The 144,179-nt window shown below is 37.0% G+C and overlaps 2 protein-coding genes and 2 pseudogenes across 20 annotated transcripts in view; 3 read left to right on the forward strand and 1 right to left on the reverse strand.

Moving 5' to 3' along the window:
- Positions 1-1,913, forward strand: part of LOC130960292 (uncharacterized) — a 5,883-nt gene extending 3,970 nt beyond the window's left edge. For all 4 annotated transcript variants that reach the window (XM_057885665.1, XM_057885662.1, XM_057885663.1 and 1 more), the window contains one exon: positions 1,465-1,913. In XM_057885665.1, coding sequence (XP_057741648.1) covers positions 1,465-1,750 — 286 coding nt within the window. In that variant the 3' untranslated portion in view covers positions 1,751-1,913. The remainder of the gene's footprint in view (positions 1-1,464) is intronic.
- A 19,005-nt stretch (positions 1,914-20,918) lies between these two features.
- On the forward strand, positions 20,919-34,671 carry LOC130960892 (probable carboxylesterase 1; annotated as a pseudogene).
- Positions 34,672-43,953: 9,282 nt separating this feature from the next.
- Positions 43,954-48,780, forward strand: LOC130961357 (probable LRR receptor-like serine/threonine-protein kinase At5g45780). Of its 16 annotated transcripts, XR_009079513.1 has the most exons (13): positions 43,957-44,618; positions 44,794-44,916; positions 45,283-45,455; positions 45,572-45,611; positions 45,725-45,789; positions 45,932-46,058; positions 46,228-46,299; positions 46,563-46,696; positions 46,826-46,905; positions 46,995-47,054; positions 47,162-47,214; positions 48,168-48,243; positions 48,325-48,780. XR_009079513.1 is itself a non-coding variant. In XM_057887201.1 (12 exons), exons 7-12 carry the CDS (start codon positions 45,981-45,983, stop codon positions 47,208-47,210), a joined length of 465 nt encoding a protein of 154 aa, XP_057743184.1. In that variant the 5' UTR covers positions 43,961-44,618; positions 44,794-44,916; positions 45,283-45,298; positions 45,367-45,455; positions 45,572-45,611; positions 45,758-45,789; positions 45,932-45,980; the 3' UTR covers positions 47,211-47,214. The 16 variants fall into 16 exon arrangements, 10 of the variants coding, with proteins under 10 accessions (XP_057743181.1, XP_057743184.1, XP_057743182.1 ...); XR_009079516.1 differs by lacking the exon at positions 48,168-48,243 and having other exon boundaries at positions 43,955-44,618; XR_009079515.1 differs by lacking the exon at positions 46,563-46,696 and having other exon boundaries at positions 43,956-44,618.
- A 6,117-nt stretch (positions 48,781-54,897) lies between these two features.
- LOC130963042 (DEAD-box ATP-dependent RNA helicase 18-like) lies at positions 54,898-91,904 on the reverse strand (annotated as a pseudogene).
- Between the last annotated feature and the right edge of the window lie 52,275 nt (positions 91,905-144,179).

The raw sequence follows: 144,179 nt of genomic DNA on the forward strand, positions 1-144,179 counted from the left end.
ATGTGCCCTACCTTCCTTTTCCTTGTTTTCCTTGATAAAAATAAGGGTATGTTTAGTTGAGGGGAATGTCATAAGGAAAGAAATTTGAAGTGGAAATTTTCATGGCTACATTGTAATTTTATATAACAAACTCATCTATCATCCGAATTTATGGAAAAGCTTGAGTTATTCTATTTGTATGAATGAATTTAGCATCCAAATTACTTGTTGCTAGTATCGTAAGGGTGGGTCTACATTGGTCAATGCTAATGTAAAATATCTGTTGATATGCTCATTACTAGTATATTGCATCTACTTTGTTTCATGACTTGAAACTTAAAATTTATATACTTTGCTGATGTTGCATATAAAATCATTCTTGGGTTCCTAAGTGTTTTAAAAAAGCGGTTATGGCATGGCAGATTTCTTCCTTGCCACCATACAGTGGTTGCCACAGTGAGTTTTCAGAGGGTGAAATGGTGGCTGCAGCGGTGGCACCATGGCGGACTGCAATAGAAATGCGGAAATTGAGGGTTGTTTTTGTCATTTAGGAAATCCTAAAATGCTACAACTCACCCTCCTCGGCCTCCTTTCTTCAGAAAACTGCCTCTTCCTCTCTGACGGTCCAAAAACTCTCTTCTATCTCTCCCTCTCTGCTCTGGGCTGCTCTGCTGCCGGAAGAACCACCGGTGGCATGCCAAGCAGCCTGTCCAACTCCAGTTCCTCCTTCTCCGTCTTCCCTTTCTGCTGTTCTCTTTGTTCTGGCGAAGCCGTCGCTGACTCACTGCTTGCCGCTCGTCGCCGCTCACTGCTGCTGCAAGCCACGGGTTCCCTCTCTCTCTGCTTTCTAACTTAGTTTCTGTTCCAGACTTCTGGTCTTCCTACCCTTTCTTACTTTCCCGTTTCCCTTTTTATTTACATGAGTTCGGTGCTATAAGTTATATTATAAACCTCTCTGTTTCCAATTTTTTTTTTTAATTTACATAGGTTCAAGACAAGCTCGTGACTATAATGTCCTTGCCCCTGCCTCTTATATTCTATGGTGCATTATGACTGATGTTATGTTTATTTGTTTATTTTGCTACTGCGTTTGCTGAATAAATTGGATGCCTTATGAGTAGAAAGTTGCTTAAATGGATTAGATTTTATAATTTATTACCTTTAGAGTTTTTGTGGACTTTTTTTGTGCATATACATGTGTTTTTTAGGTAGTCTGCCATTTCTTGCAACACCTTCCGCCATAATTTTATGGTGGATTTTTGGCTTTCCGTCATGAACCCCATCTGTAATCAAAATCTATGGTTCCTAACCATCTCTGCCATTAAGCTTAATCTGTATGCTAGAGACATTAGAATGTTTTTATCTTACAATTGATTGATACAGTAAACTTAGCTGAAATTCATTCCAGTTATATAAATGTTTTTAACTTGCATTTCTGAGATGCATGGATTTTTTTTTTCTAAAATGTTGTGTATACATGCATAGGTTCACGACCGGACTAGCTGCAACTATGTTGTTATGGCCGACAATCACTGAACAGATGCACCTTCAGCGCAACGTACACAATGATCTCACCTATACTTGCCCTACTGCTAAAACCGGTCTCCTTGGAGGCGGCGCATTTCTATCGCTTGATTCTTCTCTCTTTTGGCTGATTGCCCTTATGCTAGCGGACAACGCCCGCGAAGATTTCATGGATGAAGAAATTAAAGGGGGCGAGCTTTCCTCAAGTGCTTATGCCACACATACAGTGGTGACAGCAAGTCCCTAGGTCTAGGTGCATGTGTTAATAATGGTAGTAGAGGAAGAAGGATGTGTGCAGCATTAGTTAATTTAAATGTGATGATGGATTATGAAGTCAATAAAAATAAAAGATATTAATGACTTTCAATGGAATGAGTTCTCCTATAAAATACACAATGTTTTTTTGGTGATATTATGTGTTTGTTTAGGCATAATTGAATCGAAATTTTTTTTTATTTTTCATTTTTTATTTTTTAGTGTATTTGATCAATTTTTAATAGTAAAAGTAAAAATACTAAAATTTTTTTTTTGAGAAGTTATAATTTATATATTTTTTTAAAAGATCTTTTATCTTTAAAAAAAAAATTTTCACATAATAAATGAATAAAAAATATTTTTATTTTATTTTTATTCAAATATAATTAATAAATATTTTTTTAAATGATATATCTAAACGTAAATTACTTTTATTTTTGTAAATTTTTTTAAAAAAATATTATTTAAAAAAGACTTTTTTTTTTCAAAAATGATGTGCAAACAAATCTTATAAAATACACAATATATTAACTGAAGTAAAGATATGTTAAATATAAATTTCGCTAAAAATAATTGCATTTTAGGAGTCATTGTCAAAATTAAACCTTGGCGAAAGATATTAATGTTGGCAATTATAGCATATACAAAATAATTTTATAAATTATACTTATACGATGGCGCTTATTATTTTAATTATGAATATTTTACGTACAATGGATAGTAAAATTATACTAGATAATTTGAAATTTCAAAAAAGGGACCTGAAACAGCATGTATAAATAAAATTAACTAAAAACTTGAGATAAATTTGCCTGCTAAATCGAGAACGAAAAATTAAACATGCAAGAAAGATTGAATCGAAATAAATGAACAGAAAATGATGGAAGGAACGGTAAAAATGGGATGAGGGAATCGAAGGAAGACTTTGTCAGGAAAAAAGGATTTTGTCGGCTAGTATTTAGGAGTTTTAATTCATTTTTCTAATTAATTTTTTAATATTTAAAAGAATAATAAACCCAAATATATATATATATAAAAGTATAATAAAAATAAATAATTCAAAATTTTATTTATTTAAAAATTAAAAAATAACTAAAAATTAGTTAAAAAATATAAAGTGCGTGGTGTTTTTCTATTGATAAATAAATAAATATTTTATTTATCAATTTTATTTATCAATATGCATATTCCTAAATATATTTATATTTTTACACGGTCATTAACTTATTGTATATCTTGGATATATAGAATAAAAAATAATTAAATAGAGTAGAATTAAACATACAATCAAGGTTCTGAAAATCGGTTAGAATCAGCTGATTAAAGCAGTCGAATTGTGAATCGTTGTTACTTACGGTTCGGACAGAATTTAAAACTGTCAAATTGAAAAACCGTTATTGGACTATCGAACCGGCCGATTTTTAAATTGTGTCAAAAACGGCTACGTCGCTGAACTCTAACTTCTTAACTTCCCTAACCATTACCCTTTTCCTCTCCAGTCTCCAGAACGCTGGACCTCGAGCTTCCGGCGCAACTTCCGTCCAGCCACCGTAGCCGTCGAAACTTCTGTTCAGCCAACGTCAGCTAGCTCTGTTCGCGCAGCCACTTTTCATCGTGCAGCCAGCTCTGTTGATCTTCGAAAACCGAAACCACTGCCAGTGCCACTTTCGGTCGCGCAGCCACTTCCCGCGGCGCCAGCTCTGTTCCATACTTCCACCCTACTGTCTTGCCTTTTGTCAGCCACTATCCCCGCCAACTATGCTTTTTTCCAGGCTTCCAGTCTCTCGCCCTAGGTTTTTATTTTTTTCTTTGTAATAATTAATTGTTAAATAATTGATTGTGATAAGGATCACCGCCAGAAACGAGCCTTTTCCCATATCTCTCGAACACAAAGCCAATTGAGATGAAAGTTTATATTTGTTCCTTTACTTCTGTTGTCAGCAATAGTGGTCTTGACCTTTATTGATTAGTGATTAGCTCAGTGCTCAATGTTCATTTGTTCTTCACTTGTTCATCATTTTTTTATGTTTTTTACGCTCTGTTTCTGTCTTTCGAAGGTCTGGTTGACTGATTGTGTTGTTAATTTTTGTTAAATGATTATTTAATTGTTGGTTCACTCTGGTTCTGCTGCTGTTTATTGATTATTGATTATTTTAAAGCTCTGTGCGGCTGTTTTTGTATTGTGATTTTAATTTATTAATTATTGATTTTGAATGTCTTGTGATTTGATTAGTGATGTGTTGCTGACTTGTGTTTGTTTGACTGTTTTGTGATTTACATATACTTGATTGTGACTGCTTTGCTGATTTATTGAGTAACATGATGAAGGAGCATTAAAGTGTCAAATTTAGCTTTTGGTTATTGTAAAATCCTTTTGCTTTTCTTGATTTGTTTTGAATATCTTTAAGTGAATACAATTTTGTTGTGAGAACGGAAACACCTCTCTTGATTAAAAATTTGTGGTATATTAGGTGGCAGGTTAGAATTAGGTGGCAATAGCTTTGAACCTGTAGCTATGGAAAAATGAGGTTTCTGAACTTAGTTTATGTTAAATGATATGGTTTGTATAGCTGCTACTTAGAGAAACCTTCTTTTTTTTTTTGGTGAGGAAACCTTATTCTTTTTCTTTGTTGTTTGGACAAATTTAAACCAAAAGTTGGAGATGGTTTGATATTTTTTGATATTCTTTTATATGTAATTGATTTATTGATCAATGTCATCACAGCAAACATTTATAAAATGAAGAAAGGATTTTGGTTTCTCTTATAGCAAACTTTGAAAGCAAAAGCTTCAATTCATTAAAATAGTTTATTAAAATATTTAAGTTTGTACTTTATTTAAAGGTCTTAAACCGATGATGATATTTTATATAGTGTTTTAAATTTAGAAGATATTTTAAAATTTATATTAGATTATAATTATGTTTTAGAGCATTTATTTATTATTTTAATATAAAACGGTTTTTTGGTTAGATCACGGTTGAATCAGTTAGACTACTAAACCAATAAACCAGTGACTAGAACAGTTTGATGACCGATTTGATTTTCAGAACCTTGCATAGAACACCCAAGATATGTTACCTCAATCTTTTATTTTATCCATTTTTTAAATAATTTAAAATTACAAACTTTTTAATTAAAATTTTAACGAATATAATTTAAATTAACGATTTAGTTTAATTTAATTACATAAATATATTCGTATTATTATGCTCATATAATTAATTATATTTATATATTTGATTTTGAAAAAAAATTAATTTAAAATTTTTAAATTAAAAAATTAATAATTTTAAATTTTAAATGCATCCAAAATATGTACAAAACTAACTCAAGACTTGATATATCGATATAATGTTTTTGATAATGTTGTATTGGTATCATTTGTATTTTTTTATTTCAACTAATTTTATTCAAATAATTTAAAATTTTAAAATCACAAACTTTTTAGTTTAACATTTTTTGATGAAAATAATTTAAATTAACAATTTAATTTAATTAAATATAAATAAATGTATTTATATTATTATACTCGTATCATTAATTATGTTACATATTTAATTTCAAAAAAATAATAATTTAATATTTTTAAATAAAAAATTAACAATTTAAAATTTTAAATGCATTTAAAATATGTGTAAAACTAACTCAAGACTTGATATGTTGTGTTAATTTGATTTTTTTTATTTCATCTAATTTTAAAATTACAAAATTTATTTTAAAATTTATATAAATATAATTTTAATTAAAGATTTAATTTAATCTAATAAAAATAAACTTACTCATATTATGTACTTATATTAAAAAAATAAAAATTAATTAGGCAATACTCCTAATTAACTATACGAGTACGTTTAGTTTTAGTTATATCTATCTAAATTTTAAATTCAAAATTTTATAAATTATAAATTTTAAATTATTTAAATAATATATGATGAAATAAAAAAAATAAAATTACATTAGATTATACCGAATCTCAGATATATTAGAATGAATTTATTTTTGGCTTTATCCCATATGCATAGTATCTTAACTTTGTACATTTACGTTCTACGTAAATGTAATATATTCCGACTACATTTGGATATTTTTAACTTATAACACATCTTAGGTACATAATAACTGAACTCTATATTTGATTATATTTTATCCTATGTATTTAAGATATGTAATGTAAATGTAAATCTGTAAATTTTTAAAACATTACATATTTAGTAAATAAAATATTTAAATAAAAAAATAATTTTGTTATATTATTAACATTATTTTTTTTATTTTTGCTAGTTTTTGTTTATAATTATGTTTAATAAAAATATTTTTATAGATGTGTCTAATAAAAATATTTTTTTATAATTATATCTAATAAAAATATCTTTATAAATATATTTTTTAAATGTGTCTCTTTATACGTGTGTTTAAAATATAATAATAATTTATTATTAATAATAAATTATCAGATAATATATTAGTATTTTATACTTTTTTATAAAAAAATTCGGTCATAGTGTGAATAAACACATCGTAATGAATTAATATACTTAGTGGTGGTAGTATTCTATTCTATCTAATACAAAATCATTAATAGAGAATTATTCTGTAGTGAAAAATTAACATATCTTAAAGGAGAGAGCTTGAAAGTTGGGTTAATTATGATCATTCATATATAGCTATGATCTCTCATTCCTTCATTTTTTTTTCACCATTATTGGGTTATGTATGAAGTAATATTAATTTCAATATCTTTAATATTTTCTGACAATTTCTCTGCTTATTTTCTTTCACTACTAAAGGTATATTGTATTCTATGACTCATGTTTTTTATATGAATGTTATATATGTGTTATGCTTGGATATGGATATGGAAGGTGTTATACATTGATGTGATGGTTACTTTTTTTAAAATTTATAAAGTAAAAATTGAACTGTTTGATTTTTTTATTGCTGAAAATTGAAATAAATCGGACAGTTCGATTTGTTTGGAGAAAAGAAATTCTAAAATTTTGAAAGACAATAATCGGTAGGTCTATCTGATTTTAGTGTTTTAATTTTTTTTATTTTGCCATGCACTAAATCGAATTGTCGATTTGTATAATTAAAAAAATTTTAAATGCTTAAATACAAATTAGATCGTTCGATTTGTAACTTTATATATACACCCACTCTAACCCGGTTGATAGAACTCCATTCTTCTTCTTCTTCTTCTTTTCGTCACCCCTCACCTCTTCAGAATTTTCTCCTCTTGTTATACTCTCCTCCTTTACTTTAAAAAATTACAATGAGCTTGAATATTTTTAATGTGAGTTAAAAAAATAAGATGGATGATAGAGTTTTGTTAAAAAGTATATTATTATGGTCAGATTTTGTTATAAACATATGAAAGAGTGAAATTTGTATGTGAAAATCTATTGGATATTGTTATTTTATTCAAACTCTCATTTAAAAAACTAAAGCATGTGATTTGTGAGAAAATAGATCTTCAAATATCAAAGAGAGTGTCATGTATTTTGTACAGGTATCCTATATCAATATTTGGTAGTATGTGACTAATGAAACGAGCATGCAAGAGATATTTTCAATGTATATTGAAACTCACTCTCAGATGTCATTCATTGAGTTGTATATTGAGTTTGAACAATTTGAAGCCAACCGACTATCGAAGGAAAGATTACAATAATGATAGCGAGGAAGAGTTTAAAAGCAACTATGAGGTCATTGATCCAAATGAAGACGAAGATTAATCTGATTGCACTATGGAGGCAGATGTCGCGGAGGTGGCAAATGCATTAGCAAACCAGCATCCATTTGAGGAGGCATCTTTCATGCGCACGTTGGATTTGAAGGCCATGCATGCATAGAAATTTTCAGAATACATGAATGCAGGTATGTAATTTGAATATTTGTATGAGATTAAAATTGTTATTTTTTATATTGTAGAACGATTAATAATTACTTATATGACATGTGAAAATATAATTAATTAGTATTTGTTTATTATTTATTTGGTTAAATTTAAAATAATTATCTTACTAGGTTTGAATAATTTTTTGGTTAAATTTAAAATAATTACTTTATTATGAATAAATATATGTATATATTTATACTAATTTATCAAATATTTATTTATAATTTATAGAAAGATTTAAATTTAAATTTTACTTATTTAATATTTATTTATTAAATATTTATTTTGTGGTGTTGTTGTAGTAGAATTTTTTGTTATGGTAGATGGCGAATTTGTTGTGGGAATGAAATTTTTAGTTTTTGGAAAGCTGTCATTATGGCGATAAAAAATTATACCATTCATAGGGGTGTAGATTACTGGGTGTATGAGTCGAAAACAATGACATTTTATGCCAAGTGTACACAATACAGTACAGGCTGTGATTGGCTGATCAGGGTTAGCATGATCTACAAGAAGTACTGTTGAATTATAAAGAGGTACAATAATAGTTGTACTTGTACTAGAGCCACCATTTTTCAAGACCATTCGAAACTAGATTCCAATACAATTGTAGAAGTAATGAATTCGTTGGTAGAGGCTGACCCCTCTATAAAGATAAAATCAGTTATTGCGGAAGTACAGTCGAAGTTCAATTACACCATCGCTTTTGCAAAGCACAGTTGGCAAAACAAAAGTCAGTGAAAATATTTTTAGAGGTTGGAAAGCATCTTACGAAGTTTTACCCATATGGTTTGAGGCCATGTGTCACAAAAAGTTATCAGCAACCGTCCATTTTGAAACTATGCCTATATATCAGGACGATGACTTGGTAACTGATATCCAGGTATAACATTAAGTCTTCTAGAGTTATTACCCTTGCATTAAATCATTTAGACATTGTAAACTAGATGTCCAAGAAGATGGGACTCACTTGTATAAAAAAAAATAAGGGTTGTTTATTGGTTGTAGTTTCACATAATGATAATAATAATATCGTGTCTATTACATTTGTCATTGTGGTGGAAGAGACTTCTGATGCGTGGCACTTTTTTCTTAATAACTTGCAACAACATGTGGTAACTCGGGATAGTGTGGGACTTATCTCTGACCGACACGACTCTATTAGTTTAGCTATTGCTCATAGTAACGGAGTTTGATCGCCTCCTAGACCTTTTCATACATTTTGGCCTTCATGTAGTTCCTCCAATAATTTTCTAAAGTGAGTAAGAGAATGAAATCTATAGTGTCGGTTACCACGCTCCTAGTTATGCCACTTAGCATCATTTATTTCGTTAACAAAATTTTACCTTAAACATTAAAATACAATGTGCAACACTTAGTTAAAGTTAATACTAGATAATTTTACCTATTTGCAAGGAAAAAAAGTTGAGGGTTACCAAAAATCAATGCAAAATTTGGTAGACGGATCCATCAATTTTCTTGCAGTCAAAACGAGATGTCTTACATAGCACTTTGTATAAGTGTGTTAGACATGCTGATTTCCAATTAAATTCTCTTATACTGGCAAAATTGCAAAGCAAAGGTAGAAATTTTCAATGCACAGCTGCCCCAAACTTGTCCCCAAACAAGATTATATCAAATAATAACATAATGTGGCACTTCACATACCTCTTGAATGCCATTTTCGTCACTCAGATATAAACGATCTTTCAGATTCCGAAGCCACGTCAATTTTATAAAGTTTCCTCTACAATTTGCCTTCCTAGATGCAACCCAAACTGATGCAAACACTCAACTTTTAAAGTATCGTGACTACTCAAAGTCACTTCTATCCCTGGAAAATCGTTTGTCAGAAGACCAAGGATATATAACAACCACATCTTCTAATGTCACATCACACTCACCAACCAGAAGATAAAATGTATGTGAGTCAGGGTGTCACCTCTCGATTAGAATGTTTACCATTGTCAACTAACATTGAATTATTCAAATCTAAAAAACGTGATAAAAATCAATCTGCCGTAAATGCTCATCCACAATAGAATTGTACAGATCTTGCGTCAGTAGGTGATTACACGTCAACATTTATAAACTCTACAAAATGTAGCTAAATATTACATCAAAACAAAGTTATCCATAAACACTTACTCATTATTTTATGATAATTTATAACAATAAAAACAGAATTTTTATTATCATTAACATAATTTAGTTATATTTAACAAACTACCATTATTTACCCAAATAATAAAATAAAATTATAATTAATTATAATTTTAATAATACTAATATTCTATTCTATTCTATTCATACACATACATAAATAATACATAATAATAATAATAATAATTAATGACTTAAAATAATTAACTAATAACATATTAAAAATTTTGAACAGTATCTTATTTTCAATAACTAATATTATTAATAATAATAAATAATTTATTAAATTATTTATTAAATTTTTATTAAATTATTTATTAATTTTTTATTAAATTATTTATTAAAAATATTCCTTAAATAATTATATATTTATTAATAAATAATTTATCAAATAATTTATTAAAATAATACTAAATTTAGTGTTAATAAATTAATTAATTAACTAGCATACGTACGGCTAACATATAAATTACTTAACTAATACTATTCAAAAATTTAAAAACTTAACCACAATAAATATAATTAAATATCTAACATTAATTAATTAATTATTAAAATTTAAAAATATAATATTTGAAATATGTTAAATCTATTTTACAGAAACTCCACAATAATAATTTAACTTCTAATAATAATTAATAAAACTTAAATATATCTAAAATATAATTCTAATAATTATTATTAAATATCCTGAAAATATATTTTCTAATAACCTACAGTAATAGTATTCGCTAACTAAATTCAACAATACATTTCCAACTACTACATTAATTATCATTTAATTAATATTAATAACTTTAATCTCTAACATTATTACTAATATTTTTGTTAAATTAAAAAATAAAAATAATAATTTACATAATTAAAATGACTAATTTTTTGGTATTGCTCTATAAAAAACTGAGGTTGTTAAAAAAGAGAAGAGAAAAAAATAAAAGTTAAGATTTCACACAGAAAAAGATATTACATGCATGACACGTTGATGCTGCATACAAATTAAATAGTCTAATTTGTATACCTAAATTAAACAGTACGATTTGTGTACTTAAATTAAACTGTTTAATTATTCTACTCTCAACCCGTATTATTCTATTAGTATATTCCTGACATCACAATGGTATATATACCATTTTAAAAATTTCATTTCAAAATTAAAAAGTGTATTCTCTTCCTTATTAATTTCAATTTATTTCCTCACTCTTTTTGTACATATTTTTCAAATTTCTAATTTATTTTCAAATTAACCACCATACATCATATGCATTACTCTACTTGTATACTTATTTATAATCCCTTGATTTAATTGTTCACTATAATTTTCGGGTTGCGCATCCCTTTTTTTTTTTTTTTTTCATTCGGTCATTCTAGTAGCGGTGGAGGGCATTGTGGCGCAGTAGTATGCAATTGAATTTTACTTTATGGCATGCAATTAAGTATCAACTGCTTAATTTAGAGTGTTTGATTGTCCTAACTCTTAGAAGTTATAACAATCTAACGTTTTATTTACCTCTTACTTACAGCAGCGCAATTTATTTTCTAGATTCTATGTTAAAAACATGGTGCATACTATTCATGTCCCAAGTATAATCTGCCATTTCCAATCTACACATACATAAAAGTGTGTCACATTAACATTATTATTTAATTATAATAATTATATTATTTCAGTTTACATCTTATTTTATTTATTTTGGATCATAAGATTTTGGAAGAATATAATTATAATAATTAAAATTAGTTAAAAGATTAAGATAGTTGGTTACATTTTCTATATATAATAATAAATTAATTAGTGTATGTTCAAAGACGAATCCAAAAATATTATCATGGGGGCAAATAACACATATAATATTAAAAATTATGTAAAAAATTATATAATATAAGATGTATTACAAAAAAGTACCGATAGAAAATATATTTTAAACTACAAAAAATATCTGTATACTTTTTACTAACGAAGTGGTCAATTTTTCATATTATAAAATTTATCGATAATAGAATTTGTGTCAAATTTTTCAATAATTTTCTTTTTAATATAATTAAAAGACAATTAGCAAAAATTTATTTTTTATTTTGTTTCTGAGTTATTTTTTATAATATTCATAGTTGAAAAAGATTTTTTAATTGTAGCAGTTAAAATAGAGAAAATTAATACCAAATGAATAAAAAAAGATAATCACAAAAAGAAAATGAATTCACTTTATGAGATTTGAAAATTTTTATTTAATTAAATAATATTAATAATAATAATATCTTTTTAGATATTTTTAATATTATTACTTATTTTTAAATATTAGAAATTATTAATATTTAAATTAGACTGAACTTTTATTTATACTAGACTAAATACTAAATATTTTTTTAAAATTAAATTATACATAATAATTTACTATTAATTTTTTTAAAAAAAATTGGGGGACCAACATAGTAGCTAGAATCTCGATTTAACTCTTAAGATTTTCCGATATTACGATTTTAAATAAGTTTATCGATTTTACAAAATTTGTACTAAGTCTGACGATTTTACGATTTAAATCTTGTTAAGATTTTACGTTTTACGTTTTTTATTTATTTTTTTAATTTCACGTAAAATTTCGATTTTCTCTACCGAAGCCTCCACTCGCCCCCTTGTATCCGTCCCTGTGTATATTATAATGATGTCTATACAATTTTGGCAAAAATTAAAAAAATATTTCTAAATTTAAAACATATTTTTTAGCATGCATAAATTTTGTGTACACTTTTCATTTTTAATTTTATATTTTATATATGTGCTGATAATCTATGTTTTGTTATTTTTTAACTATTTTTATTTCATGTTCTATTTACACACCCTTCCAAAAAGAATTAATTCAAAGCAAGAACTAGTTTCATCTTTCAATGATTATCTACAAACATGTGCTAAGAATTTTTATCGTTTTATGATTTCTAACAACAATAACAGTAACAATGTGGCCATACTCATTTTCTTTCCTTATGCATAAATTATATAGATTAAAATATGTACTATATTTTTTATTGTATTATTACTTTGAATTATAGAAATGCATGTTGTTGTGCTTGCATTTATCCTGTAGTTTGTAGTCAAGTACTCAAGTTTTACTTTTGGTAAGTTCTATAGTGTCTTTGTTATAATATTTAAATTGTCTAATTTATTTTTAAAGTAAAAAATAACATATTTAAAATAAAAAATAAATTATATAAAATTTATTAAATATTATTTATTTACTTTTTTTTAATAACTTAAATAAAATATAATAGGCACTATAACAATCACTTTTATTTTTAACCAATAAATTAATACAAAGTCCTGTCTCACAAAGTCACACATACATAATGCTTCTTACCAATAAAAAATTCAATTTCCTTTGTCCATGAACACTTTTACATGTATATGATTATTGTGAGAACTTTAGATTTGAAATTATATATATGTATATAAATATTCTGGCTAGCCTTAATTAGTTTCGCAAGCTGAATTTTGAGCTTGATTATTATGTATCCTTGATCTATACTTTTGTTGTATATATATATTTTACATTTTTTCGTACACAAATTTTTCATGTATGTGAACGTTGCGCCCTTTATTTTAAACTTTTTTTTTTCAAAGGCTCTTAGTTATAAACTTTTTTTCAATATATATAAAATTTTGTTTTTATAGGTCGTAATACCTCACCACCGTCTTATGACTTAAGCATAAGATTTTGTGTGGTAGGGTGTTACAATGTATGTATTTGAGGTAGTGCATATATTGTAATGTTGTGATGTTATAAGCATCTCTTATGTGAGTTGCTCTTTTCATGAGCTACTTTCATTATAAGATGTTTGATATCTTATTGTGGTCTCCCTTTGTATGATGCTTTTAGGCCTTTATATAGTCAATATTGTAACATTCTTTTTTAATAATAGAATGGTGATTATAATGTAACAATTAACCTCATAAGATTGAGTTATTAGGTATTAGAATGAGTCATGGAGAATTAATGTCCTCTTTATAACATATGCTTTGGAATCCAAGAGAATGCTTAATCGTCAAATTGGTTTATTAGAATTTCTTATACTCTTAAACCAGATTCTTAGTATTGGGCTTATAGAAATATTTTAGAACAAATCCCAAACTTGGTATGTCTTTCTTTCAAGAAAGATTTTTTGAGTTTCAGATCTCAACCCAAGCATCTTATCCTTTAAGGTGGGGTTTTTTATTTTGCTTACTTTTTTTTATAAAGTTTGAACTCTAACCGTAACTTCTATCAATCGTAGGGTATCACCTCGATTTATGAGTTTTGGAGTTAAATTTTTTTTCAAAGTTACATATTGTGATTCTTGGATCAAGAGTCGATGCTTTCATTCTTTGAATGTCGAAATGATTTTCATGAATTTTTTATTCGGTTTCATGGACTTTTCGTGGTGGGTACCCCCAACTCATGGTTTTTAGGCTGAGTTCTGAATTTTTAAGATTCTGATGAAGACATATAAAAATAAATTCAAGTTATCAAAATCAATAATTATTAAATTTGCTATGCATGAAATAGTAACTCAATCATAAAAATGTTGAGTTTAAAATAAAAAAAAATTATTTCTCTTAAAACAAGTGCTTAATGAATTTTTTCATTTAAGTGCAATTTATCTAGATGAAACTTTTTCCAATCTAAAACAATTGTTTTGACAATTGAATGATGGATTTTTCTAATTTAAATTAGTTAACTCGGAAATTTTTTCAATAAACATTTATTCAGAGATTATTCTTTTATTTCTACTATAAATTTTTTATTATTATTTTTTTTGGTGATATTATTATTTTTTTAAATATGCTCTAAAACATTTTATAAAAATTTAAATAAAATAAATCATACCTTTATGTATCTAAGTATGCAAGTAGTTTGGCTTCAAGGAGTTTAATTAGGATTTTCAATCCTTTTTTTCTCTTAATAGAGAACGAGTTTCCATCTTTCAGCTTTTTAAACTTCGATCTCTAGATGTTAAATAGTGTTCTTTGTGGTAAATTTATAATTTTTTTTCGATTTCTTGCTTCACAACTTTGAAGTTGTTACTAAGTCTCCAAATCATTGACCATTTAATTGGTTTAGCAATTCTAAGCATTTGAACCGTATAGTGATATGGTCACAAATTTAAATTTATAAACATTTCTATTTCTTTGGTAGAATTTTTGTATTATGTGCTTTAATGCTTGTCTTTTGTGACTATACATTTTCTACTTTTTTTCCTACATTGTTCATCTTATGAACGTGTGTTGTGCTGAACTCATTTCGGGGTAGAATTTAGAATGAAGAGAATGTGACAGGCGACGTGTCCCCATAAACGACGCTATTGTTCAGAAGTGTTTTTATTCTTCCGAGTTTCGGAGTTACCTGAAAAAAATTGTAGAGAGTAGGTTGGAGACATGATGTTGCTGACATCTTTCTATTCCGAATCGCTAATTCTCCGACATTCTCAATGGTAGGGGTGTTTCTTCAAGAACTCCGATGCTCAAGATAGCATGGGTCGCAAGAAGAACTAGGTTAGAGATCATACCTTAGTGCATGTATTTGGGATAGTGCATATATTGTGAGGTTGTGATGTTATGGGTGTCTCTTATGTTGGTTGCTCTTTTTATGAGCTACTCTCATCATAAGATGCTTGATGTCTTATTGTGGTCTCCCTTTGTATGATGCTTTTAGGTCTTTATATAGTCATTATTGTAACATTCTCCTTTAATAGTACAATGATGATTATAATGTAACAATTAACCTCATAAAATTGAGTTATTAGACATTAGAATGAGTTGTGAAGAGTTAATGTCCTCTTTGTAACATATGCTTTGGAATTCGAGAGAATACTTAATCATCAAACCGGTTTCTTAGAACTTCTTATATTCTTGAACCCGATTCTTAATATTGGGCTTATAGAAATATTCTAAAACACTAAGTTATATGAATTGCAACTGAAAAAAATATTTTCGAAGATGAACATGTTGGATGATATATGTGCATGTTAAATTAATCGGTTTTGCTAGGTAGACAATAACCTTCGTGAACAATGTGAACAATAGGCTTTATAATTAACCCAATAAAGTAAAAAATACTCCACCTCAAATTACCCCATAAACTCTAACATTAGGATAACCATCTACATACCTAGTGAATTAAACTTCCAGCCATTGTTAACTGTGTATGAGTAGACCGAATCAAAAGGAATAACTACCCAATTAAGAATCAATATAACCATATGCATACCTATGGAATTGAACATCCAACATAAGTTACTTGTAACTACTCAATCAAACCGCATAAGTATTAGACTAATCATTCGCATACCTAATGAACTGAATATCTAGCTTATTATTCATTGGTGACTACGTGTGAATGAGAGGAATTGTCGTTGATAAATGACGATGGGGCATCACAAAGCGGTTCATCCAAGTTGGACTCCATTTACGTATATGTGACAGTTATGCACGTATGAAAATGTAGCAACGTATGGCGTTGGACATCGATGACACTTCCGCGCACAATGAGGCTGCGATGGGGTCTACACGGCCGGTGGCGGGTGGGCAGAAGGAATGAGGATGTACAGGGCTGCTACGACGCAATCTCACATTGCAACGGAGTGCAGACAGGACGAGGAGAGACTGGGCGGTGTCGGACCGGACAACGGAGAAGTGCAATGACATCGGGATAACTCGGCGGACCAGAGATCGCAAATGAAGATCGGGTGATTAGCGTGGTATTGAGAGTAACTGTATTTGGTTTAATTGCAAATTTTTTTTCAAAATTCAAAATCTGAAATTAAAAATAATTAATTAATAATTTGATTTATAATTTTAATTTTATTTTTTTTATTCTATTATTTACATTATTTAGTATTCTTATTGTTTCTCTATATTTTTTTTAATTAATTACGTGTTATAAAAAAAATCCATCATATGATGTGTACAAAACTAAAGTATTTTGAAAAAGAGAAAAAGAAAAATCATGTTGCATACTTATGATTTATACTTCATGTTCATAACATGTTAATAATAATCTCATTTGTGATTGCTATGTAATATATACATGCTTCCCTAAAATAAGTGTATTATAGAGTTATAGTTTAAATGTGAGATAATAAAGTGCATGATAATCCAATTGAAGAGTTCCTTAGAATAGAAGTGAATGAACATTGCATTTACACCACACATCAATACAAAAAATGCTAGAAGCCAAAGTCAAAGTGGCCTTTGATCTCACATCAAATGTCCTCACGTTTCAGTTTCTAAGGTCCTCACGTTCAGTTTTTATGCTCGTCCAAAAACAATAAAAAGAAGTTACAGTTTCTATTTCTATCGGATGTTTTGTATTTGGCCTCTTCTGAAGGTTCTTGAGTTTCATATGATCCCATTACTTGATTATTTATTTACTCACTCACTATATGAATGTGTGAGACATCTCTCTTTATTTCCCTGAAAAACCACTCTTCCTATATAGCTAGGCACCTAGCCCCCAAGAATCCAGAGACATGTTCCTAAGACCCCTAAATTTGCTTAATTGTTGCTGACATCCTCATATTATTCCTTAATGACACTAATAATTACTCTAATTAGTGGTGTGCTTGCACCCTTTTATAGATAACATTCCAGTATATTCATCTCTTTCACCCCTCTGGAGTAAACATGGCAAATTCAAACAACACTTTCTAGTGCTACAACTCATGACCTGTGCTGAACAACTTGTAAAGTAATGTGGCACATAAGTTATATTGAAGGATTAATCTCAGACACGCCTTAAAGTTTTAGGGTATAAATTAGATAAATTGAAAATTGGAAGATTAAATTGTGTCAAAAGTCAAAATTTGGAGACCATTTTAAGTATTAATTCATTAAAAACACTTATTATTTTTTATTTTTAAAGTTTTACTATAAAATAAGAATATAGTAACAGAAAGGAAAAAACTTAATAAATTATGAGTTAATTTTGCATATATAAGCACTTTAGCTTTTATCTTAATCTTAACTATTTTTGCATTTAAAATATAATATTTATGCATACTATTTTAACTATTGAAGTTTAATATAATGGGATTGACAAACATCAAAGGAACATGGATATTTGAAATCATACTAGGATTTTGCATAAAAGTAGAGACAACAAAGTTTTGGTATCGTTCAAAGAAAGATAAAAAATAAGATTTTACCTTCCTTCCATTGGGCAAAATATGATTTTGATTTTTTTTTAAAACAAATAGATTTTACATATGGATAATTTGATACTGCAATTTCACATGATTAATAAACATGAATTGAAAATTATTATATCACATGATGATTCAAATAATTCTACTAAAACAAAATATGTCTAAAAGTTAAAATAAATAATAGTTACACAATTGCAATTGTATTCAAATAAAACCTATAAAAAAAGTCAATTTAAAATTGCATTATTGAGAGTTGAACAACTACAAAATTAAATTATTAAAGATAAACATTATATTACATAATCAGATAAGTTGAAAATTTATGTCCATACATACATGATAAAGATATTATGTCCAAAAGTATTAAATTGGTGTATTTTATTTTTATTAATAGAAAGAGACATGAATAAAGGTATTATGTCCAAATATTGAATTAGTATATTTTATATTTATCTTGACAAACACATTAGAAATACACCTTATTTTTTTATTTTTTTATTATTCTTGTTAATTTTTCATAATTTTATTTTTTATTATTATATTTTTTTCTCAAATGTTTTGAATGAAAAAAATAAGAATAAATTGGACTTTCATAATATAATTTAATTTATCACAAAATAAAATATAAAAACACTAATTTTTATGTTTATATTCTTTGTCTTATTCTCGATATTTTATCTTATTTTCATCGTTAGAATTTGTTCCTAGTTGTTTTAAAATTTAATTTTTATGTACTAAAAAATAAAATCTTAAAAACGATTAAACTACTTAAACCTTAGTTTTTTTTTTTTTTTGGTAAAGGAAGGGGCTTAACAGCCCCAAAAGAAAAAAATTACAATTCATAGATAAAAACGGGGTAAGATAGCCCCTGTGAAATCATGAGCCAGAATTTTTTTTAAGTTCTATGGGTGAATTGTCAATAAAATGGTATTGATTTCAACTAAGAGCTGCGTCACTTCCTTTCTCGTTGAATAGTTTTCCACTCACATTCTAACTTCTAAAAGGTTACTCTTTGGTTGTTTTCTCCTTTTGCAAAGTCCATCCCACCCACCATGTTGTCACCGTCAAAACCATAGCTCTCATTGTTTCGTTCTTCCGTTTCCTCTCTTTCATTCTCGGTGTTATAGTAAAAAACAAGAAAGTATTGTTCTTAATAAGGGTGTGAAAACCGAATCGGTCAATAAACTGGTAAAGTCATTAGTTTAATAGTTTACTGGTTTGATCGAGATTCAACCGAAATTTAATCGGTTTAATTAAATATTAAATAAAATTATTAAAAAATTTATATATAATTTTAAATATATAAATTCAATAATTTTTAATTTAATGAAATTCAAAATTTCACATAATAAATTATCTATAATTTAATATTAGAAGTTCATAACTAAAAATAACAAAAATGCATATAATGACAACCACATAATGTTCTACTATATCAAAAGAAACAATTACTAACAAGTTTTCAATTAATCAAAGATGCAATTCATCAAAAATCATAATCATCAGATTCACCTCTAGAAGAACCAGTTTGAAAATCTTAAACGGCATTATCTTGTGGCTGTGGATTAATTTGTGATTGTTCCATCGGTAACATAGAACAAAAATCTCAGCAACCAATAACAAATAAATTAACCTCAGCAACAAAAATACTCGGCAACCAATAAGCTCACCAAACAATAATAAGCTCAGCAACCAAATCATGAATCAAATAACAACAAGCTCAACAAACAATAAGCTCAGCAAGCAAATAATAACCTCAACAAAAAAAATCATGAACATAAAATAAAAAATAACAAATAAACCTATTCCAACAAACAATAACTTTAGAAAATTCAGCTAATCAATAAATGAATTACAAACAAATAACAACTATTATCAAAATCAACTGCTAAACCCTAAGCCAGCAAGCAGATGCCGAGGAGATGGCTGTAAAGTGTGAAATTGCGAACAGAGTATCACTTACCGGCATCGAGGAGGAAGGAGAGCAACGGCGACGACAGAGGAGGCAATACCGACGAACACAGAGAAAGCGAGTTTGGCGATGACAACGACGTGGTGGAGCTGCAGTGGTGAAACCCGTCACTGCGATAGCTGTGGGATGCGGTGGCTGCTCGATTCGTGGCTTCTATGAATCTCGGAAAAGAAGAGAGGAGCGATGGGTTTGTGAAGAAGATGGGTAAACGCACGGGAATTGATTTAGGGTTCACTTCGTTTAGCCTTTCTTTCTTTTTTTCTTTTTTAAAGGGAAAAACGACGCTGTTTGGAGGGTTATTGTCGAACCGAAAACTCGCTAAAAACTGGATTGTTCTGCCGATTCACCGATTAATTACCTGTTCGACCAATTTTTTAACCGGTTTTTTGTCAGATGGTTTATAGACTTACTCAGACTGACTAGGTGACTGGTTTTCGGTTAACTTGGTTGAACCATTCGGTTCGGTTTTTAGAACTATGTATCAAATTTAACAAGGATTTTGTTAGGTAGACAATGACTTTTGTGAACAATGTGAATAATGGGTTTTAGAATTGGCCCAATAAAATAAAAAAACACTCCACTCCCAAATTATCCCCTAAACCCTAACATTAGGATAACTCTCCACACACTAATGAATTGAACATCCACCAATTGTTAATTGTGCATGAGTAAACCGAATCAAAAGAAATAACCATCCAATTAAAAATAATGAACATCATCTACGTACCTATTAAATTGAACATCCGACATATTTATTGTTCACATTGTTTAGTATTCTCATTATCTACCTATACTTTTCCATTTAAAAAAGTTATATTCCAGCGAACATGTTCTCTTTTTCCATGAAGAATGGAGAATGCTTATTAGGTGAATCCATTAATTATATAAGTGAAGCCTTGGTCCGATTAAACCCTCATCACATTCATCACTCTATCTTAGCACTCCAACAACAATAATGGCAACTATCACACCGTTGAGCTCCTCCGTCCTCAAGCAACATGCTTTCTTCCGTCTGATGACCCCTACGCCACCTCGGGAAACAAACCTTTCATTCACCTACAGCCCTAAGATTCATCAATCTCTCTCTCTAAGCACTGCACCAAACAACAAAAAACCCATAACGTTAACAGTGGCAGCAGCTTGATAAATCCCGTTTTTAAGGTTTATCTTGTATTGATTTTAGGAGATTTTAATACCTTTTACCCACATTTATGCAATAAATTAGCATGGTTTTGTGATTCTTCCTTAATTTGTGCTTAAGTGTGAAAATATGCTTTTTAGGCATTTAACTTGATGATTTTAATCTCCCTTTGATTTCACTAGATGCCTTGATGTGTTTGTTAGTGATTTCAGATTGAAAAGGCTAGGAATGGATCAAAGGAGTGAAGAGGAAAGCATGCAAAGTGGAGAAATCATGAAAAGTCAAAGAAGTTGAACTCGCCCATGGACGCGTGCGCGCACCTGGCGCTTACGCGCACGCTGCGAAATGGCCCATGGACGCGTACGCGTGCTGTGCACGTACGCGTCGGTGCTGATATATGATTTTTTAATGAATTCGCAACCAACGAATTCTGAGGAGTTGTGGAGTCCAATCCCAACCAACTTTGGCGCCTAAACTGCTATTTAAAGCTAAGGATTGAAGAGAAAAGGGGATTCCATCATTCACACTCATTAGAATTAGTTTAGAGTTAGTTTTAGAGAGAGAAGCTCTCACTTCTCTCTAGGATTAGGATTAGGATTAGGCTTAGTTCTTAGATCTAGGTTTTCATTCATTCTTTTTTCTACTTCTATCTTCTCAATTCCTTGTTATTACATTCATTCTTCTTCCATTCTTTTGTTGTAATCTCTTTTATGTTGTTCTTGTATTGTGGTTGTAGATCTATTTTTGTTTCTTCTACTCTCTTTCAATTCAATTAGAGGTAATTCATAATAATTGTATTTCTTTTGATTGTTGTTGTTAATTCCTTTCAATAATTGTGTTTTGCTTTGCTTTCCTTTTATGCCTTCCAAGTGTTTGATGAAATGCTTGGTTGGATTTTAGAGTAGAATTTTATGCTCTTGGCTTGGAAAGGTAACTTAGGGACTCTTGAGTTACTAATGTCCAAGTGATTGATGATTGGGAGCCATTGACTCTAGTTCTCACTAATTGAATTAGTGGAGAGTTAGGACTTATGGACTAGGATTGATATAGCTCATTTGATTTTCCTTTACTAGTTAGAGGATGACTTAATGAGATTGATCATTGCCAATTCTTATATTGTGGTTAGTGATTAGGATAGAGATCCTTGACCACCAAATCTTGCCAAGGCCTTTTTAGCCATTAGTTTACTTTCTTGCCATTTATCTTTCATGTTTCTTATCAAAACCCCAAAAATAACTCATAACCAATAACAAGACACTTTATTGTAATTTCTAGGGAGAACGATGGTGCACGAAATTGTGAACAATACTTTTCACAATTCTCATAATCCCCGGTCATGAACCCCAAAAACTTGGTAGTTCAATTCCATGGCATTACACAACTTCGCACAACTAACCAGCAAGTGCACTGGGTCGTCCAAGTAATACCTTACGTGAGTAAGGGTCGATCCCACGGAGATTGTTGGTATGAAGCAAGCTATGGTCACCTTGTAAATCTCAGTCAGGCAGACTCAAATGAATATGATGATGAACGAAAATAACATAAAAGATAAAGATAGAGATACTTATGTAATTCATTGGTAGGAACTTCAGATAAGCGCATGAAGATGCCTTCCCTTCCGTCTCTCTGCTTTCCTACAGTCTTCATCCAATCCTTCTTACTCCTTTCCATGGCAAGCTTATGCAAGGGTTTCACCGTTGTCAGTGGCTACCTCCCATCCTCTCATTGGAAATGTTCAACGCACCCTGTCACGGCACGGCTATCCATCTGTCGGTTCTCAATCAGGCCGGAATAGAATCCAGTGATTCTTTTGCGTCTGTCACTAACGCCCCGCCCTCAGGAGTTTGAAGCACGTCACAGTCATTCAGTCATTGAATCCTACTCAGAATACCACAGACAAGGTTAGACCTTCCGGATTCTCTTGAATGCCGCCATCAGTTCTCGCCTATACCACGAAGACTCCGATTAAAGAATCCAAGAGATAAACACTAGAGCCTCGTATGCTTGTAGAACAAGAGTGGTTGTCAGTCACTTTGTTCATGAGTGAGAATGATGATGAGTGTCAATCATCACCTTCATCAAGTTGAAGAACAAGTGATATCTTGGACAAAGAACAAGCGAAATTGAATAGAAGAACAATAGTAATTGCATTAATACTCGAGGTACAGCAGAGCTCCACACCTTAATCTATGGTGTGTAGAAACTCCACCGTTGAAAATACATAAGCATAAGGTCTAGGCATGGCCGTGAGGCCAGCCTCCCAAATGATCTAAGATAGCATAAAACGAAGATAGCTACCAAAGTCTACTAATACAATAGTAAAAGGTCCTACTTATAAATAACTAGTAGCCTAAGGTTTACAGAAATGAGTAAATGACATAAAAATCCACTTCCGGGCCCACTTGGTGTGTGCTTGGGCTGAGCAATGAAGCAATTTCGTGTAGAGACTCTTCTTGGAGTTAAACGCCAGCTTTTATGCCAGTTTGGGCGTTTAACTCCCATTTGGGTGCCAGTTCCATCGTTTAACGCTGGGATTTCTTGAGGTGACTTTGAACGCCGGTTTGGGCCATCAAATCTTGGGCAAAGTATGGACTATCATATATTGCTGGAAAGCCCAGGATGTCTACTTTCCAACGCCGTTGAGAGCGCGCCAATTGGGCTTCTGTAGCTCCAGAAAATCCACTTCGAGTGCAGGGAGGTCAGAATCCAACAGCATCTGCAGTCCTTTTCAGTCTCTGAATCAGATTTTTGCTCAGGTCCCTCAATTTCAGCCAGAAAATACCTGAAATCACAGAAAAACACACAAACTCATAGTAAAGTCCAGAAAAGTGAATTTTAACTAAAAACTAATAAAAATATACTAAAAACTAACTAGATCATACTAAAAACATACTAAAAACAATGCCAAAAAGCGTATAAATTATCCGCTCATCAAACGACTTGAGGTTTCAATACTTCAATTTATAAATTTTAGGGGTTTGTACTAGTGACAAACAACTTTTTGTATGAAAGGATTATTGATTGGTTTAGAAACTATACTTGCAACGAGAATTTATTTGTGAAATTCTATACCATCAAAAATCCAATCATCAAAATGGCGCCGTTGCCGGGGAATTGCAATGGTGTTATGTTATTGGTTATTGTACATATTTGAATAGTGTGAATATCTTGCTTTTTTGCTTTGTTTGCTGGTTGTAGAATTTTGTTTCTCTTGTTTTCTATTAGCTTTTGATTTTTGTTTTCTCTTTTCATCATGAATTCTCACTTTGGCTATGAGTGTGATTACAACTATGTTGTAGGAAGTGGAGATTACAATGAAGAGATGTATCAAGGATGGGACAACCAAAGGTGGAAGGAGCCATATGCATATGATCAATCCTCATGGCAACAACCTCCACCAATGCACCATGAAGAAGAGCCATTCTATGATGCATACCAATCCAATGGCTATGGTGAATCTCCTTGTGATTTTCAAGAACCACCACCATATGCCTATGAGCCATATCCTAAACATGAACCTCAACCACACTCACAAGCCTATTTTCACCAAACACCTCCATATGACCATGATCCTTACCCACCATACCAACCTCCTTTTGAACCATATGAGCCATACATGGAACCACAATTCCAAGATTACTACTCCCAAGATCAACCTCAATATACACCACCATATCCTTACCAAGAAGAACCACCTTCCTATTATGAACCCTTTCTCTAAGACAATGAACCCTCTTATCCACCCCAATCCTCAATGGATGAAATCCTTAGCCGTATACTTCAAGGGCGTGGAGAAATGCAAAGGGAGACACTAGAATTTGTAGCTACCTTAACCAAAGTAGTAAGCCTATTAGCCTCCCAATGCTTGAGTACTCAAAGAACTCCCATGGTCACATGTGGAGAATTAATTGAAAAGCATAGCATGAAGGAGAGATTGGAAACTCCGGTGGAGAAGGAGGAATGCTACTTTGTGTTAGAACAATTGGAGAAGCCTATGACTATTGAAGAAGAGGAAGAAGTGGTTGAAGACCTAGGAGATGCGGAACCTCCATGGGAAACTAGAACCATAGAACATACCTCCAAGAAGATTGAATTTGATGTTGAGGAGGAGAGTGCACAACCTCCAAAACAAATTTTGAATGAAGACTTGGAGAGAATGAAGCAAGAATTAAGTTCCCTTGGTGATGAAGATCATGCATCCAATCTTCTTGGTGAAGAATCCTTTGAAATTGAAGAACCTTCTCCCAATGAATTTAAAAGTGATGTAGAGGTAGATTTCTCTCAACCTCCCATTTATGACTTGAGTGATGGAAAAGAGTTAGATGAAGTTGATGAACAAAGAATTGAAAATGAAGAAGTTTATGAAGAGGTGGAGATTGACAAAAAAGCAAACAAGGGAGTAGAGCTTGCAAGGACATTGGATATATCTCTCCCCCAAGCCACCACCATCCATTCTTTTATTCAAGTGGGTAAATTCCTTATACTTAAGCTTTATTAGTCCCCTTGAATATGGTTTGTTTAAGACGGATGGTCAACTTAGAAATATATGTGGCCTTAAGAGCAAGAGGGAGATAGTTGTGGTGACATGTTCAAAGCTTAAAAGCAAGGGTTGGTATAGAGCTAGATCACTTGCGTCTAGGAGGATGTTTGGTCGCTTACATGAGAATTCTAAAGCCATACCACCTGGATGGACTAATAATAATGATCAACCTCAAGACGGGTGTGAAAATAAAGTGTGGGATCCTAGATCGCTGATGAGCGGATAATTTATACGCTTTTTGGCATTGTTTTTAGGTAGTTTTTAGTAAGTTCAAGCTACTTTTAGGGATGTTTTCATTAGTTTTTATGTTAAATTCACATTTCTGGACTTTACTATGTGTTTGTGTGTTTTTCTGTGATTTCAGGTAATTTCTGGCTGAAATTGAGGGACTTGAGCAAAACTCTGATAGGAGGCTGACAAAGGATTGCTGATGCTGTTGGAATTTGACATCCCTGCACTCGAAATATATTTTCTGCAGCTACAGAACTCTAAATGGTGCACTCTCAATGGCGTTGGAAAGTAGACATCCAGAGCTTTCCAGAAATATATAATAGTCCATACTTTATTCGGGAATGGACTACGTAAACTGGCGCTCAACGCCAGTTTCATGTTGCTGTCTGGAGTCAAACGCCAGAAACACGTCACAACCCAGAGTTGAACGCCCAAAACACGTTACAACTTGGCATTCAACTCCAATAAAAGTATCAGCTCGTGGATAGACCAAGCTCAGCCCAAACATACACCAAGTGGGCCCCGGAAGTGGATTTATGCATTAATTACTTACTTCTGTAAACCCTAGTAGCTAGTTTATTATAAATAGAACTTTTTACTAGTGTATTAGACATCTTGGGACGATTAGTTCTCAGATCATGGGGGCTGCCCTCTCGGCCGTGCCTGGACCTCTCACTTATGTATTTTCAACGGTGGAGTTTCTACACACCATAGATTAAGGGTGTGGAGCTCTGCTGTACCTCAAGTTTTAATACAATTACTACTCTTTTCCTATAAACTTCATTTATTCCTGTTCTAAGATATTCGTTGCACTTCAACTTGATGAATGTAATGATCCGTGACACTCATCATCATTCTCACCTATGAACGCGTGTGACTGACAACCACTTCCGTTCTACCTTAGACCGGGCGCATATCTCTTGGATTCCTTAATCAGAATCTTGGTGGTATAAACTAGAATTGATGGCGGCATTCATGAGAATTCGAAAAGTCTAAACCTTGTCTGTGGTATTCCGAGTAGGATTCCGGGATTGAATGACTGTGACGAGCTTCAAACTCCTGAAGGCTGGGCGTTAGTGACAGACGCAAAAGAATCAAGGGATTCTATTCCAACCTGATTGAGAACCGACAGATGATTAGCCGTGCTGTGATAGAGCATTTGGACCTTTTTCACTGAGATGATGAGATGTAGCCATTGACAACAGTGATGCCCTACATACAGCTTTCCATGGAAAGGAGTAAGAAGGATTGAAGGAAGAAGTAGAAAAGTAGAAAAAAAAGGCACAGTATCTCCATACGCTTATCTGAAATTCCCACCATTAATTTACATAAGTATTTCTATCCTTTTTTATTTATCTTTTAAATATCTAATCCAAATACATTTGAATCCACCTGACTGAGATTTACAAGGTGACCATAGCTGCTTCATAGCAACAATCTCCGTGGGATCGACCCTTACTCACGTAAGGTATTACTTGGACGACCCAGTGCACTTGCTGGTTAGTTGTGCAGAGTTGTGAATTGAATTTTAGACACCGTGATATTGAGCACCAAGTTTTTGGAGCCATTACTGGAGATTGTTTCGAGTTAGAAAAGAATGAATCACAATTTCGTGCACCAATCGCACAAGAAAAATCAAACTTGGGAGCCCATGGTGTGTGTAGAACTCCATCAAAGCTTGGAGATATTAAATTTGAAGAATGGAGCTTAATGGAGAACTAAGTATTGGTGGAAGTTCCAAGATGAATTCAAGCACAAGCCACCTTGATGAGGAGCTCCCCATAAGTCCAACTTAAAGACAATAAACAAAAGTTCTAGGTGGGAGACAATCCACCATGGTAATATCTTTTCATTTTCTCTTTTGTAAATATTAGTAGAATTAAGCAAATTTCATGTTTAGATTAGTTGGTTGAGTTTATTTGATAATTTAGTATGTTAAATAAGGTTTTAAGGTGTTTTGGTAGCTGTTTGGAGGTTTGGAATGCTTGGATTGGTGCAAAAATATAGAAAAATTTTGAAAAACAGAGCACTATCCACGTGCATGCGCCATGCACGGATACGCGTGCATGTAGAAGTTCCACCTTTCAGCCAAAAAACCGAGAGTTAGGCCTGCATTGTGTGAAAATTGGGCCTAAGGCACAAACCAATTCGTGCGTACGCGCACCTGGCGCGTACGCATCCTTTTAGCAAACTGCAGATTGACGCGCAAGCGCACCTTGCGCACGCACGCCAATCGCTCATCTGCACTCATGGTACATATTCCAGAGTGTTGGGCCAATCTTAGGCTGACATCGTGCCCCCAGCACAACTCAGGTTGCGCGCACGCACTGATCCTCTCGGACACCATCCACGCGCACGCGGCACGTACGCGTACGCGTGGATCACCTTTTCTCAACACTTTTCTTTCCTCATCCTCTTGCCATTTCTTTCCTTCCCCTTCTTCTTCCCTTCTTCTACACCTTATCGAACACTCCCAAACACCATCAATAACCATTTATTTTAGTTAACTAATTCGTTAGTTAGTTGATTAGTTAGTTTTAGTTAGTTCTCATTTCATTTTCTCTTTTTCATTGTAAGTGTTGGATTGTTATTCTTGTTTACCATTAATTGTTGCTGAGTATTAAAAAGGGATGTTATCTTAACATCATTATGGTTATAATCTTTGTTGGATTCTATTGTTGAGATTATATTTTGCTACTTGGTTTTAAGTTCTTCATGCTTACCTTTTGAAAAACGCCAAGTGATGAGAATTGCTGATGAGCGGATAATTTATACACTTTTTGGCATTGTTTTTAGTATGTTTTTGGTATGATCTAGTTAGTTTTTAGTATATTTTTATTAGTTTTTAGCTAAAATTCACTTTTCTGGACTTTACTATGAGTTTGTGTGTTTTTCTGTGATTTCAGGTATTTTCTGGCTGAAATTGAGGGATCTGAGCAAAAATCTGATTCAGAGACTGAAAAGGACTGCAGATGCTGTTGGATTCTGACCTCCCTGCACTCGAAGTGGATTTTCTGGAGCTACAGAAGCCCAATTGGCGCGCTCTCAACGGCGTTGGAAAGTAGACATCCTGGGCTTTCCAGCAATATATGATAGTCCATACTTTGCCCAAGATTTGATGGCCCAAACCGGCGTTCAAAGTCACCTACAGAATTTCCAGCGTTAAACGCCGAAACTGGCACCTAAATGGGAGTTAAACGCCCAAACTGGCATAAAAGCTGGCGTTTAACTCCAAGAAGAGTCTCTACACGAAAATGCTTCAATGCTCAGCCCAAGCACACACCAAGTGGGCCCGGAAGTGGATTTTTATGTCATTTACTCATCTCTGTACACCCTAGGCTACTAGTTTTCTATATATAGAACCTTTTACTATTGTATTTTCATCTTTGGACATCTAGTTCTTAGATCAGATCTTGGTTCTTCTGGTTCCCTCTCTGGGGCCGAAACCAATGATCACTTTTGTTCTTATGTATTTTCAACGGTGGAGTTTCTACACACCATAGATTAAGGTGTGGAGCTCTGCTGTACCTCGAGTATTAATGCAATTACTATTGTTCTTCTATTCAATTCCGCTTGTTCTTTGTCCAAGATATTCATTTGCACCCAAGAACATGATGAATGTGATGATTATGTGACGCTCATCATCATTCTCACTCATGAACAAAGTGACTGACAACCACTCTTGTTCTACAAGCAAACGAGGCTCTAATGTTTATCTCTTGGATTCTTTAATCGGAATCTTCGTGGTATAGGCAGGACCTGATGGCGGCATTCAAGAGAATCCGGAAGGTCTAACCTTGTCTGTGGTATTCTGAGTAGGATTCAATGACTGAATGACTGTGACGTGCTTCAAACTCCTAGCAGGCGGGGCGTTAGTGACAGACGCAAAAGTATCGATGGATATTATTCCGGCCTGACCGAGAACCGACAGCTGAATTCCGCTATGCCGTGACAGGGCATATGCAATCGCTTTCACTGAGAGGATGGGAGGTAGCCATTGACAACGGTGAAACCCTACACGAGCTTGCCATGGAAAGGAGTAAGAAGGATTGGATGAAGACAGTAGGAAAGCAGAGAGACGGAAGGGAAGGCATCTTCATACGCTTATCTGAAGTTCCTACCAATGAATTACATAAGTACCTCTATCTTTATCTTTATGCTTTATGCGTTTATTATCTACACCCATTTGAGTCTGCCTGACTGAGATTTACAAGGTGACCATAGCTTGCTTCATACCAACAATCTCCGTGGGATCGACCCTTACTCACGTAAGGTATTACTTGGACGACCCAGTGCACTTGCTGGTTAGTTGTGCGAAGTTGTAGTGTTCACAATTTCGCGCACCAATTGCCTTCGAGCTTGTAACTCTTCATGAATTACATGATTTGGCCACCATGTGATTTGAGCCTTATTCTGTGATTAGGCAACCTCTTGATGGATGATGTTGTGTATTTACCTGAATGCATTGTGTTATGATCATATGCATCCATATGCTTTTAGCTTGAATACTTTCATGCCTCTTTAATGCTTGTTTTACCTTACAAGTCTACTTAAAGCATCTTAAGCACACTAGGATAAGTGAAGTGCATGCTTCTTTTGTGACATCACTTTTTATGTTAATGTGTATTCTAAACCGCGCAACTTAGAATTCACACACTCACTTTTATTAATGTCACATTAATTCACTCACTCAATCCTAAGTGATTTACCTCATTCCAACAATGTATGCTTCCTTGCTTTCATATCTTCTCATCTTATGGTGTTATATTTTTGTTTTTCATGAACAATACACCGCAAGCAAAAATAATGGAAGCAAGACAAAGAACACGCAGCACCGGTTGACCTATCAGCTGGAGGTAGAAACCCAGAGAGTCGCCGTACCCCCTTGCTCATCTTTGAGTGCACCGAGGACGGTGCAAACTTTTAAGTGTGGGGAGGTCATCCGACCAATCGGCGATTTTGGGTGACAAATTTCTAATTCCAACACTTTTGCACTTCATTTTAGGGTTTTAGGATTTTTACTTGCATTTTCCTATTTTTGCATACATATACACAATAAGCTTAGTCAAACTAATGAAAATTTTCAAGATTTCTATCTATAGGGCACCAATTGATTTGAGTGAAAACTTTTCATAGAACTTTCTTGAATTATATATCTTGTGGATCATGTTTTGAGCTAAGAACACAAGCAAGTGAGTTTTGAGCCTAATGATGTGGTTACATCTTATAACCACTTATTTTTTCTTCTTGTGTGCATTATTCTCTTTCTATGATTGTCATCTTTGGCTTGTTTGATTCTTTATGTCCATTATTTTGTGTATTCATGTATTTATATGATTGAGGCCATCATTTTATTTAGCTCACTTACCCAAATGGCCTTACCTTTTATCTTCCTTTGTTAGCCAAATTTGAGCCTACGATTAACCCACTTTGTTTTTAACTTAGCACATTACAAGCCCTAAAGCGAAAAATAATAAAAGTCCTTAATTTGGATATTTGATTAGCTTAGGTTAGTGTGTGTGTGTGTGTGTATCATTCAAGTGTGGGAATCTTAAAACATTGGGAGAATAAAAGGATAGTTTTGTATTTTTATTAAAATTATTGAGAATTGTGTACATGCTCATGTATTGATAAAATGTATAGACCTTATGCATTGATGTTCTTGTATATAATTTGAAAGAAAAAAAATGAGAAAAAAACAAAAGAAAAAGAAAATAATATGAAAAATAATATGAAAAAAAAGAAAGAAAATTAGAAAAAGAAAGAAACAAAGAAAAAGAAAGAAATAAAAAAGGGACAAAATGCCCCAAAGCAAAGTGAAGCTCAATAAGGATCAATGCATAAGTGTTGTGAAATAAAAAGAAAATACATGAGTATGTTAAAGAAGTGAAAAATGGGTAGTTAGGTTAGAACCTAATTGTATAGGATGTCATAGGTTAGGTGAGAAGTCTAAGTTTATCAAAGATTCAAATTCCAAGTTCACTTAACCATATATGTATCCTACCTTGACCCTAACCCCATTACAACCTAAAGAAAAGACCTCATGATAGATGTATGCATGCATGAAATATATGTTGATTGTTAGAAGAAAAACAAATCTTAGAAAGTATGATCAGGAGAGAATTGAGAGAATCAACCCTAAACACTTGAGCAAATAGAGTGCAAACACATCCGGTGAGGGTTCGATGCTTAATTACATGTCTCCACCTACAATCATCACTTTTCATGCAAGTTTGTAAAAATATTTAATAACTCAATCCAATTGTAGATAAGACTTGCTAGTCATTAGCCCTTGTGCATATATGCTTCTTGGAAATTGATTTATTTTGACCAAGCAATTGCATTCATTTAGATAGTTGCATATAGGTAGATTGCATTTAGTTTGTTTCCATTGAATAAATTCCATACCTTTGCTTCACTCTTGGTTTAAGCATGAGGACATGCTTGGTTTAAGTGTGGGGAGGTTGATAAACCCGTTTTTAGGGTTTATCTTGTATTGATTTTAGGAGATTTTAATACATTTTACCCACATTTATGCAATAACTTAGCATGGTTTTGTGTTTCTTCCTTAATTTGTGCTTAAGTGTGAAAACATGCTTTTTAGGCCTTTAACTTGATGATTTTAATCTCCCTTTGATTCCACTAGATGCCTTGATGTGTTTGTTAGTGATTTCAGCTTGAAAAGGCTAGGAATGGATCAAAGGAATGAAGAGGAAAGCATGCAAAGTGGAGAAATCATGAAAAGTCAAAGAAGTTGAACTCGCCCATGGACGCGCGCGCGCACCTGGCGCTTACGCGCACGCTGCGAAATGGCCCATGGACGCGTACGCGTGCTGTGCGCGTACGCGTCGGTGCTGATATATGATTTTTAATGAATTTACAACCAACGAATTCTGAGGAGTTGTGGGACTCAATCCCAACCAACTTTGGCGCCTAAACTGCTATTTAAAGTCAAGGATTGAAGAGAAAAAGGGATTCCATCATTCACACTCATTAGGATTAGTTTAGAGTTAGTTTTAGAGAGAGAAGCTCTCACTTCTCTCTAGGATTAGGATTAGGATTAGACTTAGTTCTTAGATCTAGGTTTTCATTCATTCTTTCTTCTACTTCTATCTTCTCAATTTCTTGTTATTACATTCATTCTTCTTCCATTCTTTTGTTGTAATCTCTTTTATGTTGTTCTTGTATTGTGGTTGTAGATCTACTTTTGTTTCTTCTACTCTCTTTCAATTCAATTAGAGGTAATTCATAATAATTGTGTTTCTTTTGATTGTTGTTGTTAATTCCTTTCAATAATTGTGTTTTGCTTTGCTTTCCTTTTATGCCTTCCAAGTGTTTGATGAAATGCTTGGTTGAATTTTAGAGTATAATTTTATGCTCTTGGCTTGAAAAGGTAACTTAGGGACTCTTGAGTTACTAATGTCCAAATGATTGATGATTGGGAGCCATTAACTCTAGTTCTCACTAATTGAATTAGTAGAGAGTTAGGACTTATGGACTAGGATTGATATAGCTCATTTGATTTTTCTTTACTAGTTAGAGGATGACTTAATAAGATTGATCCTTGCCAATTCTCATATTGTGGTTAGTGATTAGGATAGAGATCTTTGACCACTAAATCTTGGCAAGGCCTTTTTAGCCATTAGTTTACTTTCTTGCCATTTATCTTTCATGTTTCTTATCAAAATCCCAAAAATAACTCATAACCAATAACAAGACACTTTATTGTAATTCCTAGAGAGAACGACCCGAGGTTTCAATACTTCGGTTTATAAATTTTAGGGGTTTGTACTAGTGACAAACAACTTTTTGTATGAAATAATTATTGATTGGTTTAGAAACTATACTTGCATTGCAACAAGAATTCATTTGTAAAATTTTATACCATCAAAAATCCAATTTCTACCCCGCCTACAAAGGAGATATTTCACGAGTTCGACTTCTTTGTTGTCTACACAGACGGAACCGTGGAGGTCCTCTGTCCTCCACCAGCATTCGTTCCTCCCTTCGAACTCCACATCAAGGATGCTGAAATTACCACCACCAACCCCTGCCTCACCGCTCGCCTCTTCCTCCCAAAAAGCCACGACAACAAAAAACTCCCCATCGTCCTCTACTTCAATGGGAGTGGCTTCTGCTCTAGGTCCGCCCTCGGTTCAGAATATAGCAACCATCTTGCAGACATCGCCAATCAATCCAATGTCCTCGATGTCTCTGTAGAGTACTCCAAGTTCCCGGCCCCGACACCCACCTGCGTGCTACGAGGAGAGCTTGACCTCCCTCGATTGGATCGCGTTGCACGCAAGCGGGCACGGGCCGGAGCCTTGGCTAAACCACCACGCCAACCTGCAGCGTGTTTTCGTTGCCAGAAACAGTGCCGGCACTAACATCACCCATTACGTGGTCAGAAAAGTGGGAAAAACAGGACATCCGAAAGGTATAAATGTGGAGGGTACGATTATGGTGCACCCTTTCTTTGGTGGATTAGGGGAAGATAGGTAGTGACTGTATATGTGCAAGGATAATGAGGGGCCGGAGGATCCAAGGCTGAAACCGGCGGCGGAAGATTTAAATACTTTTGGGTGTAGGAGGGCTTTGGTGTGTGTGGCGGAGACTGATCCGTTGAGACCTGCTGGAGAGAACTTCTTTAGGGATCTGAAGAATAATAGTTGAGGTGGGCATGTTGAGCTGGATCTGAATAAGGTTATTGGACATTCCGATCAAGTTTATAAGCCATATGACGAAAACGCTCCTCTCGTCGTGCCAAGGATTGCTACTTTCATTAATCAACAATAAATCTGTTATCTGTTCTGATCTGATCTTGACGTCAGAAATAATGAGCTTCTGTTGTTTTAGATATTGATGTTTATAATAAGTGAGTGTAGGACTCACAAAAAATGCATATGTTAAAGATTCACAATCGCCGTACATGCATGCATGCCTCCTTATTAGTATTATTTACTGAAATGTATCCATATGTCCGAAAATTTATAAGCTATTTTTATATTACAAGACAAGTTTTCTTTTTTCTTCACATTATATCTTTTAATTTGCATGATAGTACGACGATGGAGAGAATTTTAGATGAATAGAAGCTTAACAAATTTAGATATAACTAGTATTTTTACTTATAATTACACTATGAAAATATAAATTTTTTTAAACTATGTCGATTTTGTCTTGATATTATAGATTATCTCAAAAGATTTATAGAATCAAACTACTTTTACAAAAAGATCGTAAGGAACAAAAGTCTCCATAGGTTAAGAAGACCAAGATCTCCATAGATAAAAAATCAAATAATAAAATTTTTAATTATTATTTTTATGTGAAAGAATTTGATTTATTACTAATAATTAATTTTAATATTTGTTATCTAAAATTTAAAATAATTTAACTTGTATACTTTTTATTTGTTGCACAAATAGAAATAATTAATTTTTATGCTTGGTATTTAAAAATAATATTTTTCTCTCTATGTATATAAAAATATAATTAGATATTAGCATGAAAAAAATTATATTGATAGTTATAAAATTAACTCGAAATCAATTTTTTTAAAATAATTGAATATTGATTTTAACTTTTAATCATACCATTAGTATTCTCTCTAAATTATATTTAATAAATATTTAAAATAAAAAAATAAAAATATAGATTAGAAAGATAAACAGTAAAAATTTAAAACTAAATTAAAAAAACTAAAAAAATATGTATATAATAATAATAATATTTTTTATTTGAATTATATTATTTTTTTAATTTTATTTTTTGTAGAACAAAAAATAAAAAAATAGAGAATGAGAGAAAAGAGAGAAAAAGATAAAGATGAAGACGGAGAGAGGGAGTTTGTTAATTTTGAAAGAAAAAAATTATTTTAATTATAATAAAAAATATCTGATGACACATTTTAATTTATCAAATTACTAATATAAAATATAAATTACAAATTATATATAGAGTGGAAACTGAAAAGAGTAGAGAGAAATAGAAAACGAGAGAGAGATAGATGAGTGAATTTAATAAAGGAGTTTATTAATTTTAGAAGGAAATATTTTTTCTCAATTTGAATAAGAGAATGTCATGTGACACATTTGGTTATTAAATTAGATAATAATAGTATTTTTATCCGTAATTACATTACGGGAATATAAATCTTTTAAAACTATGTCGATTTTGTCCTGATATTATAGATTATAGCACAAAAGATTTATAGAATCAAGTTACTTTTGCAAAAAGATCATAGAGGACAAAGTCTCTGTTGACTAAGAAGACCAAGATTTCTGTAGATAAAAAATCAAATAATAAGAGTTTTAGTTATTATTTTCATGTGAAAGAGTTTGATTTATTCATAATAATTAATTTTAATATTCCTTATCTAAAATTTGAAACGATTTAACTTGTATACTTTTGATTAGGTGTTAAGTCTATTGCACAAATAGAAATAATTATTTTTTATGCTTATTATTTAAAAATAATTTTTTTCTCTCTATGTATATAAAAATATAATTAGATATTAGTATGAAAAAATTATATTGATAGTTATAAAATTAACTCAAAATTAATTTTTTAAACAATAGAATCTTGATTTTAACTTTTAATCATAACATTAGTATTCTCTCTAAATTATATTTAATAAATATTTGAAAGAAGAAAAATAAAAATATAAATTAGAAAGATAAACAGTAAAATTTAAAACTAAAAAAATATGTATATAATAATAATAATATTTTTATTTGAATTATATTATTTTGTTAATTTTATTTTTTGTTGAACAAAAAGATAGAAAAAATAGAGAATGAGAGAAAAAGATAAAGATGAAGACTGAGAGAGGGAGCTTATTAATTTTGAAAGAAAAAATTTATTTTAATTATAATAAAAAATATTTGATGACACAATTTGATTTGTCAAATTACTAATATAAAATATAAAATACAAATTATATATACAGCGAAAAGAGTAGATAGAAATAGAAAAAGGGAGAGAGATAGATAAACGAATTTAAGAAGGGAGTTTATTAATTTTGGAAGGAAATATTTTTTTTAATTTGTATAAAAGAATGTCATGTGACACATTTGGTTATTAAATTAGATAATAATATATTAATATATCAAAATTATATATAGAGTGAGAAGGGTAGAGAGAAATAGAAAAGAGAGAGAGAGGTAGATGAGAGAATTTAGGAAGAGAGTTTAGTAATTTTAAAAGAAAATATTTTTTTTAAAATTTAATAAGAGTGTCATGTGATACATTTATAATATAATATAATATAATATAATATAATATAATATAATATAATTATATTTTAATTTTAATTTTAATATAATTAAAGAATGTCATATTGCACATTTTGATTGTCAAATTTATAATTATTCATTGATAATGATAATGATATATAAAAGAGATAGAATGGTTGAAGGAATGAGAGGGATAGATAAAGAGAGAGGGAGGAGGAGAGAACTCTTTAATTTTGGAGAGAAATATTTGATTTCAATTACAATAAGGGAATGATACGTGGCACATTTTGGTTATAAAATTAGTAGGGATGAGGGAAGAACTCTTTAATTTTGGAGGGAAAGATTTGATTTTAATTGTAATGACATGTGGCACATTTTGATTGTAAAATTAGTAGGAAGGAAGATATAACTCTTTAATTTTAAAGGAAAAATTTTGATTTTAATTGCAATGAGAAAATTATATATATATATATATATATATATATATATATATATATATAAAATAGATTTTAAACCTAAATTTTAGAAGAAAAAATGCTAGGAGACCATCAAATTTTATTATTTTAGTTATTACTTAGTTATTAACTCAATTTTTTTAACCTAATTCTTTTAATTTAATATTCTAATAATATACTTTATCACATACTTTCAAATATTAATAACTAATTAATAACTAAAAAAATAAATTCTAATATTCTTTTAACATTTCTCTTTTAAAAAATCAAAATAAAGGTGGGATATTTTATTGCATTCTTGCATAAGATATAAGGATCGGAGATCTTCCATATCAATATCAATGTATCTAATGTTAAGAGATTAATCTTTTTTGTTTTTATTTCTTTAATTAATATTAATTATTTCTATTTTTAACAATAATGAAAAATATTAAAGACATAATACTTTTTTTTATTATTAATTAATTTTTTTATTTCAATAGTTTATAACAAAATTTAATAAAAACAAGCTAAATTAGTAAGTGATGAGAAAAAATAAAATAAAACAAATTTAAAACAATTATAAGTAATCTATAAAGAATTTGATTATAATTGTCATACTACATGAATTTTTATTGCGATTTTATCACATATTCAAATATTTTTATCAACTAAATTTAATTAAGTTTGGCCAAATCTAACAAAAATTATTATATGAATCACACACTTTTTTCTTTTTACATTTTTTTCTTCGTATGTTTCTTTTTAATTATCGTTCTTTTACTCTGTTATATTTTTTATTTCTTCTCTTTCTTTTTCTCTTTTTCCTAATGGTTATTACAGTATTTTTTATTTTTTTTAGAATTTTTTTGTTTTTATTCTAAGAGGGTGAAAAAAAATTATAAGAAGGTGAAACAAAAATAAAAGATGAAGAAGAAAAAGATGATGATAATGATGAAGAAGAATAAGAGAAAAGAAAATTTTGAATCGTACAGAATTTATCAGAAAAATAGCACTAAATTTTTTTTAACGTGATACATTAAGTTTTTTAATTTTGACAACAAAACTTCATAATTGTGACATGATGATGATGATGTTGAGTTTGAACCGTGCAGAATTTATTAGAAATAGCATCAAAAATTTTTAACTTTGATACAAAAAGTTTCTTAATGATAAATAAGAATAATGATGAAAAAGATGATGATGATGATGATAAAAAGAGGAGGAAGGAGAATTTTGAATTGTGTTAAATTTATAAAAGAATAGCCAAAATTTTTTAATCGTGACATAAAAATTTTTTTAATTTTTATATCAAAATTTTTTACTCATGAGACAGAAAATTTCTTAACCAATTCTTATTATCATTGAATTGATTGAGGGGTATTCAACTCACATATAAAGATCTAATTATTTATGTGTCATTTGTAATAAATTAATATAGCTTTTAGTTGTAAAATGCATTTGAATATATTTTGTTTGTTAAATGAGTTAAAATTTTAGATTTGTGATTCTTAAAAATTTATTGTGTCATTTATCAAAAGTTTCTTGTGCTATTAACAAAAAAATTTTGTATTATTTTTGTTATATTAATTGGAATATTAAACTAAGAAGAAGAAGACGATGATAATGATGATGATGATAATTATAACACCTTACCACACAAAGTTATACGCTATAGTTTTAAATCAAAGGTGTTGAGCCACTACGATACTTAAAAAGATAGATACATACATAATAATATAATTAGGAACCTATAAAAAAAGTAAACATTGATAGCCGTCAATCACACATGAATGTTTTAACGCAATAAACGTCGTATACAAACGCAGAACATATAAATAAGTTTAAGTGAGGGTACATAATAGTCACTAGTCTCGACTCGCGAAAAAGATCGGTTAGAATATTAAAACATAAGAGAATCTACAAAATAGACAACATATCTCTCCAACAAAAATCTTTAAGAAGAAATTCAAATTATACAACAGTACATTTTTAAAAGGAGAGAAAACTCTAATCAAAATACATATCAAAAGAATCATCTTCGCTTCATCATAAGAAATCTCGTACTCTTAGCGAGGTGTGTTGTGTCCTACATTTGAAAAATATAATAACAACAATAAATAAGAATTTGAAAATTTCTAGTAGAATAACAGTTTCAAACAAAAACTATATAAAAAAATATGAACTACCTAGACAATCCTAATTTCTAACTTTACAGGAATTCAAACTAGAGCCTTAACTAATTCATACAAAGTTAATTTTTTAAGTTAATTAAATATATTTTAAACTACCAAGTAATGATAATAATGATGGTGATCATGATGTTATGATGTTAATGATTATAAAGATAGAAAAGACGAAGAAGAAAGGACAAAAACTCAAAACGTAAAAATTAATTTGATTAATAAAAAATATTAGTAATTTTTTGAATATGTCAATCACTCTCATAAAATTATATATTTTTAAAAATTTATTTGAATAGTAATTTTTAATTAAAGAAAAAAGCTAAAAAAGTTTTTATGCATATTCTTTGTCCAATTAAAAATTTATTTTGCACCAAAATTAATTTAAAAAATATTCTAAATTTCTAAAAACACCCACCATCTCTTGAAATTATATTTTATTAAAAATTCAAATAAAAAATAATTTTCATTAAAACATCAATTAAAAAATATTTCTAACACTTTCCTATCACCAAATTAAATTAATATTTTATTCTAAAATAAAAATAAAAAATATTTTTAGATTAAAAAAAAATGATAAATTAAATCTATCACACCCATCACTTTCTTAAAATTATACTTTGACCAAAATACATAAAAAATATTTGTTTTTGATAAAGCAATAAAATACACTATTTCTAACTCATTTAAAAAAAATTTGCATGAAAATCGATATAAAAAAATATTTTGTATGAAACTCAATATAAAAAAATATTTTCTATCAACGAAAAATATTACAAATTTTTAAAAGACACCCATAACTCTCCTAAAATCATGTTTTCTCTAAAATTCAGGAAAAATTAAAAATGAAACTTATTAAAGCAAAAGTTAAAAAATTTTAATCCATTTGCTTCACAAGATTAAAATAATATTTTATACCAAAATAAATAAAAAATTATTTTTCGGTTAAAAAAAATATAAATTTTAAATCACACCTGTCAAACTTCTAAAATTATATTTTGACAAAAAGTTATATGAAAAAATTTCGCTAAAGCTGAAATTTTTTTAACGCTTTTCTCTCATTAAGCTAATTTAATATTTCACACCAAAATCAATACAAAAAATAAATTTTGATTAACGAAAAATGTTATCAATTTCTTGAGCACATCAATCACTATCATTAAATTATATATTTTTTAAAATTCATATTAATAATAATTTTTATTAAAGAAAAAACATTAAAAAAGTTATCACGCTAACGATCGGATTTTCTATCGGTAAAGAAATTCACAAATATAATCGCGTTGTAAGTATAGTTCTTAAACCAACAGAGAATTCTTTCGTACAAAAGTTTTGTTTGTCACTTAAGCAAACCCAATAAAAATAAATAACTAAAGTATTTAAATATCGGGTCGTCTTCTCAAGCAATTGCAGGAAAGTATGATTTATTATTGGTTATGAAAAAAGATATATTTTATTTTGGGTTTTTGAAATAAGGAACAAGTAATTTAAATGACAAGAAAAATAAATTAATAATTAAGAAAAGCTCTTGGCAAGGTATGAGAATTGGAAGTCCTATCATAGTTATCGTTATCAATTGTGATGAGAATTGGCTTTCGCTCCCACTTAGTCAACCTCTAACTATGAAGGTAAGTGGATAAATCAATATGAATCCTCAAGTCCTAGTCAATTCCCAAAGAAAGACTAGAGTTAGTGGAATTCAAGTCAATTAGCAACTTCCAATTATCAATCAACAAAAGAGTTTGATAATTCAAGAGTCTCTAATTACTCAACCAAAGACAAAAGGAGAAAAATCTAAATTATTTATATCATAAATAAAAGAAACAAATCATAGATCTAAAATACTTCAAAAATTCATTAAATAGAAAATTCAAATCTAACATGAAGAGTTCATAAGCCAAATTGAAAAGATAAATATCAATTAAACTAATAAAATAAAAGTAGAAAATAAAGTAAAGGAACATTGAACCTGTGATGAAGAAGACATAATCCTAAATCCTTAAACTAAGAGAAATCCTAATTCCTAAAACCTAAGAGAGAGGAGAGAACCTCTCTCTCTAAAAACTACATCTAAATTATGAAAAGTGAATTATGAGTCGTCCTCCTTCATTCCTCCACTTTGCAGCCTTTAATCTGTGTTTTCTGGGTTTGAAACTGGGCCGGAAATAACCCAGAAATTGCTCGGGGCGAAATCTGCCACGCTGATTTTCGTTACTGCGACGCGTCCGCGTGGAGCACGCGTTCACGTCGCCTAGCTATACGGCCACTATAGCAAATTATATATCAAATCGAAGCCCCTGACGTAAGCTTTCCAACACAACTAGAACTGCATTATTTGGACCTTTGTAGTTCAAGTTTTGATCGTTTGAGTTTGAAGAGGTCAGGCTGGACAGCTTAGCAATTTCAACTTCTTGTATTCCTTCCACTTTTGCATGCTTCCTTTCCATCATCTGAGTCATTCCTGCCCTGTAATCTCTGAAATCACTTAACGCACATATCACGGCATCTAATGGTAATAAGAGATGATTAATATTAGCAAATATAAGGCCCAAGAAGCATGTTCTCAATCATATCACAAAGTTAGGAAGGGAAAATGTAAAACCATGCAAATAGTATGAATAAGTGTGCAAAGACTTGATAAAAACCACTCAAATTAGCACAAGATAAACTATAAAATAGTGGTTTATCACACGCACATCTTTCACCCGATTCAAATTTTATTCTACTCTAAAATTAATTAAAAAAATATTCTAAATTTCTAAAAGATATCCACCATCTCTTGAAAATATATTTTATCAAAAATTCAGATAAAAAATAATTTTATTAAAGCAACAATAAAAATATTTCTAACACATTCATATCACCAATTTAAATTAATATTTTACTGTGAAATTAATATAAAAATAATGTTTAATTAAAAAATTATTTAAAATTTCTTATCACACTCATAACTCTCTTAAAATTATACTTTGACCAAAATTTATAAAAAATAATATTTTTTAAAAAAATCAAACAATAAAATATCTCTAACCCATTCATATTACCCATTTAATACAATATTTTGTACAAAAATTAATATAAAATAAACTATTATCTGTAAAAGAAAAATGTTACAAATTTCTAAAAAACATCCATCAATCTTCTCATATTATATTTTGTTCAAAATTTAGAATAAAAATTAATTTTATTAGATCAAAAATTCAAAAATTTCTAACCCATTTCATTTGTACGATTAAATTAATATTTTGGAGCAAAATAAATAAAAAAATTTTTTTGGTCAAAACAAAAATTATAAATGTATAAATCACACCCGTCACTCTTCTAAAATTATATTTTGGCAAAAAATCATATAAAAAGTTATGATGCATATTCTTCACCCAATTAAATTTTTTTTTCACCAAAATAAATTTAAAAAATATTCTAAATTTCTAAAGATACCCGTCGAAATTATATTTTATTTAAAATTTAAATAAAAAATAACTTTTATTAAAACAACAATTAAAATATTTCTGACACTTCCCTATCACTAGGTTAAATTAATATTTATTCCAAAATAAATATAAAAAATATTTATAGATTAAAAAAATGATAAAAAAATTTTATCACATTCATCACTCTTAAATTATACTTTGATCAAAATTCATAAAAAATTTGTTTCTGATAAAGAAAAAAAATCCACTATTTCTAACCCATATATGAAACCCATTTAAAATAATATTTTGCATGAAAATTAATATAAAAAATTATTTTGCATGAAAATCAATATAAAAAAATATTTTCTGTCAACGAAAAATATTACAAATGTCTAAAAGATACCCATCCCTCTCCTAAAATTATGTTTTCTCCAAAATTCAGGAAAAAAAATGAAACTTATTAAAACAAAAATTAAAAAGTTTCTAATCCATTTACTTCACAAGATTAAAATAATATTTTATACATAAATAAATCAAAAATTATTTTTTGGTTAAAGAAACAATTATAAATTTCTAAATCACACCTATCACACCTCTAAAGTTATATTTTGACAAAAAAATCATATAAAAAAATTTTAACTAAAGCTGAAAAAAAAAATTAACTGATTTCTCTCATTAAGTTAATTTAATATTTTACACTAAAATGATACAAACACTACAAGATTTCTATTTATTTATGGGATTTTTTTTATGGAGGTTTTCTAAAACCTCCCCTATCTATTTTATTTGTGGCATAATCTGAAACTCCCATTAATTACTGCTAGTTAAAATTTAAAATCCTCAAGTCTAAAATAGTCCAAAATCCAAATCAATGTTTGTGAGATCTGAAACCCTAGATCTACCGTCACCACTTTCATCTCTTCTCCATTATCACCATCAAGCTCGCTCCAGTGTTCTGAGATCAGAGGGAGAGTAAGCTCGCCACTGTCACCATTCATGTCCTGGTCGTTGCCGCCATCAAGCTTCTATGTCAATGTGTTGTTTCCTTTGTCTACACGCCATAGCTTTTGAGATCAGAGAAAGTGAGTTCGTAGCCACCGCCGGCGCCTCCATCAAGCTTATCCGTCGACGCGTTTGATTTTCTTCTTAATCACCTAAGTTCAATTTCTGTTTGTTCTTTTTTTTCTTTTTCATTGTTATTTATTTAACTCAGTTTGGATATTTTTTTGTTTTTCACTTTTCCTCTACATTTTTCATGCATATATAGCGTGGTTAGAATTTGTTATGAAGAAAGACGCAGTGGTAGTAGTGCGGCGGCGGTGATAGTGCGATAGCAATGGCGGCGGTGGAGCGAAGAATGGCTCTTCATAGAGCGCAACAAGTGAAGAAAAGTAGACATGGACCGAGGTCGCGAAGCTCAGAGTATAGCGGCGTCACCTTCTATTGAAGGATCGGACAATGTGAATCGCATATTTGGTTAGCAATCAATAATTCAATTATAACTTTCTTGTTGAGTTTTATTTCTCCATTTTGATCATTTTATAATTGATGCTATTTTTATTTTATTTTATTCTTCCTTTTTCCCCTGATTCAACAACTCCATGCTCTGATTCATGATTATTGATTAATTATGCTCTTGATTCAACAACAGCATGATGGATTCTTCCCTTTTCTTGAAAATTGATGCTTTTCCCAACAACAACAGCACAGATTAGAGACCATTGGAGCAAAGCAAAAGCTGTTGATATTTGATAAGCACAACAATGACCCTCAGGTTAGTAAGTAGAACCATTTTCATTCATTTTATTTTTTCAACTCTTGTTTTCTTTATTTTATTGTATAAGTTGATTATAACATCTTTGCTCATGTCAGGATTAATACACTATCTAACTAACCTTGTTGTTGCAGTTTCTGAGGATGATGGTAATTAATGATGCAGTTTGCTTTAAGTTCAGTAGCAGGATTGATTTAAGACACTGAAACTTTTGTTTGCAATTGTTTGAACAGAGCATTCTAATTAGTTTGCACTAGTCACTTTTAAGAGATAGTAGTTAGAAAAGCTGTTCCAGTTTAGAACTGCTAGCATCCAAATTTTGATTATTCATTTCTTCAAGTTCATCTGATCCCTGTTTCTTGTCAGATATAATCTGTAACAGGTACAATATGCTTGATCAATATTTTGTTAAGAAATCGGTGTTTTCATTTTGGCTGAACCGTAACCCAGAGGAAGAGAATGGGGTGAACTTGTTTTTGGAGGTGTTGATCCCAATCACTACAAGGGAAAGCACACTTATGTGCCTGTGTCAAGAAAAGGTTATTGGGAGGTTAATCATTAAATATAGTCTTTATTCTTAAAAATTACAATGCATTTTTTATTTCCTTTCTTTTTTTTTTACTAACTTTTATTCTTTTTTTCTTCTTTGGAAAAGTTTGATATGGGAGATATACTTATTGGAGACAAAAAAACTGGTATGTGAAGAATAAAAAAATTAGTATAATTCTGCTAGTTTTTCATATGACATGATCATAAATGGTTCATGATTTCAGTTCTAATTTACTGACCTGATTACATTGCTATCTAGGAATTTGTGCTGACAGCTGTTCAACTATTGCAGACTTAGGGACTTCTTTGTTGGCAGGTCCAACGGTATGAATAAAATAAGTACTCTAACCATGGTTGCTAGGTTGTTCTTCAATTCCTTTTGTAGAATTTAGGGAGGTTAATGAAAGGTAGGTAACGAATTCCTTGATTTGGGATATACAAAAACTTGGCCCCAACTTGCCATTAGGAGCTGGAATTCATACACAAGAGTAGCAGCACTGTTGGCTATAGACCCAATGTCTTCTCAACCACTCTCTCCAATCTCATTGCCACCAACTCTTACCACTTCCTCATTCCCTTCATTCCCATTCGAGGTACTCTCTTTATCATCTTTCCCTCCATAGAAATTTCCAACCCCAACTAGTAAAAATATGAAAGATCTTGTTAGCATTTTCATGTGTTTTCTCTGTCTTTCTAATATCATCCACTATATTCTAATGATACTGATCTTTGTTTCTGGTGGTAACTTTTTGCTTTTGGCAGGGAAATGGCCAGTGTTGGTTTATCTGGAGCTCTTTCGTCAGGAATTGGAAATTTGAGCCATCTCTAAATATTGTGAGTGTCTCTCTTATTCTCCACATAAATTGCCTATACTTTTCAAACTTAATGGTGAATTGTGGTGTATTTTTTACTCAGAAGTATCTGAAAGATGCCTTGTTTATTATGCTTTTTGTACAAAAATAGTCATAATAATCTTCCACTAATTTTTAATAGATGCCAAATAACGGTAGGAGAAAAATAAGTAGTCATAACTGCAATGAACTCATTTTATCATGTGACTAAGTGAGTTTTTCATTGTTGAACTTATGTTACTGCAGAACAATCAGTTATTTGGTCCTATCCCAGCTGAGATAGGCAAGTTGTCAGAGCTTCAGACTCTAGACCTTTCCAGTAACCAGTTTGTTAGAGAAATTCCTAGTTCTTTGGGCTTATTGTCTCAACTAAGTTACTTGTGAGTGTGTCTTAACAAATAGATAGATGATGATGTTATTTTAACCCTGTTCTTTTTGTTCCCCTTAAATTTTAATTTTATTCATTAGTGTTTCTCTAACTCCATGGTTCCTAATTCAATCATGCCAAGCTTTTCAGGCGGCTCAACAAAAATAATTTATCTGAACAGATCCCTCCACTTGTTGCTAACTTGACAGGTCTTTCATTCTTGTATGTCCTCTACTCCTCTATGAAACTTTGTAATAACTTTACCTCCTAAATCAGTCCAATATAGTTCCATAACCTTATATTATTTGTAGGGACTTGTCATTTAATAATCTCAGTGGTCCTACTCCAAAAATTTTGACAAAAGATTACAGGTGAGTTCTTTAATTGTATCAGATTTTTTGCCTAGATATGCAACAGCTAAATTCTGATTATCCAATGGTGCGTTTTTATAATTTTATATATTTGCATTGAATTATAGGAACCTTATCCGAGTGAGTACCAATGGCACAATCAGTGGCAGAGTTTGATGAGGTACTTTCATTTGTAATGTGCACCTCACCTGATATTTCTTTTTGTACTGTATTAAGGTGAAAATGTAATTTTAATATTTCTAAATTTTAGTGACTTTTAGACAATTGAAGTGTGTTTGATACCTCCACCGGTAACACCCTAAACAATAATAATAATCATCCTCAAAAATCTGCCTCTGTAGTTCATTATTATTAGCTATCTATCTAGTTGCATTAACGCTAATTACTATTTATTAGTGTTATATGTGACCAAGTGTTTAAAGAAACAGTTTATATTAGTCTTTAAAAAATAAAATATGACCAAATTTCTATGAACACTTGAAAACTATATTTCATTGATTTTGAACAGTAAATAGCTAAGTTGCATTGCAGGTCAAGTAGCAAACAAAGTATGAAGCTTTTTGTTTTTAAACTTATTATTATTATTTTGAAAGTAGAAATAAAACAAAAAAAGATTTGCAAGTATATATCAGGTGACTGAACAATTTAAATGTTTCAATAGATGCAGTTCAAAAATTTTAAAACAAAAAACACTATAAAAATAAAGTTTTTACCCCCAATAATTTATCTTGATTATGGTTTTGGTTTGATTGTACTTTATTGTTGTTTTGGTAACCAATTTTGTTCTTTATTGTTCTTGACTGTCTATTAGTACTATTGTATTACAAATTAATGGCTTTTTAAGCTAACTAGCTACTATGCACATCAATCAAGTCCTGCTGCAGTTAAGCTTAAATATGAGAGAATCTGAGTTAATATGCGATTCATTCTTTTACTATATGTTATTAGTGAAGATCAGCTTTCAAAAAGTATTAACATTTAACATTATAAGCTCTCTGCTATTTATTATAAGCTCTCTACTAAATTAACATTTAATACAATAATAAGAGATATATATTAAGTGTGTGACATGTTAAGTATATTATTTTAATCCTAAGTGGGTTTGTGTGGCAGAAAATTAAAATAATGTGTGATATTTTATATTCATCTTGAGGCACTTCAATATTTTGCTAGGGGTGCTGATATTAAGGTAAATAGTTTCTACAAATATGTTACTAATCCAATCCTATTTAGCTAATCCCATTATGATAAGATTGTTTATATTTTATAGGGCTGAAAAGCTGTGCTGGACAAGGCCGTGCATACTGATCCAAATTGCTCAGGGTACTCAAAATACTGATCTAAATTGCAGTTGCTGTTTCTCAAACAGTTTCAATTATATGGGAAGCAAGTAGTTCATTCGAGGTTTAGTTACTTTAAAATTCTCTGTAGTTTCATTGAACTTCCATGTTGGATTTGAAATAGCTTTTTTTGTGGATATTATTACAAGTTAGTGGAAAAACAAACCTGCTTCAGTTGCTCAATTTTTGAAGAACACTCCCAATCTGGATAAGGTTGTAACTTTCATGTAGTGCAATTGAATTCTAGATTCATGTTTGTTCTTGTAATATATACCTCTTGGTTGTATTGGGGTAAAAAATTATGAATGGAAGTTCCATGGAATTGATCCATGTGTATTTTGACTCATGTACAAAAAACACTGTTGGTGTTGAATTTTGATAGAAAATTCTATGATTGATAAGTAGCTAATTAATGAGATGAGAGTATGTAAATGAGATGAGATTAATGAATGATTTGAAATTAAAAATAAATAAATAATTATAGGATTTGTGGAGGTTTGAAAATTTCACAAAATAGTTAAATTTTTTTAAAATTAAAAAATTAATTTGTGGGGGTTTTAAACCGTCACAAAAGTAATTTAAAACTGCCACAAAAATACAATATAAAACCCCCGCTAAACACACACAAAACCCCCCACTAAATAGATTGTGGAGGTTTTTAAAAACCCCCACAAAAGACCTCGTGGCACCTCAAATTTTGGAGGTTTTGGAAACCCCCACAAACTATTTGGTGGGGGTTATAAACCTCCACAAATAGGAGAAAAAACCTCCACAAATAAACAAAAATTTTGTAGTGAAAATATACTTTTTGATTAATGAAAATGTTATTAATTTCTAGAACATGGCAATCATTATTATTAAATTATATATTTTTTGAAAATTCAAATTAATAATATTTTTTATTAAAGAAAAATTAAAAAAGTTCCCACGCATATCTTTCACTCGATAAAAATTTTATTCTGCTCCAAAATTAATTAAAAAACTATTCTAAATTTCTAAAAGATATTCATCGTCTCTTGAAATTATATTTTATAAAAAATTCAAATAAAAAATAAATTTTATTAAAGCAACAATAAAAGTTTTTTTTAACACATTCATATCACCCGATTTCAATCAATATATTATGAAATTAATATAAAAAAATGTTAGATTAAATAAAATTGTTTGAAATTTCTTATCACACTCATAACTCTCTTGAATTATACTTTAATCAAAACACACTCATAACTCTCTTGAATTATACTTTAATCAAAATTCATAAAATATAATATTTTTTAATAAATCAAACAATAAAACATTTTTAACCTATTCATATGACCCATTTAAAATAATATTTTGTACAAAAGTTAACATAAAAAAATATTGTCTAAAAAAAAATGTTACAAATTTTTAAAAGATATGAGTACATACAACTACGCATTTATAAATAAAAAAATTTATTTCAAAAGATATAACTATTCAATAAGTTATAACTGTTTAATAAGTTACAACTTTTGAATAAGTTACAATTCTATAAAGAGATAGATGTAACTTTTTAAATATAACTTTTCACATATTTTTAAAATGAGAAAGTTTAGGAAGCCAACACTTTTATTAAAATTTGGCCAGCACTTAACCATTAAGAGAAAAGTGAATAATTATATATCATTACATGAAATCTCACACCATTAAAAACACTAATGATAGCTAATTGATGGCTACAAATCACAAAATTTATTGATCCCTTAGCACTTCTCTTTAAAAATATATCTCACATACTCTTCTGCATTTATATTTCATCCAAAATTTTTAAATAAAAATTAATTTTTTTAGAACAAAAATTCAAAATTTTTTACCCATTTTCTTTACAGGATTAAACAATACTTTGGAGCAAAATAAATGAAAATTTTTTTTGTTAAAGCAAAAAATTATAAATTTATAAATCACACCCATCATTCTTCTAAAGTTATATTTTGAGAAAAAGTTATATAAAAATTTTTTCGCTAAAGCAAAATTAAAAAATTTCTAACCCTTTCCTCTCACGCACCAAGCAAATTTAATATTTTACACCAAAATTAATATAAAAAATAACTTTTGATTAATGAAAAATGTTATTAATTTCTTAAACATGCCGATCACTCTTATGAAAGAATATATTTTTTAAAAATTAATTTAAATAAGAATCTTTAATTAAAAAAATTAAAAAATCCTCACGTACATCCTTCTCCCGATTAAAATTTTATTCTGCTCTAAAATTAATTAAAAAAATGTTTTAAATTTTTAAAAAATATTCATCATCTCTTAAAATTATATTTTATCGAAAGATATCTTTCACTACCGTTATTTCTTGACCTGATGTTCTTGTAAAGATGATAATGCAAAAAATGGGTGTGAAATTTCTAGTGCTTGTCTTACTGTTTTAATTTCACGGATTATTTTTCTTTCTTGAATTTTGATCAATAAACTAAAAAATACTTCTGCACAAAAGATGAAAAGGTAAGGGATCCCCCATTGCCTAATCCCTCTCGTGGGATTAAGGCTCAGTTTGGATAAATAACTTAATTAAGCTATTTTTGAAAAAATAATTTAAACAATAAATGTTTATATTAAAAGTAATTTATAAATAAGTTATTTTGTGTTTGATTTTTTAGTTCTAAAAATATTTATTTTAAGAAAAAAGTGATAAAAAAACTTTTTATTATGAGAGAAGTCATTTTTTTTAACTTCTCCTTAAGCATTAAAATAACATTTTAGAATATTACAATTTTGTTTTGAAAATTATACCAGACATTAATATTATACCTTTTTATAAGTTAAAAGTTAAAAAAAGCCACTTATAAACCTATCCAAACGGGTCTAAATGTCTTGGAGGGTGCACCATTAATTAGAATTGCAAAGGATACTGAACTTATACATCTGCCAATCAGTTCAATCCATTTGTTAAGGAAGCCCATGACTTTTAGAACCTCTAGAAGAAATTGTCATTCAATCCAATCTTGGAAATCCATGACCCAAAAAAAAAAAAAAATCTTAGAAATGAAAACTCTTAATTGTTAAAAAAATTAAGGGTATAAAGTGTAATCTCTAATTTTTTATTGTTCTCTTTTTTATATTTACTTTTTGTCTTTTTTACAAAATTAACGGTCACACTTTACTCTCTTAATTGTTAAAAAGAATTGAAAAGATCCATTCCCATCCAATCCTATCGTAGGCTTAGCCATGTCTAGCTTCGGGAGTGGATCCTCTCTTCTTTTTCTCTTATTTAATTTTGGTCCCACTTATAGAATTAAAGATGAGAGATCACACTTTATTCTCTCAAGTGTTAGACAAAATGGAAAGGATACATTTGCCCCATGTAGCCTTTTGTTCCCTATTTCCTCTTCCTCATAAAATGAAAGATATCAAAAGCTATCAAAGCATTGTCAGTTACTCATAGTATTTTATAATGGTTCCTTCGATTTTCTCGTCTTCTCGTAGAGATTCCCTTCGTCATCAGTGATTCTTTTAATCTTATTCCTTCTTGTTGATATGCCATCTGATGAAAAAATCGAGTGTTCTTATCCCCCACTTTCAACAAGTTCGCACGAGATCTTTGGGCACATTTAATCTCTTCTTGATAGAAGAGTTCGTCTAAGTCTGCCTGTGCCGTTTTCAAATTCAAAATTGTTTATGTAAGTTGTCGTATAAGTTCTTGTTTTTCCTTTATTTGTTTCGGAAGCTCCCCAAATTTCTCTTTCCTTCATTCTTGCAATGCTTTGCTGTACTTTCCTAGTTTCTCTTCAATCTGATCATAGTTCACTGTCTAACTTCTTTTGATAATCTCTTTGCATTCAGAGTCTCTAAGCCACATTTCTTTAAATCTGAAAATATATGGCCTCTTTTTCCTTTTTAAGCTCTCCCCATAAACATTGATTAGGATTGGATAATAGTCTGATCTGTATCTTTGAAGATGCTTTATCACTGTTCTATCTAGCCTTTCTTGAATATTTGCTTTCCCAACCTGATTATTAGACCAAGTGTTAGCATATCCTCCGAGTTTCTCTTTTTGCTCCAAAACTTGATTAAAATCTCCGCACACTAACCACGACATGTTTTTGGTTTGTCCCAAGGAGTTTAGGAGATCCCATCCCATTATCTTTGTTTATTCGTTGCCTTTGGATTACCATAAAAACAGTTGATTCTCCATGCTTGCCCTCTTCATTTTCTTGAATGATCATGTCCACATGGTTCCTTGACATGGATGTTATCTCTACTTCCAATGTGCTGTCCCACAAAACTGCTAATCCTCCTGACCGTTGCTTTCCTTCTCCATCACAATCGGTTCCCATAACATTAACTAATCCTCCTCTGTTTTTCAGCCTATTTATCTCCTTGTTTCCATGAGGAACACAAGGTTGGGATCTTGTTGTTTCAAGAGCTTGTTAAGAGCTCTAACTGCCCATGGGTTTTCAAGTCCATGGCAGTTTCAACTTAGGAGTCTCATGATCCTTGGTAGGGCTGCTTTGCAACCTCTGCCAAGTGTTCCTCCGTTTTATAATGTTGCCTCTTGATGGGTATTTCCTCCTGATCAGTCTCTATTTTTATGGTTTCACCATTCTTCCTCTTCCCCAGCTCCATCTCCTTCTTTTCCTTTCATCTGTGGTCTTGACCAGAACCTCTCGTGCCATCCTTTTCGATTTCTTGTTCTGAGTTTCATGTTTTGTTTCTTGTTGTTGGCATTTCTTTTGCTCTTTGATTTCAGTTCTAATTTGGTTCTCATCTTCATTCCCTGTCTTCACCTCCTCAGTACTTTTTCTATGGCTTGCTTCTGCAGTCTCTTTCTCATTCGTTTGCAGGTTTGTATCCTTCACAGTGAGGCTGGCCAATTTCGCCACCACGGTCGTTTTCTCTTCTTTGTTCACCTTTGTATAATTGTTGTTTGGCATATTTCCTTCCCCACTATGTTTTGGTTCTGCCAAATCCATTTTTGCTCCCATTGTGTCCACTGTGACCCATGGTCCCCAATCTCTTGGTTTGGTATCATTGTCCTCCTCTTCCGATTCCACTTCCCACAGTTTGTTTCATCATGGCCTATCACTCCGCAGGCATAACAGAAGGTTGGGAGCCTTTCACACCTAAACTTGATCGATTCCCATCGTGATTCCTCTTCCAAGCGGTTCCGTTATCTCATATCTACTGTTGCTTTCAGGAAGCTTTCTTTCCCTGGCCCAGCTGAGAAAAGACTACATTCCTTAAATTTTCCATCTTTAGCTGCTATTTTCTTCCTCAAAACTATCGTTTTGCAATGCTCTGGCATGTTCCAAAGTTGTAGCTTGACTTCTGCTCTTGTGAACTTCATATCTGTAGGACTTATGTCCCATGAGCCATGAATTTCTAAAAATCCATGGGTTTTCTTTCAGCATCTTCTTCATGTCTGCCTTTTTATGGAAGAAAAATTGGTAAACCTTTGGCTGGATCTCCACCATTCTGAATCCCTCCGGTTTTCTCCATATATTGCTCAGTTTCCCAACCATACTATGTTTGCATTTCTCCACTCCTTCTATTACATCACCTTCTTGAGACTTCTCTTCGTTCCGTTGTTTCTTGTGTTGTCTCTGACGACATTCCTTCCGTCTTACAGGATATGAAAACCGATACAATGCAGCACTTGGCGATAGTGAGGCACTATTTGTTGTAGGAAAACGGACAGCTCACTACACTCTGTGTTAGTGTTCGGGAACCCTAGCAGACTAACAAGGAGAGGAGAGAGGATTTAGGTGTATGATGTATATCAATCTTCCGAATGTCGTGTAACTTAAATGGAGGTTAGTATTAAAATACCGTTTAATCCTAGGAGGTCAGTATAAGTTACTTAAGAAAATATTCAATTCAAATGTAAATTTTAAATTCAACACTTTCATGGACAGAACTTCTGAGCTACTTCAAGGGTAAAACTTCTTTAGAAAAATAAAATAAAATGTAAATCACCACGAACAAGGTGAGGGGATTAAATCTTAAATGAATTAATATCAGTAATAAGTACAAGGCAAAATTCTATTATGACTGTTGATTAACGTAACAAATAACTAGAACATAATTATGCTTCTACACTTGTACAGATTCTGACACTATCAGACTAATCAAAGTTACATGGACGATGCACCCTAAGTCAAGAATAACACAAATGGTAGATTGAACAAAAACAAGTCCTAAAATCAACTATTGTGTTGGTAATTTTTTAAAAGGCCCTGTTTTTCTCATTGAAGAAATTGTGCCTTACCCCAAACTTAAGCATTTTGTCGTTGCTTTCCCAGTATAATCAGCTGCAGAAGTCATTGAGTCAATTCAACTCTCTGAGCTGTAGAATGGAAATCAGTTCTCTGGACTCGATGCAACAATGCCATCAGTAGCGAGAGATGTCTTAATCCCAGACCTTTCAGAGAATGCCAAGAGAAAAAATGTGGCATCAAAGGATGCTACAATTTCTAGCCAATATTGCACTAAACTAAACACACCTCTTTCCATAACACACACAAAATTGGTATTCAGAGTAATTCCTCAGCGCCTGTCAACTTAGCATATTCATTCTCATCTATAGTCCCTTTCTTCAGTTTCTTCAACAAGCGGTAATCTTGCATCAACTCTTCCTCATCTTCAATTGTCTGCTGAGCACGTCTCTGTCGGGCTGTTTTCTTCCTCATGGCAGTAGGTGCACTGGGAGTTTTGCTTGGCTTTTCTGGTTTTGCCTCTTTCTCCTTCTCTTTCGCTTCTTTCTTTGCTTGCAGGTTTTTCTTCCTTTGTTTTTCACGAGTATCAGCACAGGATTCCAAGAGAAAAGGAAAAATTATATTTTTAATTACAATGAAAGGCACTAAATATGAATATGGTGATTTCAACCTAAAAATACAAATTTGTGCAATAAGAACTGTATAGTTTCCATCAGTCTAACATATTAGAAAGGGCATCAAAAATAAATAATTGGTTAATCTAGCTAAGACCAAGACTATTAAGCCTCCACATAGCTCCAACTAGACATTGGTGAGCTTCAAATCCAGTCATGCACATCAAGTTACTTGCTTCAATTATCGTCTCTTGGAAAATATGACAATAAGCATGATAGATTCTCTATTAAATAAAGAGTGGTACATTTGATGCTTTTACCACAGAAGGGTTATGCATGAATTTTGCATTTACCTGTATTTAATGTCCTCCAAATTGATATCATCAACTGGTACAAATCCCTCAGTAGAAAGTGAGTGATGTTTTACCTCTGGCATTAGAGGAAGTTGCAATAAGCCATGTCCCATGGCCAATTTACCAATTTCAAGTTCTTTCCACCTGTAAGTAGGGTGTGTATTTTGATGTGTGGAAAACGATCCAACACAAAACTCACCGGCAAGTGTACCGGGTCGCATCAAGTAATAATAACTCACATGAGTGAGGTCGATCCCACAGGGATTGAAGGATTGAGCAATTTTGGTTTAGTGGGTGGTTTAGTCAAGCGAATCAAGTGTTGGTTGAGTGATTTGTGTTTAACAGGAAGTAAATGACAGTAAATGTAAAGGGAGAGGGGAATTTGCAGTAAATTATAAAGCAGGGAAGTAAACTTGCAGAATCTTAAAGAACAAGAAACTAAATGACTGAAACTTAAAGTGCAAGAAAGGTAAATTGCAGTAACTTAAATGGCAAGAAATGTAAATTGCTTGAATGTAAAAGGGAATTGAGGAATGGGATTGCAGGATCTAAACAAAGAAGAAGTAAATTGCAACAATCAATTAAGTAGAAGATGAATTGGAGTAAACTGAAATTCAAACAGAATAGGAAAGTAAAATGCAGCAAGGTTCACAGAAGAACCAAAAGTAAAATTGGGTCTCAGGTCTCAAGAGACTAGGTAGCAGAGCCTAGATCTCTATTTGCCTTCCTAGATCCAAGTTAACAAAGCAATTGACAAGAATTAGAAGAGGAAGCAGTAAAGGAAATTGAAATTGAATTGAATTATGCAGAAAAGAGTTAAAGAGAGTTTGAATGGGAATTGAGACAGAATTTCCTCAATTTCTCACACCCAAAACTCAGAAACAGAAGATTAGAAGTGCTTAGGCAAGAATGAGGAAGAAGAGAGATCAATTCTCCTCCCCAATTCTCAGAATTCTCAGTAAAGTTCCAAGAATAATTGCCAAAGCTCCAAAGAAAGATGAAAGTAAAATTCAAAAGTGAAGGTAAAAGTAAAGCAAAAGGTTCTAATTACATCAATCTAACTCCTATTTATACACTTTCTATTCTTGGATATTGGGATTTGGATGGGCTTTTGAATTGGTGAAGAAATGAATTAAAATGGGGTTTTAATTTGAATTTTCGGCCCATGAAAAGTGCTCCCAGGAGGCTGCCCTGCCCTTGTGGAGGGCAGGGCAGAAAATTGGTGCTTGGTGCATGAGATTGGTGCGGCGTTGTGCGAGCTTGGCGCGGCAATGTGCGCAGAATTTGCTTCTTGGTGCGCAAGGTGCTGCCCTGCCCGCGCCAAGGGCAGGGCAGGAAAAGTTGGTGCTGCCAGGGACGAGCGTTGCGCGCGCTGATGCTGCCAGGAACGAGACTTGGTGCGCCAGGATTGTGCGTGATGCGCCACACACACAAGATGCTGCCCTGCCCGCGCAGAGGGCAGGGCAATGTTCCCTCTTTCACGTCCCGTGTTCGAATCACGGAGGAAGCACACACTACAATAATTTCCTTGGTTTCTTGGCACGGTAGTGGACCTTAGTGCCTAGCTTCCTCATGGTCCCTTGTTCGATCCTTGTAGCATGCATCATAGGCATTTTTCCTTTGATTTCTTTCCTTGGAGAGCCCGATACTGCCCTTGTGGAGGGCAGGGCAAGGTTCTCTTCCTCTTGGTTCCAAGGCACATTTTGTGCTCTGCCCTTGGAGTGGGCAGGGCAGAGTTGCCTTCTCTTCTTGGTTCTCTTATGTTGCCCTCCTAGAGGGCAGTGTGCCCTTGTGGAGGGCAATGTTGCCTCCCCCTTTGCATGCGGCACGCTTCTTCTCTCTTTTGCCACACTTTCCTTTCCTTGGGCTACACTTCTTAGGCCACGCTTTTCCTTCTCTTTTCTTTTCTTCACCTACAATAAACCAAAACAACCACTCCAAGTATCACTAAATTCAAGAGGCTTATAAATCAATTAAAGTTCAATTAAAATTAGCTTAAACCTCATGGATTAACATTAATTTCATGGTGGTTGCTTGATTTAGAGAAGTTGTGCATTTTCACTCCAAATCACTTACTTAGGATGCAAGAAAGTGCATAAATGCTAACAAAACAAGTGAAATTAGCTTGAAAAATGGGTATATGATGACTTGTCATCACAACACCAAACTTAAATCTTGCTTGTCCCCAAGCAAGCATCAAAACTAAGAGTACATGAAATGAATAAGAAAAGGATATTATCCTTATTATGCAGATAGCAGAACTTGATCCATGGGGCATTTATGCAGACAATGACAACTCAAGTTATTGTTCCTGTTACATAATACATATCTTTCTTCAAAAGCTTGCTAAACTTGCTGTTATAAGGCTCACTTTTGACTCACTCCCTTGCTAACTCTTCTTGGCTTATAATGCTTTAACAAGCTTATTATTCTTTTAGAGGTTGGGTGTCAAATGCTGCAGCATAGCCTTTGGCTTTATTTTCTTTTCTTTTGCTCAACATCTTTCCACCACAGACACATGGCTCACTAATTCTTCCTAGGATCATTGATGCCCAGCATCTCTTTGGATAACTAAATGTTTTGTATCTAAGTTGCTCTTTATTGTGGATTTTCAATTGGCCATCCCAAATCAGTTGATCTAAGTGACTGGGTTTTAAAATACCCCTTAGAATTTACTCATCCAAGCAGATCTTAGTACAAGAACACCACAGGCATATGACCAAGGGTCCAAGCTATTGGTGTCCAACTTTTATTCTTTGTTTTTCTTGCCATTTTGGCTTTTTCTTTCCCTTTTCTTTCTGTTTTTGTTACCAAGGGCTTTTTCATTCTTGATAAGAGTCTTTGTAACAGCAAGCTAACTCACAATTGAATGAGAATGATATTATGCAACAATTATTTCATGAGTTATACATTTAATCAAACACATGTACCACCACCAACTTCCATTCATACTTATGCAACATTGGATATTTCACTTTTCAATTCAAACCAAACTCTTTTATTTAAGCATATGGGAAACAAAACAATATTTAAAGCTAAGTGATGGATAACAAGCAATATGCAGACTTAGCATTTTTCTAGCTATTTATTAACTAACTAAAATGAAAAACAAGGAACAAGAATTGCATGAAGTAAAAGAAATAAATGATGGAGGCATATCATGTTTCAGACATGCATCTCCTTATTAGAGGCATGAAAGAGGAAGTATGAAAGAACTTTGCCACCTTCTAATTGTCATGGCTGCTGCTTGATTCTCCCTTCTTCTTCTTTCTCTTCCCTGTCTTGGAATAATCTCGGATCTCTTCACCAGGACACCTTCTTCCCCAAACAGAATCTAAGAGTCCTGAGAGCCCAACATCTTCCAATCTTTTAAAGGTGGACTCAGTATATTGATGAGATCTTGCTTGTTGCTTGGCTAAGAATTCAGGGCATTGCTCAAATGGCTTGATCTCAGGATTGAGTGTTGGCAAATTGTGGGTCAAGTACTCTAACCTTGCTTGCATGTTTTCATCATTCTCCATTCTTTGTACGTGTCTAACTTCTCCCATGGTATGATGAACGTTCTTCCATTGATACAGGTTGTGACTATATTCCCCTGCTTTAGCTTGACTAAAATACAGCTTATCATATGATTCTTTGAACTCTTTGTATTGCTCTTTTTGTCCTTCAAGAATCTGTGCTTGAAATTCTTGCTGCTGAGTCATCATTTGTTGTTGCCATCTCTCTTGTTTCTCCTCCATTTGATGCTGCCAAGCTTCTCGTTCTTCTTTGTCTTTCAGATATTGCTCCCTAAATTCTGGATGGGGCTCTAGATATTTCACTTGGCCCCCCTGATTTTGGCCTTGTTGAGCCTGCATGAGTTGCTGAGATAATTCTTCTATTGATCTTTGTAACTGGCTCATGTCTATGACATCATGAGCTTGATTTCGTCCTTCCTCTCTTTGTGATCTCTTTTGTCTAGGAGCTACTACCCCTTCTTGATTTTCTTCTTCATTCGTTCCCTCCATGCTCTTCTTGGTAATCCATTTCCCTTTCTTCACTTTTATTGTATCCTCATCTTCAAAAATTACTCCAGCTTTGTCACATAGCCTGAGGATGGTACTTGGATGTCCAAGACTCTTTGATTTGCTTGTGCTATCGACCATTTCTTGAATACTGTCAGCTATGAGTTGTGCGAGGTTGATCTCACCTCCATGCAAGATGCAGTATGTCAAGAGTGCTCGTTTGATTGTGACCCAAGAGGCGTTTCCAGTAGGAAGGATAGATCTCCTCACTATTTCATACCATCCCTTAGCCACAGGAGTGAGATTTATCCTCCTTATGTGACTTGGAACTCCCTTTGAATCTCTTTCCCAATCAGTGTTCTCCACACATAACCCTTGCAAAATTTCATCAGGATTATTTTCCCTTTGCAATCTAGCCTCATAACTAGGCTCTGCATAGGTTATGGTTCTCAACTTGAGGGCTCTTGTGATGGCTGCTAGACTGAAGCTCACTTCAACTCCTCTGACATAACTTGTGTAAGGAGCACTATCTTTATTTTCCTTCACAGCATTAGCATAGAACTCCCTAATCATAACTGCACTGATGTCAGTTAGAGGAGCACACAAGAGCTCCCACCTTCTTTCTTTAGTGATTTGCCTCATGATGGGGTATTCTCCTTCCCTTAAATCAAGACCTTTCTCATAAATGACATTCTTTGCCTCCATGAACCTATGATATCTCCCTTCATGGAATTGGGATCTAAATTTGGTTGCATCAAAGGATGGAGGTTCGGTTACCATAGGTTCCTTTCCCGGCCTTGTTTTTGAACTTGAAGAGGCCATCAGATTTGAGGTAAGAAGAAAGAAAAAGTGAGAGTAGAAGAAATGTGTGTTGTGTTTGGAAAGAGTTTTGGTTTGGTTCTGTTGTGAGGTAAGGGAATTATGTTGGCTTTGAAAGTGGAAGAGAGTATGGTTTTCATATGAAAGTGGCTTGAATGAGAATGTGTATGCCGTGTTGGTGCCAACGGCTACTTATAGGCCAAGTCTTCAAGCTTCCCATCGAAACCACAATGAATGAATGTATGAAGAATCCGTTTGTGCTCATGAAGGGCTGAGATTGAATTGTTCATCTAGAGGACTCATGGAATGGACGGTTTGCATGCATTGTTGAGGCTTGACGAGGATCCTTCTTCCATTGGTTGCATGCATTTAGGTGTTCAATGTTGCATGCATGCAGATTTTGTTCCCCATGAGCGCGTTCTCCTAGGCACATGTGACCTCCCTCACATAGCTTCTCCTAGCCGTGGCCCCTCCTTGCGTTTATCTTAATCTTTTTCTCCTGCAAGAATCAAGATAGCTAGCCTTAGATCATTAATATGGCCGTTGGCAATTAATTTGTATTAAATGAAAAAAATTGTTTTGTTTTGTTTATTATTATGAAAAATATTTTCATGGTCAATTGTGTCCCTTAATTAAAGATGTTAAAGGTTGGTGAACACCAAACTTATCTTTTATTTAGGGGATGGCTTAGCAATGCAAACCATTCTTCACAATTGATGCATTTTAAAAGACTGATGCATGATCCCTTTGTGTATGGTTTTGAATCCATGATTGGGAAATGATCCTCTGAACATCGTTACACATGCAGACACCAAACTTAGTGTTTGGTCATATGCTTCCTCAAGAAGAATTATGCATATGTTCTAAGAATAACTCCCTCTCTTTTGAAAAGCAAAATTAAGTGTGCCTTAAGGGACACCAAACTTAGAAGTTTGACATGTGCTTTAAAACAAGTATGCATTCATTAGGCATGAAAGTTCAAAATCATATTCAGAGGAATCATAGCTTATTAAATGAAAGAGAAGACAGAAATCTTAAATCATGGGTTGCCTCCCATGAAGCGCTCTTTTATTGTCACTAGCTTGACATTGGACTTCCCTTTAAGGTGGTTGATGTTGGTGATGTCTCAACTTGTCACCTCTCACTGTCAGCTTTCTTTGTGTGCCTTGATGCTCAATTTCCATATGCTCAAGAGAAAGTATTTGGTTGACAGTGTAATAATCTTCTGCTCCCTGTTGTTGATATACTAGTTGCACTTTATCACCTTTAGAAAATCCTTCAGTTGGGATTCTCTTGTTCTTCCACCCTTTGTGAGCTTTTTTCTTGCTCTTCACCTTTTTCTTGCTTGTTGATCTTTTTTCTTGACAGTTACTTGAGTTGTGATACCTTCCTTCTTGCTTATCACCCCTGCTTCCTTTTGAATCCCTTTTTCTTCTTGCATCTGTTTGTTTTTCTGTTCTACTTCCTTGTCAGTTGATTGCCTTGGAAGGAGATCATCACTCATTTTGCTTGTTTCTTCATCCCTTTGTAATTCTGGAAAGACTTTCAGTATGATGCTCTCCTCATGCATCCTGAGGGTTAACTCTCCTTGCTCTATATCCACAATGGCTCTAGCAGTGGCCAGAAATGGTCGACCAAGTATTATGGAGTCACTTCCATTTTCTGAAGAATCCAGGACCACAAAATCTGCAGGATAAATGAACTTGTCAACCTTAACTAAAAGGTTCTCAATTAGTCCTTTAGGATATACCACTGATTGGTCCACCAACTCCAAAGACATCTGTGTTGGTTTCACCTCCTCCATGCCAAGCTTTTTCACTAGAGAATATGGGATTAGATTTATGCTTGCTCCTAGATCACACATCCCCTTGTTAATGAATAGGTTTCCAATAGTGCATGGTAAGAAGAAACCTCCAGGGTCTTCAAGCTTGGGAGGGAGTCCCTTTTTAATGAGTGCACTGCATTCTTCACTAAGCATCACCGTTTCCTTCTCATTCCAATCTCTTTTCTTGTTGATGAGCTCCTTTAAGAACTTGGCATACAAAGGCATTTGCTCCAATGCTTCAGCTAAAGGTATGTTGATCTCCAACTTCTTGAAAGTCTCAAGAAATTTGTGGAAATGCTGATCCTTTGTCTCTTTGTGAAATCTCTGTGGATAAGGCAGTGGTGGTGTTGAGCTCTTCTCCACTTGATGTTGTTTTGGAACTGGTTCCTCCAAGATCTTCTTTCCTTTCTTCAAATTCTGTGGTTTGTTGTCTGCCTCTGTGAGTTTTTCTGGAGCATTCTTGGTCATCATGTCCTTGTTGATGGCTTCATCATTCTTTGTTGGCTCAGTGTCATTCTGCTTGGTTGCTCCTTGGTTACCATCTGTTAACACTTTTCCGCTTCTTAGTTGCACGACCTTGCATTCTTCCTTTGGGTTGGGAATGGTATCACTAGGTAGTGAACTTGATGGTTTTTCAACAGAAATCTTCTTGGAGATTTGCCCAATCTGTCTCTCTAGGTTCTTCATGGAGGCTTCTTGGTTCTTTGTTGTTAATTCTTGGTTCTTCATCAGTTTCTCCATGAGCAGCTCTAGATTGGTGATTCTCTGTGAGTCTTGTGAGATGGGTTGATTTTGGGGTGTTGATGGATGAAGATAAGTGTTTTGGTTGGTTGGGTGGTTATTGGGTGGATATTGGTTAGAATTTGGGTAGTTATTTTGTGGTTTTCTGTATGAGTTTTGGTTAGTGTTTGGCTGGGAGTTGTGGTTTGTGTTTTTCCAATTGTTCTGACTTGTGTTTCTTTGCCATGGTTATTGGTTTTGATTGTGGTTGTCTCCCCATCTGAGGTTGGGATGGTTCTTCCAAGATGGATTGTAAGTGTCACCATAGACTTCATTTGTTCCAGGATTTTGGTTGTGCATGTATTGGACTTGCTCTTGCTGTTGCTCTTCTTGAGTTTCTTCACTTTGCACCCAAGTAGTTGAAGGTTGGCTTGTGGTGTTCACTGCTGCCACTTGCAAGCCATCAATCCTTTTGGCCATTTGCTCAAATTGTTGTTGAATCTGCTGCTGCATCATCTTGTTCTGAGCCAGAATAGAATCAACTCCTTCCAACTCCATTACTCCTCTTCTCTGTGATGGTTGGCGTTGTCTTTGATGAGCAAAGAAATATTGGTTGTTGGCCACCATATCAATGAGGTTTCGAGCTTCCTCTGTGGTCTTCATGAGTTGTAATGAGCCTCCTGCAGAGTGATCAAGAGCTTCTTGAGCTTTAAGAGTGAGTCCCTCATAGAAGTTCTACAACTTGTCCCACTCAGTGAACATCTCTGGTGGACATTTCCTCAATAGAGCCTTATATCTTTCCCATGCTTCATATAAGTTTTCAGCCTCCATTTGAGTGAACGTTTGAACCTCAGTCTTCAACCTTAGGATTCTTTGAGGGGGATAAAATTTAGCAAGGAACTTGCTCACCAAATCATCCCAAGTGTTGATGCTTTCTTTTGGAAAGGTCTCTAGCCATTGAGTGGCTTTATCTCTGAGAGAGAATGGGAAGAGCAGCAACTTGTAGCTATCAGGGGGTACACCATTTGTTTTCACTGTGTCACAGATTCTCAAGAAAGTAGACAAATGTTGATTTGGATCCTCCAAAGGCCCTCCTCCAAAAGAACAATTGTTTTGAACCAGAGTGATGAGTTGTGGCTTGAGTTCAAAATTGTTTGCATTGACATTGGGAGGGAGAATGCTACTCCCACAATGCCTAGCATTTGCAAATGTGTATGAAGCCAAGACTCTTCTCTGTTGTTGATTATTGTTGGCTCCTTCTCCTGGTTGATTGGTATCTCCTTCCATTTCTTGGAATTCCTCCTCAGATTCTTCTTCTCCAACAACGTTCTTCCCTCTTTCGGCTCTTCTTATTCTCCGAAGAGTTCTTTGATCAATTTCAGAGAGGATAGGGGAAGATCTTCCTATACCTGACGTACAAACACACAACAATAAACACAGACCCAGAAAATTAATAAAACTTCAATCTATTGCTAGAATGAGGTTTTAGTTAGTTTAAGCAAAAATTCAAACAGTTAGTGTGTTAGTAAGAATTAGAATAACAGAAAAGAAAAAAAATGCTTAATCTAGACCTCCACTTCACTTAATCATTGTCAATCTATTTCAATCCCCGGCAACGGCGCCAAAAACTTGATGTGTGGAAAACGATCCAACACAAAACTCACCGGCAAGTGTACCGGATCGCATCAAGTAATAATAACTCACATGAGTGAGGTCGATCCCACAGGGATTGAAGGATTGAGCAATTTTGGTTTAGTGGGTGGTTTAGTCAAGCGAATCAAGTGTTGGTTGAGTGATTTGTGTTTAACAGGAAGTAAATGACAGTAAATGTAAAGGGAGAGGGGAATTTGCAGTAAATTATAAAGCAGGGAAGTAAACTTGCAGAATCTTAAAGAACAAGAAACTAAATGACTGAAACTTAAAGTGCAAGAAAGGTAAATTGCAGTAACTTAAATGGCAAGAAATGTAAATTGCTTGAATGTAAAAGGGAATTGAGGAATGGGATTGCAGGATCTAAACAAAGAAGAAGTAAATTGCAACAATCAATTAAGTAGAAGATGAATTGGAGTAAACTGAAGTTCAAACAGAATAGGAAAGTAAAATGCAGCAAGGTTCACAGAAGAACCAAAAGTAAATTGGGTCTCAGGTCTCAAGAGACTAGGTAGCAGAGCCTAGATCTCTATTTGCCTTCCTAGATCCAAGTTAACAAAGCAATTGACAAGAATTAGAAGAGGAAGCAGTAAAGGAAATTGAAATTGAATTGAATTATGCAGAAAAGAGTTAAAGAGAGTTTGAATGGGAATTGAGACAGAATTTCCTCAATTTCTCACACCCAAAACTCAGAAACAGAAGATTAGAAGTGCTTAGGCAAGAATGAGGAAGAAGAGAGATCAATTCTCCTCCCCAATTCTCAGAATTCTCAGTAAAGTTCCAAGAATAATTGCCAAAGCTCCAAAGAAAGATGAAAGTAAAATTCAAAAGTGAAGGTAAAAGTAAAGCAAAAGGTTCTAATTACATCAATCTAACTCCTATTTATACACTTTCTATTCTTGGATATTGGGATTTGGATGGGCTTTTGAATTGGTGAAGAAATGAATTAAAATGGGGTTTTAATTTGAATTTTCGGCCCATGAAAAGTGCTCCCAGGAGGCTGCCCTGCCCTTGTGGAGGGCAGGGCAGAAAATTGGTGCTTGTGCATGAGATTGGTGCGGTGTTGTGCGAGCTTGGCGCGGCAATGTGCGCAGAATTTGCTTCTTGGTGCGCAAGGTGCTGCCCTGCCCGCGCCAAGGGCAGGCAGGAAAAGTTGGTGCTGCCAGGGACGAGCGTTGCGCGCGCTGATGCTGCCAGGAACGAGACTTGGTGCGCCAGGATTGTGCGTGATGCGCCACACACACAAGATGCTGCCCTGCCCGCGCAGAGGGCAGGGCAATGTTCCCTCTTTCACGTCCCGTGTTCGAATCACGGAGGAAGCACACGCTACAATAATTTCCTTGGTTTCTTGGCACGGTAGTGGACCTTAGTGCCTAGCTTCCTCATGGTCCCTTGTTCGATCCTTGTAGCATGCATCATAGGCATTTTTCCTTTGATTTCTTTCCTTGGAGAGCCCGATACTGCCCTTGTGGAGGGCAGGGCAAGGTTCTCTTCCTCTTGGTTCCAAGGCACATTTTGTGCTCTGCCCTTGGAGTGGGCAGGGCAGAGTTGCCTTCTCTTCTTGGTTCTCTTATGTTGCCCTCCTAGAGGGCAGTGTGCCCTTGTGGAGGGCAATGTTGCCTCCCCCTTTGCATGCGGCACGCTTCTTCTCTCTTTTGCCACACTTTCCTTTCCTTGGGCTACACTTCTTAGGCCACGCTTTTCCTTCTCTTTTCTTTTCTTCACCTACAATAAACCAAAACAACCACTCCAAGTATCACTAAATTCAAGAGGCTTATAAATCAATTAAAGTTCAATTAAAATTAGCTTAAACCTCATGGATTAACATTAATTTCATGGTGGTTGCTTGATTTAGAGAAGTTGTGCATTTTCACTCCAAATCACTTACTTAGGATGCAAGAAAGTGCATAAATGCTAACAAAACAAGTGAAATTAGCTTGAAAAATGGGTATATGATGACTTGTCATCATATTTCTTTGCAAATTATGATGCTTTAACGAATTTATAGAAAGACAAACAACACTTCTCATAAACATTGCTCACCTAAAAATATATGAACAGTGATGCTCCTTGTATGCACGGATGTAGGAAACAAATGCCCTGACTCCTTTCTCCATAAATCACGATCTTTTTTCGCAGCAGAACGAATCTGAACCATATTTTAGTAATATAGTTATCAGGAGTTGGGAAACAAGTTATAATTTTGTATTTTGTATACAATTGTCATCCAAACTTTGATAAATATAAGATTGATATGCATGTTTGTGCAAACAATCAATCAACACAAAATACATCCAAGAGTGAATCAGCAATATCAGCATCAGCCTAAGTAGCCATAAGGGCTTTTCTTAGTAGTATCAGAGAATTTATTTCTGTAAATCAGTATGCTGCCTCTATTAGAAAAAAATTATTAAGCAATTCATAGCTCTACTGACTATTACTAACCAGCATAAAAAGGGGTCTTTATTATATTATTAAAAATTTATTAATCACTAATGAGCATGAGTGATGACTCCTACTCTTGTATGATTAAAATAGTCATGAACAAAATAAATAAGATGATAAGGGCGCAAACAAACCTGAGGTACAACATCAGGTGCATTATCAGAGCATTTTCTCTCTTGAAGAGGGACTCTTCTTATACGTAGGAATTCTACGTAAGACTCCTCCTAAACACTTATACAAGTTAGTTAACCGAAAAAGGAACACACTTGAATCTTGTATTTGGAAATGTGGAAATGCATTAAAACATGAACACTCGACGATACCTTTGGCAATAAGAAGACAACTGCATGACCTTGTTTACCCAGCCGAGCAGTTCGACCAACTCTGTGTATGAAAACATTTGGATCTTGAGGAGGATCATACTGTGCAGAAACAGGGAATATATCAAGATCATTCAGTCAATGTATGAATTCAAATGGTAAGATATCAAGAGAACATTTGAATGACAATGAATAATTTACTTTGGCATTCAAAATCAAAAGGTGATAAAACACACCAATCAACAGAAAGTCAAACTGCATATAAATATGGTCAAGAAGGTACCTGCACTATACAATCTACACCTGGTATGTCAAGTCCACGTGCTGCAACATCTGTACATAGCAGAACTCCATTTGAAAGGGATGTAAAGGAGCCTAATGCTTTCTCCCTAACAGTCTACACAGCAACAAAGAAATTCATAATCAATACAAACAGTAAGAGTTGAGCAATACTTGAGAGTGATGAATGGTAATAGAAAGGATTTTACCTGCTTCATCTTTCCATGAAGAGGAACCATGGAGAAGCCTTTCAAAACAGAAAGGCGTGGAAGGACAACTCCCCAATAGTCAACGCAAGCACAAGTCATGAAATATCTGTACAAACAACAACAATAACAAAGCCTTGTCCCACTAAATGGGGTCGGTTACATGAATCAAACGACGCCATTGTGCTTTGTCATGTATCATGTTTACAGAGAGACCGTTTACATGTAGATCTCGTTTGACCACCTAACGGATGGTCTTCTTAGGTCTTCCTCTGCCTTTCGCTCTTTGTCCATCTTCCATCTCATCCACCCTCCTGACTGGATGTTCTATCGGTCTTCTTCCCACATGTCCAAACCACCTGAGACGTGATTCAACCATCTTTTCCACAATGGGTGCTACTCCAACTCTCTCCCTTATATCTTCATTCCTTATTTTATCCAATCGCGTATGACCACTCATCCATCTCAACATCTTCATCTCTGCCACACTCAGCTTATGTTCGTGCTCCCCTTTAGCCGCCCAACACTCCGTACCATACAGTATAGCCGGTCTTATAGCGGTGCGATAGAATTTACCTTTAAGTTTTAAAGGCACTTTTTTGTCGCATATAAAACCAGATGCACTCCGCCATTTTGACCAACCTGCTTAGATCCTATGATTTACATCCTGTTCAATCTCTCTATTATCCTGTATGATCCACCCAAGATACTTAAAAATTTTAACTTTTCGTAGGATGTTTTCTCCAATCTTCACCTCTATATTGGAGTTTTCCCTTCTCAGACTGAATTTACATTCCATATATTTCGTCTTGTTACGGCTTATGCGCAGACCATACACTTCTAGAGCTTCTCTCCATAACTCCAACTTCTTATTTAGGTCTTCCCTTGACTCTCTCATAAGGACGATATCATCGACAAAAAGCATGCACCATGGCACAGGCTCTTGGATGTGCTCTGTGAGTACTTCCAAGACTAATGTGAAAAGGTATGGACTTAAGGATGATCCCTGGTGTAATCCTATACCAATAGGGAATTCCTGTCACACCACCTTGAGTCTTCACACTAGTTGTGGCCCCATCATACATGTCTTTAATTGCCCGAATATATGCGATCCTTACTCTCCTCTTTTCTAAAACCTTCCATAAGACCTCCCTTGGTACCTATTCATACCCTGACCGGGCTCCCCCAAACTCGGTCAGTTCATAAAAGGTCCGACCTCGTCCTAAGGCTCACGCCTAAAGGTCGGACCTCGGACGAATAAAGCAAGGGAAGGCCCATCAAAAGGAACGCAGCCTAAAGGCCGAAAAGGCCTAGCAAAGGCGGTTCCACAAAGATAGGGATAAAACTCCCGAAAGATAAGATAAGATAAGAATATCTTATCCAGGGAAGATCACGGCCAACTACTATAAATACACTGGAGCACCCAGGTATGGCATTCATTCCACATCTACACATATCTGCTTGGACCCATGCTAACTTAAGCATCGGAGTGTCATTGCAGGTACAACCACCAACCACTCCGCATATCAAGCTCGGGTCCCTGAACCCCCCACCTCGGGCCTCTCCAGACGACCGAGCTACACGTTTCAGGTAACCCCCGGAACATTGGCGCCGTTGCCGGGGACCTGGAAATCATCCCTCTATCATGGCGGACGACCCTCTCAACAATGACCACGCTGCATCTGAACAAGAGGAAGAAATTGACACCGGAGAACGACCGGACAGCCCTCTATCACCACGCACCCCAGGAGGAAACAAACAGAATCGCCCAAAGACATCACTCCCAAACAAAGATCCACAAAATTTCGAAAAAGAGAAGAACTCGGAGATTCTAGAAACGGTCCGGGCACAACAAGACCGACTGAGACAACTCGAAGAGGACATAAAGAAGCAGAAAGAAACTGAACAAGATCTGAGAAGGGAGACCCGAAAGCGCAGAGAATTAGAAGAAAAACTGCGGAAAATAGAGGCCAACCTGAAAAATCGAACAGAACGCGGCACCACCCCCGAAGGCAACCATGATCCCTTCACGCAAGAGATCATGAAGGAGAAGGTACCGCGAAACTTCAAACCACCCGATATGGATCTCTACGATGGCACCACCGATCCAAGTCACCACCTCAGCAACTTCAGAAGCAGAATGTACCTAGTCGACGCCTCCGACGCGATTCGGTGCAAAGCCTTCCCCACCACTCTCACCAAGTCAACCATGAAGTGGTTTGACAACCTGCCACCAAGATCAATCACCAGCTTCGAAGACCTAACCAAAAAATTCCTAACAAGGTTCTCTATTCAAAAGGACAAGACAAAACATGCCCCCAGTCTACTCGGGATCAAGCAAGATAACCAAGAAACTCTCCAAGAATACATGGAGCGATTCAACAAAGCCTGCCTGGACATACAAACACTTGCCCACTGAAGCAGCCATCATGGGACTAGCAAACGGCCTAAAAGAGGGACCGTTTAGCCAATCCCTATCCAAACGATACCCGACCTCCCTATACGAGGTGCAGGAGCGGGCAGAAAAATATATCAACATGGAGGAAACCTCCCAGTTAAGAGACTCTTCTAGGAAGGAATCAACCTACCCACTCCGAGATCGGGATCGGGAACAGAAGAAAAAAGAAGACCCCAACTCGGACAAACCACGGAAGTACCACAACTACACCCCCCTCCGGGTCTCCCTGGTAGACGTCTACAGAAAAGTATGCCACACCGAAAAGATCCCACCGCCCCGACCGCTAAAACACAAGAGAGCGGGAAGAGATCGGTCCGAATACTGTGAATATCACAAGCTCTACGGTCATTCTACTAACGACTGCTACGACCTAAAAAATGTTATAGAAAAGCTGGCCAGAGAAGGAAAACTCGACAGATACATAGCAGAGAAAGGAGAAGAGACCAGGAAGAGAAGGCGGGGGGATAACGAAGGTCGGGACGAACAAACCCCGCGAACCCCTGAAAGACACGTTCACATGATAAATGGAGGTTTTGCAGGCGGAGGAACATCCAGATCCTCGCGAAAAAGACACCTCAAAGAAGTCTATCATGTCCGAGAAGACAGTCCCCAGCCCGAGTTACCTACTATCTCATTTACCCGAGAAGATGCTCAAGGGATAATTCCCGGGCACGACGATCCAATGGTAGTCACCATTATCCTAGCAAACGCCAACTTACATCGAACCCTGATTGACCAGGGAAGCTCAGCAGATATCCTGTTCAAAACGGCATTCGACAAGCTCGGACTTGAAGAAAAAGAACTAAAGGCCTATCCCACCGACCTATTTGGGCTAGGGGATACCCCGATCCACCCCTTAGGATACATCCCGCTACACACTACCTTTGGAAGAGGCGAGCAATCTAAAACATTAAGCATCGACTACATTATAGTCGACGTCACTTCGGCATACAATGCCCTCATTGGGCGACCAACCCTAAACAGACTGGCAGCTATAGTCTCGACCCCACACCTCTGTATGAAGTTCCCTACCGCAAAAGGAATCGCTACCCTAAAAGGCGACCAAAAACTAGCGCGGCGATGCTACAACGAAAGCCTGAGCCTAAAAGGGAAGGAGGTCAACACGATAGAACTCGGACGAGTTCAGTCCCGAGAAGATCTTCGACCACAACCAGAGGGAGAGACCGAAAAAGTCCAGATTGGGAACACACCTGAAAAAATAACAAACATAGGAGCTGTTCATACCCTGACCGAGCTCTCCAAACTCGGGAAGTTCGCAGAAGGTCCGACCTCGTCCCAAAGGCCCACGCCTAAGGTCGGACCTCGGACAAATAAAGAAGAAGGCCCATCAAAAGGAACGAAGCCCAAAACCTAAAGGCCGAAAAAGGCCTAGGAAAGGCGGTTCCACAAAAGATAGAGATAAGACTCCCAAAGATAAGATAAGATAAGAATATCTTATCCAGGGAAGATCACGACCAACCACTATAAATACACTGGAGCACCCAGGTATAACTCATACTCTAATTCTACTCAATATCTGCTTGGACCCATGCTAACTTAAGCATCGGAGTGTCATTGCAGGTACAACCCCCAGCCGCTCAGCACACCAAGCTCGGGTCACGGAACCCCTACCTCGGGTCTTGCCAGACGACCGAGCTACACGTTTCAGGTAACTCTCGGAACATTGGCGCCGTTGCCGGGGACCCTGGAAGTCATCCCTTTACCATGGCGGACGACCCTCCCAACAATAACCACGCTACATCAGAACAAGAAGAGGAAATTGACACCGGAGAACGACCGGACAGCCCTCTATCACCACGCACTCCAGGAGGAAACAAACAGAATCGCCCAAAGACATCACTTCCAAACAAAAATCTACAAAATCCCGAAAAAGAAGAGAGCTCAGAAATTCTAGAAGCAGTACGGGCACAGCAAAACCGACTGAAACAACTCGAAGAGGACATAAAAAAGCAGAAAGAAACTGAACAAGATTTGAGAAGGGAAGCTCGCAAGCGCAGAGAGTTAGAAGAAAAGCTGCGGAAGATAGAGGCCGAGTTGAAAGACCGGACGGAACGCGGCACCACCCCCGAAAACAACCATGATCCCTTCACGCAAGAGATCATGAAGGAGAAGGTACCGCGAAACTTCAAACCACCTGATATGGATCTCTACGACGGCACCACCGACCCAAGTCACCACCTCAGCAACTTCCGAAGCAGAATGTACCTGGTCGACGCCTCCGACACGATTCGGTGCAAAGCCTTCCCCACCACTCTCACCAAGTCGGCCATGAAGTGGTTCGACAACCTGCCACCAGGATCAATCTCCAGCTTCGAGGACCTAACCAAAAAATTCCTAACAAGGTTCTCTATTCAAAAGGACAAGGCAAAACATGCCCCCAGTCTACTCGGGATCAAACAGGGTAACCAAGAAACTCTCCGAGAATACATGTAGCGATTCAACAAAGCCTGCCTGGACATACAACACTTGCCCACTGAAGCAGCCATCATGGGACTAGCAAACGGCCTAAAAGAAGGACCATTTAGCCAATCCCTATCCAAACGATACCCGACCTCCTTATACGAGGTGCAAGAGCGGGCAGAAAATATATCAACATGGAGGAAACCTCCCAGCTAAGAGACTCTTCTAGGAAGGAATCAACCTACCCACTCCGAGACCGAGATCGAGAACAGAAAAAGAAAGAAGAGTCCAACTCGGACAAACCACGGAAGTACCATAGCTACACTCCCCTCCGAGTTTCCCTGGTAGACGTCTACAGAGAAGTATGCCACTGAAAAAATCCCACCGCCCCGACCTTTAAAACACAAGAGAGCGGGGAGAGATCGGTCCGAATACTGTGAATACCACAAGCTCTACGGTCATTCTACTAATGACTGCCACGACCTGAAGAATGTTATAGAAAAGCTAGCCAGAGAAGGAAAACTCGACAGATACATAGCGAAAAAAGGAGAAGAGACCAAAAAGAGAAGGAGGGGAGATAACGAGGATCGGGCCGAACAGACCCTGCGAACCCCTGAAAGGCACATACACATGATAAACGGAGGTTTTGCAGGCGGAGGAACATCCAGATCCTCGCAAAAAAGACACCTCAAAGAGATCTATCATGTCCGAGAAGACAATCCCCTGCCCGAGCTGCCAACCATCTCATTTACCCAAGAAGATGCTCAGGGGATAATACCCGGCCACGACGATCCTATGGTGATCACCATTATCCTAGCAAACGCCAACTTACATCGAACCCTGATTGACCAAGGAAGCTCAGCAGATATCCTGTTCAAAGCGGCCTTCGACAAGCTCGGACTTGAAGAAAAAGAGCTAAAGGCCTATCCCTCCGACCTATTTGGGCTAGGGGACACCCCGATCCACCCCTTAGGATACATCTCGCTACACACTACCTTCGGAAGAGGCGAGCAATCTAAAACGTTAAGCATCGACTACATTATAGTCGACGTTACCTCAGCATACAATGCCCTCATTGGGCGACCAACCCTAAACAGACTGGCAGCTGTGGTCTCAACCCCACACCTCTGTATGAAGTTCCCTACCGCAAAGGGAATCGCCACCCTAAAAGGCGACCAAAAATTAGCACGGCGATGCTACAACGAAAGTCTAAGCCTAAAAGGGAAAGAAGTCAACACAATAGAACTCGGGCAAGTTCAAACCCGAGAAGACCTTCGGCCACAACCAGAGGGAGAAACCGAAAGGATCCAAATCGGGAACACACCTGAAAAAGTAACAAACATTGGAGCAAACCTCGAAGCAGGCCTAAAGGAGGAACTCATAACCCTCTTAAGGGAGAATTCCGACCTCTTCGCCTGGAAGGCCTCCGACATGCCAGGCATAAGTCCCGACCTGATGTGCCATAAGCTATCAGTATACCCGGGATCCAGACCCGTCCAACAGAGACGCCGGAAGCTCGGACCCGAGCGCATGCAGGCAATAGAAGAACAGGTACAAGCACTGCTAGATGCAGGATTCATTAGGGAAGTAAAATATCCCCTATGGCTCGCAAACGTGGTCCTGGTAAAAAGCCCAACGGAAAATGGAGGATGTGCGTCGATTACACGGATCTCAACAAAGCCTGCCCCAAAGACCCATATCCACTACCAAAACATCGACGCCTTAGTCGACGCAGCCTCAGGCTACAGATATCTCTCCTTCATGGATGCATACTCGGGATACAATCAAATCCCGATGTACGGACCCGACCAAGAAAAGACCTCGTTCATAACCCCAAGGGCAAACTACTGCTACGTAGTAATGCCCTTCGGGCTGAAGAACGCCGGGGCAACCTACCAGAGGCTAATGAACAAAGTATTCTCAGAGCACATCGGGCTACAGCTAGAAGTGTACGTCGACGATATGCTGGTAAAGACACAAGAAGACAGAAACTTGGTTCCCGACCTCACAAGTGTCTTCGGCACCCTCAGGAAACACAACATGAGACTTAACCCGACCAAGTGCACCTTCGCCGCAGAAGCCGGAAAGTTCTTAGGCTTCATGCTGACTCAAAGAGGCATCGAAGCAAACCCGGACAAATGCCAAGCGATACTCAAAATGAAGAGCCCGACGTGTGTCAAAGAAGTACAACAACTAAATGGAAGGCTAGCCGCCCTATCAAGATTCTTGGCAGGATCAGCGATAAAATCACTACCTCTCTACTCACTCCTAAAGAAAGGGAAACCCTTCTCATGGACCCCGGAGTGCGAAAAAGCCTTCCAAGAATTCAAGGAATTCCTCGGGCAGCCACCAATCCTAACCCGACCTTTAAAAGGGGAAGAGCTCGTATTATACCTCTCGGTCGGACATCGGGCAGTTGCTTCAGCATTAATACGAGAAAATGACCAAGGACAACACCCCATATACTTCGTAAGCAAGGCACTACAAGGGGCCGAATTAAACTATCAGAAAATAGAGAAATTCGCCTACGCCCTAGTATTCACGGCTCGGAGGCTCCGTCCCTACTTTCAAGCCCACACCATCAAAGTCCGGACGAACCAACCCATGAGACACATCCTACAAAAAACAGACATGGCAGGACAAATCCTACAATGGGCGGTGGAACTGTCCGAGTTCAACCTCCACTATGAAGCCCGGACTGCCATAAAATCTCAATATCTAGCCGACTTCATCGCAGAATATACTGAGACCCCGGGAACCCCACTCTCGTGGAATCTGTATGTCGACGGGTCCTCAAACAAAACAGGAAGCGGAGCCGGTGTTATACTCGAAAGCGACCAAGGAACACGGATAGAGCTATCCTTAAAATTCGAGTTCCAGGCTTCAAACAACCAAGCCGAATACGAGGCCCTACTAGCAGGACTAAAGCTAGCCGAAGAGGTCGGAGCCCAGAGAATCACGATCTTCAGCGACTCCCAGGTCGTCACATCATAAGTAAATGGAAGTTACCAGGCCAAAGACCCTACTATGAAAAAATACCTGGACCAAACACAGGCACAATTACGACACTTCCCGGAAATACAAATCCAGCACATACCTCGGGAACAAAATGCCCGGGCAGACGCCCTCTCGAAGCTCGCTAGCACCAAGCCCGGAGGCAACAACAGAAGTCTTCTCCAAGAAACCCTACAATCTCCCTCCGTGCTAAGAGAGGAAGAAACGTTAAATATATCCAACCAACAGCAAGGATGGATGACCCCCATACTCAACTACCTGAAGTCAGGAACTCTCCCCATAGAAAGAAAAGAAGCTAAAAGGCTTACAAAGGACGCCCAGAATTATACGCTAATTCACGACGTATTATACAGAAGAGGATTCTCAAACCCCCTCCTTAGGTGCGTTCCGACCTCAGAAACAAAGGGCGTCCTCGAAGAAGTCCACGAAGGCATGTGTGGGAACCATCTCGGAGCTCGGGCACTATCCAAGAAAGTAGTCAGGGCCGGGTTCTACTGGCCGACCTTACAAAGAGACGCGACAGAGTTTGTGAAAATATGCCCCCCCTGCCAAAAACACGCCAATTTTCACAAGGCACCGCCCGAAGACCTTATCAGCATCACTGCGCCATGGCCCTTCGCAAAATGGGGACTCGACCTACTCGGCCCGTTTCCACAAGGACCGGGGCAAGTCAAATACCTCATAGTAGGGGTCGACTACTTCACAAAGTGGATCGAAGCCGAACCCTTAGCCACTATTACGGCTCAGAAAAGCCGTAAATTCCTATACAAAAACATCGTCACGAGGTTCGGAGTCCCCTACTCCATCACAACAGACAATGGAACACAGTTCACGGACACAAATTTTCAGAACTTGGTGGCCGAACTAAAAATCAAACAGCAATTCACATCGGTCGAGCACCCACAAGCCAATGGACAAGCAGAGGCTGCAAATAAAGTCATCTTGGCCGGGTTAAAGCGAAGACTCCAAGAGGCCAAAGGGGCGTGGGCCGACGAACTCCCCTAGGTACTATGGGCATATCGGACAACCCCGCACTCTACAACGGGAGAATCCCCATTCCGGCTAGCTTACGGGATGGAGGCAATGATTCCTATCGAAATAGATGAAGGGTCGCCCAGAGTCATCTTCTACAACGAAAGAGGCAACCCACAGGCACAAAGGGAAGAACTCGACCTCCTCCCCGAGGTCCGAGAAAGAGCCCGAATCCGAGAAGAAGCCTTAAAACGGCGAACGGCCCTCAGATACAATCAAAAGGTAATAAAGCGAAGCTTCTCCAGTCACGACCTGATTCTAATCCGAAATGACATCGGAACACAAAAGTCGGGAGAAGGAAAGCTAGCCGCAAATTGGAAAGGGCCCTACAAGGTAACAGAAGTCTTAGGGACAGGCTACTACAAAATATCCGACCTAGAAGGCAATGAGCTGCCCAGGACCTGGCACGCCTGTAATCTAAGACGCAAATCCTAGAAAGTACCCCACCAAGGCGCATTAATTTATGCTCGGCAAAACGCAAAAAATCATTTGCCAAGAGACCATACAAGGTCGGCAAAGATAAAGCGACGAGGTTCAAATTAATGTGAGAAGTTATAAAGTAACTCTGAAATGGCTCGAAAAGCCAAATAAAAAAGAGGTTACAAAAATAACTTAAAAAGGCCGACCAAACGACGAAGTCGGACCCAACAAAGGGAAAAGTTATAAAGTAACTCTAAAATGGCTCAAAAAGCCAAATAAAAAGAGATTACAGAAATAACTCAAAAGAACCAACCAACGACAAAGTCGGACCTAACAAAAAGGAGGTACTCGAGCACCCGATGTCCGAGAAAAAGCTCGGCCCGAGAAAGAAGCCTTAAAACGGCAAGAACCAGGATTTCGAAAAACGCTTACTAAAAAGTTGCTTTACAAAAAGCAACTAAAAAGTACAAAGCGAAAAGAACGAAATCGAAAGAAGTTTCAAAACGCTAGCTAAAAAGTTGTTATCCGAAAAACAACTAAAAAGCACGAAAGCGGAGACATAAAGTCAAAACGCTAGCTAAAAAGTTGTTATCCGAAAAACAACTAAAAAGCACGAAAGCGGAGACATAAAGTCAAAACGCTAGCTAAAAAGTTGTTATCCGAAAAACAACTAAAAAGCACGGAAGCGGAAACATAAAGTCAAAACGCTAGCTAAAAAGTTGTTATCCGAAAAACAACTAAAAAGCACGAAAGCGGAAACATAAAGTCAAAACGCTAGCTAAAAAGTTGTTATTCGAAAAACAACTAAAATGCACGAAGGCAGAAACCAAAGGTCAAAACACAAACACCGCATAATAAAGTCACCACAAGTGGCTAAATAAAAGCAAAAGGTGTCCAAAAGTGTTCACAAAAGCCATCCAACAAAAAGCCCACAGGCCGGGCAAACCACTAAAAAGATCACAGAGGATCAAGGTCCTTTCCGGTCTCCGCATCAACAGAAGGCTGCGGAGGGAACATCGAAATCGGGACTGCATCGACAGCACCATCATCCCGGCTTGAAACCTCCACACCAGATCTATCCTCAGCCAAAGGTGAAGTCGGGTTCACAACCGGAACCTGGGGGTCGGACACCGGAGCCTTGTGGTCGGACACCGGAACCTCATCCTCGGCAGGAGCAGGAACAATCTTTCCCTCCACAACAATGTTTTCCGTACTGAATAAGCTCAGATCCAGGTCAGGAGCAAGAACCCGGACCTGATCCCTCAAATTCACAAACATAGCATCCATACCCTTGGCCACATTATCTTCCAGCTCGTAAAAATCATCCCGAGCAGACTGCAACTTCTCCTTCGTCTCCACAAGCTCGGCATACAGCTTAGTATAGTTCTCCGTCGCCACCCTCGCCATCTCCTCAGATGTCTTCGCCGCCGCCACAGCCGCGGTCGCCCTAGTTTTCTCTTCCTCCAAAGAGGCCTCCAGCTTAGTAATCCTGGCAGCCTTCAGTTGACTAATCTTATCAAGCTCGGACCGTGCCTTCTCAAGTCGGGAGCTGGTCGCCCCAAGGGGAGCTTTCTTGAACTCCCGAGCAATAGCGGCATGAAGACTAGCCATCCGAACACAGCTCCGCGCCATATACTGAAAGAGATGCTCCATAGACGCATCATCAGTAGAAATAAAGGTCTGGGGGAGAATGTGCTGCTCAATCCAACCAAGAGCGTCAAAATCCTTATCATTGAAACCGGCAAGCTCTTGAGAGGTCTTCTGTTTCTTGGGGGGAGGACCCGAGGTCGAAGACGGGGAAAGGTGACCGGGTCCGGAGGTCGGAGGATCTTGAGTTATAGCTCGGAACTGAGGAGTCGGAATGGTCTTCGACCGAGTCTGAACACCCACGGTAGTCTTCTGCGGAGAAGATCGGGCAGAAGCCTCAGCCTCGATATTCCGAGCAGCCGCAGACTTCTTCGACCGACGAAGGAACTTCATGGAATCAGCTTGAGAAGACATCTCTGTAGAAACAAAAGAAAGGGATTATCACAACAGAAAAACCTCCAAAACGAAGCCAAAATACTAAGATGAAATCTCAAAGAGGTCGGGAACTACCTAACTCGGAACGGAGAAGGCTTGGATCTCCCAACATTTTCTTCGTATCCAAGTGAGGTGCCCGACCCCATAAACTGCTCAACACACCCACAAAAGCCTGCTCCACCTCATCTAGACTCTCAAAAGTATACTTAACCGACACTACATTCTCCTGCCAACAAAGAGGAAAAGAAGGCTCCCCACTCTCATCTAGAAAGAAAGGTCGGACATCTCCAGCAGCCCGGACCTTGAAATAGTAGTTCTTGAAATCATGAAACGACTCATCATACAAGGTACAAAACTTCTTTCCCTGGTTAGCCCTAAAAGAGACCCAGGACACCTTCCCAGCACCCGACCCCGGCTTCGTCAACACGAATAGATAGGAAAAAAGAGAAACAGAAGGGGAGACGCCCAAAAACTGACACAAAAGTTGAAACAGCTTTAAAAACGCCCAAGAATTTGGATGGAGTTGCGTAGGGGCAAGGTTACAAGACCAAAGGACCTCGGACTCCAAGTCGGTAAAAGGAAGTCGTACACCCAGCTTCGAGAAAAAACAATCGTAAGCATAAAAGAATAGCTTCTCGGAACTTCCTAAAGGCGGGAAGCACACTCTCTCCTCGGACTCCGGGGCTACTAGCTCATAATCCCGCTCAGACTCCCTGTTCTCACAAATACTACACTCCCTACGGAACCTAACTAGATACTCAGAATCTACAACAGAAGGGACCCTTAGAGGAACAGGATCTACCCAACCAAGACCACTCGGAATCTTGGTCGACATTGCTTGAAACACCTTTCGAGACATAAAAAATCTTGCCTACAAAGAAGAATACAACAGCAAGCCAAAAATCACATAATAGGCAGACAGCAAAAAACCCATTCAGCAGAAGCATGAAAACAAAAGTTCTTTTAGAAGAAAAAATGCAGTAACCCGAAAACAAAGTACCAAGAGAAAAGAGCCCCCCCCCACATACAAACAACCAAAACAATGGCGGCGCCTCTTTTCGGGGCAACCCCAGCATAGAAGAAAAAGAAACAAAAGCATATGTGCACAGCGAAAGTAAAGACGAGAAACAAACCTGGAAGAAAGGAAGAAGACGACGAGCTCCGATGCAAGAAGAACGAAAACAGCGGCGCAGAGGAAACCCCGAAAAACAACGCACAGAAAGAATCGGAGAAGAAGAACAGAGAGAAAGAAGGAAGATGCTCGAAAGAGAGGTGGCGAAAAACCCAGAAAAAGGGAAAGGGAACAGAATAAACAAAGAAAATGAGGAAAGGGGCAAATAAATAATGCCTTCACAGAGCCCGAACGGAAATCGAGGAGAAACGGTAAAAAGCAATAAATGCTGAAACGGCCATTTTCAAATTTTGAAAAGACGACTATGCCCGAGCTCGACCTCTCAAAAGGACGAACTCGGACAGGGGCACTGTTCATACCCTGACCGAGCTCTCCAAACTCGGGAAGTTCGCAGAAGGTCCGACCTCGTCCCAAAGGCCCACGCCTAAGGTCGGACCTCGGACAAATAAAGAAGAAGGCCCATCAAAAGGAACGAAGCCCAAAACCTAAAGGCCGAAAAAGGCCTAGGAAAGGCGGTTCCACAAAAGATAGAGATAAGACTCCCAAAGATAAGATAAGATAAGAATATCTTATCCAGGGAAGATCACGACCAACCACTATAAATACACTGGAGCACCCAGGTATAACTCATACTCTAATTCTACTCAATATCTGCTTGGACCCATGCTAACTTAAGCATCGGAGTGTCATTGCAGGTACAACCCCCAGCCGCTCAGCACACCAAGCTCGGGTCACGGAACCCCTACCTCGGGTCTTGCCAGACGACCGAGCTACACGTTTCAGGTAACCCTCGGAACAGGAGCGAACCTCAAAACGGGCCTAAAAGAGGAACTCATAACCCTCTTAAAGGAGAATTCCGACCTCTTCGCCTGGGAAGCCTCCGACATGCCAGGCATAAGCCCCGACCTGATGTGCCATAAGCTATCAGTTTACCCGGGATCCCGACCTGTCCAACAAAGACGCCGGAAGCTCGGACCCGAGCGCATGCAAGCAATAGAAGAACAAGTACAAGCACTACTAGATGCAGGGTTCATTAGGGAAGTAAAATACCCCCTATGGCTCGCAAACGTGGTCCTGGTAAAAAAGCCCAACGGAAAATGGAGGATGTGCGTCGATTACACAGACCTCAACAAAGCCTGCCCCAGAGACCCATATCCACTACCAAACATCGACGCCTTAGTAGACGCAGCCTCAGGCTACAGATATCTCTCCTTCATGGACGCATACTCAGGATACAATCAAATCCCGATGTACGGACCCGACCAAGAAAAGACCTCGTTCATAACCCCAAGGGCAAACTACTGCTACGTAGTAATGCCCTTCGGGTTGAAAAACGCAGGGGCAACCTACCAGAGGCTAATGAACAAAGTGTTCTCAGAGCACATCGGACTACAGCTAGAGGTGTACGTCGACGACATGCTGGTAAAGACACAAGAAGACAGAAACTTGCTGACCGACCTCACCAGCGTCTTCGGCACCCTCAGAAAACACAACATGAGACTTAACCCGACAAAGTGCACCTTCGCCGCAGAAGCCGAAAAGTTCTTAGGCTTCATGCTGACTCAAAGGGGCATCGAAGCGAACCCGGACAAATGCCAAGCGATACTCAATATGAAAAGCCCGACGTGTGTCAAAGAAGTACAACAACTGAATGGAAGGCTAGCCGCCCTATCAAGATTCCTGGCAGGATCAGCGATAAAGTCACTACCTCTCTACTCACTCCTAAAGAAAGGGAAACCCTTCTCATGGACCCCGGAGTGCGAAAAAGCCTTTCAAAGAATTCAAAGAATTCCTCGGGCAGCCACCCATCCTAACCCGACCTTTAAAAGGAGAAGAACTCGTACTATACCTCTCGGTTGGACATCGAGCAGTCGCTTCAGCATTAATACGAGAAAATGACCAAGGACAACACCCCATATACTTTGTAAGCAAGGCACTACAAGGGGCCGAATTAAACTACCAGAAGATAGAAAAATTCGCCTACGCCCTAGTGTTCACAGCTCGGAGGCTCCGTCCCTACTTTCAAGCCCACACCATCAAAGTCCGGACAAACCAACCCATGAGACACATCCTCCAAAAAACAGACCTGGCAGGACGAATACTGGAATGGGCGGTGGAACTGTCCGAGTTCGACCTCCACTATGAAACCCGGACTGCCATAAAATCTCAGTATCTAGCCGACTTCATCGCAGAATACACTGAGACCCCTGGAACCCCACTCTCATGGAACCTGTATGTCGACGGGTCCTCAAACAAAACCGGAAGCGGAGCCGGGGTTATACTCGAAAGCGACCAAGGAACGCGGATAGAACTATCCCTAAAATTCGAGTTCCAGGCCTCGAACAACCAAGCCGAATACGAGGCCCTACTAGCAGGTCTAAAGCTAGCCGAAGAAGTCGGAGCCCAGAAAATCACGATCTTCAGCGACTCCCAGGTCGTCACATCACAAGTAAATGGAAGCTACCAGGCCAAAGACCCAACTATGAAAAAATACCTGGACCAAACACAGGCACAATTACGCCACTTTCCGGAGACACAGATCCAGCACATACCTCGGGAACAAAACGCCCGGGCAGACGCCCTCTCGAAGCTTGCCAGCACCAAGCCCGGAGGCAACAACAGAAGTCTCCTCCAGGAAACATTACAATCTCCCTCCGTGCTAAGAGAGGAAGAAACGCTAAATATATCCGACCAACAGCAAGGATGGATGACCCCCATACTCAGCTACCTGAAGTCGGGAACTCTCCCCGCCGAAAGAAAAGAAGCTAAAAGACTCACAAAAGACGCCCAGAATTATACACTAATTCACGACGTACTATACAGAAGAGGATTCTCAAACCCGCTCCTTAGGTGCGTCCCGACCTCAGAAACAAAGAGCGTCCTCGAAGAAGTCCACGGAGGCATGTGTGGGAACCATCTCGGAGCTCGGGCATTGTCCAAGAAAGTAGTCCGGGCCGGGTTCTACTGGCCAACTTTGCAAAAAGACGCAACGGAGTTTGTGAAAATATGCCCCCCTGCCAAAAACACGCCAATTTCCACAAGGCACCACCCGAAGACCTTATCAGCATCACCGCACCATGGCCCTTCGCAAAATGGGGACTTGACCTACTCGGCCCGTTCCCCCAAGGACCGGGGCAAGTCAAATACCTCATAGTAGGGGTCGACTACTTCACAAAGTGGATCGAAGCTGAACCTTTAGCCACCATTACGGCTCAGAGAAGCCGCAAATTCCTATACAAAAACATCGTCACAAGGTTCGGAGTCCCCTACTCCATCACAACAGACAATGGAACACAGTTCACGGACACAAGTTTTCAGAACTTGGTGGCCGAACTAAAAATCAAACAGCAATTCACCTCAGTTGAGCACCCACAAGCCAACGGACAAGCAGAGGCCGCAAATAAAGTCATCTTGTCCGGGTTAAAACGAAGACTCCAAGAGGCCAAAGGAGCATGGGCCGAGGAGCTCCCCCAGGTATTATGGGCATATCGGACAACTCCACACTCTACAACGGGAGAATCGCCATTCCGACTAGCTTACGGGATGGAGGCAATGATTCCTATCGAAATAGATGAAGGGTCACCCAGAGTCATCTTCTACAACGAAGAAGGTAACCTGCAGGCACAAAAGGAAGAACTCGACTTCCTCCCCGAGGTCCGAGAAAGAGCCCGGATCCGAGAAGAAGCCTTAAAACGGCGAACGGCCCTCAGATACAATCAGAAAGTAATAAAACGAAGCTTCTCCACTCACGACCTAATTCTAATCCGAAATGACATCGGAACACAAAAAGTCGGGAGAAGGAAAGCTAGCTGCAAATTGGAAAGGACCCTACAAAGTAACAGAAGTCTTAGGAACAGGCTATTACAAGATATCCGACCTAGAAGGCAATGAGCTGCCCAGGGCCTGGCACGCCTGTAATCTAAGACGGTACTACAGCTAGAAAAATTTGACCCGAGGTGTACTCTTTTTCCCTACAAGGGTTTTTTAATAAGACACCCGGTCAAGTAAGGCACCCGACCTAGTCAAGGGTAAACACTCTATAAATATTCTTTCTTTTTTAATACTAATCAAATTTTTCTACTTTCTTTTGTTCTTCCTCGTGATGAAACAAATCCTGAAAAAGTACCCCGCCAAGGCGCATTAATTTATGCTCGACAAAACGCAAAAAATCATTGCCGAGAGACCACACAAGGTCGGCAAAGATAAAAGCGACGAGGTTCAAATTAATGTGAGAAGTTATAAAGTAACTCTGAAGAAGGCTCAAAAAGCCAAATAAAAAGAGATTACAAAAATAACTTAAAAGGCCGACCAACGACAAAGTCGGACCCAACAAAGGGTGTACTCGACTGCCCAACCCGAGGTCCGAGAAAAAACCCGACCTGAGAAGGAAGCCTTAAAACGGCGAAAACAAAGATTTCGAAAACGCTTACTAAAAAGTTGCTATACAAAAAACAACTAAAAAGTACAAGCGAAAAAACGAAATCAAAAGGAAAAAACAAAAAGTTTCAGAGAAAAAAGCGCTAGCTAAAAGGTTGTTATCCAAAAACAACTAAAAAACATAAAAGCGGAGCAAAAAGTCAAAACGCGAACAAAAAAAACACCGCATAATAAGCTAAAAAGTTACTACAAGTAGCTAAAAGCAAAAAGGGTGTCCAAAGCGTTCACAGAAACCATCCAAAAACAAAAAGAGCCCACAGGCCGGGCAAAAAACCAAAAGATAAAAAGGATTACAGAGAATCAAAGATCCTTTCCGGACGCCGCATCAACAGAAGGCTGCGGAAGAAACATAGAAATCGGGACAGCATCGACGGCACCGTCATCTCGATTTAAAACCTCCACACCAGAACCATCCCCGGCCAAAGGTGAAGTCGGGCTCGCAACCGGGACTGTGGGATCGGACACCGGAACCTTGGGGTCGGACACCGGAACCTCATCCTCGTTGGGAGCAGGAACAATCTTTCCCTCCACAACAACGTTATCCGTACTAAATAAACTCAGATCCAGGTCAGGAGCAAGAACCCGGACCTGAGCCTTCAAATTTTCATACATAGCATCCATACCCTTAGCCACATGCCCTTCTAGCTCGTAAAAATCATCCCGAGCAGATTGCAACTTCTCCTTTGTCTCCACAAGCTCGGCAAGTGCCCGAGTATAATTCTCCTTCGCCGCCTTCGCCATCTCCTCGGACGAACTCGCCGCCGCCACAGCCGCGGTGGCTTTAGCTTTCTCCTTCTCCAAAGACTCCTCCAGCTCAGCAATCCTAGCAGCCTTCAGCTTACTAATCCTCTCGAACTCAGACTGAGCTTTCTCAAGTCGGGAACTGGTCGCACCAATAGGAGATTTCTTGAACTCCCGGGCAATAGCAGCATGAAGACTAGCCATCCGAACACAGCTCCGCGCCATATACTGAAAATGGTGCTCCATAGACACATCATCAGTAGAAATAAAAGTCTGAGGGAGGATATGCTGTTCAACCCAACCAAGAGCATCGAAATCCTTGTCATTAAAACCCGCAGGCTCTTGAGAGGTCTTCTGTTTCTTGGGAGGAGGACCCGAGGACGAAGGAGGAGAAGAGGTAGCAGGTCCAGAGGTCGGAGGATCTTGATTTATAGCTCGGAACTGGGGAGTCGGAATAGCCTTTGACCGAGTAGTGACACCCACAGTAGTCTTCTCCGGAGAAGATCGGGCAGAAGCCCCCCCAGCCTCAATATTCCGAGCGGCCACAGACTTCTTCGTCCGACGAAGGTACTTCATGGAATCCGCCTGAGAAGACATCTCTGCAGAAATAAAAGAAAAGGATTACCACAACAGAAATTCCACCAAAACAAGCAAAACCAAAAATACTAAAAAAGATGAATCTCGGAAAGGTCGGGAACTACCTAACTCGGAACGGAGAAGGCTTGGATCTCCCAACATTTTCTTCGTATCCAAGTGAGGCGCCCGACCCCATAAACTGCTTACCACACCCACAAAAGCCTGCTCCACCTCATCTAGACTCTCAAAAGTATACTTAGTAGACACTACATTCTCCTGCCAACAAAGAGGAAAAGAAGGCTCCCCACTCTCATCTAGAAAGAAAGGTCAGACGTCTCCAGTAGCCCGGACCTTGAAATAAAAGTTCTTAAAATCATGAAAGGACTCATCATACAGGGTACAAAACTTCCTTCCCTGGTTAGCCCTAAAAGAGACCCAAGATACCTTCCCTCCACCCGACCCCGGCTTTGTCAACACAAACAAGTAGGAAAAAAGAGAAATAGAGGGAGCGACGCCCAAAAACTGACACAAAAGTTGAAACTGCTTTAAAAACGCCCAAGAATTCGGATGGAGCTGCGTAGGGGCAAGGTTACAAGACCATAACACCTCGGACTCCAGGTCGGTAAAAGGAAGTCGGACACTCAGCTTAGAGAAAAAACAATCATAAGCATAAAAGAAGAGCTTCTCGGAACTATCTAAGGGCGGGAAGCACACTCTCTCCTCGGAATCCGGGGCTACTAGTTCATAATCTCTCTCAGACTCTCTATTTTCACATATGCTACAGTGCCTACGGAACCTAGCTAAATACTCAGAATCTACCACAGAAGGAACTTTTAGAGGAAGAGGGTCTACCCAACCAAGACCACTTGGAATCTTGGTCGACATCGCTTGAAGAACCTTTCGAGACATAAAATTCTTACCTACAAAGAAGAATACAACAGCAAGCAAAAATCACATAAAGCAGACAGCGAAAAAACCCATTCAGCAAAAACAAAAACCCAACGAAGAAAATGCGGCAACCCGGAGCAAAATACCAGAGAACAAAAAAGAGCCCCCCCATATACAAACAACAAGCAATGGCGGCGCCTCTTTTTGGGGCAACCCAGGCATAAAGAAACAAACAAGAGCCACACAAAGAACAGAAGCATATGATCACAAGAAAAGAGAAACATGGGAACAAACCTGAAAGAAAGAAAACAAAGGCGAAGAGCTCCGAAGCAAGAAAAACGAAACGGCGGCGCAGAAGAAGCCCCAGAAAGGTACACGGAGAGATTCGGGGAAGCAGAGCAAAGAGAAAGAAGAAGCAGTGCTCAAAAAAGGATAACGAAAAACAAAACGCAGAAAAGGAGGAAAGGGGCAAATAAATAAAGCCTTCATAGAGCCCGAACGGAAATCGAGGAAAAACGGTAAAATGCAATAAATGCAGGAACGGCCATTTTTGAAATTTGAAAAAACTACTATGCCCGAGCTCGACCTCCCAAAAAGGACGAACTCGGGCAGGGGCACTGTTCATACCCTGACCGGGCTCCCCCAAACTCGGTCAGTTCATAAAAGGTCCGACCTCGTCCTAAGGCTCACGCCTAAAGGTCGGACCTCGGACGAATAAAGCAAGGGAAGGCCCATCAAAAGGAACGCAGCCTAAAGGCCGAAAAGGCCTAGCAAAGGCGGTTCCACAAAGATAGGGATAAAACTCCCGAAAGATAAGATAAGATAAGAATATCTTATCCAGGGAAGATCACGGCCAACTACTATAAATACACTGGAGCACCCAGGTATGGCATTCATTCCACATCTACACATATCTGCTTGGACCCATGCTAACTTAAGCATCGGAGTGTCATTGCAGGTACAACCACCAACCACTCCGCATATCAAGCTCGGGTCCCTGAACCCCCCACCTCGGGCCTCTCCAGACGACCGAGCTACACATTTCAGGTAACCCCCGGAACAGTACCCTATCATACGCTTTTTCCAAATCAATAAACACCATGTGCAGATCCCTTTTATTATTACGATACCTCTCCATCATCCTTCTTAATAGGTATATCGCTTCAGTGGTAGATCTGCCTGGCATAAATCCAAATTGGTTCTCTGTTACTTGTGTCTCTTTTCTCAACCTCCGTTCTATCACCCTTTCCCATAACTTCATAGTATGACTCATAAGCTCAATCCCTCTATAGTTTCCGCAACTTTGTATATCCTCCTTATTCTTGTAGATAGGTACCAAGGTGCTCTTTCTCCACTCATCAGGCATCTTCTTTGACCTTAAAATCTCATTAAAAAGCTTGGTTAACCAGTTGATGCCTTTTCCTCCAAGACCCTTCCAAACCTCAATCGGGATATTATCAGGTCCTACTGCCCTGCCATTTTTCATCTGCTTTAGAGCCTCTTTTACCTCGAAGTCTCGAATCCTTCGATAGTAGTCAAAGTTTTGATCTTCTTCCCTTGTGCATAATCGACCAAGGCTTGGAAGAGTCTTCTGTCCCTCATTAAATAACTCGTAGAAGTAGCTCTTCCACCTTTCATTAATCTTCTCCTCTTGAGCCAACACCTCTCCATCCTTATCCTTTATGCACTTAACCTGATCAAAATCTCTCGTTCTTCTTTCCCGACTCTTTGCGATTCTATATATACATTTTTCTCCTTCTTTCGTGCCCAAAGACTGGTAGAGACCCTCATATGCTCTTGTCCTTGCTTCACTTACAACCACTTTTGTCTCTTTCTTAGCCACCTTATATTTTTCCCAGTTATCTGCATTGCGGCATAAAGACCACTCTTTAAAGCATTCTCTTTTTATCTTTATTTTTTCTTGTATACTCGCATTCCACCACCAGGACTCCTTGTCTCTTGGTCCTATTCCTTTAGATTCACCAAAACTTTCTTTTGCTGTTCTTCTAATAACTTCTGCCATCTCCCTCCACATCTCTTCCGCGCTTCCATTCCCATCCCATTTTGCCTCTTCTCCTACCCGTCTTAGGAAGCTTCTTTGTTCCTCACCTTTCATCCGCCACCACCTCGTCCTTGGGTTCTTCGTATGATGTCTTTTTCTCAACTTTTGCTCAACGCGAAAATCCATGACGAGCACCCTATGTTGTGTTGTCAAACTCTCTCCCGGGATAATTTTACAGTTAATGCAAAATTTCCGGTCGACTCTCCTCAACAAGAAGAAGTCGATTTGAGATCTTGTCATGCCACTCTTATAGGTTATAAGATGTTCGTCTCTCTTTTTAAAACATGTATTTGCGATGAGAAGATCAAAAGTTGAGGAAAAGTCCAAAATAGTTTTACCCTCGGCATTGATCACCCCGAAACCATGGCCTCCGTGAATACTCCCATATACAGTCACTTCTCTCCCAACATGGCCATTTAAATCTCCTCCTAAGAAAATCTTATCTCCCAAAGGTATGCCTTGAACCAAACTCTCTAGATCCTCCCAAAACCTTATCTTGTGTTGTTCGTCCGAACCCACTTGCGGTGCATAGGCGCTAATCACATGGAAAGCACCTCCCTCCACCACAAGTTTGATAGAGATGATCCGATCTCCCACCCTCTTGACATCCACTACGTCCTTCTTCCACTACTTATCCACAATTATTCCAACCCCATTCCTATTCTTCACCTTTCCTGTATACCAAAGTTTGAAACCAGAAGTATCCAACTCCCTAGCCTTTGCACCAACCCATTTCGTTTCTTGTAGGCACATAATGTTAATCTTCCTCCTTGTCATGGTGTCTACTACCTCCATGGACTTTCCTATTAGAGTGCCTATGTTCCATGTCCCAAATCTCAACCTTCTGTCGCTTCGACCTTTATCTTTTCCTTTGTGAACTAGCTTATTTACCCTCGTCCGTTCACGAAAACGCGAGAACCCTTGCTCATTTAACACTACATCCGGGCACCGATGCAGCGGCTCTTGCTTCGACACCGTACTCGAGCCATACGGCGCGTTGCTTCCGGGCAACGACCTAGCTTTAGCGCAATAATGTCTTTGATTCATGTCATGGGGGTTCGGCTATATTTTTATGTTGGTTGTCGAAGACCTAACACAACCCTCCTCCTTTATCCGGGCTTGGGACCGGCTATGTACCGCAAGTCATGAAATATCTGTATTAGAGTCAAAATCACCTTTTGAGCAAGATACGCTAAAATTTTACTACTCAGATTACACTATTGATTATGGTTAATATTTATCTCACATTATAACTTTTCTTGAACGGTTCTTAATAAGAATGTCTACTAGCTGTGATGGCTTCTTATCTGCCTCACATTCCAAGTACTGCAAAATCAAAATGACAACAAGCTGAATATAAGAAAAAAGCTGAGTATGAATGGTGTCATGACATGAATTAGCAATACCTTAAACATATATGAATTAGGGTAGGGACGCTAGAGTCAAGCTGCTAAATACCAAATATATTGAAGTGACTTGGTGCTAAAATGGAGGAGGGAAACCATTGAATAGCAAAGTTACTTATGATATGCACTAGGATGGAATACTTCATACCTCAATTTGAAGCCCAGAAGGTGTTTTTGTAGATTCAGGATGTTTTGATGCTGCAGGAGCATTTAAAAGTTTCGCCTCTGCCCGAACTTCAACCCTCACAGGATTTCTTAATCCTGCTCTAGCAAGCTCTTCAACAGCCTCGGTTTGAGTAGCAGAAAATAGGCCAGTTCTTCGAAGCTTAGGCAAAAGAGATATAATGGAAGTTATCTGCTTCTGGAATCCCATATCTAAAAGTCTATCAGCCTCGTCTAAAATCAAAATCTGTAAGCACAGTTATAAACACAATAATGTCATCTTCCAAAGTGGTAAAAAGCAAAATCAAACCAAGCATTCTATCACTTTAAGTCAAATTTTCCAGGTGAACCTAGTTCATAACATTGCATCGTTAAGTCTTGGACTTTTGGTCCTCTGCTAAGTGAAAAATGCATATGTTCCATAAAAGATCAAGAACCACATTAAACCTCCAACATTCTTTCTAAAGTTATATATGCACACTATCTCACACACGTGCAAACATAGTCAAATACTATCAAATCATCCTTGAAAACTAACTGTGAAACCGAAAAGTATTATATACCTCGAAGTTTTTGAAATCCAAGAAATCCATCCGGTTCATTATGTCCTACAACCGCCCAGGTGTGCGAATTAGTATGTTAGCGCCTTCCTCCTCTATCTGCTTCATGTTTGATTTCACTTCAACTCCACCAACAAGTAGCATGGACTTAACATTCGCTAAAGTTGAAATGAAAGGTTGTGCAACATGATATATTTGATGTGATAGCTCCCTTGTGGGGGATATGATTATTCCTAGTACCTAGTTTAAGCAAAAAAAAAAAGCATTTAACACACTTCTATCCAGTAACCCCTATTCCAAGTCTTTCATTCCCCAAAGTCATAGCAGCTAAAAATAAATAATTAAAGAGGCCAATGGAATTTTATCCTTCGAAGCTGAAAGGTTAATAGTTGAATGATACTTATTCGAATACCAGTCCTTAATATAACTTAAAAATTTCAATTACCAAGCTTCATACAGTGGTACAAAAGAAAAGTAACAGGTGAAGAACCAACCTGATGAGGCTTGGGGTTAGAAGAGGAGCGTCGAAGAATCTCGACGAGAGGGACGACAAAAGCTAGGGTTTTTCCTGAACCAGTGGCGGCGTCGACGGCGACATCCTTGAAGCTGCAGAGCAAGGGAATGGTGGCGGCTTGAACCGGCGTGCAGAAGTTGAACCCGGATTCCGATAAGGCTTCAAGAACCTTCTCTGATAGCGGCGGATTCAGCTCCGAAAAGCACGTGGTGGTTAAGGCCTTGTTTGGGAGTTCAAATTCCATTGTAATGGTGCACCGCAGACCTCTAAGCTCCGCCGTCGCTCACTGACTTTGTATCAAACCGCTCTAGTTATTAATTCATTGGTTAAGTGGTTCAACCGGTTTAATTGTGGTCTAACTAAAAAAATCGTTTATATTAAAATAATAAATAAATTATAAATAAACATTCTAAAACATAATTATAATCTAATATAAACTTTAAATATCTTCTAAATTTAAAGCACTATATAAAATATCATCGGTTTAAGACCTTTAGATAAAATACAAATTTAAATATTTTAATGAACTTAAGCTTTTGCTTTCAAAATTTGCTATAAAAAAAAACCAAAATCCTTTCTTCATCCTATAAATGTTTGCTGTGATGACATTGATCAATAAAGTAGTTACATAAAAAAATACCAAAAAATATCAAATCATTTCCAACTTTGGTTTAAATTTGTCCAATCAACATAAAAAAAATCCAGGTTTCCTCACAAAAAAAAAAGAATGAAGGTTCCTCGAAATAGCAGCTATACACTCCATATCATTTAACACAAACTAGAAGTCCAAAAACCTCATTCTTCTATAGCTATAGACTCAAAGCTATTGCCACTTAATTCTAACCTGCTACCTAACATACCACAAGTTTCTAATCAAAAGAGGTGTTTCTGTTCTTATAGCAAAATTGTATTCACTTGAAGAAACTAAAAACAAATCAGGAAAAGCAAAAGGATTTCACAATAACTTAGAACTAAACTTGACACTTTAATGCTCCTTCATCATGTTACTCAATAAATCAGCAAAGCAGTCACAATCCAAGCACATGTAAATCACAAAATAGTCAAACAAACACAAGTCAGCAACACATCACTAATCAACAATCACAAAATATTCAAAATCAATAATTAGTAAATTAAAATCACAATACAAAAACAACAGCACAAAGCTTCGAAATAATCAATAATCAATAAACAGCAGCAGAACCAGAGTAAACACACAATCAAATAATCGTTCAACAAAAATTAACAACACAACCACTCAACCAGACCTTTGAAAGACAAAAACAAAGCATAAAAAACAAAAAAAATTATGAACAAGTGAAGAACAAATGAACAATTGAGCACTGTGCTAATCACTAATCAGTCAAAAATAGTGCAATAATTGCCATCAAATAATCAACAGAGTCGCAATCTAGGTACAATTAAATCACAAAACAAAATAGTAAAACAGAACACACAAAATCAGTAATGAACCAGAGCTAATCATTAATCATTAAAGGCCAAGACCAGTATGCCGACAACAGTAGTAAAGGAGCAAATATAAGCTTTCATCTCAATTGGCTTTGTGTTCGGAAGACATGGAAAAAGGCTTTGAACCCCATTTGTTTTATTTTCAGAAAATTTTGAAATTAAAATGGTTCGGTCGGATCGATTTTTACCGAATTTGACCGGTTTCTATCGATTTACTCCAGATTTGATCTGTTTGTACCCGTTCTTTATCTTGTGCGGTCCAATTATCGAATCGGATTGGTATAGAATTTGGTTTTCTGATTTAACCGGCCGATTCGGTTCGGCTTTGATAACAATGCTACAAAGTGATATAAAGTTTTTTCCATCATCTCTCAAAAATCATATGTTACTGGTGCATGTACCTGTGTCTTGTATGGGCATGCCAAAAAAAAAATGAATTGCGAAATAAACCCAATGCATTTTGGGGCTGAAGGGAGATCAGTAATAAAAGTGAAGGAAAATAATTAAGTACAGTCACAGAGCCAGAAATTATTTTTTATATGGAAGGTATATTAGTGTTTTGGCTGAATATTGGGGAGTGAAGTGTTTTGGCTGAATAAATATTTGAATTTTTTTAAAATAAATATGCATGTCGAACATGTATTTTAAAAATTTTAATAAATAAATATTATAATAAATATTTATAAAATATATTGTTATTAAATATTAAAAAAATAAATATTTTGATTTTGAGAAAAAAATCAATCATTTATATTTATTTATTTAAAAAAAGAAGTGTAAGTATAAATATTTGTTTATAATATTTAAAGAAATAAATGTTAATATATAATTTTTTTATTATTTTTCTTAGAATGAAATTATTTTTCTATGAGTTTAGTAAACAATTTGAATATTAATAAATGAATAAATAAATTTTTTAAATAAATATGGTAATATTTGTTAAATATTTTAATAAATAAATATTATAATAAAAATGTGAATATTTATAATAATATTTATATTGAAGTTGATTTATTATTTGTAAGAATCATTATTTATTTAAACTAATAAAATATATTTTTGTGGAACCAGCGTAGCAGGAATTTGATGGTTCGTAAACTGGATCCGTCACAAACGTGGAACCCAATGGTCGAAAATCACTTACGCTCGACGGGATTCTACCACATTTCTAGGATTGGGATGATAAGAGGATTTTATCCCTTATTAGCTGCTCTGGTGGAAAGGTGAAGGCCAGCAACTCACACCTATGTATTGCCGACGGGTGAGGTTACTGTGACATTGGAAGATGTCACACATATATTTGTCCTACCCATTGATGGAGAGCCTGTGAGCGGATGGACAGATGGTAGTAGCGACTTCCTACAGAGCCAGAGCATCGCGATACTCGGTCGTGAACCAGAAGTCAGTAGTACTTCGAAGTCCTATATAAAGCTAGGTTAGGTTCGACGTATCAGAGATGCAAAGCCGTTGGACACTGAGGAGTCCATTAGGAGATACGTTAGATGCCAGATTTTCTGTTTGTTAGGTTCGACTCTATTCACAGATAAGTCGATCGCATATGCCCACGCGAAGTATCTACCATTGCTTCACGATTTCGAGCGGATCCATACTTATAGTTGGGGGTCAGCATGTCTCGCACATCTTTACAGAGCACTATACCGTGCACCACGATATGATACAAAGAGATGGATGGCCTTCTTAATCTATTGTTTGTTTGGGCATGGGAGCGAATACCCTGTATTGCGCCCATACCGAGACAGGCCCTTCTACTGGCTGAGATACCAGTTGCAATGAGGTAACGAAAAATCTATTTTAGTCATGTGTATTATTCATGGTGCATGTTTGATTTACAATGACTTTTTTAAATTTTTTCAATAAATCATGTTTCAGGTGGAGTCATTCGGAACGGACCACAACGTGGTTATCGAAGACCGCAGCGAGATTTAGGCAGGATGTAAACTACATGGAGGAGGTAAATATTTAGGGCTCGTGTGTTTTCTATTTCCAAACATTAATATTATGGTTCTAATATACTAATATTAGGGTTTTAATATACTATTAACAAAAACGTATTATTCAGTCATCACGTACCTATGTTTGCATATTCCGAAAATTCCGGTGCATGCATGGCGTCAAGATCCAAGTTACGCATAAAAGGTGAAATGTTCATCGGTTGACTACCCGAGGGATGAACCACTACATTCTCCACTGATGCCTCAACTCCTACATCACCATCCTCATTTTTGTCGCCGGCTTCATAAGTGGCTTCGAAGTCCTCTTCGCTGTCACTATTTATTCCTTCGTACGCTGCAGCTCTATCATCCTCTATATCTAAATCATTTTGAATTCTATCTACCTTTACATTTTCATACTCAACATATAGCTCAATCCGTGGCTATCACATCTGAGTCTGCCGGTGAATTTGGAACACATTCTGCATACTCGTTTCGTCAATGATCGGCATGACATCAAACTGTATTGGATCACCAAAAACTACAACGAGATTCTGGTACAGAATTCTGCACACTCTCCTTAACATACCGTTCTCTATGCTTTGATGATGAGCGGATAATTTATACGCTTTATGGCACTGTTTTTAGTATGTTTTTAGTACATTTTAGTTAGTTTTTAGTATGTTTTTATTAGTTTTTATTTAAAATTCACTTTTCTGAACTTTACTATGAGTTTGTGTGTTTTTCTGTGATTTCAGGTAACTTCTGGCTGAAATTGAGGGACCTGAGCAAAAATCTGATTCAGAGGCTGAAAAAGGACCGCAGATGCTATTGGATTCTGACCTCTCTGCACTTAAAGTGGATTTTCTGGAGCTACAAAAGCCCAATTGGCGCGCTCTCAATTGCGTTGGAAAATAGACATCCTGGGCTTTCTAGAAATATATAATAGTTCATACTTTTTCCGAGATTTGATGGCCCAAACCGGCGTTGCAAATCAGCTTCAGAATTCCCAGCGTTTAACGCCGGAACTGGCACAAAAATTGGAGTTAAACGCCCAAACTGGCACAAAAGCTGGCGTTTAACTCCAGGAAAAGTCTCTATACATGAAAGCTTCAATGCTCAGCCAAAGCACACACCAAGTGGACCCCAAAAGTGGATTTTTACGTCATTTACTCATTTCTGTATATCCTAGGTTACTAGTTCACTATTAATAGGACCTTTTGACATTGTATCTTGACCTCATGACACTTTACACGTTTCATATTGTACCTTCTACGGCATGAGTCTCTAAACCCTATGGTTGGGGGTGAGGAGCTCTGCTGTGTCTTGATGAATTAATGCAATTACTACTGTTTTTCATTCAAACACGCTTGTTTCCATTCTAAGATATCACTTGCTCCTCAACTTGATGAATGTGATGATCCGTGACACTCATCATCATTCTCACCTATGAACGTGTGCCTGATAACCACCTCCGTTCTATCTTAGATTGAGTGGATATCTCTTGGATTCTTTAGTCAGAATCTTCGTGGTATAAGCTAGAATTGATGGCGGCATTCAAGAGAATCCGGAAGGTCTAAACCTTGTCTGTGGTATTCTGAGTAGGATTCAAGGATTGAATGACTGTGACGAGCTTCAAACTCCTGAAGGCTGGGCGTTAGTGACAGACGCAAAAGAATCACTGAATTCTATTCCAACCTGATTGAGAACCGACAGATGATTAGCCGTGCTGTGACAGAGCGCGTTGAACATTTTCACTGAGAGGATGGGAGGTAGCCATTGACAACGGTGAAACCCTACACACAGCTTGCCATGGAAGGAGCCTTGCGTGTATAAAGAAGAAGACAGTAGGAAATCAGAGATTCAGAAGATAGAGCATCTCCAAAACCTCAACCTGTTCTCCATTACTACAAAGCAAGTATTTATTTCATGTTCTTCTACTTTTCACAATTAAACCTGAGAATTATTGATATCCTGACTAAGAGTTACAAGATAACCATAGCTTGCTTCAAGCCGAAAATCTCCGTGGGATCGACCCTTACTCACGTAAGGTATTACTTGGACGACCCAGTGCACTTGCTGATTAGTTGTGCGGAATTGCAAAAGTGTGATTGCAATTTCGTGCACCAAGTTTTTGGCACCGTTGTCAAGGATTGTTCGAGTTTGGACAACTGACGGTTTATCTTGTTGCTTAGATTAGGAATATTTTATTTTTGTTGGTTTAAAGTCTTTTATTTGAGTCTAGTTTCATATTTTAAGTTTGGTGTCAATTGCATGCTTTTACTTTCTCTTAATTTTTTGAATTTGCATAGTCTTAGTTGTTTCTTTACCTTTAAAAATTCTAAGTTTGGTGTCTTCTTTGTGTTTTCCTTTAAAATTTTCGAAAATTTGTGTTTGATTTTCCAAAAATTTTAAGTTTGGTGTCATTTTGTTGTTTTTCTCTTTCCTCATTTCAAAAAAATCAAATCTTTTTCAAAATAATTTTCAATCATATCTTTTTAATTGCTGATTCCAAAATCTTTTTAATTAATTAATTAATTTGGTTTTCAATTTGCTTTGATTTTATTCCCTTTTGGTTTTTGAATTTTTATTTCATTTTCCATTTATTTTATTTTATTATTTTCGGTTACTTTCAAAAAAAATATTTTACTTTACTTGTGAATCCATATCATTTTCCTTTCTCCATCATGGACCTAAGTGGAATTGAGCAGTCCAGAAGGACTCTGGGGTCATATGCTAACCCCATTACAACTGCATATGGGAGTAGCATATGTATACCTCCCATTAAAGCAAGCAGCTTTGAGCTAAATCCTCAACTCATTATCATGGTGCAGCAAAATTGCCAGTATTCCGGTCTTCCACAGGAAGAATCTACTGAGTTTCTGGCACAGTTCTTACAAATTGCTGACACAATACATGATAAAGAGGTGGATTAGGATGTCTACAGATTATTACTGTTTCCATTTGCTGTAATAGATCAAGCTAAGAGGTGGTTGAATAACCAACCCATAGCAAGTATAAAAACATGGAGACAGTTATCAGACAAATTCCTGAATCAATTTTACCCTCCAAAAAGGATGACACAGCTGAGATTGGACATCCAAGGCTTTAAACAAGAGGATCATGAATCCCTTTATAATGCCTGGGAGAGGTACAGAGGTATGCTAAGGAAATGCCCCTCTGAAATGTTTTCAGAGTGGGTACAGTTAGACATCTTTTACTATGAGCTTACAGAAAAGGCTCAGATGTCTCTAGACCACTCAGCTGGTGGATCTATACATATGAGGAAGACGATTGAAGAGGCTTAAGAGCTCATAGATACGGTTGCTAGAAATCAACATTTATACTCAAGCAATGAGTCCTCTACAAAAGAAGAAGCTATGGCAGTAGCTACTGATCCTAATCCTCAAGAACAGATTGTTGAGCTTAATCAGCAATTACACCTGATGACAAAACAGTTAGCAGAATTTAAAGAGATGCTCCAAGAAACTAAAATTGCTAACAAGAACATAGAATCACAGTTGAATTAGACAAAACAGCAGTTATCTAAACAGATAACAGAAGAATGCCAAGCAGTTCAACTGAGGAGTGGAAAGACATTGAATAACACTACTCAAAATGGTAAAAAGCCAAGAAAGGAACAACTGACAGAGGATAACCAAACCACTATCCAAAATCCCTCTGAGGACAGTAAGAGCCCAGAGAGGAATACTTCTGGTTTCAAACGCCAGGAAGGGGGGAAAAGTTGGCGTTAAACGCCCATTCCTTGCCCAGTTCTGGCGTTCAAACGCCAGAAAAAGGGAAAAAGTTGGCGTTAAACACCCATTCCTCACCCAATCCTGGCGTTCAAACGCCAATGAGGAATCAGACACCTGAGAGTGCTGATAGTAACCCCTCTAAAAAGGCTTCTCCAACCACCTCTGCAGGGAATAAACCTGCAGCAACTAAGGTTGAAGAATATAAAGCCAAGATGCCTTATCCTCAGAAACTCTGCCAAGCGGAACAGGATAAACAATTTGCCCGCTTTGCAGACTATCTTAGGACTCTTGAAATAAAGATTTCGTTTGCAGAGGCACTTGAGCAAATACCTTCTTATGCTAAGTTTATGAAAGAGATCTTAAGTCATAAGAAGGATTGGAGAGAAACTGAAAAAGTGCTTCTCACTGAAGAATGCAGTGCAGTCATTCTAAAAAGCTTACCAGAGAAGCTTCAAGATCCAGGAAGCTTTATGATACCATGCACATTAGAAGGTGCTTGTACCAAGACAACCCTATGTGACCTTGGAGCAAGTATCAATCTAATACCTGCATCCACTATCAGAAAGCTTGGGTTGACTGAAGAAGTCAAACCAATCCGGATATGTCTCCAACTTACTGATGGCTCCATTAAATATCCATCAGGCATAATTGAGGACATGATTGTCAAGGTTGGGCCATTCGCCTTTCCAACTGACTTTGTAGTGCTGGAAATGGAGGAGCACAAGAGTGCAACTCTCACTCCTAGGAAGACCTTTCCTAGCAACTGGACGAACTCTTATTGATGTACAAAAAGGGGAAGTAACCCTGAGAGTCAATGAGGATGAGTTCAAGTTGAATGCTGTCAAAGCTATGCAGCATCCAGACACATCAAATGACTGCATGAGCGCTGATATTATTGACTCTTTGGTGGAAGAGATCAATATGACTGAAAGTCTAGAATCAGAGCTAGAGGACATCTTCAAGGATGTTCAGCCTAATCAGGAGGAATCAGAGGAAATAAAAGAATTTTTAAAAATTCCTCAGGAAGAGGATAAGCCTCCCAAACCTGAGCTCAAACCACTATCACCATCCCTGAAGTATGCATTTCTGGGAGAGGGTGACACTTTTCCAGTGATCATAAGCTCTACTTTAAATTCACAGGAAGAGGAAGCACTAATTCAAGTGCTAAGGACATACAAGACAGCTCTTGGATGGTCCATAAGTGATCTTAAGGGCATTAGCCCAGCAAGATGCATGCACAAGATCCTATTGGAGGATAATGCCAAACCGGTGGTTTAACCACAAAGGCGGCTAAATCCAGCCATGAAGGAGGTGGTGCAAAAAGAGGTCACTAAATTACTAGAGGCTGGGATTATTTATCCTATTTCTGATAGCCCCTGGGTGAGCCCTGTTCAAGTTGTCCCCAAGAAGGGAGGCATGACAGTGGTTCATAATGAAAAGAATGAATTGGTTCCTACAAGAACAGTTACAGGGTGGCGTATGTGTATTGACTACAGAAGACTCAATACAGCTACCAGAAAGGATCATTTTCCCTTACCATTCATAGACCAAATGCTAGAAAGACTAGTGATGAATTGGATTTTTGATGGTTTAGAATTCACAAATGAATTCTCGTTGCAAGTATAGTTTCTAAACCAAACAATAATCCTTTCATACAAAAGATTGTTTGTCACAAGTAACAAACCCCTAAACTTATAAACCGAAGTATTGGAACCTCGAGTCGTTCTCCCTAGGAATTACAATAAAGTGTCTTGTTATTGGTTATGAATTATTTTTGGGGTTGTGATAAGAGGCATGAAAGATAAATGGCAAGAAAGTAAGCTAATGGCTAAAAAGGTCTTGGCAAGGGTTGGTGGTCAAGGATCTCTATCCTAATCATTAACCACAATATGAGAATTGGCAAGGATTAATCTCATTAAATCATCCTCTAACTAGTAGTAAAGGAAAGTCAAATGAGCTATATCAATTCTACTCCATAAGTCCTAACTCTCCACTAATTCAATTAGTGAGAACTAGAGTCAATGGATCCCAATCATAAATTACTTGGACATTAGTAACTCAAAAGTTCCTAAGTTACCTTTCCAAGCCAAGAACATAAAACTCTACTCTAAAATCCAACCAAGCATTTCATCAAACACTTGGAAGGCACAAAAGGAAAACATAGTAAATCAACAACAAGAACAAAATCTAACAACAATTATTGAAAGGAATTAACAACAACAATCAAGAGAAACACATTTATTATGAATTACCTTGATTGAATTGAAAGAGAGTAGAAGAAACAAAAGAAGATCTACAATAAAACACAAGAACAACATAAAGGAAATTGCAACAAAAGAATGGAAGAAAGATGAATGTAACTACAAGGAATTGAGAGATAGAAGTAGAAGAAAGCAAATATTAAAACTTAGATCTAAGAACTAAACCTAATCCTAATCCTAATCCTAGAGAGACGTGAGAGCTTCTCTCTCTAGAAACTACTTCTAAACTAATCCTAATGAGTGGAAATGAACTAATGTCAACTAACTTCCTCATCCCTCTTCAATCCTTGGCTTAAATAGCATCAGAAATGAGTTGGATTGGGCCCACAAGGCTTGTAAATTCGCTAGCCACGAGTTTGCATGAAGTGATCACATGCACCAACGGCGCGTGCATGTACAGTGTGCGTACGCGTCCTTATACGTATAGCAACTATGACAAATATTATATCGTTTCGAAGTCCCGGATATTAGCTTTCCAACCCAACTGGAACCGCATCATTTGGACCTCTGTAGCTCAAGTTATGGTCGTTTAAGTGCGAAGAGGTCGGCTTGACAGCTTTTGCGTTTCCTTTATTTCTCCATGAGTTCTCCATTTCTACATGCTTTTCCTTCATTCCCTTGGTCCAATCCTTGCCTCCTAAATCTGAAATCAATTAGCAAACATATCACGGCATCTAATGGAATCAAGGAGAATTAGATTTAGCTATTTTAAGTCCTAAAAAGCATGTTTTCACTCTTAAGCACAATTAAGGGAGAAGTTATAAGACCATGCTATTTCATTGAATAAATGTGGGTAAAAGGTTATAAAATCACCTAAATCAAGCACAAGATAAACCCTACAAATGGGGTTTATCAACTAGCTGGTCATGATTATTACTACTTTTTGGATGGCTATTCAGGTTATAACCAAATTGCAATAGATCCTCAAGACCAAGAGAAAACAGCATTCACTTGCCCTTCTGGCGTGTTTGCCTACAGAAGAATGCCTTTTGGTCTGTGTAATGCACCTGCAACCTTTCAGAGATGCATGCTTTCCATCTTCTTTGATATGGTAGAGAAGTTCCTGGAAGTCTTCATGGATGACTTTTCAGTGTATGGAGACTCATTCAGCTCCTGTCTTAATCATCTAGCACTTGTCCTGAAAAGGTGCCAAGAGACTAACCTGGTTTTAAACTGGGAGAAATGTCACTTTATGGTGACTGAAGGAATTGTCCTTGGGCACAAAATTTCAGGCAAGAGAATAGATGTGGATCAAGCAAAGATAGAAGTAATTGAAAAATTACCACCACCTACCAATGTTAAGGCAATCAGAAGCTTTCTAGGGCATGCAGGGTTTTACAGAAGGTTCATAAAGGACTTTTCAAAAATTGCAAAACCTCTAAGCAACCTACTAGCTACTGACACACCATTTGTGTTTGACACAGAGTGTCTGCAAGCATTTGAGACCCTGAAAGCCAAGCTGGTCACAGTACCAGTCATCTCTGCACCAGATTGGACATTACCATTTGAACTAATGTGTGATGCCAGTGACCATGCCATTGGTGCAGTGTTGGGATAGAGGCATAACAAGCTTCTGCACGTCATTTATTATGCTAGCCGTGTTCTAAATGACGCACAGAAGAATTACACAACCACAGAGAAAGAGTTACTTGCAGTGGTTTATGCCATTGACAAGTTTAGATCCTATTTAGTAGGGTCAAAAGTGATTGTGTACATTGACCATACTGCTCTTAAATACTTACTCACAAAGCAGGATTCAAAACCCAGGCTCATAAGGTGGGTGTTGCTTTTGCAAGAGTTTGACATAGAAATAAGAGACAGAAAAGGGACAGAGAACCAGGTAGCTGACCATCTGTCCCAAATAGAACCAGTAGCTGGGGCGTCCCTCCCTTCTACTGAGATCTCTGAGACCTTTCTAGATGAGCAACTCTTTGCCATTCAGGAAGCTCCATGGTTTGCAGACATTGCAAATTATAAAGCTGTGAGGTTCATACCCCAGGAGTATAGCAGAGTGCAAAGAAAAAAATTAATTTCTGATGCCAAGTACTACCTATGGGATAAGCCATATCTCTTTAAGAGATGTGCAGACGGAATGATTCGCAGATGTGTACCTAGAGAAGAAGCACAAAAGATCCTATGGCATTGCCATGGATCACAGTATGGGGGACATTTCGGAGGTGAGCGAACAGCCACTAAGGTCCTCCAATGTGGCTTCTACTGGCCTACTCTCTATAGAGATGCCCGAGAATTTGTACGTAACTGTGACAGTTACCAAAGAGCCGGTAACTTGCCTCATGGGTCCGCCATGCCTCAACAAGGGATCTTAGAGATTGAATTATTTGATGTATGGTGTATTGACTTCATGGGTCCCTTCCCACCATCATACTCAAACACCTATATTCTGGTGGCAGTAGACTATGTATCTAAATGGGTAGAAGCAATTGCCACTCCCAATAATGATACTAAGACCGTGCTGAAATTCCTCCAGAAATACATCTTCAGCAGGTTTGGTGTTCCCAGAGTACTAATCAGTGATGGAGGCACTCATTTCTGCACTAAACAACTGTACTCTGCTATGGTTCGATATGGAATTAGCCATAAAGTAGCAACTCCGTATCATCCACAGATAAATGGGCAAGCTGAAGTCTCTAATAGAGTGCTAAAAAGAATCTTGGAACGGACTGTTATTGCCCGTAGAAAGGATTGGGCAAAGAGCTTGGATGATGCTCTGTGGGCATACAGAACAGCATTCAAGACTCCTATAGGAACCTCTCCATACCAACTTGTGTATGGGAAGGCCTGTCATCTGCCCGTGGAACTGGAACATAAAGCCTACTGGGCAACCAGATTCCTAAACATGGATGCTAAGTTAGCTGGTGAAAAAAGATTGCTCCAGCTAAATGAGCTAGAGGAGTTCAGACTCAATGCCTTTGAAAATGCAAAAATTTATAAGGAAAAGGCAAAGAAGTGGCATGACAAGAAGTTGTCATCCAGAGTCTTTGAGCCAGGACAAAAAGTTCTACTCTTCAACTCTAGGCTCAGATTATTCTCAGGAAAACTTAAATCCCAGTGGAGGGCTCATATGTGATTACAGGAGTGTCACCATATGGATATGTTAAGCTTCAGGATATTGATTCTGACAAAAAGTTCATTGTTAATGGATAGAGAATCAAACATTATCTTGAAAGCAATTTTGAGCAGGAATGCTCAAAACTGAGGCTTGAATGAGTCTCAGTAAAGGTCCAGCTAAAGACAATAAAGAAGCGCTTGCTGGGAGGCAACCCAGTCATTAGCAGGTTATCTGCTTTGTTTAAGTTTGATACATATTCTGCAAGGTTGATCATCAAAATTGAAGGAATTCACAGAGTTACAGAAGGATTTAGTGAAAAAAGCAGAGAAAAAGAGCTTGCTGGCAAGAAAACGCCAGTAAGGGGTACTCTGGGCGTTAAACGCCAGAATGGATACCATTCTGGGCGTTTAACGCCAATAAAGGTACCATTTTAGGCGTTAAACGCCAGAATGGACACCATTCTGGGCGTTTAATGCCAGGTTTGCAGCATCCTGGGCGTTTAGCAAAATGCCCAGTGATAAAGGGGTTTCTGGCGTTTAACGCCAGCCAGGGTACCTGGCTGGGCGTTAAACGCCCATAATGGCCACCAAGTGGGCGTTAAACGCCAGAATGGATACCATTCTGGGCGTTTAACGCCAGAAAGGTAGGGGACAGAGATTTTGCTTTCCACTTCAAATTTTTTCAAACTTTCTTATTTTGATCCATAATTTTTTGCATAAACACATTACAAACTTTCATCATTCACCTTCAAATTTCAAAAATTAAACAATTTTCTAAATCATTCTTCAAGTCTCTTTCAAATCCTTTCCAAATCTTCTTCAAAAATTCAAATATCTTCTCAAATTCTTTCCGTATCTTCTCAAATCTCCTTCAAAATTTTCGAAATCTCTCCCCCTCCCTTATAAATACATATTCGGCCATCCCCCTATCCCCACAATTCGAATTTGCTCTCCTCCTCTCTCTCCTCTTTCCTTTCATTTGCTTGAGGGCAAGCAAACCTTTAAGTTTGGTGTGCTTTTCCGTGATCACTAAGCCAAGATTTATCAAGATCATGGCTCCTAAGGGAAAACAAACCAATTCAAGAGGCAAGAAAGAGAACGCTCCAAAGAATCTTTGGAGTCAAGAGAAGTTCTTAACCAAAGAACATGTAGACCATTACCACAAAATAATGGGTCTAAGGTCAGTGATCCCGGAAGTTAAATTCGATCTGAAAGAAGACGAATATCCGGAGATCCAAGAGCAAATTCGAAACAGAGGATGGGAAGTTCTAACTAACCTTGAGACAAAGGTTGGAAGAAACATGGTTCAGGAATTCTACTCAATCCTTGGCTTAAATAGCATCAGAAATGAGTTGGATTGGGCCCACAAGGCTTGTAAATTCGCTAGCCACGAGTTTGCATGAAGTGATCACATGCACCAACGGCGCGTGCGCGTACAGTACACGTACGCGTCCTTATACGTATAGAAACTATGGCAAATATTATATCGTTTCGAAGCCCCGGATATTAGCTTTCCAACCCAACTAAAACCGCATCATTTGGACCTCTGTAGCTCAAGTTATGGTCGTTTAAGTGTGAAGAGGTCGGCTTGACAGCTTTTGCGTTTCCTTTATTTCTCCATGAGTTCTCCATTTCTACATACTTTTCCTTCATTCCCTTGCTCCAATCCTTGCCTCCTAAATCTGAAATCACTTAGCAAACATATCAAGGCATCTAATAGAATCAAGGAGAATTAGATTTAGCTATTTTAAGTCCTAAAAAGCATGTTTTCACTCTTAAGCACAATTAAGGGAGAAGTTATAAGACCATGCTATTTCATTGAATAAATGTGGGTAAAAGGTTATAAAATCACCTAAATCAAGCACAAGATAAACCCTACAAATGGGGTTTATCAACCTCCCCACACTTAAATCAAGCATTTCCTCATGCTAAAGCCAAGAATGAAGTAAGGGTATGGCAGTTATTCAATGGAACTAACTAAATGCAATCTACCTATATGCAACTATCTACATGAATGCAATTGCTTGGTCAAAATAAATCAATTCCCAAGAAGCATATATGCACAAGGGCTAAGGACTAGCAAGTCTAATCCACAATTGAATTGAGTTATTAAATATTTTTACAAACTTGCATGAAAATTGACACTTATGGGTGGAAACATGTAATTGAGCAATCGAACCCTCACCGGTAGTATTTGCACTCTATTCGCTCAAGTGTTTAGGGTTGATTCACTCAATTCTCCCCTTATCATGCTTTCTAATATTTGTTTTTCATCTCACAATCAACATATATTTTATGCATGCACACATCTATCATGAGGTCTTTTCTTTAGGTTGTAATGCGGTTAGGGTCAAGGTAGGATGCATATTTGGTCAAGTGAGCTTGAAGTTTGAATCTTTGATAAACTTAGACTTCCCACCTAACCTATGACATCCTATACAATTTCAAAGCTAGCCTAACTACCCATTCCTCACTTTTTCACATACTCATGCATTTTCTTTTGATTATCACACATATGCATTGATTTTATTTGAACTTTACCTTGGGGCATTTTGTCCCCTTTTTATTTCTTTCTTTTTCTATTTTTTTCTTTTCCATATTGTTTTTCTTTTTCTTTTGTTTTTCTCATTTTTTTTCTTTCTATATACAAGAGCATCAATGCATAAGGTTTTATATTTGATCAATATATGAGTATGTACCCAATTCCCAATATTTACACTGATAATACAAAACTACCCTTTTATTCCCCCAATGTCCCAAGGTTCCCACACTTGAATGATACTCACACACACTAGCCTAAGCCAATCAAAGATCCAAATTAAGGACATTTATTGTTTTTCGCTTTAAGGCTTATAATGTGCTAAATTAAGAACAAAGTGGGTTAAGCGTAGGCTCAAAGTTGGCTAACAATGGAAGATAAAAGGTAAGGCTATTTGGGTAAGTGAGCTAAATGAAATGATGGCCTCAATCATATAAATGCATGAATACAAAAAATAATGGACATAAAGAATCAAACAAAGCAAAGATTACAATCATAGAAAGAGAATAATGCACACAAGAAGGAAAATAAGTGGTTATAAGATGTAACCACACCATAGGCTCAAGTCTCACTTGCTTGTGTTCTTAGCTCATAAATCATGTTCCACAAGATATATAATTCAAGCAAGTTCTATGAAAAGTTTCTCACTCAAATCAATTGGTGCCCTATAGATAGGAATTCTTGGAAAATTTCATTATTTTGACTAAGCTTATTGTGTATACATATGCAAAAATAAGAAAATGAAAGTAAAAATCCTAAAATCCTAGAATGAAATGCAAAAGTGTTGGGATTAGAAATTTGTCACCCAAAATCGCCGATCGGTCAGACGACCTCCCCACACTTAAAAGTTTGCACCGTCCTCGGTGCACTCAAAGATGAGCAAGGGGGTACGGCGAATCTCCGGATTGCTGCGTGTTCTTAGTCTTGCTTCCATTATTTTTGCTTGCAGTGCATTGTTCGTGAAAAACAAAAATATAACACCATAAGATGAGAAGATGTAAAAGCAAGGAAGCATACATTGTTGGAATGAGGTAATAATCACTAGGAATGAGTGAGTGAATTGGTGTGACATTAGTGACAAATAGGTGTGAATTCTAAATTGCGTGCCTTTAAGAACACACACTAGTATAAAAGGGCGATGTCACAAAAGAAGCATGCACTTCACTTATCCTAGTGTACTTGAGATGCTTTAAGTAAGCTTGTAAGATAAAACAAGCATTAAAGAAGCATGAGAGCATTCAAGTCAAACACATATGGATGCGTATGATCATGAAATACAATGCATTAAGGTAAATGCACAACATCATCCATCAAGAGGTTGCCTAATCGAGGAAAAGGATTCAAATTACATGGTGGCCAAATCATGCAATTCAAGAAGAGTTACAAACTCGAAGGCAATTCTCATCACTTGGTATTTTCAAAAGGTAAGCATGAAAAACTCAAAACCAAGTAGCAAAATGTATGTAACCTCAATCATAGAATCCAACAAAGATTATCTAAAAACATTCATGCTAAGAAAGTATTTAAGCAATAAGAGGCAGCAATGTATAGCAAACAAAGTCAACAATCCAACACTTATAATGAAAAGAGAGAAAATAAAATGAAAACTAAACTAAAACTAACGAATTAACTAACCGACTAACTAATTAACTAACTAAAATAAATGGTTATCCATGGTGTTTGGAAGTGTTGGATGAGGGGTAGAAGAAGGGAAGAAGAAAGGAGAAGGAAAGAAATAGAAAGAGGAAAAGAAACGAAATGTGGTGAAGGAAGGAAATCCGCGTGTACGCACGCATGGCGCGCGAGCGCGGATGGTGGTGTAATGGACGCGACGCGTACGCGTACAGAGTGCATCTGCATTGATGGCTTATTCCGAGAGTGGCGCGTACGCGTCATGTGCGCGAGCACGCAAATAGGTTTGTGCCAAAGGCACAACGTTGGCGTGGCGCAGGCACAACTCTCTGGAAAAATGCGTGGAAGGTGAAACTCCTCAATCCACGCGTACGCACGCATGGCGCGCTCGCGTGGATGGTCCAAAACGTTTGATGCACGCGTACGCACTGGTGGACGAAATTGTGATCACATACTCTTTGTACTTGTATGAAATTTAATAATTGGCTTTATTTGAATTCACAACTCCGTTCAACTAACCAGCAAGTGTACTGGGTCGTCCAAGTAATAAACCTTACACGAGTAAGGGTTGATCCCACAGAGATTGTTGGTATGAAGCAAGCTATGGTCACCTTGTAAATCTCAGTTAGGCAGATTAAATTGGTCTATGGATTTTCGAATAATTGATAATAAATAAAAAGGGATGGAAATACTTATGTAAATCAATAGTGGGAATTTCAGATAGGCATATGGAGATGCTGTGCTCCTCTTGAATCTCTACTTTCTCATTGCTTCCATCCAATCCTTCTTACTCCTTTCCATGGCAAGCTGTATGTACGGCATCACCATCATCAATGGCTACTTTCAATCCTCTCGGGAAAATGGTCCTATGCGCTGTCACTGCACGGCTAATCGTCTGGAGGCATCACCCTTGACAATGGCTACATCCCATCCTCTCAGTGAAAATGGTCCAAATGCTCTGTCACAGCACGGCTAATCATCTGTCGATTCTCAATCAGGTTGGAGTAGAATCCATTGATTCTTTTGCGTTTGTCATCACGCCCAGCCTTCACGAGTTTGAAACTCGTCACAGTCATTCAATTCCGGGATCCTACTCGGAATACCACAGACAAGGTTAGACTTTCCGGATTCCCATGAATGCCGCCATCTATCTAGCTTATACCACGAAGATTCTGTTGGGGAATCTAAGAGATATGCGCCCGGCCTAAGGTAGAACAGAAGTGGTTGTCAGTCATACGCGTTCATAAGTGAGAATGATGATGAGTGTCACGGATCATCACATTCATCAAAGTGTTGTGCAACGTATATCTTGGAATAAGAATAAAAGAGAATTGAATAGAAAGTAATAGTAATTGTATTGAAACTTGAGGTATAGCAGAGCTCCACACCCTTAATCTATGGTGTGCAGAAACTCCACCGTTGAAAATACATAAGTGAAAGGTTCAGGCATGGCCGAATGGCCAACCCCCATGATCTGAGAACTATGCACCCCCAGATGTTCCTTAGATCTAAAGTGATCAAAAGATGTCTAATACAATAGTTAAATGTCCTATATATACTAGACTAGCTACTAGGGTTTACATGAGTAAGTAATTGATGCATAAATCCACTTCCGGGGCCCACTTGGTGTATGCTTGGGCTGAGCTTGATCTATCCACGAGCTGAGGCTTTTCTTGGAGTTGAACTCCAAGTTATGACGTGTTTTGGGCGTTCAACTCTGGATCATGACGTTTTTCTGGCGTTTAACTCCAGACAGCAGCATGTACTTGGCGTTCAACGCCAAGTTACGTCGTCAATTTCCAAATAAAGTATGATTTATTATATATTGCTGGAAAGCTCTGGATGTCTACTTTTGAACGCCGTTGAGAGCGCGCCATTTGGAGTTCTGTAGCTCCAGAAAATCTATTTCGAGTGCAGGGAGGTCAGATTCCAACAGCATCAGCAGTCCTTTTGTCAGCCTTTTTCAGAGTTTTGCTCAAGTCCCTCAATTTCAGCCAGAAATTACCTGAAATCACAGAAAAACACATAAACTCATAGTAAAGTCCAGAAATGTGAATTTAACATAAAAACTAATGAAAACATCCCTAAAAGTAGCTTGAACTTACTAAAAACTACCTAAAAACAATGCCAAAAAGCGTATAAATTATCCGCTCATCACGCACGCAGTGCGTGTACGCATGGATGGTGCTCTGTTTTTCAAAAAATTTTGCTATGTTTTTGCACCAATCCAAGCATTCCAAACCTCCAAACAGCTACCAAAATACCATAAAACCTTATTTAACATACTAAACTACCAATTAAACTCATTAAAACAATCAAAACAAGAATTTAAACTAATTCTACCAATATGTACAAAAAGGTAAAATGAAACGAAGTTACCATGGTGGGGTGTCTCCCACCTAGCACTTTTGTTTATTGTCCTTAAGTTGGACTTATGGGGAACTCCTCTCAAGGTGGCTTGTGCTTGTATTCATCTTGGAACTTCCACCAATACTTGGACTTCCAATAAGCTCCATTATTCAAGATTATTATCTCCAAGCTTTGATGGAGTTCTTCACAAACCATGGGCTCCCAATGTTGATCCTCATGTGTTCCCGGATCCCATATTTTGTCTTCACACTCATCTCCAAGTTGATTATCATTAATCCATGTGGGTGGTGAGCAAGGTGAATTCTTAACAAAGTGACCAAACATCCTTCTAGACCTATGTACTCTAGTTATACACCAACCTTTGCTATCAAGCTTTGGACATGTAACCATGGTGAACCTAGGATGGAATTTCCAACCACTAACCATCTCCTTTTTACTCTTAAAGCCACAAATATATCTAAGTTGACCATCCATTTCAAGCAAACCATATTCAAGGGGAATAATAAAGCTTGAGTATAAGGAATTTACCCACTTGAATGAGAGAGTGGATGGTGGTGGCTTGGGGAGAGGTATTTCCAATGTGCTAGTAAACTCCACTCCCTTGTTTTCTTCCTTGATTGCCTCCACCTTTTCAAAAACTTCTTCACTTTCAATCCTTTGTTCATCATTTTCATCTCACTCTTCTCCATCACTCAAATCATAAATGGGAGGACGAGAGAAATCTACCTCCATATCACTTTCAAATTTATTAGGAGAAGGTTCTTCAAATTCAAAGGATTCTTCACCAAGAAGATTGGATGCATGATCTTCATCACCAAGGAAACTCAATTCTTGCTTCACTCCTTCCAAGTTTTCATATGGGATATGCCTTGGAGGTTGTGCACATTCCTCCTCAACATCAACTTCAATCTTCTTGGAGGAGTTTTCTATAACTCTAGGTTCCCATGGAGGTTCCGCATCTCCTAGGTCTTCAACCATTTCCTCCTTTTCTTCAATAATCATAGGCTTCTCCAATTGTTCTAACACAAAGTAGGATTCCTCCTTTTCCACCGGAGTTTCCAATCTCTCCTTCATGCTATGTTCCTCTTTAGATTCTCCACATGTAGCCATGGGAGTTCCTTGAGTGTCCAAAAGTTGGGATGCTAGCCAGTTTACCACCTCATCCAAGGCGGTCATGAATTGTTGCACATCCCTTGTCATCTTCTCTTGTCCTTGAAGAAGAACACCGATGGTTTCATCCATTAGAGGTTGGGGTGGATGGGAGGGTTCATCATATTGGAGAAAGGGTTCATTATAGGAATGTGGTTCTTCTTGGTAAGGTGGTGGTGTGTATTTAGGTGGTTCTTGAAAGTAGTAATCTTGGAATTGTGGTTCCATGTATGGCTCATATGGTTCAAAAGGAGGTTGGTATGGTGGGTAAGGATCATGGTCATATGGAGGTGTTTGTTGAAAATAGGCTTGTGAGTGTGGTTGAGGGTCATGTTGAGGATATGACTCATAGGCATATGGTGGTGGTTCTTGAAAGTCACAAGGAGATTCACCATAGCCATTTGATTGGTATGCATCATGGAATGGCTCTTCTTCATAGTTCATTGGTGGAGGTTGTTACCAAGAAGATTGATCATATGAATATGGCTCCTCCCACCTTTGGTTGTCCCATCCTTGATACATATCTCCATTATAGTCCTCATCACCTACAACATAATTGTAATCACACTCATAGCCAAAATGAGAATTCATAATGGAAAGAAAAAATAAGGAACAAAAACTAATAAGAAATAATGAAACAAAATACTAAGACTAGCAAAAACTAGCAAGCAATCCAAAAATCAAGCTATTCACAATATTCACATATATACAATAACCAATAACACTACACTATTGCAATTCCCCGGCAATGGCGCCATTTTGATGAATTGGATTTTTGATGGTTTAGAATTCACAAATGAATTCTCGTTGCAAGTATAGTTTCTAAACCAAGCAATAATCCTTTCATACAAAAGATTGTTTGTCACAAGTAACAAACTCCTAAACTTATAAACCGAAGTATTGGAACCTCGAGTCGTTCTCCCTAGGAATTACAATAAAGTGTCTTGTTATTGGTTATGAATTATTTTTGGGGTTGTGATAAGAGGCATGAAAGATAAATGGCAAGAAAGTAAGCTAATGGCTAAAAAGGTCTTGGCAAGGGTTGGTGGTCAAGGATCTCTATCCTAATCACTAACCACAATATGAGAATTGGCAAGGATTAATCTCATTAAATCATCCTCTAACTAGTAGTAAAGGAAAGTCAAATGAGCTATATCAATTCTACTCCATAAGTCCTAACTCTCCACTAATTCAATTAGTGAGAACTAGAGTCAATGGATCCCAATCATTAATTACTTGGACATTAGTAACTCAAAAGTTCCTAAGTTACCTTTCCAAGCCAAAAACATAAAACTCTACTCTAAAATCCAACCAAGCATTTCATCAAACACTTGGAAGGCACAAAAGGAAAACATAGTAAATCAACAACAAGAACAAAATCTAACAACAATTATTGAAAGGAATTAACAACAACAATCAAGAGAAACACATTTATTATGAATTACCTTGATTGAATTGAAAGAGAGTAGAAGAAACAAAAGTAGATCTACAACAAAACACAAGAACAACATAAAGGAAATTGCAACAAAAGAATGGAAGAAAGATGAATGTAACTAAAAGGAATTGAGAGATAGAAGTAGAAGAAAGCAAAGATTAAAACTTAGATCTAAGAACTAAACCTAATCCTAATCCTAATCCTAGAGAGACGTGAGAGCTTCTCTCTCTAGAAACTACTTCTAAACTAATCCTAATGAGTGGAAATGAACTAATGTCAACTAACTTCCTCATCCCTCTTCAATCCTTGGCTTAAATAGCATCAGAAATGAGTTGGATTGGGCCCACAAGGCTTGTAAATTCGCTAGCCACGAGTTTGCATGAAGTGATCACATGCACCAACAGCGTGTGCACGTACAGTGTGCGTACGCGTCCTTATACGTATAGCAACTATGACAAATCTTATATTGTTTCGAAGTCCCGGATATTAGCTTTCCAACCCAACTGGAACCGCATCATTTGGACCTCTGTAGCTCAAGTTATGGTCGTTTAAGTGCGAAGAGGTCGGCTTGACAGCTTTTGCGTTTCCTTTATTTCTCCATGAGTTCTCCATTTCTACATGCTTTTCCTTCATTCCCTTGGTCCAATCCTTGCCTCCTAAATCTGAAATCAATTAGCAAACATATCACGGCATCTAATGGAATCAAGGAGAATTAGATTTAGCTATTTTAAGTCCTAAAAAGCATGTTTTCACTCTTAAGCACAATTAAGGGAGAAGTTATAAGACCATGCTATTTCATTGAATAAATGTGGGTAAAAGGTTATAAAATCACCTAAATCAAGCACAAGATAAACCCTACAAATGGGGTTTATCAACTAGCTGGTCATGATTATTACTACTTTTTGGATGGCTATTCAGGTTATAACCAAATTGCAATAGATCCTCAAGACCAAGAGAAAACAGCATTCACTTGCCCTTCTGGCGTGTTTGCCTACAGAAAAATGCCTTTTGGTCTGTGTAATGCACCTGCAACCTTTCAGAGATGCATGCTTTCCATCTTCTTTGATATGGTAGAGAAGTTCCTGGAAGTCTTCATGGATGACTTCTCAGTGTATGGAGACTCATTCAGCTCCTGTCTTAATCATCTAGCACTTGTCCTGAAAAGGTGCCAAGAGACTAACCTGGTTTTAAACTGGGAGAAATGTCACTTTATGGTGACTGAAGGAATTGTCCTTGGGCACAAAATTTCAGGCAAGAGAATAGATGTGGATCAAGCAAAGATAGAAGTAATTGAAAAATTACCACCACCTACCAATGTTAAGGCAATCAGAAGCTTTCTAGGGCATGCAGGGTTTTACAGAAGGTTCATAAAGGACTTTTCAAAAATTGCAAAACCTCTAAGCAACCTGCTAGCTGCTGACACACCATTTGTGTTTGACACAGAGTGTCTGCAGGCATTTGAGACCCTGAAAGCCAAGCTGGTCACAGTACCAGTCATCTCTGCACCAGATTGGACACTACCATTTGAACTAATGTGTGATGCCAGTGACCATGCCATTGGTGCAGTGTTGGGACAGAGGCATAACAAGCTTCTGCACGTCATTTATTATGCTAGCCGTGTTCTAAATGACGCACAGAAGAATTACACAACCACAGAGAAAGAGTTACTTGCAGTGGTTTATGCCATTGACAAGTTTAGATCCCATTTAGTAGGGTCAAAAGTGATTGTGTACACTGACCATACTGCTCTTAAATACTTACTCACAAAGCAGGATTCAAAACCCAGGCTCATAAGGTGGGTGTTGCTTCTGCAAGAGTTTGACATAGAAATAAGAGACAGAAAAGGACAGAGAACCAGGTAGCTGACCATCTGTCCCAAATAGAACCAGTAGCTGGGGCGTCCCTCCCTTCTACTGAGATCTCTGAGACCTTTCTAGATGAGCAACTCTTTGCCATTCAGGAAGCTCCATGGTTTGCAGACATTGCAAATTATAAAGCTGTGAGGTTCATACCCCAGGAGTATAGCAGAGTGCAAAGAAAAAAATTAATTTCTGATGCCAGGTACTACCTATGGGATGAGCCATATCTCTTTAAGAGATGTGCAGACGGAATGATCCGCAGATGTGTACCTAGAGAAGAAGCACAAAAGATCCTATGACATTGCCATGGATCACAATATGGGGGATATTTCGGAGGTGAGCGAACAGCCACTAAGGTCCTCCAATGTGGCTTCTACTGGCCTACTCTCTATAGAGATGCCCGAGAATTTGTGCGTAACTGTGACAGTTACCAAAGAGCCGGTAACTTGCCTCATGGGTCCGCCATGCCTCAACAAGGGATCTTAGAGATTGAATTATTTGATGTATGGGGTATTGACTTCATGGGTCCCTTCCCACCATCATACTCAAACACCTATATTCTGGTGGCAGTAGACTATGTATCTAAATGGGTCGAAGCAATTGCCACTTCCAATAATGATACTAAGACCGTGCTGAAATTCCTCCAGAAACACATCTTCAGCAGGTTTGGTGTTCCCAGAGTACTAATCAGTGATGGGGGCACTCATTTCTGCAATAAACAACTGTACTCTGCTATGGTCCGATATGGAATTAGCCATAAAGTAGCAACTCCGTATCATCCACAGATAAATGGGCAAGCTGAAGTCTCTAATAGAGTGCTAAAAAGAATCTTGGAACGGACTGTTATTGCCCGTAGAAAGGATTGGGCAAAGAGCTTGGATGATGCTCTGTGGGCATACAGAACAGCATTCAAGACTCCTATAGGAACCTCTCCATACCAACTTGTGTATGGGAAGGCCTGTCATCTGCCCGTGGAACTGGAACATAAAGCCTACTGGGCAACCAGATTCCTAAACATGGATGCTAAGTTAGCTGGTGAAAAAAGATTGCTCCAGCTAAATGAGCTAGAGGAGTTCAGACTCAATGCCTTTGAAAATGCAAAAATTTATAAGGAAAAGGCAAAGAAGTGGCATGACAAGAAGTTGTCATCCAGAGTCTTTGAGCCAGGACAAAAAGTTCTACTCTTCAACTCTAGGCTCAGATTATTCTCAGGAAAACTTAAATCCCAGTGGAGGGCCCATATGTGATTACAAGAGTGTCACCATATGGATATGTTAAGCTTCAGGATATTGATTCTGACAAAAAGTTCATTGTTAATGGACAGAGAATCAAACATTATCTTGAAAGCAATTTTGAGCAGGAATGCTCAAAACTGAGGCTTGAATGAGTCTCAGTAAAGGTCCAGCTAAAGACAATAAAGAAGCGCTTGCTGGGAGGCAACCCAGTCATTAGCAGGTTATCTGCTTTGTTTAAGTTTGATACATATTCTGCAAGGTTGATCATCAAAATTGAAGGAATTCACAGAGTTACAGAAGGATTTAGTGAAAAAAGCAGAGAAAAAGAGCTTGCTGGCAAGAAAACGCCAGTAAGGGGTACTCTGGGCGTTAAACGCCAGAATGGATACCATTCTGGGCATTTAACGCCAGTAAAGGTACCATTTTGGGCGTTAAACGCCAGAATGGACACCATTCTGGGCGTTTAATGCCAGGTTTGCAGCATCCTGGGCGTTTAGCAAAATGCCCAGTGATAAAGGGGTTTCTGGCGTTTAACGCCAGCCAGGGTACCTGGCTGGGCGTTAAACGCCCATAATGGCCACCAAGTGGGCGTTAAACGCCAGAATGGATACCATTCTGGGCGTTTAACGCCAGAAAGGTAGGGGACAGAGATTTTGCTTTCCACTTCAAATTTTTTCAAACTTTCTTATTTTGATCCATAATTTTTTGCATAAACACATTACAAACTTTCATCATTCACCTTCAAATTTCAAAAATTAAACAATTTTCTAAATCATTCTTCAAGTCTCTTTCAAATCCTTTCCAAATCTTCTTCAAAAATTCAAATATCTTCTCAAATTCTTTTCGTATCTTCTCAAATATCCTTCAAAATTTTCGAAATCTCTCCCCCTCCCTTATAAATACATATTCGGCCATCCCCCTATCCCCACAATTCGAATTTGCTCTCCTCCTCTCTCTCCTCTTTCCTTTCTTTTGCTTGAGGGCAAGCAAACCTCTAAGTTTGGTGTGCTTTTCCGTGATCACTAAGCCAAGATTTATCAAGATCATGGCTCCTAAGGGAAAACAAACCAATTCAAGAGGCAAGAAAGAGAATGCTCCAAAGAATCTTTGGAGTCAAGAAAAGTTCTTAACCAAAGAACATGCAGACCATTACCACAAAATAATGGGTCTAAGGTCAGTGATCCCGGAAGTTAAATTCGATCTGAAAGAAGACGAATATCCGGAGATCCAAGAGCAAATTCGAAACAGAGGATGGGAAGTTCTAACTAACCCTGAGACAAAGGTTGGAAGAAACATGGTTCAGGAATTCTACTCAAATCTGTGGCTGACAGATAAGCAGAGAATGACTGGAACTGCTTTTCATACTGGTGGACGAAATTGTGATCCATGTTCTAATTATTTTGAGATGAAGGCATCTAAGGGGCAGCAGCTGAATTCACAACTCCGTTCAACTAACCAGCAAGTGTACTGGGTCGTCCAAGTAATAAACCTTACGTGAGTAAGGGTCGAATCCACAGAGATTGTTGGTATGAAGCAAGCTATGGTCACCTTGTAAATCTCAGTTAGGCGGATTAAACATTGTTTATGGGTTCGAAGGATAATAATAAAATAGAAATAATAAAAGGGATAGAATACTTATGTAGATTCATTGGTAGGAATTTCAGTTAAGCGAATGGAGATGCTGTATGGCTCAAGAACGCCTGCTCTTCTACTGCTTCTACCCAATCCTTCTTACTCCTTTCCATGGCAAGCTTTGTATAGGGGTTCACCATCAACTGTGGCTACTTTCAATCCTCTCGGGAAAATATCCTATGCGGCTGTCACTCGCACAGCTAATCAGTCTGGAGGCATCACCCATGGTTAATGGCTACATCCCATCCTCGCAGTGAAAATTAATGCTCACGCACTCTGTCACAGTACGGCTAATCACTGGTTGGTTCCCGCGCCTACTGGAATAGAATCCCTTGATTCTTTTGCGTCTGTCACTAACGCCCAGCACTTGCAAGTTTGAAGCACGTCATAGTCATTCATTACCGGAATCCTACTCGGAATACCACAGACAAGGTGAGACTTTCCGGATCCCCAGAATCCTACTCGGAATACCACAGACAAGGTGAGACTTTCCGGATCCTCATAAATGCCGCCATCTATCTAGCTTATACCACAAAGATTCTGTTGGGGAATCTAAGAGATACACATTCAAGCCTTGTTGCATGTAGAACGGAAGTGGTTGTCAATCACGCGCGTTCATAAGTGAGAATAATAATGAGGGTTATCTAACTCATCACATTCATCATGTTCTTGGGTACGAATGAATATCTTGCAATAAAACTAAGATAGCATTTGAATAAAAGAAGATAGAATTTCATTAATACTTGAGGTACAGCAGAGCTCCACACCCTTAATCTATGGTGTGCAGAAACTCCACCGTTGAAAATACATAAGCAAAGGGTTCAGGCATGGCCGAATGGCCAGCCCCCTAAAACGTGATCAATGATCTCCTAGGATGGAGAATAAAACAAAACTGAGACCAAAGATGTCTAATACAATAGATAAATGTCCTATATATACTAGACTAGCTCTTAGGGTTTACATGAGTAAGTAATTGATGCATAAATTCACTTTCGGGGCCCACTTGGTGTATGTTTGGGCTGAGCTTGATCAATTCACGAGCTGAGGCTTCTCTTGGAGTTGAACTCTGAGTTATGACGTGTTTTGGGCGTTCAACTTCGGATCATGACGTTTTTCTGGCGTTTAACTCCAGACAGCAGCATGAACTTGGCGTTTAACGCCAAGTTACGTCGTCAATCTTCGAATAAAGCATGGATTATTATATATTGCTGGAAAGCCCTGGATGTCTTCTTTCCAACGCCGTTGAGAGCGCGCCATTTGAAGTTCTGTAGCTCCAGAAAATCCATTTCGAGTGCAGGGAGGTCAGACTCCAACAGCATCAGCAGTCCTTTTGTCAGCCTTTTTCAGAGTTTTGCTCAAATCCCTCAATTTTAGTCAGAATTTACCTGAAATCACAAAAAAACACACAAACTCATAGTAAAGTCCAGAAATGTGAATTTAACATAAAAACTAAGGAAAACATCCCTAAAAGTAGCTTGAACTTACTAAAAACTACCTAAAAACAATGCCAAAAAGCGTATAAATTATCCGCTCATCACAACACCAAACTTTGAATTGTTGCTTGTCCCCAAGCAACTGAAAATCAAATAAGATAAAAAGAAGAGAATATACTATAAATTCAGAAATATCAATGAATATTAATTATAATTAAATGAGCGGGACTTGTAGCTTTTTGCTTCTGAACAGTTTTGGCATCTCACTTTTTCCTTTGTAGTTTAGAGGGATTGGCGTCTCTGGGGAACTTAGAATTTGGGATAGTGTTATTGACTTTCTTAGTTAAGCATGTTGATTCTTGAACACAGCTGCTTTTGAGTCTTGGCTGTGGCCCTAAGCACTTTGTTTTCCAATATTACCACCGGATACATCAATGCCACAGACACATAACTGGGTGAACCTTTTCAGATTGTGACTTAGCGTTGCTAAAGTCCCCAGTTAGTGGTGTCCAGAGCTCTTAAGCACACTCTTTTGCCTTGGATCACGACTTTAACCACTTAGTCTCAAGCTTTTTACTTGGACCTTCATGACACAAGCACATGGTTAGGGACAGCTTGATTTAGCCGCTTAGGCCTGGATTTAATTTCCTTAGGCCCTCCTATCCATTGATGCTCAAAGCCTTGGATCCTTTTTACCCTTGCCTTTTGGTTTTAAGGGCTATTGGCTTTTTCTACTGCTCCTTCTTTTTCTATATACTCTTTTTAGCTCCATTTTTTTTTCGAATGTTTCTTCTTTTTCACTGCTTTTTCTTGCTTCAAGAATCAATTTCATGATTTTTTTCAGATCATCAATAACATTTCTCTTTGTTCATCATTCTTTCAAGAACCAACAATTTTAACACTCCTAAACAACAATATCAAAAGACATATGCACTGTTCAATCATTCATTCAGAAAACAAAAAGTATTGTCACCACATCAATATAATTAAACTAAATTTCAATAGCTATTTTCGAAATTTATGTACTTCTTGTTCTTTTGAATTAAAACATTTTTCATTTAAGAGAAGTGAAGGATTAATGGATTCTATTCATAGCTTTAAGGCATGGTTACATATTAATGATCATGAAATAAAGACACAAAACATAGATAAACACAATATTAAAAACCGAAAAACAGAAAAAAATAAGAACAAGGAATGAATCCACCTGAATGAGGGTGGCGCCTTCTTGAAGAACTAATGGTGCTCTTCGAGCTCCTCTATGTCTCTTCCTTGCCTTTGTTGCTTGATTCCTAGTAATTTTGGTGTTCTTCCCCTTAGTTGCTTCCAATATTTGTGTGGAGGATAACTTATCCCCTGAGGTATCTCAGGGATCTCTTGATTTGCAGCCACATGTTCTACCACTGAGCTATGACGGCTTATATTTTATCTCCCAAGACTTAGAGGTAGAAGCTTTTGTCTTCCCTTTGAGGTTTCTTTGGCCTTAGGTGCCATTAATGGTAATGGAAAAGCAAAAAAGCTATGCTTTTACCACACCAAACTTAAAGTATTGCTCGCCCTCGAGCAAGAGAAGAAAGAAGAGAAGAAGAAGAAAATGGAGGAGAGTGAGGGGAGATGGATTCGGCTATATGGGTGGGATTGGGTGGGAAAGAATTTTGAATTTTGAAGGTGAGTGGGGTTTATGGGAAAGAGTGAGTGGTGAATGAAAAATAGAAGGGATGACCATGAATGGAGAGAGAGAGAGGGCGAGGTAGGTGGGGATCCTGTGAGGTCCACAGATCCTGAGGTGTCAAGGAATTCCATCCATGCACTAAATAGGCATGTAAATTGCCTTCATGCATCATTCGGCGTTCAAACACCCATTGGTGCATGTTCTGGGCGTTCAACGCCCATGTAATGCATGTTTCTGGCGTTGAACGCCAGTTTCATGCTTGTTCCTGGCGTTCAGCGCCAGTTTGTCCTCTCTGTGCACCATCCTGGCGTTTAACGCCAGGTTGTTGCTTGTTTTGGGCGTTCAGCGCCAGAATGGTGCTCTGTTCTGGCGTTGAACGCCAGACAGATGCATCTTACTGGCGTTGAACGCCAGTCTGCGCTGCCTCCAGGGTGAAAAAAATTTTTTCTTCTGTTTTTGACTCTGTTTTTAATTTTTTTGATTTTTTTCGTGACTCCTCATGATCATGTACCTAATAAAACACAAAAATAACAAAGAAACAAAATAAAATAAAATCAGATAAATAAAATTGGGTTGCCTCCCAACAAGCGCTTCTTTAATGTCAATAGCTTGACAGTGGCTCTCATGGAGCCACATGGTGATCAGGTCAATTTAGTGTGTAGTCCCAACACCAAACTTAGAGTTTGGATATGGGGTTTGAACACCAAACTTAGAGTTTGGTTGTGGCCTCACAACACCAAACTTAGAGTTTGACTGTGTGGGCTTTTCTTGACTCTGAACTGAGAGAAGCTCTTCATGCTTACTCTCTTTTGTCACAGAGGGATGGCCATGTGCCTGAAACACAAGGTAGTCCCCATTCAATTGAAGGACTAACTCACCTCTGTTGACATCTATCACAGCTCCTGCTGTGGCTAGGAAAGGTCTTCCTAGGATGATGCATTCATCATCTTCCTTCCTAGTGTCTAGGATTATGAAATCAGTAGGGATGTAAAGGCCTTCAACCTTTACTAGCACGTCTTCTACTGTCCCATAAGCTTGTCTTATTGACTTATCTGCCAATTGTAATGAGAACAAGGCAGGTTGTACCTCAATGATCCCTAGCTTCTCCATGACAGAGAATGGCATTAGATTTATCCCTGACCCAAGATCACATAGAGCTTTTTCAAAGCTCATGGTGCCAATGGTGCAAGGTATTAAGAACTTGCCAGGATCTTGTTTCTTTTGAGGTAGAGTTCTCTGAATCCAAGTATCTAGTTCACTAATGAGCAAGGGAGGTTCACTTTCCCAAGTCTCATTACCAAACAGCTTTGCATTCAGCTTCATGATAGCTCCTAAGTATTGAGCAACTTGCTCTCCAGTCACATCTTCATTCTCTTCAGAGGATGAATATTCTTCAGAGCTCATGAATGACAGAAGGAGATTTAAAGGAATCTCTATGGTCTCTAGGTGAGCCTCAGATTCCTCAGGATCCTTAATAGGAAACTCCTTCTTGCTTGAGGAACGTCCCAGGAGGTCTTCCTTACTAGGATTTTCGTCCTCCTCCTCCCTTGTGCATTCGGCCATATTGACTATGTCAATGGCCTTGCATTCTCCTTTTGGATTTTCTTCTGTATTACTTGGGAGACTATTGGGAGGAGTTTCAATTACTTTCTTACTCAGCTGGCCCACTTGTGCTTCCAAATTTCTAATGGAGGATCTGGTTTCATTTATGAAACTGAAGGTGGCCTTTGACAGATCAGAGACTATATTGGCTAAATTAGAATTGTTTTGTTCAGAGTTCTCTGTCTGTTGCTGAGAAGATGATGGATATGGCTTGCTATTTCCTAGCCTATTACGTCCACCATTGTTAAAGCCTTGTTGAGGCTTTTGTTGATCCTTCCAGGAGAAATTTGGATGATTTCTCCATGATGAGTTATAGGTGTTTCCATAAGGTTCACCCATGTAATTAACCTCTGCCATGGCAGGGTTCTCAGGATCATAAGCTTCTTCAGAAGCTGCCTCTCTAGTACTGTTGGATGCATTTTGCAGTCCATTCAGATTTTGAGAGATCATGTTGACCTGTTGAGTCAACACTTTGTTCTGAGCCAATATGGCATTCAGAGTATCAATTTCAAGAACTCCTTTCTTCTGAGGTACCCCATTGTTCACGGAATTCCTCTCAGAAGTGTACATGAACTGGTTATTTGCAACCATATCAATTAGTTCTTGAGCCTCTTCAGGCGTTTTCTTCAGGTGAATAGATCCACCTGCAGAATGATCCAATGACATTTTCGAAAATTCAGAGAGACCATAATAGAATATATCTAATATGGTCCATTCTGAAAACATGTCAGATGGACATCTCTTGGTCAGCTGCTTGTATCTTTCCCAAGCTTCATAGAGGGATTCACCATCTTTTTGTTTGAAGGTTTGAACATCCACTCTCAGCTTGCTCAGCTTTTGAGGAGGAAAGAATTTATCCAAGAAGGCAGTGACCAGCTTATCCCATGAGTCCAGGCTATCCTTGGGTTGTGAATCCAACCATATTCTAGCTCTGTCTCTTACAGCAAAAGGGAAAAGCATGAGTCTGTAGACTTCAGGATCAACTCCATTTGTCTTTACAGTCTCACAGATCTGCAAGAATTCAGTTAAAAACTGATAAGGATCTTCAGATGGAAGTCCATAAAACTTGCAGTTTTGTTGCATCAAAGCAACTAGTTGAGGCTTAAGCTCAAAGTTATTGGCTCCAATGGCAGGAATGGAGATGCTTCTTCCATCAAACTTGGACGTTGGCTTTGTGAAGTCACCAAGCATTCTCCTTGCATTATTATCATTATTATTTGCGGCTGCCATGTCTTTCTCCTGTTCGAAAATTTCTGAAAGGTTGTTTCTGGATTGTTGTAATTTAGCTTCTCTTAATTTTCTCTTCAGAGTCCTTTCAGGTTCTGGATCTATTTCAACAAGAGTGCTTTTTTCCCTGTTCCTGCTCATATGAAGGAGAAGAGAACAAGAAAAGAAAGAGGAATCCTCTATGTCACAGTATAGAGATTCCTTTATGTTAGTAGAAGAAGGAAGGGGTATAAGAAAGAGGAAGGATGGATTCGGATTTTTGGATGAAGAGAGGTGAAGAGAAGTGTTAGTAATTAAATAATTAAATAGAAGAAGAAAAGAGGAGGGAGAATTCGAAAATAATTTTGAAAAAGAGGTTAGTAATTTTCGAAAATTAAAGATAAATGTAATTGAAATTAAAATTTGAAATAATTAGTTAATTAAAAAGAATTTTTGAAAAAGAGAGAGATATTTTCGAAAATTAGAGAGGGAAAAGTAGTTAGGTGGTTTTGAAAAAGATAAGAAACAAACAAAAAGTTAGTTAGTTGATTGAAAAAGATTTGAAATCAAAATTCAAAAAGATAAGAAGTTAGATAAGATATTTTGAAATCAAATTTTGAAAAATATAAAATTTTTGAAAAAGATAAAATAAAAGATAAAAAGATTTAATTCAAAAATTTTAAAATTATTTACTTCACTAACAAGAAACTACAAGATAGGATTCTAGAACTTAAAGATTGAACCTTTCTTAACAAGAAAGTAACAACTTCAAATTTTTGAACCAATCACATTAATTATTAGTGAATTTTCGAAAATATGATGTAGAGATAAGGAAAAGATTTTGAAAATATTTTGAAAAAGATTTTTGAAATTTTCGAAAAAAAATGAAAAAGATATGATTTTTGAAAAAGATTTAAAAAGATAAGATTTTTAAAATTGAAATTTTGACTTGACTTGTAAGAAACAACCAATTTTGAAAATATTTGACCAAGTCAACCCAAAATTTCGAAATTTTGGAGGGAAATAAGGAAAAGATATTTTTGATTTTTAAATTTTTAAAGAAAAACACAAAAATGACCCAAAACATGAAAATTTTGGATCAAGACACAAGATGCATGCAAGAATGCTATGAATGTCAAGATGAACACCAAGAACACTTTGAAGATCATGATGAACATCAAGAACATAATTTTGAAAAATTTTTGATGCAAAGAAAACATGCAAGAAACCAAACTTAGAAATCTTTAATGCATGGAAAATATGAATGAAAAAATGAACATGAGAAACAACAAACAACATAAAACAAGAAATCATCAAGATCAAACAAGAAGACTTGTCAAGAACAACTTGAAGATCATGAAGAACACTATGAATGCATGAGATTTTCGAAAAAAATGCAAGAAAAATTTTAAAAGCATGCAATTGACACCAAACTTAAAAATTAACATAAGATTCAAACAAGAAACACCAAATATTTTTTATTTTTATGATTTTCTAATTTTTTGTATTTTTATTTTAATTTTTTCGAAAATATTTTTGAAGAAAACGAAAAAGAAAAGAAAATTTTGAAAAAGATTTTTGAAAAGAAAATTACCTAATCTGAGCAACAAGATGAACCGTCAGTTGTCCATACTCGAACAATCCCCGGCAACGGCGCCAAAAACTGGGTGGACGAAATTGTGATCCATGTTCTAATTATTTTGAGATGAAGGCTTCTAAGGGGCAGCAGCTGAATTCACAACTCCGTTCAACTAACCAGCAAGTGTACTGGGTCGTCCAAGTAATAAACCTTACGTGAGTAAGGGTCGAATCCACAGAGATTGTTGGTATGAAGCAAGCTATGGTCACCTTGTAAATCTCAGTTAGGCGGATTAAACATTGTTTATGGGTTCGAAGGATAATAATAAAATAGAAATAATAAAAGGGATAGAATACTTATGTAGATTCATTGGTAGGAATTTCAGTTAAGCGAATGGAGATGCTGTATGGCTCAAGAACGCCTGCTCTTCTACTGCTTCTACCCAATCCTTCTTACTCCTTTCCATGGCAAGCTTTGTATAGGGGTTCACCATCAGCTGTGGCTACTTTCAATCCTCTCGGGAAAATATCCTATGCGGCTGTCACTCGCACAGCTAATCAGTCTGGAGGCATCACCCATGGTTAATGGCTACATCCCATCCTCGCAGTGAAAACTAATGCTCACGCACTCTGTCACAGTACGGCTAATCACTGGTTGGTTCCCGCGCCTACTGGAATAGAATCCCTTGATTCTTTTGCGTCTGTCACTAACGCCCAGCACTTGCAAGTTTGAAGCACGTCACAGTCATTCATTACCGGAATCCTACTCGGAATACCACAGACAAGGTGAGACTTTTCGGATCCCCAGAATCCTACTCGGAATACCACAGACAAGGTGAGACTTTCCGGATCCTCATAAATGCCGCCATCTATCTAGCTTATACCACGAAGATTCTGTTGGGGAATCTAAGAGATACACATTCAAGCCTTGTTGCATGTAGAACGGAAGTGGTTGTCAATCACGCGCGTTCATAAGTGAGAATAATAATGAGGGTTATCTAACTCATCACATTCATCATGTTCTTGGGTACGAATGAATATCTTGGAATAAAACTAAGATAGCATTTGAATAAAAGAAGATAGAATTTCATTAATACTTGAGGTACAGCAGAGCTCCACACCCTTAATCTATGGTGTGCAGAAACTCCACCGTTGAAAATACATAAGCAAAGGGTTCAGGCATGGCCGAATGGCCAGCCCCCTAAAACGTGATCAATGATCTCCTAGGATGGAGAATAAAACAAAACTGAGACCAAAGATGTCTAATACAATAGATAAATGTCCTATATATACTAGACTAGCTCCTAGGGTTTACATGAGTAAGTAATTGATGCATAAATTCACTTCCGGGGCCCACTTGGTGTATGTTTGGGCTGAGCTTGATCAATTCACGAGCTGAGGCTTCTCTTGGAGTTGAACTCTGAGTTATGACATGTTTTGGGCGTTCAACTTCGGATCATGACGTTTTTCTGGCGTTTAACTCCAGACAACACCAAGTTACGTCGTCAATCTTCGAATAAAGCATGGACTATTATATATTGCTGGAAAGCCCTGGATGTCTTCTTTCCAACGCCGTTGAGAGCGCGCCATTTGAAGTTCTGTAGCTCCAGAAAATCCATTTCGAGTGCAGGGAGGTCAGACTCCAACAGCATCAACAGTCCTTTTGTCAGCCTTTTTCAGAGTTTTGCTCAAATCCCTCAATTTCAGTCAGAATTTACCTGAAATCACAGAAAAACACACAAACTCATAGTAAAGTCCAGAAATGTGAATTTAACATAAAAACTAAGGAAAACATCCCTAAAAGTAGCTTGAACTTACTAAAAACTACCTAAAAACAATGCCAAAAAGTGTATAAATTATCCGCTCATCACATACCTACAGAACTATGGTCAGAGGGAGAATTATTTACTTCCATCTGGACAAAATAAGAGAGGTCTTCAAATTGTCTCAACTACAAGATGATCCTGAATCCTTTAATAGGAAAATGGTGAGAGCAGATAAGGAGTTGGATCAAGTTCTAGAGGACATATGCCTCCCTGGAACTAAGTGGACAACCAATTCAAAAGGTGTCCCAAACCAACACAAGAGGGGAGATCTCAAACCAATTGCAAGAGGTTGGCTAGACTTTATTGGGCGTTCTATATTGCCCACTAGCAACCGTTCTGAGGTCACGGTCAAGAGAGCAGTGATGATTCATTGTATTATGCTGGGAAAAGAAGTGGAGATTCATCATCTGATTGCTTGTGAGATTTACACAATTACAAACAAGAACTCCATTGAAGCTAAACTGGCTTAACCAATCTTAATCTCTTTGCTATGTAAAGATGCTAGGGTGAGGATGGGAGTAGATGAATTCATCCCAATTGAACATCCAATCACCAAGAAGTCAATGGAAGGACAAATGCAAGATAACTCTATCAAAAGGAGGGCGCAGGAATTCCTCCCTGAACTTCCTGAAATTGACTACTGGGCCAGCCTAGAAGCATCTGCTGTCAAGCTGCAAGAAACTATGGAACAAATTAAGGAAGAACAGCAGAATCAAAACTGCATGCTCTGCAAATTGCTGAAGGAACAAGAAAAGCAGGGGCGTGAGCTTCAGGAGCTGAAGCGCCAGAAGCTCTCCCTTGAAGGGTCAAATACCCCACAAGTTGAGGGAGCATCCACTTCTCAAGATCAAGGTTGTTGAGTCCTAACTCTGTGATAACCTCTATCATTAGGAGTCTATTTTGGAGTCATTTAAATTTTTGGTGTCTATTACTATTAGTCTTATCTTATATTTATTTTTGAGTCTTGTTCTTAATTCATGATTAATAAAATTTAAGGTTCATGTCTTAAAGCTATGAATGTCCTGTGAATCCATCACCTCTCTTAAATGAAAAATGCTTTAATCACAAAAGAACAAGAAATACAGAATTTCGAATTTATCTCTGAAACTAGTTGAATTAGTTTGATGTGGTGACAATACTTTTTGTTTTCTGAATGAATGCTTGAACAGTGCATATGTCTTTTGAATTTGTTGATGAAAGAATGTTAAACTTGTTGGCTCTTGAAAGAATGATGGAAAAGGAGAAATGTTATTGAGGATCTGAAAAATCATCAAATTGATTCTTAAAGCAAGAAAAAGCAGTGATTTCAAAAAAAAAATAAAAATAAAAATAATAAAAAAATAAAAAGTGATCCCAGGCAAAAGAGTGTGCTTAAGAACCCTGGACACCTCTAATTGGGGACTCTAGCAAAGCTGAGTCACAATCTAAAAAGGTTCACCCAGTTATGTGTCTGTGGCATGTATGTATCTGGTGGTAATACTGGAAGACAGAGTGCTTTGGGCCACAGCCAAGACTCATAAAGTAGCTATGTTCAAGAATCATCATACTTAACTAGGAGAATCAATAACACTATCTGAATTCTGAGTTCCTATAGATACCAATCATTCTAAATTTCAAAGGATAAAGTGAGATGCCAAAACTGTTCAGAAGCAAAAAGCTATTAGTCCCGCTCATCTAATTGGAGCTAAGTTTCATTGATATTTTGGAGTCTATAGTATGTTCTCTTCTTTTTATCCTATTTGATTTTCAGTTGCTTGGGGACAAGCAACAATTTAAGTTTGGTGTTGTGATGAGCGGATAATTTATACGCTTTTTGGCACTGTTTTTAGTATGTTTTTAGTACATTCTAGTTAGTTTTTAGTATGTTTTTATTAGTTTTTATTTAAAATTCACTTTTTTGGGCTTTACTATGAGTTTGTGTGTTTTTCTGTGATTTCAGGTAACTTCTGGCTGAAATTGAGGGACCTGAGCAAAAATCTGATTCAGAGTTTGAAAAAGGACCGCAGATGCTGTTGGATTCTGACCTCCCTGCACTCGAAGTAGATTTTCTGGAGCTGTAGAAGCCCAATTGGCGCGATCTCAATTGCGTTGGAAAGTAGACATCCTGGGCTTTCCAGAAATGTATAATAGTCCATATTTTGCCCGAGATTTGATGGCCCAAACTGGCGTTGCAAATCAGCTTCAGAATTCCCGGTGTTTAATGCCGGAACTGGCACAAAAATTGGAGTTAAACGCCCAAATTGGCACAAAAGCTGGCGTTTAACTCCAGAAAAAGTCTCTACACATGAAAGCTTCAATGCTCAGCCCAAGCACACACCAAGTGGACCCCGGAAGTGGATTTTTACGTCATTTACTCATTTCTGTATATCCTAGGTTACTAGTTCACTATTAATAGGACCTTTTGACATTGTATCTTGACCTCATGACACTTTACACGTTTCATATTGTACCTTCTACGGCATGAGTCTCTAAACCTTATGGTTGCGGGTGAGGAGCTCTGCTGTGTCTTGATGAATTAATGCAATTACTACTGTTTTTCATTCAAACACGCTTGTTTCCATTCTAAGATATCACTTGCTCCTTAACTTGATGAATGTGATGATCCGTGACACTCATCATCATTCTCACCTATGAACGTGTGCCTGACAACTACCTCCGTTCTACCTTAGATTGAGTGGATATCTCTTGGATTCTTTAGCCAGAATCTTCGTGGTATAAGCTAGAATTGATGGTGGCATTCAAGAGAATCCGGAAGGTCTAAACCTTGTCTGTGGTATTCTGAGTAGGATTCAAGGATTGAATGACTATGACGAGCTTCAAACTCCTGAAGGCTGCGCGTTAGTGACAGACGCAAAAGAATCACTGGATTCTATTCCAACCTGATTGAGAACCGACAGATGATTAGCCGTGCTGTGACAGAGCGCGTTGAACATTTTCACTGAGAGGATGGGAGGTAGCCATTGACAACAGTGAAACCCTACACACAGCTTGCCATGGAAGGAGCCTTGCGTGTATGAAGAAGAAGACAGTAGAAAAGCAGAGATTCAGAAGATAGAGCATCTCCCAAACCTCAACCTGTTCTCCATTACTGCAAAGCAAGTATTTATTTCATGTTCTTCTACTTTTCACAATTAAACCTGAGAATTATTGATATCCTGACTAAGAGTTACAAGATAACCATAGCTTGCTTCAAGCCGACAATCTCCATGGGATCGATCCTTACTCACGTAAGGTATTACTTGGACGACCCAGTGCACTTGCTGGTTAGTTGTGCGAAATTGCAAAAGTGTGATTGCAATTTCATACACCATTTGACAAAGACCGTTTTGAATCTCCATTAACGTCATGGTGTATGGAACCACAATCAAAAATGAATTCTGGCACACAAACCTCACTCCTCATGAGTATTCCGTATTATCTCACCGATGTGATATACTACCAAGTTTGCGGTACCCTCCATTACACTACCAATACACTCAAAGCACACTCTTCTATGCAATGAAAATGGTACAAAGCTTTGCCTTATATAGAGGGGAGCATTTAGCCAATTAGAGTGAGCCACGTGTCAACACGCCCTACCCGTGATGACTCAGCACGCCCCCCACGTGCTGGAGCTTCAACCAACCAAGCTTTGCCACGTGTCAGCATGCCCCCTGCGTGCTGACTCAGCACGTTCCCCACGTGCTGCTTGCCAGTCCAACCAGGCTTCGCCCATGTGCTGACACAACACACCCCTCACGTGCTACTTGCCAACCCCAGCAGGCTCTGCCACGTCTTTTCCACGTCCCCCACGTGATGCATGTAATACGCCTCCTGCGTATTAGACCTTGCATCTGACACGTCCACCAAAATATAAATACACTCACTACACCCATTTCCAACTAAAATACCATTCCTAACTCCACAACCAAATTCTTGATCCTATCATGGTATATAGTTAACTTATTTTTTAAGGTTTTCTACTATTAAATTCAAGAATAACATAGCCCTGACAGAATTCATATTCACCAATTCGAAAAGTCACACATGTAATACCAAAACTAATGCAATCGACATAAAAATTAGAACTGTGATACAATTCAATTATAAAGTGATGTCCCTTGTGTAGAAAACTAATAAGATACACAAGTTCATTTGAAAAAATAAAAATACTATTCATACACTAAAATTAGTTATTAATGTATTTGGATATAAATATATGTGTAGTTTAATTTATTTTCAATGTATATTTATATTTTAACATGTGTTTTATACTGATCACTGACTTTGGTGACTAATTTTAGTGTACATGTAGCATAGTTGTTGAAAATATATATAAAAAATCTATTATGTTACGTGTACACCAAAATCAGCCACCAAAGTCAGCCACCAGTATAAAATACATGTTGGAATATAAATATACAATAAAAATAAATTAAACTACATATATATTTATACATAAATACATTGATGGTAATTTTAATAGATAATTTTAGTATACAAATAACATTTAAAAACAATAAATAAATAAAGTAACTACATATAGACATTGTTGCATGTTTAAGTGATGCTAAATATTGGAAAACAACAAATCACAACTACAACTGAAATTACATTAACAAAAATCAATACAATCTCAATAAGAAAACTAAAGTGGCTACTGAGATTTACAGAAAACAAAATCTATGGATATAATCAAGGTGTATATTTCAAGTGTTTAGAAGTGTTTTTGCTCTTCCAAGTTTAAGAGTTATCTGAACGAAATTATAGAGAGTAAGTTGGAGACACGATGTTGCCGGCATCTTTTTATTTCGAGTTGCTAATTCTCTAAGTTTGTCATTCCCAATGGTGGGGATGTTCCTACAAGGACTCCAACACTCAAGTTAGCATGAGTCTCAAGAAGAACTAAGTTAGAGATCATACATTAGAGTGCGTTTGTTTCATGTGCGTGTCCATAAAAGACATAGACACGGATACACATGTACAATATTTGGTTGTTAAGATACTGATTTTTTAAAGACACAAGAATACACAAACATACATAAAATACATGTATTTAATGTCCTTAAAAAAAGATGAGACATTGAGACACACTAAATGAGACACAAATTTTTACTCTTTTATCCCTGATTATTTTTTAAAATACCATTTTTATCCCTTAATCTTAACCCCTTTTTTCATCTTCTCCTTCCTCATTCTTCTTTTGAGAAGCTCCGCCCTTTTCCTCTTCTCTCCTTCTTTTTTCCTATTTTCTTTGTCACTTCCTTTTTTCTCCGTCACTGCCACTGCCGTCACCATCGCACCCTTCTCTTTTTATCTTTCTTTCTCTACTGCTTCAGATCCAGATCTGTCCAGATTCGTCGCTGCCACTGTACTCCACCCCAGTGAACTCATGCGGTTCCAACGTGTCCAGGGGCCAGAGGTGAATCCGTTTACATAGAAAATATATCCTCGCTCCCTTGGTCCAGATTTATCACACCTCCTCCTTATTTGGTTCAGATCCCCTGCTACCTTCTCTTTCTCATCGCCGCCACCTCTCTTTCTTTTCCTCTTTGCGGCTCGCATCACGGTCTCTCTCTCTCTCTCTCTCTCTCTCTCTCTCTCTCTCTCTCTCAGTCCGCCACTGCAGCTCTCTCTAATTTTGCTTTCTGTCCATTCTTCTTTCAATTTTTTGATATCTGAATAGTTATAAAGTAAAAAATTTTTCATTTTTCTATTTTTCTAAAAAAAGTGAAATTATTGAAAATTTTTTATATCTGAATAGTTACAGAGTAAAATTTTTCTTCATTTTTCTATTTTTTATAAAAAAAGTGAAATTATTGAAATATTTTGATATCTGAATAGTTATAGAGTAAAAATGTGTGTATATGTGTGTGTATGTGTGTGTGTGTGATATTATGAGCGTCTCTTATGTGAGTTGCTCTTTTCATGAGCTACTCTCATCATAAGATGTTTAATGTCTTATTGTGGTCTCTTACAATGTAATAATTAACCTCATAAAATTGAATTATTAGGCATTAGAATGAGTCATGGGGAGTTATTGTCCTCTTTGTAACATATGCTTTGAAATTCGGGAGAATACTTAATCATCAAACTGATTCCGTAGAACTTCTTATACTTTTGAACCCAGTTCTTCGTATTGGGCTTATAGAAATATTCTAGAACAGACCCCAAACTCGAGATATCTTTCTTTCAAGAAAGATTTTTTAGAGTTTCAGATCTCAATCCAAGCATCTCATCCTTTAAGGTAGAACTTTTTATTTTGCTTATTTTTTTTATTAAATTCTGAACTCTGACCGTAACTTCTATCAATCGTAGGGTATCACCTCAATTTTTGAGTTTGGGAGTTAATTTTTTTTCACAATTACATATTGTGATTCTTGGATCAAGAGTCGATGCTTCCATTCTTTGAATGTCAAAATAATTTTCTTGAATTTTTTTATTGTGTTTCATGGACTTCCTATGGTGGGTACCCCCAAATCGTAGCTTATAGGCTCGATTTTCGAGTTTTTAAGATTTCAATGAAGACATATCAAAACAAATTCAAGTTGTCAAAATCAATAATTATTAAATTTGCTATGCATGAAATAGTAACTCAATCATGAAAATGTTGAGCGTAAAATAAAGAAATTATTTCTCTTAAAATAATTGCTTGATGAATTTTTTCATTTAAGGGCAACCTATCAAAATAAAACTTTTTCCAATCTAAAACAAATGTTTTGACAATTGAATGGTGGATTTTTCTAATTTAGATTAGTTGACTTGTGAAATTTTTCAATAAACAATTATTCGGAGATTATTCTTTTATTTTTGCCATAAATTTTTTATTATTTTTTTAAATTATAATATGCTCCAAAATATTTATAAAAATTTAAATAAAATAAATCATACCTTTATGTATCTAAGTATGAAAGTAGTTTGGCTTCAAGGAGCTTAATTAGGATTTTCAATCCTTTTTTTAATAGAGAACGAGTTTCTGTCTTCCGACTTTGTAAACTTCAATCTCTAGATATCAAATAGTATTCTTTGTGGTAAATTTAAAATTTTTTTTTTCGATTTCTTGTTTCACAACTTTGAAGTTGTTACTAAGTCTCCAAATCATTAACCATTTAATTAGTTTAGCAATTCTTAACATTTGAAGCGTACAGTGATATGGTCACAAATTTAAATTTGTAAACATTTCTATCTCTTTGGTGGAATTTTTGTATTATGTACTTTAATGCTTGTCTTTTGTGACTATGCATTTTTCTGCTTTTTTCCCTACATTATTCATCTTGTGAGCATGTGTTGTGTTGAACTCATCTCAGGATAGAAGTTAGAATGAAGAGAATGTAACAAGTGACATGTCCCCACAAATGGCACAATTGTTCATAAGGGTTTTTGCTCTTCCGAGTTTAGGAGTTACCTGAACAAAATTATAGAGAGTAGGTTGGAGACACGATGTTGCCAACATCTTCTTATTCCGAATGGCTAATTCTCCGAGTTCGTCAACTCCTGCAAGGACTCTGATGCTCAAGTTAGCATGGGTCGCAAGAAGAACTAAGTTAGAGATCATACCTTAGTGCACATATTTGGGATAGTGCATATATTGTGAGGTTGTGATGTTATGGGAATCTCTTAAGTTGGTTGCTCTTTTCATGAGGTTCTCTCATCATAAGATACTTGATGTCTTATTGTGGCCTCCCTTCATATGATGCTTTTAGGCCTTTATATAGTCAATATTATAATATTCTCCTTTAATAGTAGAATGATGATTACAATGTAACAATTAACCTCATAAAATTGAGTTATTAGGTATTAGAATGAGTTACGAGGAGTTAATGTCCTCTTTGTAACATATGCTTTGGAATTCGAGAGAATACTTAATCATCAAATCAGTTCCTTAGAACTTCTTATACTCTTGAACCCGGTTCTTAATATTGGGCTTATAGAAATATTCTAGAATACTAAGTTATATGAATTGCAATTGAAAAAAAATACTTCAAAGATGAACATGTTCGATGATATATGTGCATGTTAAATTAATCGGTTTTGCTAGGTAGACAATGACCTTTGTGAACAATGTGAACAAGAGGCTTTAAAATTGGCCGAATAAAGTAAAAAAATACTCCACCCCAAATTACTTCCTAAATCCTAACATTAGGATAACCATCCGCATACCTAGTGAATTAAACATCCAACCATTGTTAACTGTGCATGAGTAAACCGAATCAGAAGGAATTACCATCTAATTAAGAATCAGCATAACCATATACATACCTATGGAATTAAACATCCAACATATGTTACTAGCAACTACTTAATCAAACCGTATAAGTATTAGACTAACCATCCGCATACCTAATGAACTGAATATCTGGTTTATTATTTATTGGTGACTACGTATGAATGAGAGGAATTGTCGTTGACGAATGACGATGGAACATCACAAAACGGTTCATCCAAGTTGGACTCCATTTACGTGCATGTGACAGTTATGCACGTATGAAAATGTAACAACGTATGGTGCTAGACATCGACAACACTACCTCCCACTGTGAGGTTGTAATGGGGCCTCACGGCCGTCGGCGGGTGAGCAGCGGGAAGGATGGCGCTAGACAACATTATGAATCATGTTGCTCACTGATGATTCATACTTCATGTTCATAACATGTTAATAATAATCTCATTTGTGATTTCTATGTAATATATACATACTTTCCTAAAATAACTGTATTATAGAGTTATAGTTTAAATATGTGAGATAATAAAGTGCATGATAATCCAATTGAAGGGTTCCCTTAGAATAGAAGTGAATGAACATTTTATTTACACCTCACATCAATACAAAAAATTCTAGAAGCCAAAGTCAAAGTGGCCAATGATCTCACATCAAAGGTCCTCATGTTCCAGTTTCTTTGCAGGTCAAAAAACAATAAAAAGAAGTTAGGGTGTTTTGTATTTGGCCTCTTTCAAAGGTTCTCGAGTTTCATATGATCCCAATACTTGATTATTTATTTACTCACTCACTATATGAATTTGTGAGGCATCTCTCTTTATTTCCCTTAAAAACCACTCTTTCTATATAACTAGCCACTCTTCTTATGCCTAGTTGCACCCTCTCTTTTTGGTGGATGGCTGAGATTTGTACTAGTCGCCATGAGGTATGATCTTCTTGCTTCCAGCGACTGTAGGTATTTATCAACATCCTCCCAAACAACCTCGGCCTCAAAGCCAATTGAGTAATCAAGCAAGGGAAGGCGAGGTTGCCAATAATATGAGCTCACCCCATGTACTTCCTAATGAGTCTTGGAAGGTACAACTGTTTACCCTCCAAAACACACCAGATAAGAACTGCCATATCTGTTGTGATCTCGGTCTCATGGGTACTCGGCATCACATAGATTAAAAGGATCTGATGTGCGGAAAATGATCCGACACAAAACTCACCGGCAAGTGTACCGGGTCGCATCAAGTAATAGTAACTCACATGAGTGAGGTCGATCCCACAGGGATTGAAGGATTGAGCAATTTTAGTTCAGTGGTTGATTTAGTCAAGCGAATCAAGTTTTGGTTGAGTGGTTTATATTTAACAGGAAGTAAATAACAGAAAATGTAAAGGGGGAAGGAAAGAATTGCAGAAATTAAAAGGAACTGAAAGTAAAAGGGCTGAATCTTAAAGAACAAGAAATTAAATGACTGAAACTTAAAGTGCAAGAAATTTAAATTGCAGAAACTTAAAGTGCAAGAAATATAAATTGCTTGAATGTAAAAGGGAGTTGAGGATAGGGATTTCAGAATTTAAGCAAGAGAAATTGAATTGCAACAATCAATAGAGCAGAAATTGAATTAGAAGCAATTAGAACTCAAACAGTAAGGAAATTAAGTGCAGCAAAGGTTCACAGAAAAACCAAAAGTAAATTGGGACCTCAGGACTCCAGAGACTAGGCAGCTAAGCCTAGATCTCAATTGCCTTCCCAGATCCAAGTTCACAAAGCAATTAACAAGAAATTGAAGAAGAAACAGTAAAGGAAATTGAAATTGAACTCAATTGTGCAGAAAGGAATTAAAGAGATTTTGAATGGAGATTGAGACAGAATTTCCTCAATTCTTCACACCCAAAACTCAAAACAAGAAAAGTAGAAAGTGTCCAAGCAAGAACGAGGAAGAAGAGAGATCAATTCTCCTCCCCAATTCTCTGAAATCTCAGTGAAGTCACCAATAGAAGTTTCAACAGCTCCAAATAAAAGTAAAGGTTCAAAGGAAAATTCAAAGTTCAAAAGCAAAGCAAAAGGTCCTAATTACATCAAACTAGCTCCTATTTATACACTTTCCATTCTTGGATCTTAGGATTTGGATGGGCTTTTGATTTGGTGAAGAAATGAATTAAATTGGATTTTTAATTCAATTTTTGGCCCATGAATACTTGCTTCCAGGAGGCTGCCCTGCCCTTGTGGAGGGCAGGGCAGGATTTGATGCATGCGGCCTTGGTGCGGGCGTGGCGTGTGAGCTTGGTGCGCAGGATGCTGCCCTGCCCTCGCGGAGGGCAGGGCAGAAATTTCTGGTGCGCCATTTTGGTGCCTGTGCGTGCTCCTGGTGCTGCCGAATGATGCCTTGGTGCGCTAGAATGGTGCGCCTGTGTGCCACAACAAAATGCTGCCCTGCCCTCGCGGAGGGCAGGGCAGTGTTTCCAAATTGAAGTCCCGTGTTCGAGACTTGGCCGATACACACGCTACCCATTTTCCTTGGCTTTCTTGGCACCATAATGAGGCCTAGTTCCTTGCTTCCTTATTGTTCCGTGTTCGACTCTTGTGGCATGCATGGGTGAACTTTTTCCTTTGATTTATTTTCCATGAAGGCCCGATACTGCCCTTGTGGAAGGCAGGGCAAGGTTTTTTCTTCCTTTGATCCAAGGCACAATTTTGTGCTCTGCCCTTGTCGTGGGCAGGGCAGAGTTGCCTTCCAAGCCTTGTTTCTTTATGTTGCCCTCCTAGAGGGCAGTGTGCCCTTGTGGAGGGCAATGCTTGCTTCCTCCATTTATGCGGCACACTTTTCCTTCCTTTGGCCACGTTTTCTTCTCCTTGGGCCACGCTTTCTTAGGCCACGCTTTTCCTTTTTTTCTTTTCTTCACCTACAATAAACCAAAATAACCACTCCAAGTATCACTAAATTCACAAGGCTTATAAATCAATTAAAAATCTATTAAATTTAGCTTAAACCTCATGAGTTAACATTAATTTCATGGTGGTTGTTTGATTTAAAGAAGTTATGCATTTCCCTTCCAAATCACTTACTTAGGATGCAAGAAAGTGCATAAAGGCTAACAAAACAAGTAAAATTAGCTTGAAAAATGGGTATATGATGACCAGTCATCACAACACCAAACTTAAATCTTGCTTGTCCCCAAGCAAGCATCAAAACTAAGAGAAAATGAAATGAACAAGAAAAGATAACATATCCTTATTAGGCAAATAGCAGAACTTGATTTATGGAGTCTTTATGCAGACAATGATAACTCAAGTTATTATTTGCTGTTACATAATATACATTTTTCATCAAAGGCTTGCTAAACTTGCTGTTATAAGACTTACTTATTTAATTACTCCCTTGCTAACTTTTTTTTCTTATAATGCTTAACAAGCTTATTCTTTTGGAGGTTTGGTGTCTAATGTTGCAGTAGTAGCCTTTGGCTTTATTTTTTTTCTTTTTTCTTTTACTCAACATCTTTCCACCACAGACACATGGCTCACTATTTCTTTCTAGGATCATTGATGCCCAGCATCTCTTTGGATAACTAAATGTTCTGTATCTAAGTTGCTCTTTATTGTGGACTTTCAATTGGCCATCCCAAATCAGTTGATCTAAGTGACCGGGTTTTAAAATACCCCTTAGAATTTACTCATCCAAGCATATCTTAGTACAAGAACACCACAGGCATATGTCCTAGGGTCCAAGCTATTGGTGTCCAACCTTTATTCTTTGTTTTTCTTGCCACTTTGGCTTTTTCTTCTTTTCTTTCTCAAAAGATACTCCCTGCCTTGGTTGTTCTTTGTCTGGGATGTTGAATTTCTCATCTGGGGGTTTTGGATCTAGTTCCTCCTTGACTTCTTTGGTTTGTTGCACCATCTCTACTGCTTTCAAGCATGGATTTAGAAGTCTTGGAGTTAACTTATTGACTGCCTCCTTCAAACTTTGATCTCTAGCCTTATCCTTCATAAAATCTTTTTCTTGAATGGGTTCATGCAAGGTTTTAAAAACATGGAATGCTAGATGCTCATCATGCACTCTCAGCAACAATTCCCCTTTTTCAACATCTATCAATGCTCTGCCTGTAGCCAGGAAAGGCCTCCCCAGAATGATGGGAGTGTTAGGGTCCTCCTCCATATCCAAGATGATAAAATCAGCTGGGAGAAGGAATTTTCCCACCTTTACCAGTACATTCTCTACAACTCCAAGTGCTTGCTGGATGGATTTGTCAGCCATTTGCAGGAATATTCGTGTGGATTTCAGCTCACAAATTCGGAGTTTCCTCATTAGAGACAAAGGCATCAAGTTTATGCTTGCACCAAGGTCACATAATGACTTTTCAATTGTTATGTCTCCTATGGTGCAAGGTATGTAAAAACTCCCAGGATCATCTTTCTTCTCTGGCAACTCTCTTTGGAGGATATCACTACATTCCTTTGTCATCTCAACAATTTGTCCTTCCTTCAAGGGTCTTTTCTTTGTTAGCACTTCTTTCATAAATTTGGCATATAATGGCATCTGTTCAAGTGCTTCCAAGAAAGGAATATTGATGCTGAGTGTTTTGAATATGTCCAGGAATTTTGAGTATTGCTTATTCTCATTTTCTTTTTTAAGCCTCTGAGGGTATGGAAGTTTGGGGACACAAGGATTCACTCCTTCCCTCTTCTCTTGTAGTTGTGATTCAAGGGTGTTCTTGTATCCTTTTGAAATTTGTACATTTTTGGTTTCTTGATCCCCTTTACTTTTCCCTTCTGTCTCTTCTTGTGGAACTTCTCTGTTGTGTTTGTCCTGATTGATGGCTTCTTTTGCACATCAAGTTTTTGGCGCCGTTGCCGGGGATAGTTTCGTGTATGGACAACTGACGGTTCATCTTGTTGCTTAGATTAGGTATTTTTTTTTCAGAGTTCTTAAGAATGAATTCTAGTGTTTCATGATGATCTGTTGAAGTCTGGCTGGCTGAGAAGCCATGTCTAATCTTATTGGACCGAGGTTTCAACTGATCATCACAAGAGCTTGTTGATCTCTATCATTCTTGCTATTTGAGCAATGAACTGCTAAGGCTTGGCTGGCCATTGGCCATGTCTAGTGTTTTGGACCGAAGCTTTCTTTGAAAGCTTGGCTGGCTGTGAAGCCATGTCTAATTCCTGGACCGGAGTCTTAGACTAGCATTGCAATGATTCCTGGAATTCAAACTAAGAATTCTGAAACTTTTATTTTCTATTTTCATATAATTTTCGAAAAAAGCACAAAAAAATTTCAAAATCATAAAAAACCAAAAATATTTTATGTTTCTTGTTTGAGTCTAGTGTCTAATTTTAAGTTTGGTGTCTTGCATGTATTGTTTATTTGATCTTGGTTCTATTTTCAAGTCAATAGTACAGGGAACTGAAGATTCAGAACATGCAACAGAGGAATTATACAGAAAAAGCTGGGCGTTCAAAACGCCCAGTGAAGAAGGACAGACTGGCGTTTAAACGCCAGCCAGAGTACCTGGTTGGGCGTTTAACGCCCAAAAAGGTAGTGCATTGGGCGTTAAACGCCAGAATGTGCACCATTCTGGGCGTTTAACGCCAGGATGGCACAAGGGGGAGGATTTTGTTTTCAAATCAATTTTTTTTCAAGTTTTCAAAGTTTTTCAAAATCAAATCTTTTTCAAATCATATCTTTTCAATCAAATATTTTCAAAATCAATTTCTTTCCTTTTTCAAAGATACTTGCTATCAATTAATGATTTGATTCAACATTTCAAGTATGTTACCTTTTCTGTTGAGAAAGGTTTAATGTTTGAATTATATCTTTTCTTGATAGCCAAGTCATTATTTTTTAAAATCAAATCTTTTTAAAATTGTTTTCAAATCATATCTTCTCAATCACATGTTTTTTTTAAACCAATCATATCTTCTTAACCTCATGACACTTTACACGTTTCTTTGTGTACTTTCCACGGTATGAGTCTCTAAACCCCATGGTTGGGGGTGAGGAGCTCTGCCGTGTCTTGATGGATTAATGCAATTACTACTGTTTCTTATTCAATCATGCTTGCTTCCATTCTAAGATATCACTTGTTCTTAACCCGGATGAATGTGATGATCCGTGACACTCATCATATTCTCAACTATGAACGTGTGCCTGACAACCACCTCCGTTCTACCTTAGATTGAGTAGATATCTCTTGGATTCCTTAATCAAAATCTTCGTGGTATAAGCTAGAACTGATGGCGGTATTCAAGAGAATCCGGAAGGTCTAAACCTTGTCTGTGGTATTCTGAGTAGGATTCAATGATTGAATGACTGTGACGTGCTTCAAACTCCTAGCAGGCGAGGCGTTAGTGACAGACGCAAAAGAATCAATGGATTCTATTCCGGCCTGACCGAGAACTGACAAATGATTAGCCATGCTGTGACAGAGCATAGGAACGTTTTCACTGAGAGGATGGGAGGTAGCCACTGACAACGGTGAAACCCTACATACAGCTTGCCATGGAAGGAGCTTCGCGTGTTTGATGAAGAAAGACAGTAGGAAAGCAGAGATTCAGAAGATGGAGCATCTCCAAAACCTCAACCTATTCTCCATTACTGCATAACAAGTACTTATTTCATGTTCTTTTGCTTTTCACAATCAATCCTGATAATTTCTGATATCCTGACTAAGATTTACAAGATAACCATAGCTTGCTTCAAGCCGACAATCTCCGTGGGATCGACCTTTACTCATGTAAGGTATTACTTGGACGACCCAGTGCACTTGCTGGTTAGTTGCTGGGTGACATCCCTGCACCAAATGGCATGCAAAAACGTGTTTTGAGCCAATTCTGGCGTTAAACGCCGGGCTGGTGCCCATTTCTGGCGTTTAACGCCAGGTTCTTGCCCTTTTCTGGCGTTTAACGCCAGTCTGGTGCCCCTTTCTGGCGTTAAACGCCCAGAATGGTGCCAGACTGGGCGTTAAACGCCCAACTGCTACTCTTACTGGCGTTTAAACGCCAGTAAGTTCTTCCTCCAGGGTGTGCTGTTTTTCTTCCTATTTTTCATTCTGTTTTTGCTTTTTCAATTGATTTTGTGACTTCTCATGATCATCAACCTACAAAATAAAATAGAATAACAAAAGAAAATAGATAACATATAACATTGGGTTGCCTCCCAACAAGCGCTTCTTTAATGTCAGTAGCTTGACAGATGGCTCTCATGGAGCCTCACATTTTCTCAGAGCAATGTTGGAACCTCCCAACACCAAACTTAGAGTTTGAATGTGGGGGTTCAACACCAAACTTAGAGTTTGGTTGTGGACTCTCAACACCAAACTTAAAGTTTGACTGTGGGGGCTATGTTTGACTCTGATTTGAGAGAAGCTCTTCATGCTTCCTCTCCATGGTGACAGAGGGATATCCTTGAGCCTTAAACACAAAGGATTCTTCATTCACTTGAATGATCAGTTCGCCTCTATCAACATCAATCACAGCCTTTGCTGTGGCTAGGAAGGATCTGCCAAGGATGATGGTTTCATCCATGCACTTCCCAGTCTCTAGGACTATGAAATCAGCAGGGATGTAATGGTCTTCAATCTTCACCAAAACATCCTCTACAAGTCCATGAGCTTGTTTTCTTGAGTTGTCTGCCATCTCTAATGAGATTCTTGCAGCTTGCACCTCAAAGATCCCTAGCTTCTCCATTACAGAGAGAGGCATGAGGTTTACACTTGACCCTAAGTCACACAGAGCCTTCTTGAAGGTCATGGTGCCTATGGTACAAGGTATTGAAAACTTCCCAGGATTTTGTCTCTTTTGAGGTAATTTCTGCCTAGACAAGTCATCCAGTTCTTTGGTGAGCAAAGGAGGTTCATTCTCCCAAGTCTCATTTCCAAATAACTTGTCATTTAGCTTCATGATTGCTCCAAGGTATTTAGCAACTTGCTCTTCAGTGACATACTCATCCTCTTCAGAGGAAGAATACTCATCAGAGCTCATGAAAGGCAGAAGTAAGTCCAATGGAATCTCTATGGTCTCATTTTGAGCTTCAGATTCCCATGGTTCCTCATTGGGGAACTTAATGGAGGTCAGTGCACGCCCACTGAGGTCTTCCTCAGTGGCGTTCACTTCCTCTCCTTCCTCTCCAAATTCGGCCATGTTGATGGCCTTGCACTCTCCTTTTGGATTTTCTTCTGTATTGCTTGGGAGAGTACTAGGAGGGAGTTCAGTAACTTTCTTGCTCAGCTGTCCCACTTGTGCCTCCAAATTCCTAATGGAGGACCTTGTTTCAGTCATGAAACTTTGAGTGGTTTTGATTAGATCAGAGACCATAGTTGCTAAGTCAGAGGGGTTCTGCTTAGAATTCTCTGTCTGTTGCTGAGAAGATGATGGAAAAGGCTTGCCATTGCTAAACCTGTTTCTACCACCATTATTGTTGTTAAAACCTTGTTGAGGTCTTTCTTGATTCTTCCATGAGAAATTTGGGTGATTTCTCCATGAAGAATTATAGGTGTTTCCATAGGGTTCTCCTAGGTAATTCACCTCTTCCATTGAAGGGTTCTCAGGATCATAAGCTTCTTTTTCAGATGAAGCATCCTTAGTACTGCTTGGTGCACTTTGCATTCCAGACAGACTTTGAGAGATCAAATTGACTTGTTAAGTCAATATCTTGTT

Source organism: Arachis stenosperma, chromosome 2, assembly GCF_014773155.1.
Source record: "Arachis stenosperma cultivar V10309 chromosome 2, arast.V10309.gnm1.PFL2, whole genome shotgun sequence".
Taxonomy (NCBI): domain Eukaryota; kingdom Viridiplantae; phylum Streptophyta; class Magnoliopsida; order Fabales; family Fabaceae; genus Arachis; species Arachis stenosperma.

Coding starts and splice junctions, on each gene's coding strand:
- LOC130961357 (XM_057887198.1), top strand. CDS start 45,981: ATGTCTTCTCAACCACTCTCTCCAATCTCATTGCCACCAACTCTTACC. Junction 46,300..46,562: donor TTGAGCCATCTCTAAATATT/GTGAGTGTCTCT, acceptor ATGTTACTGCAG/AACAATCAGTTATTTGGTCC. Junction 47,055..47,161: donor ATTTTGACAAAAGATTACAG/GTGAGTTCTTTA, acceptor ATTGAATTATAG/GAACCTTATCCGAGTGAGTA.